This window comes from Phascolarctos cinereus, unplaced genomic scaffold, assembly GCF_003287225.1.
Source record: "Phascolarctos cinereus isolate Bilbo 61053 unplaced genomic scaffold, phaCin_HiC Scaffold_5;HRSCAF=322, whole genome shotgun sequence".
NCBI classification, from domain to species: domain Eukaryota; kingdom Metazoa; phylum Chordata; class Mammalia; order Diprotodontia; family Phascolarctidae; genus Phascolarctos; species Phascolarctos cinereus.
The window spans coordinates 172,636,048-172,780,226 of NW_027555958.1; the positions used below are offsets into that span (position 1 = coordinate 172,636,048).

General features: G+C 35.0%; 1 pseudogene; it reads right to left on the minus strand.

Moving 5' to 3' along the window:
- Nucleotides 1-127,370: 127,370 nt before the first annotated feature.
- LOC110192059 (transient receptor potential cation channel subfamily M member 8-like) lies at nt 127,371-128,417 on the minus strand (annotated as a pseudogene).
- Nucleotides 128,418-144,179: the final 15,762 nt, after the last annotated feature.

Consider the following 144,179-nt stretch of genomic DNA (forward strand, 5'->3'; position numbering starts at 1 on the left):
AGATCTGTATGGCAGTTTTATCTCCCCAGTCAGATTGTAAGCTCCTTGTAGGTACTTTCAGATTTAATTCTTCTTCTAGTCCCCAGCAAAGCTAGCACAGTGGACACAAAGCTAGAATTAAAAAAAAAATCCTATTGATTGGTTGCTTAGAGATTAGAGTGATTGTAAAGAGTATCTGGAAATCTAGAAGTTTTTCATGTCTCACTTATTTAGCTCCCTTTGTTCTTTACTCCATCAACTTCTCAATGTCATTCATATTTGGAATAGGAAGTTACCTGTCTACCAAAGTCTTCTTCATATACTCTCACAAAATCACTAAATAGGATTTTTTTTTAGTTTTAGGGGTTGTAGTGTCAATCACGGAGCTGGTAGTTTTAAGGGACCTTAGATGTTGTAAGGGGGCAGCCCTGACTCAAGTCAGTTTAGGATTTATTATGGAATAAAATGAGACCTTGTGTATTATACAGTTTAAAAAAGGATTACTTAACCCTAACATAGAAAGGAAATTCAACAAGGTTAGAATCACACTCAGCTAGGCCAGATGTGTCCTCCCCTCACTTTCTCATGGAAAGAGGTCAGGTCAGCTTGACAAAGTCAATTCATTTGGCCTCAGGATATATTCCAAGTCTGAAAGGCAAGGACTCTACTTGACTAGGCATCTTTATTCCCTTGGGAGACCAGGAAGTCCCATCAACATAGACAGAGACTAGCAGGAAGGTCCATCAAATAAGGCATAGCTTCATCTTTAAGCTCCTTTGGACAATCAAGTACTGGAAAGAGCTTTATTGATTTCATGAAAAACAAACAACAAACAAACAAAACAAAAACAAAACAAAAGATAAATAAATAAACTAGCTTAACATGCTTGAGCAAAGGGGTTAGGATATTGGTCTTACCACAGAGCTCAGCTATTTTAAACTCATTTTTCATATAAGGACACAGACTCTCAAAAACATGAATGGCTTTGCACAGGTTTAAACTCTACCTCTCGGATCATAGATCTAGAACTTAAAGGGACCTCCCAGGACATCAAGTCTAGCCTTATAGTACATATGAGGAATGTAACCCCAGGGAGATGTAGTGATTTTCCCAAGGTCACACAGGCAAGCATCAGAGGCTAGATTTTAAACTAGGTCTTCTGGTTAAAACCAGTGTATTTTTTTTAAATTGTACCATACTGCTTTCTCTCAAGAAACAAATGATTGATAGAGTAACCACAGAATCATAGACTTGGAATTAGAAGGGGATCCAGTCCCTTAATTTTACAAATGTGGGTTAAGAAAATGACCCAAGGTCACATGGGTAATGAGTGGCAGAGTTAAGATTTAAAGCCAACTGTGCTTATTCCAAATGCAGTGTTTTTTATTCAACAGCATATTGCATCCCCTATGTGCCTGTGAAATTTATTTTATGTGACATGTGTGCCATACTACCTTAGAAAGCTTAGAGGGCATACCTCATGTCATGTGTATTCAGATAATGCCTTACACTCTGTATACAATGTGAATTAGTCAACTAGAACAGCAGTGGCCAATAACTGGATTCATATTTCAAGTGTTTTTAAATTTCAGGAAAAATACTGAAGTACAGATATTAAGATTCATTCCCACTCTCTCTGAGGGAGGAGTAGCACAAACTGACTCCATGATTATGTAAAAGCATGCCATTTGGAGCTGTTCTTTTACTGAAGGCTAGGCAGGCGAAACCTAAGGTAACAAGCACGCTTACTTAAAAGAGTTAAGATTTGAAAACAACAGTAATGTCAATTTCAAATTGCATTTGAGGAATAAATGTCAAACAATGAAGACTCATTTGTGCATAGAAACAAAATGTTATTGCACGTCCACATTTTTAAAAGCCTACCTACCTGCTTTCTTCAGAGGTTCTGAATCAGAGTACTATACTCCCAGACCTGCCTTGCCAGCTCCCCCTGCTGGGTATCACAGGTGATTGGTGTATATCTGCCTAATCCCCTGGAGCTAAACTGTGACCTAAACCTCTAACAATCTAAAGACTGGAAGGAACTTGGAAAGGTGGTTGGGTCCATCCTCCTGCCTTCCAGCACAGTCACACTGTTTACCTCCTGACAGATGAGAAACTCATCTGTTTTTCAAGACCTCCAGAGGAGAAGAGAGATGAAAAGCCATTTTACCTGGTGTTTCTAACTCACCAGACTCCATCCCTTGGCTGTCTTGGTGACCATTTAGGCTTGCTAAGTGACTGTACCTGCTGTAGGTGCCCTGGGGGGAAATGTAGTGATCTATAACATTACCTTTTTTCTCCATTAAACAAAAAGATGTGTCTCTCATTCCTGGCTGATGGAATTCATCCATGCATTGTAAAAACTACAAGCATATTTATCATGACCTCTCCCCCCTCCCTCCCCCAGCTCTATTAATGGGCTTAATTACACAATGATATTGTGTCCTGTATCTGTTTCTATAGGTGAAAGACAATTTCTCTTCTATTTGACATCAAATGTATTCACAAGTAAGCAGGCACTTTTTATCATGAAATACAATTGATATTGTCAGAGTTGAATATGAGGGGTGAGATAGCCATTGTTATTATGCTGAAATTCAGCATAATATTTGTGTCAAAATATAGCATTTGTTTATAATGCTCCCCGATTTCTGTTTGGGTGCAAGCAAATGCCAGCAAAAAGAGAATAAGCAGGATTTGAGACCAACTGTAGTAAGGATTTTGTCAAAGGGACAGTATGTGTCTTTCCTCTTCCCTGCTTCCTTGGGCTTGCTGCAGGGTCTGTTAATTGAAAGCATTACAGGTGATGAAATTTAGTACATTTTAGAGCTGCATTTGATTGAGTTTTTACTCCCTGAACATCGAGTGCATATGAATATTTATAATATCTCAGCACACTGAAAACCTGTTCCGTACCTTCTGTCTCTGAAATCTGTTGCCATTGCATGGTGATCTCCTAGCAAGGGTCGAAAGATTCCATAATCCCACCCCACCCCTTCATAACTTTTCAGTGGGTTCTTCTCTGCAGTACCCTAATAGCACAAAACATCCTGATGGGTAGAAAATGTGCACTGTAAGCCATTTTCTGAAGTTACTCTATTATTTCTTACAGTTGCTGCTAATCATCTGCTGCAGTGATGAATAGCATTTTTTTTCTGCTGCAGTGGTCAAATATGAAGGGCAATTCACCCCCCCCTTTACGAAAATCACAGGGAAAGATGGGAAGACAGGCATCAGGAGATGAAAAGATAATAACCCACCTTAAAGGGGCCACCTAACAGAAGTGCTTTCCTATATGTACATTCATGAATGTGTTGTTCTATATGAAACCCTGCCTTTCATCACACCGTGTACTGTCTCTACAAGCAGGTAGTTAGAGCACCAAGGGCTGCAGAGGAAAGGGGAAAGATGATAGTTCCTTTTGATTTTAGGAGACTGAAGCTTTCTTATATCTGATTGCAGACTGACACAGAGAATATTGCTTCCCAGACCTCCTGAGGTCTGAAGTGTAGCTAGTCACAACTGCAGGGAGAAAAAGTCTCTGTATTTACCCCTCAACCTGACAAAACTACTTCATTAAAAAATAATAATAATAATCAGGAAAGAGTTAGCAGCCAACTGATAGATAAGGGCACCATCATCATTATCATCATACCTCAGGGAAAATAATAATAATTATTGTTGCTTTTTATTATTATTACTCACATTTGTTTAGCCATTATAATTTCCTGATATGAGGGCAGGCCATTCTCTGGGTCTGATTGAAACTACAGGGTGTGTATACTCATTAACAAGCTCTTTAGTCATGGCCTGCTTCAGGACAACCATTTCTGCTGGTAAGCAGGAGCTAGAAGCATCTTTAATGACTCCAAAATGTTGTCACCACTGGCCAGATAGAATAAGTAGGGACTCTTAGATCCTGGAGTGGAGGGAAAGACAGGAGCATAGGGGATGGATAATTAGAAACCATATCAGAAGTTAATACACAGAATGAACTAAGGGTGAGGGGATTAGAACTAGAAAGACATTTAGAGGTCATCTGGCCCAGTTGTGAGGCCCAGAGAGCTGAAGTGACTGGCACAAAGTAAGCTATAGGGTAAATATTCAAAGGGGTTCTTACTCACAAATTCACGGTTCTTTCTATGATGTACCTCTTCCTCCATATCCCTCCTCCTATAGTCGTCCTGTAAAGGTCCAGAACATGTAGTACAAAGGAAAAAAAAGTATTCTATTTAGTGTCATTGTGCCTGTGATCAATTCTAGCTCTGTCACTTACTATATGTATGTAAGTACTTTGTGTCTCTGTTTTTGCCATCTGTAAAATGAGGAGATAGGGCTAGATGGCCACTAAGGTTCTTTGCAATTCTAAATCTAGGAACCAAAGATCTTATTGCTTTGAACCCTGATGAAGTCAACTGGCCTTCTTGTTGACTTTTCTTTTAACAGTAATAGTTGTTTCTAAGCAGGGTCTCAATTTTCCTTTTGTCCAATGTAATCTTCTGCCTTGCCCTCCTGCTCTTGAGACAGGTACACAGTCTTTGGAGGATTTAAAAGGGTTTTGATTTCTAGAAAGTATAATGAAATGTGATTATGAAAGAAAGAACAAACAAGGGGAAAGATGACACTAAAAATACTCAAAGTTTTTTTAAAAAAAGTATTTTCTGTTATTTGCTGGAATGGAAATATAGGTAAAGTATTTTATTCTGTGATTTGTTCCTGAATCTGAGACAACCCCACATTCACTTGGTTTTCAAATTTGACCCAGAGTGACAAAACACAGAAGGCACAGAGAGATCACATTGCTTTATCAGCTAGAAAGATTTTAAGATAAGATCAACGTTGAATAATTAGTTACAACCAAAAAAACAAAAACAAAAACAAAAACTACCAGATTTGCTTTCTCAGCTCTCTGGCATGCACCTTTTCTTTCTTTTTGAACTTCTACCTTACTGCCATTATCTGCCTAGTCATTCAGATCTTTAACCTCAACATTGTCCTTGATTCCTCCATCACATTTACACCACTTATGAAATCCATTGTCAATGTCAACATTTCTTTTTTTCCCCAATATCCACAGTGTATCTCCACTCCAATCTACCCTACACTCATGAGTAAAGGTAGCTTTACAAAAGAGAAGCTTGTGTTACATAATTCCTCCCCACCCCACTCCCAGATTCCCCAGCAACTTCTGATGTTCCCCTATTGTCCCCAAGGATAAAATATGGCAAATTGTATTTGGCTTTTAAAACTCCTGATAACCTGGCTCCTGCTCTATATTCCCATTCCTCTTAGACTTTATATTCTCTCCATGGTCCAGCCACAATATCCTTCTTCCTACTGCTCAAACACGACACTGATTGCTACTCCCTACCTTTTCCCTGGATGACCTCCATGTCTGCAGTGCTCACCCTCATCACTTCCTTTATGATTCAGTTCAAATACCACATCCTGAAGGATGCCTTTCCCCTACCTAGAAACTACCAGTGTTTTCTCATTCAAATTACCTTTCACTTTTACTGTATATATCTTGCATTTTTGTATGCTATCTTTTCCATTAGAATCTGAACTCTTTGAAGGTAGGGGACTGTTTATTCTTTCTTTCTTTTTTTTAAATCCCCAGGATTTAACACAGATCCTAATATATAGTTGATGTTCAATAAATGCTTGTTGACTAATTGAAGATCATTTTCTTTTTTGTCTTCAGTGCCTAGTACAGTGTCAGGTACTCGATAAATGCTTTTTTGTCAAATGAAGTCACCCTTCTTTCATCGAGCTAATAAAGTGAAGAAACAATTTGAAGTTGGTTGTTGTTCCGTTTGTCTCCTTAAAATCTCTGTCTGTTTTTAAATGTTGCCGATTAGATGCATGGCTCTCCAAGCTCCCTTGGTTGTCCGTCCCAGTATTTGCAATACAGTGTTCCAGTCATGGCTGGAACGCACAATTTATTATTTGTATTTACAGAGCTAACGGCAGCTGACTCTACCATATACTATATTTTCCCCCAGCTTCTCAGGAGTTATCTAAATCACCGAGGGACAGCTTTACCATAAATCAGGCTTGGCTTTCCCACCATAACTCCCAGGTGGAAGTCTGACTGAAGTATACTGCTGGTGGTTATTTCCCATCATTGTTACATTTAGTTGCCTTTACATCTTAGGATGGCTCGTGAAAATCAGAGATCCCTCACGTAGGATAAAGTTGCTTTCTCTGGGCTCTGGAGCAAATAGGCAAGGTTGAAAACAAAACAAAATAAAACAATAATAACAAAAAAGTGCCCCCTCCCTTATCTTTCCACCTCTCTATACCATTCCAACACCCCTCACCAAAAATTCCTTGATTAAAGTTGTGTTATTTGGAGTTGTTATTTGCTTACTGTTTTTGTTTTGGGAGAAACCTGAACCAGCCCTCATGCCATGACAGAACAAAAATTAATTGTCTGATTTACCTTTTTTCTACCTTCGGGACAGTTTACTTACACAGCCCGGGCCTAAGAAAAGTCAAATGAGATTTTGTATAGACTTTATACCATGTGTGATACAGTAATGTTTTACTGGAAGGTGTAAAATACTGAGGACGCCATAAATTTGTCCTAGATTGAATGTGCAGTCAAATCAGAAAAGATACAATTCCCTTTTCACCAAAAAGGATTAAGGAAAAAAAAATAATAGGAAAGATGAACGCTAAATTAAATATCATGTATCTCTGTAGTAACTAAGCCTTTGTCTATGCACCTTGTGAAAGAAGCAGTCAGCTTTAAAAAAAAAATGATTTTTTTCATAGTGTGAAGTGGCGTATAAGTGTGCAATTCTTATTTGAGAGAAGATTTAATCTCTGAGATTTATCTAAGTCTTTTAGTGAATAAAGAATGTATGAATCACTCAACCTCTCCAAAACTTCAGAATGATCATTAAAGGCATGCTGACCTACTGCAAGAAGCTTCTTCTGTTTACAAACAAACTTAGGGAATTTCTCTATGGGGTATGCCTGTGTCTACTATGCTTACTTTAATAAATGAACTTCAATTTGATTTGACCCTAGGGACTTGGCCTCATAGCTGTGCACATTTTTATTTTTTTCCCTATGATACTTACCACCTCACTTCCCCCACCCCTGGCCCTGACTCTTGTAGACGTTTGGGGAAATTTTATTTCCAAACTGTTTCTTTATGTCAAGGTTTTAGAAAGGTTCCAAGAATGGGATTTTGTTTGTTACTTAAGGAGGAAATGCATCATTTTGAATTAGGTATTATAGCCATATTCTAAGGGATTATATAGCTTAAAACAAAATTTTAAAGATACTGACTCCTTCCCTTGCTTCCCTGACAGTTAAGGTCATATTTTCCTGGCTGCAACCCTAGGGACTGTAGGTTACTTCCAGCAGTGCTATGGCCCCAATCCCTATCTCAAATAACCTTGATTAAGGAACTTCTGGGAAGAAAATCCTATTAAGACAAATAAATAAGAACTAAATCTTCACAAATCATGCCAAATGCTTCAACATGCATCTATAGAACCAAGACAATAAAAAATAAAAGGACATATAAGCAAACTTCTTTTTGATCTTACCTAATTAAACATAAACAGGACTGACCTGAGGCCACATTCTGAGGTCTTCATCACTAACTGCTACCTTTCTGCATCTTTCTCACAAGGTGGCAAGATTCAGTATCATAAATGCTTTCCCTTTTTTAGCCCTTTCCTCCTTGTTTTTGCCCCACTGCCAATCAAAACAAGATAACATCTAATAGTATTGTTTTCACTCAGATTAACTAGATGGCTTCATATGGTTTCCTTTTAGAAAGAAGGAGTCAGATTATTAGTAACACCATTTCCACTTTAAGCCTCTTACCTCTAATCTGGGAATGGAAAGGCTTTGTCTCCTGTTCCAAACAGCTGAAAGATAGAATTCAATTCTTCTTCCCCAGCAACAGCTTTGCAGACCTTTTAAACAGGACCAAAAGAACATTGTAATGGGCTAAATTCAAATGAATAAAACAAACTAAAACATGTGAGACTTTCCTAAAAATTAAGACTTAGCAAGCATAACGACTTCCAGGTAGAAATTTCTAATTAAATTCAAACAGGCAAATCAATTAAAATAGCTTCTATATTTTGTAGGTCTCTCTGAAAATATACATATATACACATATTCAAAAATGCACAAATATACACATAAAGAATTACATACATAGTCATTCTCCAGGGCCTTAGTGTTCTCTTAGTGTAAAATAAGGAGCGGGATGGGTTGAAAGTGCCCACTAAAATTGATTACAAGTCTAAATATATGCACCATATGCACTTAACTGTTAGTAACACTAAAGCCAAAAACTTCTGTGGTCCCATTGATTTTCATTTGCATGTGATTAATTTCTTGATAAAAGGGTAAAATAACCCAGAATGAAACCATATTATGTATTTCCTAAAGAAAAAAAAAACTTCCAGCACACATACTAGCCAAAAATCCATCAACAGCTCAATCTCCTAGATATATATTGACAATGCTACTGATACTACTGAAGATAGTAGGAATTCAAGTTTATTACACAATAACCCTTCAAGGTAAATGTTGCAATATTATTTTCTTCACATTTATTGATGAGGAAACCAGTACTCAGAAAGGTTATGTGACTTGCCTGTGGTAACCCAGTAAATGTCGGAATGAGGACAAAAAATCAAGACTCCCAACCTACAATCCAGTCTTCTTCCTCCCAAATGGAATAAGAGACAGGGAACAATGTATGATACCTCTTCTTCATGGAAAGTCATTGACATATTAGCTTAGCAAGGCAGAAAAAAAAATTAGTAAGATTTTCTATTGAATTAAAAGATTGAAGATCTTTTAAATAAGATTAAATTAAAATGGAATAAAAATTAAAAATGATTTTTTTTTCTTTTCAACCTAACTAGACTCTGTCCTTTCCCCTTATTTCCTCTCCTTACCTCTCCCTGACATTTCTAGTTCTATTCAAGGCAATACTATTCTCCTGGTTGCCCAGGATGCCTGAATTCTGAACTCAAGAACTCTTTAACTGTTTGCAGTACTAGAGGACCTGACCCTAAATATTGAAACAAGATTCTCTCACTTGCTCTGCCCCACCCCTAGAGTAACTCTAGGACAATTTCTAAAATAAAACTTCAGTATAGTTTGTGTTTAAGATCTCCCTACAAAATAACTTGTATAAATGAAAAAGCTCAAAGAACAAATATAGGAAATGTGAAACACTCAACTAATTATGCTAATTTTACTTTGCCCAGAAAGAAATGATAGTTTTGTAGGACTGCTAAACACATATTTGACATTCACTTCAGATCTGCATTGTTCAATCCATGTATCAATCAACTGGCATTTATAAAGTGCCTACTATGTATCTGGCTTCAGACAATTCACACAAACAGCATCACTTACTCAGAGATAATTAAGCATGGTATCTTTATCTTTATCCTGCTCCTGGTCAACTCTTTATGTTAGAAGGATCCTTTAATGGCAAATTTCCTCTGACCAGCAGAATCAGGAACTCTTGAACTCATGAAATTACTGCCAAGCTTTGAAATGTCCCTGTCAAAGATATGTTGTTTAAGTTAACCTCAGTCTCTGGCCACCTTTATCTGCTTTTCTATTGTTGTTTTCCCCTTGAGCACAGCTCAGTGACTAAAGATTTTTAGAAGTGGAAATTCCACAGGTAAAAGCAAAATTAAAATCATACTCTGGATGGTCAAGAGGGCTGTGTGAGTTGCTTGGGCAATGTAGCTGCTATTCAGCAGTCTAACAAAGATTTATTTACTTTCTGGACAAAGTATGATGAGTATAATTGGCTCTTTGATGTTTCCTATTTGGAAACTACAGCTAGCATTTATATAGTTCTTTAAGGTTTGTAAAGTGCTTTACATGCATTACATCATTTAATGCTTATAATAAATAACCCTAAAGTGAGTGGTATTATTATTATCCCAGTTTCATAGATAAAAACACTAAGGTTAAGAGAGATCAATGAAATAAGTTATTCCAGATCACAGAGAGGATCTGAGGCAGGATTTGAACTCAGCTTTTTATGACATCATTGAGCCACTTAGCTGCCACATTTCTTCCTTGAGTCTGCATCTTGTGCAGTTTCAGTGGCAGGGGAATATTAATCTTTATTCATATCTGATGTTAGAGATTTCTTTTTAAGTTACTCCATGGTTGGGGCAGAGTAAGTGAGGAAATTTGCCTGATCTCTTCAGGATCAGGCTGCCTTGCCTGTATTAAGCTTATGCCTTATGAGCCTAGAGTCCCTTTCTGGGACCTGCTGGGCCTTGGAGTAAAGTATGGTACTTTAAGATTTACAAAGCATTTAGTATACTACAATTATAGTTCTTCCCATTTTACAGATGAGGAAACTGAGGCTTTGAAAACTATTATTATCTATTAGCTCATAGCCAGAAGACTTCAGATGAGATTCAAATCCATGATATTACATAGCAAATCCAAGCTCTTCATACTATGTCTTTTTGTTTCTGTCAATGATCAGATTTTCCAAGTTCTGTCAATTCTATCTCCCTGCAATCATCCTTTCTGTACTGTTGCTGTTGCTACCATCCTAGTAGAGGTCCTTATTATCTGCTGACTTAGGTGTATTATAACAACCTCTCACTAGGTTCCTTGATTCTATTCTTATTCTTATCTAAACCAGTTTATATAATGTGGTCAGATTATTCATCCTGCCATGGTATGGTAGCATTCATTATTCTTGGGCTCAAAAACTTGAATGGCTTCCCAATGGCTCCCAAAAAAAGACCATGTACTTAGACTGGCATTCAAAGGCCTCTAGAGTCTAGTCCCAACCTAACTTGCTTGCTTTACGTCATAGTATCTCTACTTGAATAATCTATATGCTGTAATACAACTGAGGGTCTTACCACCTTCCAAACATGTGTCATGGTTTTCTGTCTACCACCATCACCACCACCACCATCATCACTACTAAAACTGCTGCTGCTGCTGCTACCTAACATTTATATAGCACCTTAAAGTTTGCAAAATATTTACAAATATTATATCATTTTTATTCACATAATAACCCAGGGATTTAGGTTCTATAAATATCCTCCTTTTAGAGATAAGGAAACTGAAACTGGTAGAGGTCAAAAAAACTTTCCCAAAATCATGCAGCTAGTAGGTGTCTGAAGCCAGATTTGAAAACAGGTCTTACTGACTCCATGTCTAGCACTCTATCAGCTGTGCCACCATACTTTTGCTAATGCTCTTTCCTATGCTGGAATCCTTCTGTCTCCATGCCCAATATCTCCACTTATTGATATCTGACCCATCTTTTGAGGCCCAACACAAAACTACTTTCTCTATAAAACCATCTCTGAGTGTTGCAGTATTAAAGTATTTTCTCCTTCATCTCATCTCAGAGCACATTCTCTTCCGAAGCATGTAGGAAATTTTAATTCACATTGCATTTATTTGTATAACACTTTTAATACCACCGATAATGAAACTCCTTGAGGGAAAAGCTCCTTTCTTAATTATCTTTGCTTCTCTCCCAGAAGCTAATACAATGCATTGCACAGACTAGAGGCTTAATACATGTTTGCTGAATGAATGAAATAATGTAGGGATGTTCATTTCTTTAACAAATACTGCCATGTTACAATGCAACTTGTTCTCCAGATGGTCACATGGATGAGTTGCAAAATTTTCATAGATAAAAAAGGAAAAAAAAGAAGACAAGATGAAAATGGTAGAAACGTCATGAAATCCTAGATATGGGTTATGCTGAGTGATTTGAGGTTTTGCAGTGTGACTTGATCTTCATTTCAATTAAGTGAATATTATAGCAGCCCAGTTGGATAGCCCATCTGCTACTCATTGAGGACAATGCCACCCAGGTTCCTGGCTGTCTTCCCCACCAATTAGTTTCTTACATGCAGTTTAGATGAGTTTTGCAGAGCTCTGGATTAGTGTAAGGACTGACGTTTTCCTTGAGCATTGTTGATATCTGGTTGTGAATTTAAAAACTAGAAGAAATAACAATATATGAATTTGACTCTCCAATTTCAAGTGAGCCATACCTACACTTTTCTTAAATTACTATCTAGATTTAGAATTCTATTCTGAATTTATCATTTGTAAATTGCCTGAAAATAGAATTATTTCCTAGACAATTATAACACACTCTTTATCCATATACTTCTTCCCAATCTGTCACAGATAATACTTAGATATAAGGTTATTTTGCCATTTATGGTAGAAATTTTCTTTGTTATAATCATGATTTGTAGAGTCTAGACAATTCTCTAAGCCTACATATTGCAGAAAAGATGCAAGCCTGCATTAAATAGCAGAATTTCCTCATCTGGCAGTACTTTCATCTAGGAGTTTTTATCCAATGAAACCACAATTCATGAGAAGTCCCTATTATATCCCACTAACCATGGTGCTTAACTGGAATTGTGGTTCTGTCTACATAAAACAAGGGTTTGCCATTCATTCTTGCTTCTTACCCAGTCATATGTCTTGTTGTGTTTCCCATAGATCATAGATCACCATAGATAACACCACAGATCAGACAACAACAACAAAAGCTAACAAAATATTTTTTCAATAAAAAAGTATAGTCTGTATTTTAGGAATCCTGGTATAATTGGACTTTTTTATTCAGAGCTACTCCTATTGAAGGAAGGAGGTGCAGAGGACAAACTACATTCATACTGGTAATACTTGACTTCATCAACAGGTTGCTTAGAGATTCAAGGGACTTCTTATAGACCATTTTGCATAAATACATGTGAATCCATCTGTAGATATGTGCATATACATGTGTATATGTGTACAGTTATGTATATACACATTTGCATTAATGGGTTGTATATACATGAATATATGTGCCTATGTATATATGAAACTAGGAAAGCCACAGATATAGATAGATAGATAGATAGATAGATAGATAGATAGATAGATGTATATATGTATATATGTGTGTACACACATACATGTATATGTATATGTAAATATGTCATTTTTAAATTGCCTCCCTATTTTTTTCCAGTTGACATACTATGAGAGTAAAAATGAAATTCTGGGGAGGCTTTGTTTTAGGTAGAATAATTATTCAAATTTATGTACATAATTTCAGTTGATCTTCACAACAACTCTGTGAGCTGGGTGTTATTATTATCCCCATTTAACAGATGAAGAAGATAAGACTAAGTGAGGTTAAGTGACTTGCTCAACATTGCCACTGTAAGATGTTTTGCAAACTTATGTAAAGTACTATGTAAAGGTCAGCTAACGTTCATATGATACTTGAAATCAGATATCTCAGATTCAAAAGCTCTATAGTATCCCTTTATCCTACTTGCATTTGTCATGAGTCCATGTGACTAAATACATGGTCATACACAACTAAATGTACAGACATATTCCCTATGTAAATATCTAGTTATTCTTGTGTTCTTTAGCTTAAATGAAAGGGACCTTGCAATTACAGTATTATCTCACAAGTCACCTAATTAGGAAAGATAAGTAGAATGCTCCATTAGTCTTTTTTTTTTGATTCTTCAATACATTTGCTAGTAATTTATCCAACTATTTGCCTAGTACACACACACACACACACACACACACACACACACACACACAAAGAAGCACTACCATTTCAGAAAGCTGTTTTCTCAAAAAGCAGTGCCTGCTGTTCTCTTGATATTACATTAAAAATTAAAAGGGCAACTTTTATAAAGGATGGGCTAGAGCATATTAGCATCTTTCATTATTTGGAATGTAGGCTGCCTGCAGACCCTAGTTGAGTTTGCATAATTTGACACTGTGCTATAATATTCTTTGGAACAGCATGACATTGCATTGAGGATTGTATTACTAATGCTTTTTAGTTTGCTTTATACCGTAGATGTAGACCCCTATTTATTAAGTCCTGAAAACATTTTGAAATGAGATCAAAATGTATAGTGTTACTTATTCTGCAAACAAAAGGCCAATCTGTAGTATTGATCAGAAATAAATACTGCTCCCACATTGTGCTAAAGCCAACTTCCAATCAGAAGAAAAAAACAAAAACTAAATCGTCCTTGCAAGAATGTAATATATTTAGCCACAGAACCTTAGAAATGAGAGAAATAAAAATCTAAATTTATTTTTCTCTAAATGTATTTTGTGTAAACTGAATATGTATGTGTGTGTGTGTGTGTGTGTGTGTATATATATATATGTATATATATATATATACACACACACATACATACATACATACATACATACATACATACACACATAGATACTCTGGTTCCCCTATAATGTTAACTAGTGCATTAAAATGATAGCACATATTGTAATTTCTATAGAAAACACTAAACAGTTTATCTATTTCCTATGCTATTCCTTCTTTTAAAAATCAGATTATTGATTTAAATTACTTGTAAAAACTTCACACTCACCAAAGGAACAATACAGACATATGGTGACATGAATTACTCCCTAGGCCTTCTCTGAACCAGTGAACTGGACTATAGGAAGAAAAACAGAAGGCATTTGAAAATAGAGTCCTTTTCCCTCTGTTTGGATTGAGAAATGATAGAAATCAGGAGAGGGTCTTTGGTCCTGATCTCAGAAGGCATGGAATGCATCGTTGGAGGATTGCAGACTCAGCATTAAAGTAACCTTTCTGGAACCAGTCACACTAGAATATCCATTGGAAAGTAAAAGGAGAAGGAGAAAGTCTGTGAATCATCCTGAATATTTTCCTAATAGTCTCCTGAGAAGCAAGCAAAAAGCAATAACTTTGGCTATTGTCATTATTATGAGAAGTATCTATGTATGTTTATACTAATAATAACTTAAAATATTTTAAACTTTCTGAAAGTGGACACATTTCCAATGTAAGATCCAATGAATACCCAATTACACTATTCATAGCATCAGAAGACCCTAGACCAAGAATTAAAAAGTATCATTTAAGAAAACTGGCCCAAACCACTTATTTCACAGAGGAGATGACTGAAATTCAGAGAGGTTTTATCATTTGCGCAAGGTCACACAGATGGTAATTAACACAGGTAGTACTCAAACCCAGGCCCTTGACTTCCAAACCTGTGCTCTTTCAATTGTACCATAGCTAATACTAGCAGTAGCTAATATTTATATAGCTCTTTAAAGTTTGCATAGGTCTTTAAAAATATGTTCTCATTTAATCCTTTAGATCTATGAAATTATGTGTCACAAAGCACGGACCAAACTCCATACTACCGTTCTTTCTATAAGAATTAAAGTAATCTGCATAATGCAAGAAATAATTGCTTGGTTACCCAATGCCATTTTTTCAGCCACAACTTTATACACACACACACACACACATACACACACATAAACACAAAAAATATATTCAAATAATAATAATCCCTGCAAATATGAAGAATCAGCACATGGAAGACAATGTGATGAAGTAGAAATAATGTTGGAGTGAGAATCAAAGGACCTGGGTTTAAATCCTGCTTCTACTTATTAGCTTTGTGACCATGGACAAGTTGCACAATGTATCTATGACACAGTTTCCTTATATAAAAAATGAGATTGTTGGACTAGATGACCTCTAACAATCCAAAAGATTCTGGATTTAGAATCCTGTGATTTATTCTGATTTCTTTTTGGTGGGTGAACCAAAAACTCAGAATCCTCAGCCACCCAGGGGTCTACATATGTCTTCCACTGAAAGGAAATAATGGTTAAAATGCTGGAAAAAAGAATGCACTTAGAATTGCTTAAAAGCCTGGAGTTTTCTATTTGTGGTAGCAGTAGCTGTCATGGTTATATCTCAATGCTTTAAATATGTTAAATACATCACAAACACCAAATCTGTCCTTGAAAGATGGAACAAAAAGTAAAAGAACTTTCCAGCTTTCCTTCCCCTCCACCCCCAACCACCACTAAAAATGGAAAAAAAATAGAAGTGAAGAGAAAAACATATGTGGAGTAAAAGAAGCCTTCTCATGACTCAGAAACTGAGCAAGTGCTTGAGAAACCAAAAGTATTCAAAACTTCTTTAAACATTAATAAATAAAGTATCATATACACTCTGCACTGAGGAATTATGTGATATGTGATATAGTTACAGAAAAAAATCCCCCTGACAATATTTGAATACCAGATGTACTCTTATGTGTACCTAAATCCCCTCCACACTAGTAGGGTACAGATGGAAGGCATGCTTTTTTGTGTTTTAATTAAATATAGAATGTGTAACCAGTCTTTGCACATTAAACATTAATGACAAGAGTGTGACTTAAGTGTATATTTATTTTTTTTAATAAATGTAGACCATGGAACTAGAGGCATGTGTTGACATCATAAACTCTTTTTTTAAACTTTTATTAATGTTTTTTCAACCTGCTTCTTATTTTCTTGACAAAGAACACCACTCTTCTTGGTCAGAATTTCAATTTATCATGCAGCAGATATATTAGGTGGACATCAATGCTAAGGAAAACCTTGTACTTGCCACATTAAATATACAAATAATTCCTACTGTTGCTTTTGATACTTATAGCTTGAACACAATGTGAGCAACACGATGTTTCTTATGGTTTCATTTTTATTCCAAATCATAATTTGGAAACATTTACATAAGGAGATTTGTTTGTCAGTATTCCCATTGTGCCCAAATGGCTAGGGCTTCTGTTTGTTTGTTTGTTTGTTTTTTTGTTAGGCAATGGGGTTAAGTGACTTGCCCATGGTCACACAGCTAGTGTTATGTGTCTGAGGCCGGATTTGAACTCAGGTCCTCCTGAATCCAGGGCCAGTGCTCTATCCACTGTGCCACCTTGGCTAGGGCTTCTGAAGTGATATTTAAAATGTTTTGAATGATAAGCATTGTATTGTCTTGTTGGATGAAAGTGACTATTAACTGGTGGCTCTTCTACCTCCTCATCCAAGTGTGCTACAGTAGAAAGAGATCTACCAATTAGTTTTCCCCTCAGTAACATCTCCCATCCCCTACCAGATGCTGAGGAGAGAAAATTGAATCTCCACCTACAGTTTGTGTGTGTGTGTGTGTGTTTGTTGTGGAGGGAGTGGCAAATTCCTTTTGTGAATATATGATAGTCTATAGTTTAAAGAATGGGAATATCTATCAATTAATACATTTCTTTTAATTAGAAAAAAAATAGCATAGTGAATGAAAAGCTCACCTTAGAATCAGTAAAATCTAAGTTGATGCCATGCCTCTGATACATATAGACATAAATCTAGTAGGGCAATCAGAGACCTAGTCTAATTCTCCCATCATTTTACACATGAGGAAACTGAAGAAGGTTTAAGTGATTTGACCAATGTCACACAGGCTGTAAAATGTCAGAAGGAGGTCTTCTGAATCTAGTACGAGTGATCTTTTTTCCCCTCTTTTTTCTTTCTATGCCACACTGCCTTCCATCACTGTGACAATGAACAAAATATTTAACATAGAGACACAGACTACTCTCTAGATCTACGAGTTATAGAAGTATTGCACTTCTACATTTCCAGAGAGTGTTCCAACACAAAAAGTTCACCATTTCAAGTTTTTTTTTAAATCACATTCTCAATCTCACCACTTCCCCATTTCAAATGAAATGATGAACAGTCTTGCTTCTTATTCTCATTTTTTTTTGTCTTCCATCTCTCCATCACAGTAGTCACTCATGAGAGCACAGAAGGATTGGCAGGCTCATTCCGATATGTTCTCTTTAATTTATGCTCACATGGAGCATGACAAAGATAGGATGATGCTACATAGAGTGACTAGACACATGTGAGGGATGGTAGGATTACAATGACTCTTTCCTCACAATATAAAAGTAGCTATGTATTACCGTGGATGGATTAAACATGTGACCTGGAGTAAGGAAGACCTAAATTCCATCCCTGCCTCAGTTACTTACCAGCTATGTGACTCCCACAGGGGTGGGAAACCTGTAGCCTTGAGGACATACGTACCCCTCTAGGTCCTTAGGGCATCCTTTTAACTGAGTCCTAATTTTACAGAACAAATCCTTTTATTAAGAGGATTTGTTAAATGAAGTTTGGATTCAGTCAAAGGGCCTCACCTGAGAACTTAGAGGACCATCAAGGCTGCAGGTTCCCCACACCTGCACCTAGGCAAATCATTTAACTTGATTGCCTCAGTTTCTTTATTTGTAAAATGGGGGGATGATAACACATCTACTTCCCAGGTTCGTTGTAAGGGAGGAAAAATCAGATAATATTTGTAAACTTTAAAGTGGTATATAAATGCTAGCTGTTTGTATTAGTATTATTATCATTATTTTATTATTAAGCCATGGAAGAATATTTAAGCAACACATATAATCTTACAATAATACTTTACAGGAGAGAGAGAAGACAGAAAAAAAGTTGAATTTTGTATTCCTTTTTTCAGAATGTTGAAATTAACCAAAAATTCCTACCTGTATGTTAGAGGGGCATTGCCTCATGAAGTTTTTCTCATGAAAAAACAGGTGTCCAGAGCTCAGCCCAAATTGGTTAATTCTGAAGTTAGACCTTTGTGGCTCGATCTTAAAAGCCTTTTATCAAGGCATAAGGGGAGAAATCCCTTCCATTGCTTTTTCTGAGACATAGAAAGAATGAGGTGACTGTGACTGGCATTGAGATTTTTGAAAAGCCATCTTTACTTGTTTTGAATCAGATGTATAATTTAGCTAAAATATAAGGGGATAGAGTATTCCCTGGAATAAAGGCAACATGGCTAAATATAGTTGCCATTTCCAAGTATATTAAGGGATGTTTTTCACATGAATGATTGGCTTGAACTCTAGAATGATTCAGATTTGTGACTAAGAACAGTAGAAATGACCAGACCACACATGCCATTGGTTTGCAGAATGGACCAACAGCTGGCATTGTATGCCCTTTAATCTTCCTAAAGTGCTTTACATATATTATCATTAGTCAGCTAGATGGCACAAGACATAGAGAATTGGATGGTGAATCAGGAAGTTGTGCAGTCATTTTCAGTCTGGTCTGACTCCTTTTCTTACCCCATTTGAGTTTTCTTGGCAAAGATACTAGAATGGTGTGCCATTTACTTCTCCAGGTCATTTTATAGATGAGGAAACTGAGGCAAACAGGGTTAAGTGACCTGTCCAGGGTTACACAGCTAATAAGTATCTGGGGCCTGATTTTAAATCAAGTCTTCCTGACTCCAGGCTAAGGGCTCTATTCACTGAACCACTTATCTGCTGGGTATCAAGAAGACTTTTGTTTAAATCCTGCCTCAATACTTAATAGTTTTGTGACACTTGGGCAAGTCACTTGATCTTTTCTCAGCCTCAAGTTCCTCATCTGCAGCATGGAGTTACTAATAGCACCTGTCTCATTAGGTTGTTGAAAGAATCAAATGAAATAACATATAAGGTGTTTTGAAAAACTTAGTGTTATATAAAAATTAGCTATTATTATCTCATTGAATCTTCACAACAAAGCTGATCACATAGCTACCTAATGTTGGAAGCAGGATTTCCTCAAAGGCAGAGTAGACATTTGCTTTTGAAAAAAACGCATTGTTATCTTGACCCCACTGTACCTCAGGCTACATACTGGGGTTTGGTTCAGGCTAAGATTCAGGAACAAAGATATTTTTGCATTTGAGATTAGTCCAAATACTGAAAAAAGCATATTGATCAAGTATGAGGGGAGGGGAGGAATACAATAAAATTTCAGGAGGGATTGGAATGCCCAGATGTTGCCTTTCCCTCCAGTAAGACATCCTGAATGGCTTTTACTGAGTCCTGTTTCTGCAGCTGAATTGTTCAGCTAACCCAGAGTTTGTACACAGCTAGTACTATTACAGAGGTAGTTTATGATGATTTTGTGCCTTCAGACTCTGCAAAAAGCAAAATAACAAATTAAAAACAAAACAAGACAAAAATAAAACACCTTAACTTGCCATCCAAATCATTCCCTGCCCCAAGGCATCTATAAAAGGCCTAGGACTTTGCTACACTAGAGTCCAATGGTCATGACTGCAGCTAAAATGGAGAAAGTTGAGGCACAGCCCCACCTGAGAGCATACGGTCTTCTAATGGGAGTATTTCACATTGAGTTGATTCACTTAAATTTTCATATTGTCCAGAACTATTTTAGGGGTCCCAATTTACATAAAATTTTGACATATAGCTCTAGTTTGATTTTTATTTGTACATAGATATTTTGAAAGTTAAACACTTTAGGCAGTTAATTAAATTAAAACCTTTTGATCTACTAAATGAGAAGTTAATAAACTGTAGGAATGATATTATACATTGCCTGAATGAATTTCTATGTCATTTCCCAAAGTGTACATCTAGGGTAAGCACATAGGCTTACTGAATCTTTTCTCTGCCTGGTTCTTCTCTATTTGGCATGTAAAAACCTGGGCTTTCTCTAAAGCTTGTATGATGAACAAATCATCATGAGACATAGCCATCATCATCAACACTATCTTCATCATCATCATCATCATCATCATCATCATCATCATCATAGCTAGCATTTATGGAGGGCAGGTGGTGGCACCATGGATAGAATGCTGGATATGGAGTTAAAAAGAATTGATTTCAAATCTGACCTCAGACTGGAAACTGAATGGAAATATTCAAGTGACTAGTTAAGTTCAAAGAAATTTCAAGTGTTTAGGATGGTGCTTTGGAGCTGGAGTTGCACAGATGACTAACAGTGCCAGTCTAAATGAAGTTATTGGTATTCAGAGGCTGTGTACATATAAAGAGAGGGAAGTGATGCCTTAACCAAGCAAGAAGTTTCAGTTCCCAAAAGAATGATATAATTCAACTTAATTCAACTCAACATACATCTATTAATTGCCTAGTATGTGCAAAACCTAGTGATAGATTCTGGGCATGTAAAGGCATAAATGAAATCATTTTTCACTCTTGGCTTTGTTCCTGACTTGTAATTCTTCAAAACCATGCCCCACCTGTACCTTATGAAAGAACTTATCTCACAGACTGGAGCCTTCTTGCTCTGGAATGTCAAGCTATCCCTATGGTAGGGGTAGTTAGGTGGCTCAGTGAATAGGGCTCTGGGCCTGGCATCAGGAAGACTTGAGTTGAAACCACTAACTAGCTGTGTAACCCCGGGCAAGTCAATTAACTATTTGCCTCAGTTTCCTCATGTGTAAAATGAACTAGAACAGGAAATGGCAAACCACTTCAGTATCTGAAAGAAAACCCCAAATGGAGTCACAAAAAGTTGAACAGAACTGAACAAGAAGATTTATGTAGCACTTTACTTTTTGTAAAGTACGTTACAAATATCATTGATTTCTCCCAAACATCCCAGGGAAGTAGATGCTATCATTATCCTCATTTTACAGATGTGGAAACTGGGGTAGGCAGAGGTTAAACAACTTGCTCAGGGTTACACAGCTGGTAAGTGTCTTGAACTCAGGACTTTCTGACTCTAAGTCCATCACTCTATCCATGTGCCACCTAGAAAGCTTTTACCCAAACACACTTACGTGATGATTTAAAAATAAATAAATGAATAAAAACATACCTTCCTGGATTTCAGATACTTTTTTAACAATTTGAAATCATGTTGGCATTTGTCATTCTCTCCTGACAGCAACCTGATATATGACATTATAATTAGATTAAGAACATATCATCCCCCTGACATTAAAACTAGGAAATTATACTTTAAGAAATGTCTTAAATGACAGTGATTCTAGGCTGAACTGTGTGTTATTTCTCATCCAGAACCATTTCTTCCCCATTATCTTAAATTTCAGAAGATGAGCTATGATTTATAAAGGAAAAATGACATAACCTTATGTCCATATTTGAAGAACTATGTATAGTCTTTGAAATATTTTACTTAATGATCTATAGTGGATTATGCTTCTGCATGAAAATGATTTTTAATACACCAGTGTTAAAATATTTTATTATTGGTTGAAGTTACATATCATTGTTGTTAAGTATGTAAAGTATTTTTCAATTGCCAAAAAGAAAATCACATCTGTTTTTGTTTCAAGGAGAAATTTGGGTCATTTCAAATGCCTTACAATTTCTGGAAGCTATTCATTCCACTTCTGTATTTCTATTCAATTATGGACCCACATTATTATCTATCTACAATATGTAACAAAGATTCACATACCAAAGGAGCTGTTCTATAACCTGTCAATTCAAGTTCATATAGATATCTGAATGCTTCACATTATTTAGTCTTGTTGTTGTTATTGTTGTTGTTGACAATTAAGTCAAACTCTTTTGTGTGAATCCGAGTCATTCTTAGACTCGAAAGGATTCAAGGACTTGGATACAATCAGCACTATCTCAATCCACATATAGTAGAATCTAGAGACTCACCATCTGAAAGAGATTCCTCTTCTGTTTGGACTCTGTACTAAAAATGGGAGGAAAAAACAAAACTTTAGAGATCATATGTCCCCCAATAATGTTATAATTTTATCAAAACGTTGCAAATCATGCAATCCCACAACATCCAAGGTATCACAATTGTGAGTCACCAGAAGACCAATAAAAAGATGAGTGGTAGACATTTTCCTGGGTTCAAAGGGCTATTCTCAGAGACTAGAGATCAATGTCTCCTGTTCATTGCTTAACATTTAGCAACAAATGTTCTCTAAATGGATGATTCTGCCATAAGAATAATGACAAAGTAAAAGCTGAATTCAATGTGATACCAAGGGGGGAGGGTTATTGAAGAGCAAATCAAGGTCAGTGGGGTGTCATGATGATGCATCCTTAAAGACGGCCGCCTCTTATGTTTCTGCTGGACTTGTGATGATAAGCTTACATACCTCTGGAGGGCAAGATATGATAAATTTGAGGAGTGGCATAATTTAGTGCTGGTTGTTTCTTGCTTAAACTTGATAGGAAAAAAAAATGCTCAATTCCGATATAGTTTATCTAAATTGTTCAATGCTCTAGCCTTGAGAATTTTAGGGAGCTGATTCACCAAAGTACAATCTGAATTTCTGGAGCATATTTCTGAATTGACGGTTGTTTTTTTTATTGTTTTATTTTTTTATTTTTTAACAGCTTCACCTTGACATACATCCAGTGACCTTGAGAAGTGCCTTATTATTTCGGTAGACATGGGGTGGAGTGGTAAAATCTCTACAATAAGGCTTCTCGCAAAAGTTACAACGGAAAATAAAATCTTAGGCTTATAACAGGCAAACAAATATTGTAAGTGATTATGACCTACTGCAAAGAAAACTATTAACTCTACATACGCAGGAAGTATATCACACGTCTTTTTATTTATTCCTCACATCTGAAATACTCTCCCATTTTACCTTTACCTCTCACAATGCCTATTTCCTTCAAAATTCTATTCAAGTTCCATCTTTTATATGCAGCTCTTCCCGATTTTCCTGGGAACTAACACTATCTTCCCCTCCCATTTGCTATCTATATGCATATATGTTTGTGTACATGATCATCATTTTAGCTAGCATCAGTGTTGTGCTGTATATTAGTGATTTGATTCTCCCACCCCTGTGAGATAGGTGGCATTATTATCCCCATTTTATAGAGAAGGAAATTGATTTTGAGAGGCTAAATGACTTACCCAAGGTCAGACAGTTATATTTCTGTGGCAAAATTTGAACTGAGGTCTTCTTACATGAAGTCTGATGTTCTATCCACTAAACCTATATGCCACATGCTTATAAGTCTATGTGCGTGCACACTCACACACACACACACACACGCATACATACATGCACATTTATAAGCACATGTGTATACACATAAATATATTTACAGTATTACCCTAACGGTTTTATTTCATAAAATGCCTTCTGTTTCCAGCCCTAGGTGCTTAATAAATGTTTGTTGGTTCGTAGGATTCCTAGTAGGTGAATGATAACTCTCTAGGTAGAGATGATCATGTTATTAGTTATTTCAAAATCATATAACAATTTAATGGAATATATATTAAATATTTTATATTTATATTTTCAATATATTAAATATATTTTCAATTTTAAATATTTTCAATTTAAACTTAAATATTTTCAATTTTAAATAAATATGTCTTAAATAGCTTTTAGTTCTAATCACTTCCTTAGCCTAACATTTAAGGGCTCCACTGGAAATAGAATGAGACAAAAAATAAAATAAAACTAATAAAATGAAACCCCAGAGAAAGACAAAAAATTCACATTGCAAAAATGCTGGCTTGGTTGTTCTTCACTTTTTTTTAACCTGCAATGTTATTTTTCTCATGTGCTTCTTAAAATCCCAAGTCCATCATTCCATTCTAGAGGGAGACATTAGTCAGGAAAAGGTAAGGGGAGCCATCACAAAAAGAGTGGCATTTCTAACAACCTGTTAGTATAACCTTGCACAAATACAACCTTGCCCTGTATTTTTAAAGCTTTTTAGGGCCACTTTCTACAGCATCTTCACACTATCCTGACATTGCCTTTGCTAGTCAGTTATTTTTGTAATTTAACACTGAAAAATCTATTAAATATGTAATTACCAGGAAAAGGACAATCTTCACTGCCCACCACTTCTAAAAAATGATATGAATTTCTTTGGGTTTAAGTGTTTAAGTACTTCAATAGCATCATGATGATTCTGCTTTGGTCTAAGAGATGAAGAAAATGTTCAGTCAATCCAATAATACTTGTTAAGCACCTCTTATATGCTTACCACTGAATGAGATGGGGATCATACATTTACAAAGAAGAGCCTGGATATTCTTTACATATATTACAGTGTAAATATAAATGCTTACTGTTTGTTTCTTTTTAATGAATAAAAAAAGCAATTATTAAGTGCTTACTATATGCAAAGCCCTGGATATACAAATAGAAAAGTATGACAGTCCCTTGGCGCTGATGGTGCAGTGACAAAGCAGATGGTAATACATCTTTCTTTATTATCATTTTCATTGATAAAAATGTATCTTTACTTCCACTTAAGATATATCAATCCTAAGTCCTGTTAGTTTTTCTATAAACATATAAGCTTTCCTTTTAATTTTAAAACATTTTAAAATTTCATAAAAAATTTTTATTTTCCCCCTATGAGCCTCTAGGAGCATACTAAACTTGCAACTATTCCCAACATAATATTGCTTCTATATATATGAAGACTGAATTAACTGATTTCCCCACAAATTCATAGAATTTTGGAGCTTGAAGGACCACTACATGGCATTTCCTGCTTATTTAGTAGATAAACACACTGTAGACCAGCAGGAAAGACTTAGGTAAGGAACCAAGGGTGATTAGTAAAAGAGCCAGAACTAGAACACAGGTATAATGGTTCCCAGGGCACATTTCTTTCTCCTATGCCACATTACCTACATTTCAGCACCAGAAGCAGATAATGTTCATTCTACGGCTATGAAAGCACTGACTGCTGTGGCTGTTATTTTCCATGCTGCTACAGTTCCCTGCAGTCAGCAATCTTCAAAAGAATGGATAGAAAAAGAAATCACATAATCACATAAAGAATTTAGATTTCATGTATTACCAAAGGTTTTTTAATATTTATTTTTATTTTCTTGACATCTTAATAATTTCTTGCCACTCTAATTTAGACTTCATCCATGAAAAGGCAGATGTAATTGATGCTGTGGTCCTCTCATAGTTTTATTTATGTTTCTTATGTTGCGTATCTTCAGAAGGGAAAGAGAGTTTATCTTATTATAAACTGTGTCAAACTCCATTTTCATACAAGTTAATTTAATAAGAAAGCTTTTTTTGAGGCAAACAGAAAATAGTACTGTTTTAACATTTCTTATGTGGGATAATATCAATAAAGAGTGAGTTAGTGTACTATAAAAGAAAGATAACAGGGCAGGTATTGAGGAAACCAAGGTTTTGTCTGTTGAAAGAGGAGCCGAATGAAATTTGAAAATAATATACCTAAGATGCCAATTAAAAAATTATGTCATTTAAATTCTGCTCAAGCCTTTTTTTTCTTATCCTAGATTTAGAGCTGGGGGAACTCCAAGAGGCCATCTAAGCTAAACTCCTCAGGTGAGCCTTAGAAAAGTAGCTTTCCAAGGTCACAAAGTTCAAAGAGATAAAGACAGAATTTGAACCTAGTTCCTTAGATTTTAAATGTATTGCATAGTGTAGAAGTGATTACTGAATAATTTCATTGCATATTTTGTTTCAAGTGTTTTTGAAATATAAACAAATTCTTTTGCTATCATCAAACTTGCAGATTTACTTTTGTTGCTTATTATTGGAGATGCAAATTTATAAAGGATCTTTAAGAACATGTACTAATATGGAAATGGGTTTTGCATGACTGCACATGTATAACCTATATCAAATTTCTTGCCTTCTCAAGTAGTGAAAAGGGAAGGGAGACAATTTGGAACTTAACATTTTTTTAAATGAATGATAAAAAATGTTTTTACCTGTAATTGGAGAAAAATAAAATATTACATAGATATATGAAAAGCAAAAACAAAACAAAACAAAACATGTACTCAGAGTAATAACTAAGAGTAGTACAAGTAACTCCATTCAAAAATTAATTTAATTTCCATAAAAGCAAGTGATTCTAATAGTCACTAGCTAGATTAGCTATGAGATTTGCCCAAGAATTGTTATCCAAAGACATTAAAACCATTTATCAGTAAATATAACACTGTAATTAATTCTGAAAGCATTATTATAATTTATGGAGACTGAAATCCTCTGACATCAATTCAAAAATCTAATATAGCAATATATATTAATGAAGATTCTTGAAACTAAATATATATTCTTGGACTGTAATATATGAAACACTGACATTTTGGTTGGCAGCGTCATCAGATCTTTGTGAAGATACCCTGTAGACAATTTATGCCAGTCACATTACCATTTGAACTCTTAGGAGAATTCTCAGCATGATTCTCCCCAAGATCCTTTAGAAGACTGATCTGAGGGAGAAAGAAGTGACGGTATCATTGGAGCGCTGGAATACTTTTATGGACATTAGTTGCAGCTGGGGGTTCAAAGAATTGTGGCATCTGTGGAAGTCATTCATTCAGTGAGAGCTATTGAGTGCCTATCTGGACAGGAGGGGTGGGGAATGCAGCCCTGGGCTTGGTTTCATCTGGCAAATATTTGCTCTGGTCAAGGAAGCTACTGTCCAGAGAATAATTCCTCCCCAGGTGGGTGGCTATTCCATTCAGAGATGAGTCTCTGAAGGTTTAATGATAAAGAGCAGTTGAAAAGATTCAGACATTGGTTAACCAGTTAATTAGCATTTCAAAGGACAAGTAATAAGAAGTGATAAGACTCTGAAGCCTTCAACTCAGTGTACAGCAGGGTGTGACAAGAGGACTTTATTATTAATGGAATCTCTCCTAAGAACTTCTCCTCCTCTAACTTTTCCTGCTCCAACTAACCCTGACTCTCTTCTTTCCAGTCTGCTTTCAAAAGAGTATCTTCCTGCTTCTGCATTGCTGTCTGGCTTTTATTCTCATGCAGTTTCTCTGACAGTCAGCGTCTCCCTCTTTGTCTTTTTTTAATCTCTCTTTTCTATCAGCATCTTTCATTTTTATCCCTCTCTTTAGTCAATCCTCAGTCTTCTTTTTAACTAGCCAGAATATAAAGTCTGCTTTCAAATTTTTTTTCTCTTTCTTGAATAGTTTTATGTTCTCCCTTCTTAATGTTAAAATGAGAATATATTTTACATTTTCAACCTCAAACTTCAGTTAAATAATTTTCTTTGACTTCCGTGAAACCTTTGATTAACTTTGCCTCCTATAATGTCCTTCTATATCTATACATCAACATGAATATCTGAACTATACATAAATATACAAATGTAAAACATATATGTACTCTGTGTATATGTGTATACATACATACACACACATATATATGTGAGTGCGTGTGTGTATCTTGACAGTATGCATACTCCCTTTATCTAAACAGATTGGGACCCATTCTAGACAAAATACTGCCTGAAGTGTTCCTGTTTTCCCATGGGTTAACCTCAAGTATACAGATTCTCACAAAATCTATATATACCATCCATCTGTCACAATCACATGGCATTGATATCAATAGCTGAAATGTTCAATTAGATAAATAGTCTGCATCTGTTTTATGCTCCATGAGTTGAGGAAGAGGTATATAACTATATGTATCTTCTGTATGTAATTTCTGTATGTAAATCTGTATATAACTATATAGACTTATCTCATAAGACATCTCTTGATCACTGACTCCCAAACAGGATGGGTGAAGGCTTATAGGTTCAGGCATATTTTGACTTAGATAACACTGGGATATTCTTAGCTCCAAGAACTCTATATGTAATTCAAAGTGTTGAGGTTTAGGAGTTCTGGGACCCTGAGATCATGAACATGGGTCCTGCCTGAAAGAATTTTGGCCAAGCCTTCCTTTAACCAAAGACAAGTTTTATTAGAACATCCATTCTATTGATCAGACTCTTAAGGCATCTGAACATTAGTGAGCTATTAGCTAGATTATAAGAATCTGAGCAGTGGCTAGATTATAAGAATTTAAGCAACTTAATGGAGACAAGATGGACCTTATATACAGAAAGACTGTGGGAGGGATCTAGGAGTGGCCAAGTAGTTTGGGGTGAGTGGAGGAGGGGTCTAAGGAAGATCTGGATGGGAGTGGCCAGTAAATGGGGGTGAACAGAACTCCTGGGACCTGTACTAAGTGGCCAAGGGAGAATGGAGCCTAGCTAGGATTAAGGATGGGAAATGGTTTGGGAGATTGGGTGTAGGCACAATGAAAGGCCAGTTGATGGGATTATAGCCTCAGGCCAGAGATTTGGCTTTGTGAGAAAGTCCAGGGTTTTTCCTTTCTGGGGTCCAGATCCCAAACCCATCACAACTTACAGTAAGTCAAAAGTGAACAGAATGCAAAGTGTCATTTGTGCTCTTTGTAGGGAGGATTTGAAAAATATATTAACAATTGCTTGGATATGAGGTATCATTAACAGATGTTCACAGGATGACATTCAAGTGATACATTTGTGATATTAAGCTCATCCTTGCATATATGAAGAGCATAAATGAAGATGAAAAACTTAGGGTACTGGAGAGGTTCATGGAAATTTGTGAAGCACATGGAGTCATGTGAAATGAAGACTTCAAGTGATGAGTTAACAATGGTGTTTATGATCCTAAAGGCATAGTTTTCAGGGCTAGGGTAGAATCTCCAGTAATAGGGCTGATGAGATAAACTAATGGAGTTCTTTTCTTTGTTATCAACTTAAGCCCCCCTCACATCCCATTTTAAAACAGTATACCAGCAACAAAGAGATATCCCACCCTAGCCTAACCTAAGGGTATTTTTTGTTTGTTTCTTTTTATCCAGACCTGTGATTTCATCAGGATAAGGAACTTTCCTTATAATAAGGACTTCCACAATGTAGATCAGGAAATGGTCAGAAATTTATAATTTTAAGTGTTTGCTTGGAATATGTGTCAGAATCAGGCCATGAACTAAGGCTTTATCTTTTCTTTTTTAAATTCAGTTTTATTTAAAGTTCAAAAGATCCTTGCTTTTTCTCTCCTAAATCCTACCCCAACAATGAGAAAGCAAGAAAAACAAAATCTTATTTATCAGTTCATAAAAGATTCTTGACTTTTCTGAGACTTGAACTCAGGATCTTCACATTATGAGACTGATAGGATACCTATTGCATTAAGAAGGAATAATCAAAGATTCTAGAATTCAAAGACTCTAGTCAAGGCATCTAGTCTAGGAATAGTCTGTGCCATGTTGCCTTTGTTTTTTAGCAATGTTCTTGCTTGTCCTTTTGGGTTAATTCAGAGGCTATACATAGGAATTTTCCTCTTAGACTTTGTTGGACGCCTCAAATACCGAACCCAATCTGATAAACACCCATTAAGTGCCTGCTGTGTTCAGTGCCTGCACTGAACTAAGAACTGGGGATATATTTAATTAAAAGATAAACATTTTCCTCTCTTCAAAGAACTTACAATCTAATCAGGGGAGACAACTCTCAGGGAGGAAGGGGTGGAAACTGGACAGGAGGGGATATCTTCATCTGTAGAGTTGAAACAAGGCAGAACAGCAGATACAAAGAGTGAGTTGAATGAGAGTCCAGTTTCTGCCCTCTATAAAGGAAGGCATGGGGTGGAGGAGGCTGAAGGAGGTGGTGTCAATCAAGGCTTGAGTCAGCAGTGATATCTACCATATAGGTACTCCCTCTAGTGATTCCAGGCTTATTCAACTTAGCTGGGCTGTTCTTTGGAATACACATGCAATTCATGACCAAAACTGTTTTAAAAGTTTCCAAGTCCTGCCTGATCTTTTATTTCATCAGCATGGCCTTTAAGAACCAAAGGTTACTTTATCGCATAATGAGGCTTTAAGAGAGGTCTTTATTAAAGGCATCAGTGTGTCTGAGATGTGGTTATTCAATAGACAATGCATAGCTTCAAGGTTTATCTTCAAGAGAATTCTAGAGTTTTCTTCTTACTACAGTTTTTTCTTTAATGTGATCAGTATTAATAGTAACACTATCTTATACTTTTATCAGTGTAGTTCAAACAGTGCCCTGCTTGAGATAAGTCACTAGTCTCTCATTACTCTTCCATGTTAACGTTCTATAGATTCTAATATAGGTGAAAAATCAATTGTTCTAAGTTTTAATATCCTTAATTTATTTAATTGTTTAATTTTTGTGTTTTTATTAGCAATCATCATCACCACTGTAGAGGATAGACTAGTTCAGAGGTATGCTCCTAAATATTTAACCACCAACTCTCCAAAAAGACATCATTCTTTTAAGTTTATTTTTCATTATTAATATGATTTCTGTCACTTTCTTAAGTCTAGACAATCAATGAAATAATAGATTAAGTCTTTAGTGTTTGCTAATTTCTGAGGTGTCAATGCTAAAACTGAATCACTCTTGTGTGTCAATTAAAGCAGGCTACAATGCACCCCTGCTAGATGTACCTGTCAGGAATGCACTGACCTTACCTCTGCTTCTTACCTCCACTTCTGAGAATCCTGAGATTCCTTGAAACCTCAGATAAAACTCTACTTGATTCTTTGCCTGACTACCCAAGCTGCTAGTGTCCCTGTTTCCTCTGCCAAATTACCTTGTGTTTAGTTTTCTATTTACATATGTAAAGTACTTTATAAATCTTATATCGCTCCATAAATGTTAGGCATTCCCATGTTATTGTCATCATCACCATCGTCATCATCATCATCATCATCATCCCTGTCATTGTTATTGTTGTAAATATTTCCCTCCATAGACTCTAAACTTATTTATAAAGCAGCATCTATCCAGTTTTGTCTTTATACCTATTGCATGTCACGATGCCTAGCACACACATAGGTACATAGTAATTATCTGTTGACTGAGTGATTGATCCACTTCATCTAAAAGATTCTAGCTAGAGTACTGGGCTCTAACTGTAGCTAACTGAGAGATCTTAGGGAAGTGATTCCACCATTATAGGCCTCAGTTTCCTCATGCATAAAATAAATGGAGGCAATTATGTGGCTCAGTGCATAGAGTGCTAGGCCATGGGGTCATGGCCAAACAACAACAACAAAATAATGTTCACTGGAAGGGAATTTTTTTTTCAGTATATTTGTCTAATATAAGTCTTACTTCCAAAGTATATAAGGAATTGATTCAAATTTATATAAGAATAAGAATACGAATACTAACTCTACAAAGGATATGAGTGAAATGAAAACATCCAAGCTCTCAAAAGTTGTATGTAAAAATGTCACCGATAACTTTTAAAGAGAAAAATAAAAATTAAAGTAGCACAGAGGTCCCACTGCACATTCATCAGATTGGCATAGTTGACAAAAAAAGTGAAATGACAAATGTTGAAGGGGTTTTGGGAAAAGAGGTGCATTAACATGGTCTCATTGGAGCTATAATTTGGTCCAGCCATTCTGCAAACAAATTTGGAATGATGGCCAAAAAATCACTAAACCATGCATACCCATTGACCCAATAATACTTGTACTAGTCTTCTACTCATAAAGATATTAAAGAAATATAAATGAATGCACATATGCAATAATATTTATAGTACTTCTATTTATAGTGACAAAGAACTGAAAACCAAATGGGTGTCTATCAATTGTTAAAAGCTAAAACAAACTATGGGATAGACAGATAAGTAGATAGGTAAGTAGATAGATAGATAGATAGATAGATAGATAGATAGATAGATAGATAGGTATGGACATATACATATGTAGTTCTATCATTTCAAAAGAAATGTGAAAAATAGCATGAATTCAGAGAAGCCTAAGAAGATGAGTGTGAAATTTGCAGAACCAGGAGAACAATTTGTAAAATAAAAGTAATATTGTAAAGACAAACAAAAAAAATTAAGAAATCTGATTGATGCAATGACCAGACGGTGATAAATATTACTCCCTTCTGAGAAAGAAGTAATGAACTCCAGATACAAAATGAGATATGCCTTCAAAAAAATTATGGATAGTATGTGAATCTATTTTGCTGTACTACACAAAATTTTTTACAAAATTTAAGACTTTTTTTCCTTTAAAATCGGGGGTGTGTGGGAGGAAGATAAAATAAATGTTTGATAAATGTGAAATGTAAAAGAAGTGAAATAAATGATCTTCTAGATTAGTAGATCTCTACCATTGCTTCTAGTTCCAATGTCACCATGGGAACAGATTGATTTAACATGATTTTGCAGTCTCTTTTTTGTGTCATCTAGGTAAGGTCTCTGAAAAATATGAAAAGCACCCACTGAGTAAAGACATAGAGAAACATGGAAGAATAATAGCTGACTTTAAACAAACAAACAACCTAGGTTTCTCAATTATCACGTGGGATAGGCATTAGTAACTATGATTCACAGATAATGAAATTGAAATTAAGAACTATTAAGTGACTTGTCCAAGGTTCTACAACTGTTAAGTGTTGGAAGTTGGATTCAAATTTAGGACTTCTGAATTCCAAACCTAGCACAATTTCCACTATATCACAATGCTTCCCTCTGGAGGCAATGGAATGTTAAGATTGAAGACTACATAGTGATCATTTGCTGGGGTAAAACGTTTTCTGAAGATTTGATTCACCAGTATTAGTAATGCAAGGGGGTAGGGGAAGTTTTAACTATAAACAACAAATACTCTCTCACTTATTGTAATATTTGTGAAAATCATACTAGAAATGAATTTACATCAGGATTAATCTGTAATATACAAATACATATCAGCAAATAATTCTTGCTATATTAAAAATAGGAATATGTAATTTATTATAATTGTGGTATTAATTTTTGAGAGAAAGTACACTGACTTCAATTAGCTTTCAAATGTATTCAATATCACTCCCCGAACAAACAATTAACCTCTTTAACATCAGCCAAAGCATGTCTCATTTTGCTATGTGAATTCCACATTTTAAAAAAAGAGCATTTTTCATGAAGAAAATTGTATTGTCTGTGTTAGCAGTTCAGGGTTGGAGAAACTCTCCTTCACATTAGTTTAGACATTATGTGACAAAATGTTCAGGCACTTAAGACATTAACCTTTCTTCCTGATTCCAAGCTGAAACGTGTGAAACATCCTGCTGGCAAGTGGTGAATGGTGACTGTGTAAGCATAATAGATACCCAGCTGGCCAGTGAGGATTTCACTTACCCCCAGTTGATCAGGGTTTTTCTTTTACTTCAATAGTCTACACAAAAACACGTGTATCCTCTTATTTTGAAGGACGGGAATTTACTTAAACTAGACATAGACAGACCAAAAGGACCCTGTTTGCTAATGTCCTTTGCCCATTCCTAGATTTAGGCGTGGGAGTCTCTACAATACTATCCGTGCTCAGGCCCCATTCCCATTAACTTCAGGGAGCATTTTCTCTGTGTAAGGACTTTCAGAATCATCCTCACAGCAAGCTGCACTCATTAACTTTCTGTGGCTATAATAATCCTCTTTAACATTTCATCCTTTAACACCTACAGCTGTTTGTCAATTAATAAAGGAAAGACCAGCTATAAACCACATCCTGGAAAGAATAAATTAGGTGAATCTGAAAGACACAGGATGTTGCTAAGGATTTAAGAGGACCACTAACTGAGGAAACATTCCTGAGCTGCACAATTGTGGGTCTGTGATTGTTTTTTTAAATAAAAGCCCATTTACAAAGGTTATTATTAGTAGTAGCAGTACTGTTATCTCTACTAAGAAAATTATTTTGTTAATCCCTACAAATAGAGACAATATTCCTTTTGTATTCATTGTAGAACAGAGCTTATGTGTGTGTGTGTGTATATATATATATACATATATATCTTGCATCATCTCTACATTTAACAATGCTCACCTAAGTACAAAAATGTCCCTTCAGAAAATTCCTTCACATATGTTATTTTTCTAATAGTACTTATTTTTTTAAACACTATAGGATCATAATTCCAGAGCTGAAAGGGACCTTATAGGTAATCTAGTCCAACAATCTCACTAACAGATGAGAAAACTTAAGTCCCAAGAAGGTGATTTGTGTCCTCTGCCTCTTTCTCTTGTTCTTGTTCTTGTTCTTCTTGTTCTTCTTCTTCTTGTTCTTCTTCTTCTTGTTCTTCTTCTTGTTCTTCTTCTTGTTCTTGTTCTTCTTCTTCTTCTTCTTCTTCTTCTTCTTCTTCTTCTTCTTCTTCTTCTTCTTCTTCTCCTTCTTATTCCATATAAGTCCCCTTCTCTCCAGCAACACAACCGCCACCCTAGCATAGGTTATCATCATCTCATTCCTGAACTACTACAATAGCCTTTTGCTTGGCACTCTCCCTTAAGTGTCCCCCCCATTCATATCCATCTTTCACTTGACTACTAAAACAATTTTCCAAAAAAATTGGATTTGACTATGTCATCAGCCTACTTGATATACTCTAGTGGCTCCCAATTACATCAGGGTCAAATATTTAATGATCTTTTCTTAGTAGTTAAATGCCTCCACAATCTGGATCCTTCCTATATTTCAAATCTTTTTACACTTGAGTAATCTTCTTTCATGATTCAGCTATACTGGCTTATTTGTAGCTCCTCAATGATGGCATTTTATCTCTTTACATCATGCATTTACTACGGCTGTCCTCTGTGCTTGGAATGTTCTCCCTCCTCATAGCTACTTCCTGATTTCTCTGGCTTTTATAAAAGCTCACTTCACATTACACCTTCGATAGAAGGCCTTTCCTAGTCCCCTAACTGATAGTGTTTTCTCATCTATATATGTATGTGTGTATGTGTGTGTGTGTGTGTGTGTGTGTGTGTGTACACACACACATATACACACATACACACATATACACATATATAACATATATTATATATAATATATGTACATACATATGTATATGTATGTGTGTGTATGTAGTTGTTCACATGTTATAGTCATGATTACAATGTAAGCTCCTTGAGGTTTGGGCTATTTTTGTCTTTTTTTTTTATTATCTCCTGGCACAATAACTGAAACTTAGCAAGTATGTTATAAATGTCTGTTGACTGACACATTGTCTGCCCAGGATCCTGAGAGATGAAATAGCATGTTCAATAACCTTAGGGACCTAACCCTGGCCAGAATTTTAGTATAGTATAGAGTAGCTCATAGCACATGGAAAATGAGGAGAGAACCTAGTTTTTAAGAGCTCAGGAGGACAAGTGAGCTAGAGACTTTACAGATGTGTGTGTGCATGTGTGTTTGTGTGTGCGTATGTGTGTGTATGTGTGTGTAGCAAAAGCAGAACCTCAGATAACTTTTAATAAATAAATCTCAAGTAAACTAGACACAGTTGCTAAAATATTATTGGTGTTGAGGAAATGCACTTATAGACTCATTGTTTATATCAATTCCATCCTTCCTTATTTGGATAGGCAGAATGAATTAGCACCTATAAATTACTAAAAAAAAAAAGAGCACTTGGAATACTGTCATATCCCCATTTGCTTACATCTCATTTCAAATGTTATACTTATTTGCTGCTTTTAAACCTTAACCATAATTGTACATAACATTTTTGGGGTGTGTGTGATGGTACTGCGAAAGAAAAAAGTAATGCCATGTACAATAGAGTATTGCAGTTTCATATGGATCATATTTAACTCCCAGATTAAAGAATTATTGAACTTCATCATTACTATTTTTTTTTCCAGAAACAGAATAATCTATTAACCGCTGGGCTAGGGAGTAAAGCACATACTTATATACTAAAGCCTGAGATAGGATATTCTAAGATTCTGGATTCTATAGTTGCAAACACTAAGTGCTTTCACTCCAAGAAATTAACCAAGTGTCTACTAGTTCTGTATATTTAAATATATTGTTATCTAGGCTTGGGATCAACAAAAGCTCTATACTATTTCTCAAAGACAATCCAATCTGCTTTTCTCCACTCTTCCTCAGTTCCAGGATCAGTTTAATGTCCATATGCAGTGTCTGTCAGAAATATACATATTGGTATATCAATTCTAGGAGCTTTTCATCTAACTGTCCGTCAGAGACTAGAAAATGTTCATTTTTCATCCATTTTTTTTCCTGTGTAGATAGAGAAAATAATATTTTTAAGATTAAAAAAGGCCCATTTTTTTAACACCAATATTTTTAAATGAAACTCTATAACTACAGGTCACAGAATTGTATAGTTTCTCAAAAAATAATGTTATAAGCCACCTGAAAGACAATGGAAAGGCATAGAGTGGGCATGAATAGGTAGCAGGATAGTACTAAAGAAAAATGTACAGTAGAACATAAGCTTCTTACAAATAGGGATTGTCTCATTTTTTAAAATGTATTTTCAGTGTCTAGAACTATACATGGCTCATGGTAGACAATTAATAAATACTTGTTGATTGAGTGATTGATTATGAAGGATCTCATAAGAAAGCTATATCATAGGAAAAAGAAGTGAGCTGATTGCATATTGCAGCAAGAGTTGGGGAAAAAAATGATGGATGCTCAGTGAGTTCCCATGCAAGATTAAGAGAGAGTCCCCAGTGTTTTAGGAGGAATTTTCCCCTGCAGAGGACTTACTAGAAGTTAAGTGCGTGACTTATGCAGCGTAAGAATACATGGATGAATTGTGCTTTACTCTATTGACGCTGTGTGATTTTGGGCAAGTTATTTAACATCGATTTACTTCTCTTTCCTCAACTGTAAAATAGGGATGACAATAGCACCTATTTCCATAGTGTTATTGTGAGGATCAAAGGACATATTTATAAAGCAATTAGTATAGTGTCTGGCATATAATAGGAGGTTTATAAATGCTTGTTTCCTTCTTTCTACTCTTACCTCCCTTAGAAGAGAGTAACCCCATCAAAGAATTAATAGGCCAAATAACACAAAACTTAGACAATATGCAGTATTAAATTTGTTCCTTATGCACCCTATAATGCATGGGTTATTTGATGATGTAATGCTGTTTATAATCATTGTGTCACTTCACTGAAATTAAAAAGGACTAGGGACAAAAATGGAATATTTGAAAACAGTATTCCAAAAACTTGAAATACTTAATCCCTCTGAAATGTGAAGTGCTCTAGAAACATGGAATCTCAGTCAGTTTGAGTTTTTGAGTTGACTTCCACAAAGTTAAGCTTTATGAAACATATATATATATATATATATATATATATATATATATATACATATATATATACTTTAAAAAAAACACACATGCAGAGAGTATAAATGAAAGAAATACCTTCTTCTAAAGTTCAACCCTTTCTTTTTCCATATTTTTCTAAGTTCAAGGATGATTCTCAAAGTTAATAAGAAATCCTCTGCCAAGTCATTAGTAAGTTAGTGTACCCCTTTACTGAAAAAGAAAAAAAAACTCTTTAGGGGTTTACAATAGAATTTGAGGGGAACTAATGGGAAAAACATTTCAGTGTTCAAGGATCTACTTTCCCTACTCACCTCTTACTCCCCAAAAGTCACATCAGAATGGAGAGAAATGATGATGTAGCAAACAAATGGCAACTCTTGTTTTGAATGCCCCAAATCAGGGCCTGCTGCCCATTTCTTTCCCATGTTCAGAAACATGGAGAAAAGAGAAACAATCTAAGTGATAATAATAATGACAATTATTAACATACAAAAATATAATTATATACTATTAACAATTATATCGATTGCTATAATAATAGCATTTATGAATAGTTAGTATTTATAAAGTACTATAAAGTTTACAAAGCACTTCCTCATTATCCCATTTGATATTCACAATGACCCTGTGACCCAGCTGCTTTTAAAATCACCATTTCAAAGATGAAGAAACAACTTGGGGGTAAAGTGGCTTGCCTAGGGTCACACAGATAATAAGTATTTAAGGCAGAATTTCAACTTAAGTCTTCCTGATTCTAAGCCCCACATGCTCCGTACTGTGCCACCTAGCTAAACTGGCAAAGAAAGTATTCAATTCATACAATCATCTCAGAATTGGAAAGAAATTAACAAGCCTTCTAGGTCATCCACACTTAAATAGGAATCCTCTCTATATCTCTGGCAAGTGATCATCCAATCTTCATTTAAACACTTCCAGTAATAGCCAACTCACCATTAATCAAAGAAGTTCATTTTATTTTGGGACATATCTAAATGTTTAGGAAGTATTTTATTTCTTCCTCATGCAGGGCTAGAATCTGTCTCTTCTCACCTTTTTGTTCTTAATTTTACTCTTGAAGGCCAAATAAAAGAATTTGAATCCCTCTTCCCATGAACAGTCCTTCAAATATTTAAAAAAGCTATCATGCCCACCCCACTAAAATCTCTCTTCTCTCAGATAAAACTCCCAAAGGCCTTCTTCTGCTCTTGACATATAACAAACATGCTGTAGTACCAAAGGTATTCTATTTGGAGTTAGTAAATCTGGATTCAACATGGCTCTATCACTATCTACATGATCTTGAGGAGCTAATTTAATCTCTCTAAGATTCAGATTCCTCATCTGTAAATTGAGAATAATCACCAACACTTACACTATCATATTAACTTCTCAGAATTATTTGTAGGTGTAAATGAAATACATATATTAATATATGCAGTGTTTTATATGTTTTATATATGTTAAAGCAGCATATGAATGTAAGTTAATGATCTTGTTCTATTCCCTTCACTACTGTGGTCACCTCCTCTAAACATGGTTCAGCTTTCTGATGCAGTCCCCAAAATATGGCATCACAATATTCTTGATTAGATCTAAGTAGGACAGAGTATGGTAGGGCCATGACTTCTCTTGCTCTAGTCAGTACGTATCTTAAAGGTAGCCTATTATCCAATTAATTCCTTTGGCTGCTGTACCATGCTTCTTCAGTGCCTTTTAAAATATACCAATCTTAATAAATTACATAAAAAATTGAATAATTTTTTTCACTCAGAATCTGGGAAAATCTCCCTATCTCTTTTTCATATCACCTTAATATAAATTTGCATAAGTAAACTGGAAAGTATGTCCTGGAAATATTTCAGAATGCACCAAATTTCCATAAATGTGTTTTACAAGTGGAGAAAGTTAGGCCTGGAAAGGTTGAAAGGCTTGTCCCAAGTTACATAGCAGATGTAGTTGTAGATCTGGAATATGACTTTTTTCCCCCCCAGAAGTGAAAATATTGAAATGAGAGCGACAGCATTGCAAAGTAGGTAGACAGCTAGCCTGAAAACTAGAAAAAATATGAGTTCAAGTCTCACCCAAGACATACATTAACTGTGTGAAACCTTGACAAGTCAAAACTTTTTAGGACTAACCAACTAAGACAGTAAGTTGAAGAGAAGGTATTGATCTTCCATGCTAGAGGTAATTGCCTTAGTCCTAAATTTCATATGCCAAAAAATCATAGACCCATTCATCTCAACATTTTTTCCTCCATTCCTCTAATGGACTTTCTCTTTACCACTTTGCTTAACATACATATTTGTCTATGTCTCTTGAAAAGTATTCCTTTCTTCAAGACCTAAGTGAGATGCTAATTTCCTCATGAATCCCTCCCAGGTGATTTCAAGTAGAATTGATCACTCTGCCCTCAAATTTATCATAGTAATTTGTATCTTTCACAGTTTCACATTATCAAGGGTTTCCTGGTAATTTGTGTTTCTATCTTGTCTCTTCCATTAGATTATAAAGATCAGCAAGTGTTTTATTTTATCTTTGAAGCCAAATCAGTGCCCAACAGAACAACCTATATTTTGTGATAATAACTGCAGTTTACATAGTACTTTACATTTTTCTAAGTGCTTTACACCCATTATCACTTTTGATCCTCCTGGAAATTGTCTGAGGTATAGCATTATAGGTATTATTATCTTTGTTTTATTGTAAAGAAACTGAGACCTCAGTTTTGCTAACTCCAAGGCCAACATTTTATTATATAACAAAGATAGCTAGAAGCAGTTAAGTGACATAGTGGATAGATATTTCAGAGTTAGGAAACACTGAAATAAAATCAAGCTTCAGAAACTTGCTGGTTTTATGATCATAGCACTTATTTATTTAGTATTATTAGGTTTGTGTGAGGAATAAAATGATATAATCTTCATAAAATACTTTGCAAATTTTGAAGTATTATGCAACTATATCCTGACCAACGTGAACAAATGAATCCTGTGGTTACATTATTTGAATTTACACTTCATACTTCCATTGGGCTAGAACCAACTACTATATTTTATTTTATTTTATTTCTTTTTTATTTTAGACTTAAATGCTAAAACTTGGATACACAGTAGAGAAAAGAAAAAATAAACATTATAAAATTAAATATTGAAAGAAATACAAAATAAGAAAAGAAAAAAAGTCATGTGCACAGCAGAACATATGAGAGGATTCAAAATATATAGCAATAAATTTCCATTTCAAGAAAGTTTTTGTAATAAATGCTACATATTATGTTGAAAGTTGTCCATCTTTGCTTCCTTGTAAGTTTTCTTTTGTTCTCTGCTGTGCACTTTTTACTTTATTCTTTTTTTCCCTTCTTCCCCCACCACCCCAGAAAGCTGCAATTAAACATGGATATTTTTTATATATAGATATAGATACATACATACACATACACATAGAAAGATACATATATAGACATATACTTTCCCTAAAACTCCTGACCTTTGTTTTTATGTTTGTTTTATATTTATTTTCTATTTCTTCTGACTCTGTACTTTATTTCTTCCTGCTACCTTGTCCTCCTATTACTTAACCTATTCCCTCTCCAAGGATCCCTCCCTTATCCTCCCATTTCCATAAATTTAAACACCCTTTTATAGCCTCCTTTAGCCTATTGCCTCACCTTGCCCTCTACAGATCCCTCACTTATACTCTCCCCATTCCCTATCCCCTTAGCATTTTATTTCTTTTTGGATTTAGAAGACTTTTATACTCTGCTAGATATATATGTAATGTTCCCTCCTCAACCCATTCCTGATGAAATTTGTTTGTCAAATCTATTAAGTTCAGATTTTTTTTTAACAAAGTCCTGGAAGTCTGATAATTCATTAAATGTCATTTATGGATTATGCTTAGCTTTGCTGGGTATGATATTTGTGTCCAGAACCTCAGATCTTTTGCTCTTTGATACATAGTGCTCCAAGACCTGTGGTCTTTTTGTGTTGCTGCTGCTAGGTCTTGTGTGATTCGAATTGTGGCACTACCATATTTAATTTTTTTTCTTGTTGCTTGTAACATTTTATCCTTCAGCTAGTGCTTTCAGAATTTGATTGTAATATTTCCTGTAGGTTTTCCTCATAGAATCTCTTTCAGGTGGTGATTGGTGGATTTTTTTTCCTGTTTCTACTTTCCTTTCTTGTTCTAAAGCTTCAGGACAATTTTCTTTAATTATTTCTTCTTTTATGATTTCAAGATTCTTTTTTTATCATAACTTTCAAGTAGTCTGATTATTCTTATGTTTTCTTTTCTTAACCTGTTCCCCAGATCAGTAGTTTTTCTTCTGAGATGTTTCACATTGTCTTCTATTTTTTTTTATTCTTCAGATGCTGTTTTATTATTTCTTGATCTCTTATAACTTCACTGGCTTCCCCTTGCCCAATTCTGATTTTCAAGGAGTCATTTTCTTTCTTAAGATTCTGGATCTCCTTTACTAATTGGTTCTCTTTCTTTTCATAATCTTTTTTTTCTTGGATTGTGCTTATTTTCTTTTTAGTTCGTCCTCAATCTCAATTCATTTTTGAAATCTTTTTAAAGTTCGTCTACAAAATATTTTTGGGCAGGTGACCATTTGACATTACTCTTTTAGGTAGAAGGGGATTTCTTTGCTTCAGTATCCTCCTCTGAAGATGAACCCCAGTCTTCTCTATTCCCAAAGTAACTCTCTATGGTTCGATTCTTTCTGCTTTGCTTGTGAATTTTTTTTTTTAATTTGTAGCAGGTTAGTTTTTGTAATCACCTCTAGTCCTGGGGCATGGGGGATGGTGCCTCTTGCCTTAGTCCTCCTTCAGTTGTCCTCTGGAACTGAAACCAAGACCTCCAACCTCCCATAAGTGCTCACATTCAGTGGTGTCCCCACCCCAGAGCTTTTGCATTCACCAGATATGTGCTGGTTCCTTCTTGCCCTGACCACATCTCTGCAACACAGTTGGGTCTGGCATCCTTTGTCAGCAGAGGTTTCCTTGATCTTCCTGGCTCAGATGGCCAACTACTCTCTCTGCCCCAGGGAAAAAGTTCTTGTGACTGGGGCCAAGGCAACCTTCCACCCAGCTAACTCCAGGGCTTACTGCTTGTTATTTAGGTGGTCCTAATCTGGAAGTATTTGCTCTTCACAGGGATGAAACCTCATCCTGGAATTTTTCTTCAGATCTTTTCCAAATGTCCCAGGAAGACCTCTGTTCTGCACCTATACTTAGCTATTTTTACTACACTTTTCTCACCCCAAGGTGCTATTTTATCTCTTTTGTGGGGGAAAATCGTGAGAGTTTGAAATTTTCTGACCTATTCTGCCATATTCCTACACTCCTCCACTATTGTATTTTAAGTAATTGCAGCTTAGAATAGTGTGAATTTAAATACATGTGATCACTTCAGGTAATTCACTATTCTGAGGAACTGATTACTAGTAACCAATGATTTGGGGAGATCCAAAGTTCCCCCTTTTTTTCTGAAGTCCTGATTTCAAGAGTTCAGTCTCTTGAAAGACATTATTGACAATGAGATTGGACTAGCTTTCTAACAATTTTGTTCAAATTCCAACCACGTGGGGAAGCCATTGTGCTCTACTCAAGTTTGGGTGGGGAAAAATTCTTTGAATAGATTGCCCAAAGCTGGGGGTGGTCTAGGTATAGGGAATCTCCCTTTGACATGATGTCACTCAGCCTCTCACTGCAATATTCATTCTCTCCTTAATTATTAAATGATCAGTGTTGATTGCCACCCTCAAGAATATCCTCTTCTTAGCAAGAAAAAAAAAAGGGAGGGGGCAGCTAGGTGGCACAGTGGATAGAGCACTGGCCTTGGATTTAGAAAGACCTGAGTTTAAATCTGGCCTCAGACATATAACACTTACTAGCTGTGTGACCCTGGGCAAATCACTTAACCTCATTGCCTAGCAGAAAAAAAAAAAAGAATACCCTCTTCCAAAGAGCATATGAGCCATGAACCTGCCACCATGATGGCTTTTTGGTCTAAGAGAAAGATGGCCAAATGACCATCCTTTTATTAAAATTCTGATCTTATTAATAAAATTATTAAGTTACCCAGAAATTATGTCTCTTGAACTTTTTAAATGTCACAATTCACACTAATTGGCCTAATCATATAAATGTTTGTTGTTATTGTTTTTGTTGTTATAATTATATAACATGGGCTTTCATGGAAGAGTTTTGTAAGTGTTTGGTTAATTGATTGTTTAAATAGATGTTCATAATAAACATCTTGTAGTAAATTAATGTAGTACATTAATATATCATCTGATTTCTTTCAATCACTGCAGGATAATTTAATGACTGTCCTTATTTAGTTTCATCCTACCACTGATATCTATGGTATGATCAAACTCTTCTCTAAAGATTTAATGGTCTGAGTAAGGACCTCCTAGTATTATTCAATGTTTTTTAATACTATGGAGATAGAAGTGATTTAAATGTTCATTGATCCAAAGTGAAAATATTTTCTGTATGGGATATGAATACTCATCATAATATTGTCATTAGTGAATTCATGACTTTGGGAAAGTTTCAATTTTGGGGACCTCAGTTCTCTCATCTGTAGCATGAGGAGTTTGGTGTCAGTGATCTCTATGGGTCTCTTCAAAGTCCGAATCTTATGACTAATTTCTATGATTTACAGTGACTTCTGAGGCATCATATCATTCACTGAGTTTATTTTCTATTATTCTGTTAGTTAGAAAGAGAAAACTAGTAAACATAAACTTTTGCTTTCCATTTACATTTTGCGATCTTTAAATCTTTTTTTTTAAGGATTGGAGGAAAGCATTCCTACACTTGAAATATATTTCTGTGACAGACAAGGAAATGGTTTTCCATTTCATACTGTAATTCTTTAAGAGATAAAACCAATGGAAGTTGCAAGTACTGCAGCCAAAATCAAAGGTGCAGTCTGGGACTATCAATACCATTCAGACTGTTCACACACAATGGGGCAGACAGAGACTGTCTGAATATAACAGCTTACTCTTTTTATTTTTGTTCCACATGAAAGTCAGGTTTAGGAAAGATTTTAATTCTAGTTATCTCCTGCATTGTCAGAGTGTTGCATGGTTAGCCACAAAATATTAAAAAGACCCTGAGGAAGGCCTCTGGTCTGTTGGGTTGGATACTTTTTACACAATTTATGAGACAGCATGGATCAGCTCACAAGATGAGAAGGCATGAAAGTATGAAAGTAGTATGATGGAGCCAGCAATTGGGCTCATCAAAGTAGCATGTACTAAAGGAGACTGGACATAAATCAACCAGAATAAAGCATTATAAATCATTAGTCTCCAAATTATATAGGTCTTTTTTACCTGAAAGTTTGTTTCATATAGTCTAATTTAATAGAAAGAGAAGGAAAGAAAGAGATAGAAGGAAATGTGAGGGGGATTAGAAAATAGCTTCAAACATTCAGAAATAAATTATTTTAAATTAGTTTCATTGAGAAAAAGTAGTATTTTATGGGTCACAACCATTGAGATGGCAAAACATAGTAGATAGAGGCTTAGCTTTGGAGAAGCTGGGTTCATCTAAGGGATGACACATACTTGTTGGACAATTCATTTAATCCTTCAGTGCTCCAGATAAAGACTATAAATTGCAAATGAGTCACTTCTTAGAGGAAAGAACAGGTTCAGACCTCCCCCAGCTCCTGACTGGGAGGAAAAAATAGAAAATAGATTAACTTTCAAACGTACAAAGCCCAGTACAGCATCATTTCATTAAAATCAAACAGACTACTAATTTGTGCTTAATCCCAAATGAAAGGAATTAGTGTTAAGGGAAATTCAAGAAAGACATTGTGTAACAGGGTCAACAAGAATTTAGTAAGGATCAAATAATGAGAAGAGTGGTATGGAGTAGTGAAAGGACAGCTAGCTGGGAAGCCATGAGGACCTAGGCTCAAGTACCAAATTGACACACGCTGGCTGTATGACTCTGGGCAAGTCACTTAACCTTTTAGTGTTTTAAGCAGCTCTCTAAGAGTATAAATTTCAAAGAAACTTCAGACCTACATTATAAGAGGAAATTTCTTTATCCACAGAGAATTTCCTACACCAAAGAAATCACAATTCCATTCACTATCTAAAAAGGCTTGATCTAAGCACTAAGTAAAGATAAAACATAGATAGACAAGGTGGATGGATAATAGAGCATTAATTAAGTTCTTACTATGTTCCAGGCATTTTCCTGAGCACTAGGGACCCAAGACAAAACAATTAAGATGGTGTTTCCATTTAAGAAGCATATACTCTTACGGAGGAAGATAACATAAAGGGCAACCAAAAAGCCAGTGGTATGTAGGGAGAGCATTTGTAAGGACAAGGGTGATTTCAGGAAAGTAAATCAGGAGAGTGAGCAGTGAAGCCAGGGGTAAAATATGCATGCTCGGTCAAGTCTCCTTTTGAAATGATAGTTTGACACAGGGACTCACCAATTGGAGGAGAGGATTCTAGGGCAGGCATCTCCAGGGTGAGAAGCCTACTGTTTGACGGATGAAAAGTCCAGAAAATATGTAACACAAATACACACCTGTATGCATGCATACCTATATGTTTACACATATATGTATATCTATACATAATTATAGAGGATTGTATCCATGAAACCATCCAGCAGCAAAATGGAAACTGATTTTTTTTTAAGTCACATGAGAAATGTGGCCTCCATGTCTCCAGGCATAAGATCTCAGCCAAAGCTGAGGGGATCCTCAGTATGTGTCCAGAATTTCTCCTAAGGTGGAACACACATAATTCTCCTCTTCTTACCTACCACCTGTCCTCTCTCCATGATCCTCCAAACAACCCATCTCCCTTCTTGGACCAGGGTAGAGGAAGAAGGAAACTAGGGAGCCCTCTTTATTGTATATATGGGAATTCTATTTGATGAAGAAAATTATACTATCTTCCGTGAATATTGAAACATTATGGTAAATTTAAATTTTTATTCAATTGTTCATCAAAGGGCAATTTTAAATTATTATTTTTTTTTACCTTATGTGCTGATTTTACAATATAATCTGAAAAAAAAGAAGCCATTCTACTTTAATTGTTTGAGTGCTACATTTTCCTTAAAGGGAAACATTTCTTAAAATTGTAATAAACTAGCAAATGGACAGACTATTTAAAATCCCTTCTGTCTCTTTCTATCTAAGATTCTAGTAGATAAATTCCAAAGTCAAATCTCATTTGAGAAGTATGTTATCTATGAAAATGGACAATCTCTTTTTAAAAATTCTTATAAAAAAGAATACACTCAGTAAAGTATAATGGACAAAGAGCCAACTTTGAAGGCAGTAACATCTGGATTCAAGTCCTGCCTCCAACACATGCTGATTAGATGATAATAAGCAAATACTTTCACCAGGCAACTGTGTAAAACTAGAAGTTACATGGAAATTGTTGATTATCAACAATAGAGGAGATGTTCACACCCAATGCTCCCCATAATGAAGAGATTTCCCAACTAAAAATAATAATTGGATAAAAGATGTTTTATTTGTTTTGTAGAATGTAACATCGTTAAAGACAGAGACTATTTTCATTGTTGTCTTTGTATTTCTAAGCCTAACAAGGTGCCAAATACATAGCAGATATTTGAGTAATGCTAGATAAACTGATTTTTGAATTGAATTTTGCTTTTGGATGAATCCGTGCTTAATTTTTAAGGCATTAGATTACTTTGTGACTTCAAAAATATAACCTCTTCAATAGATAGATAGATAGATAGATAGATAGATAGATAGATAGATAGATGTTTATATAGAAAGTTTATTGATAGGCAATAACAGCTTTTACTTCTTGATTTATTGATGGTGATTTTTTTTTCATTTATATTGACTAGGAAATCATTTGAGTGATTAACTTTGTATCTTTCTGCTGTTGGTTAAAGGGAACTTTCAATCTGTTCCTAAAAGAGATGTGAAAACCTCCACATCTGTAGGCAGGACACACCTTGTATCATGAGATTCTTCCAACATTGCAGTATGCTGCAGACATATAGGCAGCAAATTACACCACTCATGTTTTTGAAGGCTTTGTAGATAATCAAAAGTTATCCACTGTCCTCATGTTTCCAGCTTTCAAAAGAAAAAAAAAACAGGGATGGTGATAATGATGGGTTGAGTTTCAATTGGATGCTGGGATTTTTTGATAAAGTAAAAATTATTTTAAATTGAAATTGAAACCATTAATAAATCATTTTCTACCTCCAAGTTCTTTAGGAAACTATTTACAATATACTTGTCCTTTATATGGCTTGGGACCAGGTTTATGTAAATGTAGCTGATGCAGAAGGATAGAAGATTACAGACCTAGATTGTCTTGTCAGAAAACTCATCTTTTTCACTCAAAAATATGATGACAGCCTTCCTCCCACCTCCCTGTCAAAGGAAAATTCAGCTGTGATGAATCATGATATGAAACTGTAACTAGTGGTGAGAATAGAAACATTCTATTCCAAGACTCCTAACTATATTACTTTAAGATGTGGGTTTTCCTAAATAATTGTTTTTATATAGTTGGTAAATTACTTGAATACTCTCTAGTTCTGGACTATGTTTTAAGGGGTTCATCTGCAACGTCCAAGTGGGTTTTTTAGTTTTGAATGTTATATATTGTTAATCGTATACACTACTCTGTTATGCTAGTTCCACCTCAAACTTCTTAAAATATTGACATCATCTTTCCTTATACCTCAATACTCTATTTGTTTAAGTTTAAATCTCACCAAACTTTCAGGATGCTATCATTAACTTTTCCTACATTCATCTCTACTCTGATGTCTCTCATTCTCCTAACTCACCCATAGAGTTATATATAGATTTTTGGCCTGACCCTGAGTTGTATTTTATCCTTTGTAAGTTTTTTGATGTGTACATTGGACTATTTATTCTAGCTTCTTTATCTGGTGCCACCACTGAATAAATTAGTTATATACCCATGATCCAGATATGTTATCTTAGAAAAAAGTTAGAACACGGTTTCATTAATTTGTGGGGCCTCTAGACCTGGAACTGTGCCTCCAGCGTAAGGCAAAGTAGAGAGTTAGTTAGTTGAGTGTTGTAAGAAATTAAATTTGGGCAATTCAGGCCAAATTGTACTTTATGGAAGAAGATGGTCTATGTAGGTTATTTAAATGGATCAAATTAATTCAATTATTTCCAATAACCATTTAATTTTGTGAATGAATAAATGGAATGGAATGGAATGTCATTTATTAAGTTCTTATTCAGTACCAAAACTGTGCTAAGTAAGTACTGGTTTTCTGGGAGAGGAATAACAGTAAGCAAATTCCCTTGTAGTTTACACATGATATTAGAATAAAATGAGACACTCACAAGTCATTAAACTTAAAAAAAATTGACAAAAGGAGATCACTTAGACATAGCCAAGAAAAGGGCATTCAACAGTGATATGCACAGACGATACCTCAAGAGGATTCAACTGACTGAAGCTGCTCTGCCTCCGAGCTAACTTTTCTGGCCTTCAGGTCAAACCTCAGACCCAGGCTGAAGTTCTTGTTTTTGGTTGTTGATTTTTGTTTGTTTGCTCACCTCCTTTCCCCTTTAGGAGATGCCACCCACCTACCTGGGGCCTTTAATCCCATGCATCAGCTAAAAATCAAGCTCAATTTCAATACCTTTTAAATAAAAGTTAGCTTAACTTCCGTGGCAGTAGAGAGTTAGGATATTGTTCTCACCATAACTGGGTATACAAATACTAAAGTGAAGACAATATTTGCTCCTAAGGAGCTTATATTGCAATAGAAGATAACCCACGGGTGAGTGGTGTGTAGGGAGCAGTATTTTGGTTTTGATAGTGACAAGGATGCTAAATGGAACCACTGAGATTGACAGTTGATTGTGTTGCTGTTGTTCGTCGTTCCAGAACTGGAGCAGAAGGCAGAAAGGGTATCCAGGAGGCTCTGTGTAGGGTATGTGGGTAGTAGAAGGTGAATAGTTAGATGATAGCTGGTGAATAAGTGCTATAGAGACATGACCTTGGAACATTTAATTTTTCTTATGACTTCCCGCACACACATCATTTAAGCAAGCACATTAACACACACCCATAGATAAATATATATGTATATCAATGTGTATATATACATACACATACACATATACCATATACACACATATATGTGTATGTATGTATGCGTGTATACATACATATATAGATACTTGTGTTTGTGTTTGTGTGTGTATATGTGTGTGTGTATCCTCAACCAATTTGGTTTCTGTACCTACTGTTCTAGAGAAATGGTTCTCTCTAAGGAGAACAAGCACTAAATTATTTCTATATGCAATATTCTTTATTTTTTTCCTTTTTTTATTCTCTTATACAACTCTGCAGTATTTGACACTATTGAACATTCTCCTTAATTCTTTCTATTCCTTCATCTTGATGATGCTTGGCTTCCATAATTCTTCTCCTAATTCTAATGATGTGTATTTGTGAGAGGTCCCCAGAGTCATGGGGAAAATACTGAGTCACTATTTTTCTTGCTATACCATTGATTGTGTACCCCATTTCTGATGATAAATGCTACACCTTTTTATCTCCACTTGTTAAAATTCTTCAATTTTTTCAAGTCCCAACTAGTCCTATGAGCTCTACCCCAATTACTTTTTTTGCTAAAAGTGATCAGCTAGGTGGTACAATGGATAAAGTGCAAGCTTAGAATTATGAACGCTCATTTTTGTGAGTTCAAATCCAGTCTCAGACACTAACTAGGCATGTGACCCTGGGTAAGTCATTTAACCATGTTTGCCTCCATTTCCTCATCTGTAAAATGAACTATAGAAGAAAATAGCAAACCACTCCACTGTCTTTGCCAAGAAAACCCCAAATGAGATTACAGAGAGTAAGGCAGAACTGAAAAATGACTGAACAACAACAGCAAAAAAGCAATCATTGCTTTCTAAAATTTCTCATCGCAATTTGTCTGGGTCTCTTCTTTTTGTGCTTATCATGTATATGTTTGTGTGTCTCAAATACACATACGTATATATTTATACATATATGTATGTGTATATGTATATGTGTGTGTGTCTATATGTATATATATATTCCTATCCAATCAAACATTTATTAAGTGCCTATTTATGTGCCAGGCATTGTGGTAAGTGCCTGGGATGCAATTTATAAAAAAAGGAAGTTCCTGTTCTCAAGGAGTTTACAATCTAGTGAGGAGAAACAACACCCAGGAAAAGGAGGCAGAAAACGGGGAGAGAGGAACCTAGGAGTATGGAATTACGGAAGCCTGTTCACTAGAGTTGAAAACAGGCAGAGTAGATATAGGCGGAGCCAAGATGGGGGAGTGAAAGCAGTGACTTGCTTGAGCTCTACCCCAAACCCCTGCAAATACTCATAAAAAATGGCTCTAAACAAATTCTGAAGCAGCAGAACCCACAAAGAGACAGAGTGAAACAAATTTCCAGCCCAAGACAACCTGGATGACTGATCAGAAAGGTGTATCATGCTAGGCTGGGAGCGCAGCGAAGCGTGGGCGTGCAGGCAGCAGCAAACCTGGAGCAGGCCTCAGAGGACTGAATTGCGGGCAACTGTGGAGGTTTCCAGACTTCTCAATCCACGAATGCCAAAGACAACTTAGAAGGTCAGTGGGAAAAGTCTGCTTCTGTCGGTGTTCAGAGAGGAAGGCAGGGTTTCAGCTCCATTCCACAAAAGCATGGACCTGGGGAGGGGGGAAGCTGCTTCCCGAGCTTCTGGCCCACAGACTGAGGGGGAATCCAGTGGCTGATCAGAGAGGGACTGCAGGGATCTCTTTGCCAGTGCTGAGGCAGGAATTTCTTGCTTTGCCCGTGTGTGGATCTGGGTCACAGTTCTGGGCGGTGGTGCTTGTAGTGGCTGTGGAGAGGAACCTCTCCTCACAGTTACAGGACAGAAAGGAATACTTGTGGTCACAGGCTAGGAAAGGAGTAAACACCTTGCCCCTTATCATACCACCTTGGAAGAACTGAAAATTTACAAATCCCTACAAGTATCTCTGAAAACAGCTACACAAACCCCTGAAGCTTGGGACAGTACATTCTCCACATTGCAAGCAGACTCTTACCTTAACAAAGAGTTTAAAACTCAAGTAATTGTTTGGGATCATAAGCAAGCAGCGCAAAAAGAGTCAGACTATATTATCTTACTTTGGTGAAAAAGGAGATTAAAATATACAACCAGAAGAAGACAACAAAGTCAAAGCTCCTACATCCAAAGCCTCCAAGAAAAATATGAATCAGTCCCAGGCCTTGGAAGAGCTCAAAAGGGATTTTGAGAAGCAAGTAAGGGAAGTAGAGGAAAAACTGGGAAGAGAAATGAGAGTGATGCAAGAAAATCATGAAAAACAAGTCAACAGCTTGCTAAAGGAGACCCAAAAAAATACTGAAGAAAATAACACCTTAAAAAATAGCCTAACCCAAATGGCAAAAGAGGTCCAAAAAGCCAATGAGGAGAAAAATGCCCTAAAAAGAAAAATTGGCCAAATGGAAAAGGAAGTCCAAAAGATTACTGAAGAAAATACTTCCTTAAAAATTAGAATAGAGCAATTGGAAGCTAGTGACTTTATGAGAAATCAAGACACTGTAAAACAAATCCAAAAGAATGAAAAATTAGAAAACAATGTGAAATATCTCATTGAAAAACAACTGACCTGGAAAATAGATCCAGGAGAGAGAATTTAAAAATTATTGGACTATCTGAAAGCCATGATCAAAAAAGAGCTTAGACATCATCTTTCAAGAAATTATCAAGGAAAACTGCCCTGATATATTAGAACCAGAGGGCAAAATAGAAATTGAAAGAATCCACAGATCTCCTCCTGAAAGAGATCCCCAAAGGAAAACTCCTAGGAATATTGTAGCCAAATTCCAGAGTTCCCAGGTCAAGGAGAAAATATTACAAGCTGCCAGAAGGAAACAATTCAAGTACTGTGGAAACACAATCAGGATAACACAAGATTTAGCAGCTTCTACATTAAAGGACCACAGGGCATGGAATATAATATTCCGGAGGGCAAAGGAGATAGGATTACAACCAAGAATCACCTACCCAGCAAAACTGAGTATAATCCTTCAGGGGAAAAAATGGTCATTCAGTGAAATAGAGGACTTTCAAGCATTCCTGATGAAAAGACCAGAGCTAAATAGAAAATCTGACTTTCAAATACAGGACTCCAGTGGAACATGAAGAGGTAAACAGGAAAGAGAAATCATAAGAGACTTATTAAGATTGAACTGTTTACATTCCTGCATGGAAAGATGATATTTGTAACTCATGAGAACTTTGTCAGTATTAGGGTAGTTGAAAGAAAAAATTATATGTATGTATATATAGATAGATAGAGGGCACAGGGTGAGTTGAAGATTAAGGGGTCATATCTGGAGAATAAAATTAAGGGATGAGAGAGGATGATACTTGGAGAAGAAAGGGAGAGGTAGAATGGGGTAAATTATCTCACAAAAAAAAAACAGAAAAGAAAAGTCTCTCACAGTGGAAGGGAAACAGGGGAAGGTGAGAGGGAATGAGGGAATCTTATTCTCCTAGGATTTGGCTTAAGAAGAGAATAACATACATATTCAATTGGGTATGGAAGTCTGTCTTACCCTACAGGAAAATAGGGGGAGAAGGGGACAAGAGAGCAGGGGGATGATAGAGAAGAGGGAAGATTGGGAAAGAGAGTAATCAGAAGCAAATACTTCTGAGGAGGAACAGGGCCAAAAGATAGAATAGAATAAATGGGAGGGCAGGATAGGATTAAGGGAAATAGAATTATATTGAGTTGCTTGCCTTTTCGATGAGAGTGGGTGGGGAGGGAGGAAGGGAGAAAATTTGGAACTCAAAGTTTTAAAAAGACATGTTTTAAAAATGTTTTCACGTGCAACTGGGAAATAAGAAATACAGGAAATGGGGGTGCAGAAGTCTATCTTGCCCTACAGGAAAATAGAAGGGGAAGGGGATAAGAGAAGGGGGGAAGAGATAGAAGAGATGGCAGACTAGGGGAAGGAGTATTCAGAATGCATGCCATCTTGGGGTGGGGGAGGGGTGAGAAATTTGGAACTCAACTTGTGGAAGTGAATGTTGAAAACTAAAAATAAATAAATTTATATTAAAAAAAAAGAAAAAAAAAGGAAACAGAGTAGCAGATGCAGACTGGAATAGGCCCAAAACTTCAGTTTCTGCCCTCTATAAAGGAAGTATTGGGAGGAGTTTGCTATTCCACCCAAACCCTCCAATCAGAGGAAAGAGAAGGCTGAGGGAGATGGAAGTAACAGGACTAGAGTTAGCAGCATGGTGATGAGAGTAAAGGAGTTCAGCTTTGCCTGAGAGGGGTATCTTGTTCCTGGATTTGAAATTAGGCCAAATAGCAGATGCAGAGTGGAGTCCAAAAGTGGAGTCCAAAAAAAGTCTAATTTCTAGCCTTTATGAAGCAAGACATTGCGATATATTAGATTGTAAGGTCTGAGAGTGAAGGAAGCTATCTTATTTCAGTTTTGCATTCCCAAAATATGCATAAGCACAATCATTCATGCATACTTCAGTGCTTCAAAGAATTTATATCATTGATGTAGGTATTCACTTCAAAGACACATATCACACCTCATTGACAATTTCTCATCTTTTGTCATTCTTGTATGATTTTTACATGTTAGGCATTTAATTAATTTTAATTAAGATGAATATCTGCTCTGAGTATAAATTCATAGTGAGTGAACAAGTATGATGGAAAGTCTACTAAACAATAAATGTGGAATTCTGAAAGGCTTTGTTAATGTTTTATTAACTTCCTGAAGATTTTGCTTACAGGAAAGGTACTAAGGCAACCTCAAATCTCATTGGAAATTTGGCATGTCCTTCCTACAGAGAATACTCAGGTGATATGTAAGAAACGCTTTTAGAATCTTCCCTCACTAGAAAGAGAAACTGAGTGCAAATAAAATAAATAATGTAGTATGTCCCAACATTTTTCAAGTTAATATATTTCTCATAATTTTTAGCACAGAGGTATTATGTTTTGGAAATACAAGAATTAACTAAATTCATTTCAAAATGATAGATGTATGTCCTTTTACAAATACCTTTTTTTCTTCTGTAGCTTTTTGTTCATTTTTAGTGAAACATTCATGAAATGAAACGTATTAAAATATTCTCAATTTTAGAGTCTCCAAAAAGAATCATTAGCAAAAAAAAGTGCATTAATTGTTCATAAGATATATTTTGTTATTTGGATCTGTTATTTCATTGTTGTAAAGAACGTTCTCTGTGTAAACTGTTTGCCAATGCAGACTGGGCACCTTCCAAAACTACTAGTCATAGAGAATTTCTTGGGGCCCCTGAAAGGTTAGGTGATTTGCCTATCTACATACAGATAGTATATGTCAGCTACAGAAAAAAAAAACTTGAACTTAGGCCTTCTTAACTGCAAGACTTTACCTCTACCTTTTTTTTTCCTATGCTATTGCTCATAGGTCATTTTAAGGAGTTTGTTGTTTTATAAAGTGTTTTCCTTATATCAAACAGATGCTCATCTTGATTTTTAAATTTAAATAAAACCATTAAAATTTCTAATTTTTTTCTTTCCACAACATAAAGAAAAATTTTATAGCTAATTAGATTTAAGAATAACTTTGATTTATGTGCACTAAAGGTGTTAAAAGTGCACATAGTATGAATGGACAAAACTCAGTATGTGGAATGCATGTTGTCATATGCCATCTTCCAAGCGGAAATCTCACTTACTCCCTACCACTGTAGTTACTGACTATTTATTTCACAGGAAGCCTCATTATATTTGGGAACCAACTCTCCTTGGAGAGTGAACAAGGCTTCTCTGAAATGGTCCCCGAAATCGAATTGGTGTGGGGTACTGAAATCTCATGACCATCATTGAAAACAGTTCTCCAGGGTAGCAGCACTGCTGCTGTATCACCAATTGAAAAATTCCAATTTACTTCCCTCTTTAGATCTGCACAGAGAATGGGTTAACATCAAATTGGTATGATCAAGGAAGATATTGCTTGTAGCAGTCTCTCACAAGTTTAAAAATGACTTGCAAGGGTTGGAGAGCTTTACGCACATGGATAATAAAGAAAATAAGAGGGCAGAAAAACGATGCAAAATGAGTCTTCTAAGACATTGCTTATAACTGATGAAAGTAAATTTACAAAGGAAAGCAAATTGAAATATATGAAGAGTTCATGGGTAGATGGATATCAGCTTTTCATATAGATACACACAAAATTCTGTCATCTAAGAAAATTTTTTCTTTGTAGCTTCATTTAAAATGAATTGGAGATAATATTTTATGTGTGATGAGTATGAACTTTACTCTGTAAAAATCATATTAACTGTTTGGAATTTGAGAAGATCTACTCATTGAAATACCACAGATATTTTTTGATGATCATTTGGAATATCTAAACATGGGAGTAAACTTTCCAAATGAAAATAACCAAATCCCTCCAATTCAAAAAAATAGTGATAAACATGTGTTCTCTTCTTTGTATTTTTACCATCTTGAGTATTTGCCTGATAGAGAGTAAAATTAATTTGTGAAATGTTAAAATAATTTGTAAAATGTGAAAAGTCTTTTGTGAGGTTGTGAACATGTTGTCTCCTACTGCCATTTCATTTATCAACTAATTAATTAGCAAGAAGAATTTGGAACCTATCAAGCACTATGCTAAGCACTAGTGGGGTAAAAACCAACATGAAACACGTATTGTCCTTGAGGAACTTACATTATAATGTATTATTAATGTATGTTTCATGCTAATGATTATCCACGTATATGTTTAGCCTGGCTTTATACTAATTCATTTTGATTTATTCATTAAACTGTAAGCTCTACAAGGCTAGAATTTTAACTGAATCACATTTTTCCACTTTATAATGTAGATCACAAAGTCATGGTTCAAACATATATTCAATGACTCTAATTCAATCAAGGTAAAAATGCTATACTTTGTTTTTGAGTTTACATACATTTTAAAAAATGCTACCACATTTTATGGAAAAAATACATATAGACTGTACTAGAGGAAAATAAAATTAGAGTCCAAAATTATATTTATGACAAGAAGAGATCATTACTTTATCACTTAAAGGTAACAAAGCCACTGAAATTTGACTTATCTGTCAGGATGTACTCATGTAGGAAGATTATGAATATAGGTCTACAGACAAAAATGCCATTTAAAGACAAGTCTAGATAAGCTTCAAGAGGCTTACAATCAAAAAGTTGACTACTGTGGGATGCTTTTTTATTGGATTTGGTACATTACTTTGCACATAGTAAGCACTTAAAAATACTTTATTCATTCTTTCACTCACAGGAACAGCAACTCTTGAAATCATCTAATAAAATGTGGAGGGACTATAATCTATGTTGATAAAGTATTCTCTCCAATGAAATCACAGAGCTATTGAAATAACAAATGAAATATTTGATTTCAAATTACCAAAGGGGGAAATGAAGTCAGTATAGATTAAACCCTCTACTTGCAAGTATGTTCTTATGTGTCTCCAACAATTATTGAACATTATTGCCCTGTGATTGGATCCCTACATCTTAAATAAACAGATGGCAAATGGCAACACCAGTGGAAACAACTCACTATGAATGTTTAACTAAGAAGAGCTGAATAAGGAACCTACCACACACTAATTTTCCAATATTTGCAGCACCAACTTATGCTCAGGACTTAGTTCTGAAAGGAACTTTAGAGGTCAAAAGACCTTATATTAAAAGCTGAAAGGAACCTCAGAAGCCTTCTAATCCACCCCCTTTTACTCATGAGGAAATTGAGACTGAGAGATATTGAGTTGCTCAAAGTTAGGCAATAAATGCAGGGACGTGATTCAAATCCAGATACTCTGTTTTGTTTTGTTTTGTTTCATTTTGTTTGGCTAGGCAATTGGGTTAAGTGACTTGCCCAGGGTCACACAGCTAAGTAAGTGTTATGTATCTGAGGTCACATTTGAACTCAGGTCCTCCTGAATTCAGGGCCAGTGCTCTATCCACTGTGCCACCTAGTTGCCCCCAAATCCAGATACTCTGAATCCAGATCCAGACCTCTTTCCACTGTACCACACTACCAAAAGTCTTTAGAGAGTTCATGAGTTGACATCAGATAACCTTGGATTTATGCCTGACATGCTTTGGGCAAATCAATTCACCTTGGCTTCCAAATGCTGTTCTGCTTAGTTTTAACTTGGTGGAGTGAGGAACAATAGGCATCTCCCAAGATAAGCTGACTAATTCAGATTTCATCACCTTCAATCTCTTAGCCTTCCATATTCAATGTCTTCCCATATCCTTTAGCCTGCTCTCCTCTCAGATTTCAGGGTTGGAGAGTAAAGCGCTAATATTGACCCAAAGCTTTCCTTTGCAGAAGGCAGTACCTGTACTTTGCAGCTTACTCTAATTTCCATCTGCAGTTTTGCTTGGTTTCAACTCTACAGAAAAAGAGGCCCCTGCTCCTGGTACTCCTTTGTATCCCCTTCATGCCCATTCCATCCCTTTTTCTAGCTTCCTTTAGTGTGTTGATTTTCCCCAGTATATTGTATAATGTAATTGTAATCTCCTTGAGACCAGGAACTATTTTTCTTAATTGTATCCCCATCGCTTTACACAGTGCCTGGCACATACAAAGTGTTTAAAAATTTTATTGAATTGAAATGATAGAGGCTCTCCTAAATAACTTCTAAGAACTGGTAAAAATATCTCTAATATTTTACAATTTTGTTTTGACTGGACTCTTGGGGTGAAGGGCCAGTTACAAAAGAAAGGACATGTGGAAGTTCAGTGTTGTTCAATTGCTCTTTTACTACTTGGTGGACCAGTTGGATAAAATAACTTTTAGTAAATAGGGCTGTAAAATTTCCTGTTAACAAAATACTGCCTGTAATTAGAAATTCATTTAGCTTATCAAACTCCCTATTGAGATGAATTTCCTAAGATGTTTCTTCTTGTTGTTATATCCATACTGTAATTGAAATTGGTTTACAACTATGCCATCAGTGAAGGGAACTTCCTCCACCAATGCCTAACAGAAATATATCTGCAACTTACTGTCTTAGGAGATGATCTAGCACACTGAGTGGTTAAATGACTTTACAATGTTAACTCTAATAGTATACAAGACTTGAACAAAAGTCACTTTGACACCAAGGCTAGCCCTCTAGTCACTTTGTCATGCTGCTTCCCATAATTGATATGTAATATATAATTAACCTAACACTTTAATGGATTGGTGATTTTATTGTTACAGATACTTTCTTAAATATTGAAGATTGTAATCCATCTATTTCTCCATATTCTATGTGACTCTTGTCTTTGCATTCCCATTAAGTACACCCAGCTAATTTATCCACTCAGTCTGTATTCTGAGATCTTCCTTCTGGATCTCCTGAATTTTTGAGGATACCAATAAAACAAAGAGTCTTCCTAACATTTATCCTTACTTTTACCATATGATTAGCCTACCTCCTTTTTAATCATCATATTTCTTCTTGGTGATATCCTTTATAGTAATGGTTCCTGACTGTGGTTCATGACCCCATATGGGGTCAGAATGGAAAAAGTTTAAGAAGCCCTGCTTTACCTTACTTCTACTTAAAAATAATTTTATATATTACTATCTACCCATCATGCCATGCACCTGACCATTAGATGGAGCATTCTTTGAACAACATATAATTTTCTTTCTTTAATTACTTTAGTATTGTATGACTCACAGCTATTCAATATCAACTAGACAACATTATAATAATAATCATTTATCTGAGGGAGAAGGTTGAGGTCATTCAAAAGGCTTTATATTTTTTCAAAGCCATTCCAGACTTCATCTCTCCTCTAATTCAATTCTGGTCCCAATTTATTGTCCCACCATTGTGTCTGTCCAAATATATGTATGCATAGATATGCATCCATATTTGTGTAGATTTATGCCTATACATACATACACATACATATATACACATATAAATGAATACCTATACATATATGTATATATGATTTAATAAATAACAAAATATATTCATTTTTAATGCAAGAAAATTGAATAAATGTATAATATTTAGCATATAATGATGTAATTCTAATAACTATTATTTATATCAGCATAAAAAGTCCTACTTGGTAATGTTGCTTAAGCCTATTGGTTATTTTAACCTGTGTAAATTTTAAAAATAGATGGACATCCAGAATAGATGATTTTTAATGAATTCATTTTTGTTTGTTTGTGAAGGGTGAGGAGAAAGGAAAGAAAAGGAGAAAGAGAATGAAGCAGAGATAGGTACTCTGGTATTCAAAGCCCTTCATTACCTAGTCCCCACTTTCTTTTCCATTCTTTCTACACCGACTCTCCATCATGTATTCTGAGCCAGTGACACTGGCCATCTTGATACTCCATAAACAAGACACTTCATCTCTCAACTCTAGACATTTTGCTGGCTCTCTCCCATGACTGGAATACTCCCTGCTCTTCTCTGCCTACTGCCTTCCTTTGCTTCATTTAAGTCTGAATTGAAATTCCATATGAAGCCTTTCCTAACCCCTCTTTCTTGTGTCTTCCCTGTCTCAATTATTCCCTATTTATCCTGTACAGTAAATAATTGTTTGTTTGTTGTCTCCCTCATCAAATTGTGAACTCCTTGAGGTCAGGAACTATATTTGCATCTTTTGGTATTCCCAGAGCTACACACAGTGCAAAGCAAGAGGTAGGTGCAGTAGTATACTAACTGTATATACTACTACTTTCTTATTAGTACTACTTTCTTCCCCATTTTTATTATAGTTGATTGGATTACCACCCCCTCTCCAAACCTTTAGAGATTTAGAACGCTAAGGTGATGCTGATATTATAAAGTCAAACAGCTGATTCAATTGTGATCTGTATATATATTTGAAGTTACTATTAGAGAATCTTACTTACACAATCACCTATGTAACCACTTCTCAGGCATGGTTTAACTTTATTACATATATACATACATATGGTTAAGGTTGCAATGTAACATAGCTACTGATATTTTTTTAATGTGCATGTGAAGAAATTTCATTCCTACAATAGCCTGAAAAGCTGAGGATAGACAGTGCTACCATCCTATTCGGGCTATTTCCATCCCCTTCAGAGTTCTGGCAAAATCTTTTATAATTCCTCTATCATTCCTATCTGGATGCAATCTTTCCATTTCTTCTCTTGGACACCCTTATCCTTGCCTTTCATGAGTACCAGTAAAGAATAGTTGTGCTTTTTTAAAAATTTTGCTTAGTTTTATTTTCTCTGCTTTTAGGGAAGCATTTTCAGGAGATAGGTGGCATCTTTTGCTGAACACAGAGAACGTAACTTAGCAATTTGAGGCAGTCTCATTCGGTGGTGTCAAACTCTAATAGAAATGGGGGCTATTATTCCATATATAAGGATCTCTGTGGGTGCATATTGATTTAGTTTTAAAATAGAGTGTTATCTATGTTTTACTATTTTTTATTTATTTTGCTTAATACTTCCCAATTATATTTTAATATGATTAGAGCTGTACTCAGGAGGGATGTGGGCTTTATGTGTGCCACAGGGTTGCCTATATTATACCTAGATCTTCTTATTGAGGCCCCAATAAGTCTTTTGGAAATAGCTTGGTGGCTTGGTAGATAGAACACTGGGCCTGGAGTCAAAACATTTACTGTTATTTAGTTGTTTTCAGTAGTGTCCAGCTCTTTGTGACCTCTCTTGGGGTTTTCTTGGCAAAGATGATAGAATGGTTGATCATTTCCTTCTCTAGCTCATTTTATGGAAGAGGAAATTGAGGCAAACAGGGTTAAGTGACTTACCCAAGGTCACCCAATTAGTAAGTGTCTGAGGTTGGTTTGAACTCATATCTTCCTGACTACAGGCCTGGAACTCTATCAAGGAAGATCTGAGTTCAAATTCAGCCTCAGAAACTTACTACCTATGTGACCATGGGCAAGTTATTTAACCTCGGTTTGCCTTAATTCACTCAAGTAGAAAATAGAAAAATAAAAAATAGAAAAAAAAATAAAAACACTCCAATATCTTTGCCAAGGAAAAACTGTAGAAAGTATTGGCATGGCCCATGGGGCCATGAGGAGTCAGAAAGGACAGAAGGACCAAAGACATTGCTTTCTAGATTTAATTAGTGAGGATATAATTCTAACCTTTAAAGCAGATTAGAGTGGTAACCAGGAGAGACTTTTGATTCATCCTTTAAAGTCTCCATAAGAGAATGGTAAGAGAAAAAATGTCTTCTAGATTAACTAAATACAATGTCTTTTGAAGTAAATGAGGCTATATTATGTTTTGTGGGTATCATAGTAAATATATCTGTCACTGCTATAGGTGAATGAAACTGTAACCTTCCTACCACGTGTAGGAGGAGGAAAACTTAGATTGCAGTAGCTAGAGTGGGTGATCAATCCACACATTCAGTCACCGAAAATAAAGGAATTCTGCCAATTCACGTTGTAGATCCTTATCAGGCCTATTCATAATTGGCTATTAAAAGTCAACTTGGATCTGCTTATTTAAGAAAATTCTTTAGTTCCCTTTGTCTACATGAATATAAAACTCTATATTCTCTAAACAATGGCAAACCATTCAGAAAATATAGTTTGGATAGAGTCAATTTCCTGGGTGGAGTTTTGTATATCTGACTTCATTCCATAAGGCTACACCAAGACATTAATACTAAAGTGTTAATGTGGTAAGATAGATATAGAAGCATCCTACCATTCATAAAAACTTGAATACATTTATTTATATATTTATATTATTATATGTTTATATCTATATTATTATAAGCATATATTATATGTATTATATATTATATGCATATATACATGTACATATATGTGCCTACACACACGCATGTATATACACATACACACATAAACTATAATAATGTATGTTTTATATATATATATATATATATATATATGCATGTATGCATGTGTATACTGAACATTGCGTGCTATCAATAAACCCTTTTATTAGTTTAAGGTGAGTGCAAGTGTGTTCTGTTCTTTGAAATACCAAAACTTACTACCTAGAGCTGCTTCTAGTGAATAAAACAAAAATAAATATTTTGAAAAAAAGTTTTATACTTATGTTAATTCAAACTTTTATGTCAATTGTTTTAAACTAAGTATTTAAACAATACTTACTGAAGCTACATTTTAATTAGTTAAATTTTGGGGTTGTTTTAAAATCAATTGAGATCACCACAATGTCTTATGCTCTAAACCACTGTTGCACTTCTGCAAAATATTTAGAGAAGGATGACAGAAGATTATGAACAGTAATGCCTCACAAAACAGTAAAAAGCAGCAGAGGGGAAAATGAGCTTGAAGAAAGCTTGGAATTATCTGCTTTAGTTGGGATCCAATTAAGCCAGATCATCCAAATGCATTTATACATGAAACTGGAGGTAAGACAACAGTTAGGTACAAAAGTGCAATAAAATTTCCAGTCATTTTATGAATGAATGAATGAAAATACATTTCTTAAGCACTGATTATATACAAAGAACTATTCTCATAACCTGTGCTAATGACAGTCTTAGTTCCCCAGTTTTTTTATGAAATATATCCAACTTTGTACCCTTATATTATCAATATCAAAAGTAGGCTAAAACATATTACCAAAATGTGAGCTCAGAAAAGGAAGTGGGCCAGTCAGAAAAAGCAACAATAGGTGAGTAGTTTTAGTGCTGAACTGGCAACCAACTCTTATTCTCTCTCTCTCTCTCTCTCTCTCTCTCTCTCTCTCTCTCTCTCTCTCTCTCTATATATATATATATATATATATATATATATATATACATACACATGTTTGTATATATGCATATATTATATATTATATGTGTGTATGTGTAATGTGTATATATGCCTATATGTGTATATGTACATACATATATATATATATACATGTATGTATATATACATACATATTATATATATAATGTTTAGAAATAAGTTACTAACACATTCAGTTAAGCTTTTATTAAGGTTTAATGGAAATATAAGGAGAAGAGTAACAGAATATTAAGATACAGATATGTTTCAATCTGCATTGGTAGGATTTCCCACATGATTGAAATCATAGACACATCAATCTACAAAAACAATCAACTATATGAACTACATGTGTAAATACATATAACACATTGTAACACATCTAAAATCATAAGTAATTAAAAGGTGAAGTGGTTTTCTACTCATGAGTCTTGTATATTGTAATAATAGTTCAACGATCACATTAATTTCTGTACTCCACTATTTAAGAGATTGATAGTATGTTCAGGTATTTCAATAAACTATACTTTTATGGATTCCTAGCTCCAACTAATATTAAGAGTCTACCATTAAGTGATTGACCAAATTACCTCATCATAGAAGCCTGGGGAGCTAAGCGCTTATTTTTCCCCCCCATTTTACAGAGAAAACTGAGGCTAGGAGATATTAAGTGACTTGCCCAGGATCACACAGCAGTGTCTAAGGCAGATTAAAACTCAGTCATTTCTTGCTCATTTATATCCCTCCAAATTCCCTAAAGAAGATTCACCTACCGTACTAGAAGCCAAGATTAGCAATATGACATTTGGGCTGTGCTGATAATACATGTTCTCACAATGTACCTCATGCCACTTGTTGCATTTGTCATTCTTGTCAATATGTTGTTGCTTACTTCCACATAGCATGGCTCTTTTAATTATCCTTGGGATTACTTTTTAATTTTGATTCACTCTATATTTTGACGTTATTAATTCATAGTTTTATAGCATCACTGGAGGAATAAGGGTGTTACAGATAGAGGAATTTAAGTTAAGTTCTTTGAAAGAATTCACAATTACCCAAATCAGATCCAATCCATTCTCTTTCTTCTCATTTCTTGGCTCAATTTACTATCCATCTGAAGCACTTGTGAAATTATATACTTACATACATACACCTACACACACACACACACACATATATATATATATATATATGTGTGTGTGTAGGTGCACGTATACCTACATATACATCTATGTAGGTAATGTATGTGTATACACATGTGAACATATAATACACACATGCGTGCATATATACATAGATATCTGCTGTTACAACTGAGCTTTAAATGATGAGTAAGGATTCAACAGGAAAAGAAGGTGCAGGAATTTCAGTCATAATAATCCTTACGTGAACAAATAAATTGAGATAGGTGAGTAAACTGCACATCAGAGGAAAAGAGAATCATCCAGTTTTGCTTATCCAGAGATATAACTATACATATTTTTTTTCTCACCTGTAGTCCATGACACTTGCAGGAAGATACAACATCCACAAGAGGGAGGAGGTGTCTGGCCTTGGTGTGAGAGAGGAACTCTGTTCGGCTCCAGTCCCACTGCAGCCTGAGGGCAGCAGCTGCTTCTGGAGCTCTCAGCCCACAGACGGGGGAATTGAGTAGCTGCTCAGAGGGGCATTGCAGGGATCTCTTTACTTGAACTGAGGCAGGATTCCCTTGCTTTGCTTGTGCTTGGATCTGGGTCACAGTTCTAAGTGGCGATCCTGGGGCAAGGAGGAGTGATGGCCTGGTGGAGCTTGTAGGAGCAATTGAGAGGAAATCCTTCTCACAGCTCTAAGGCAGAAAAGAGTGCTTGTGGTCAGTCATAGACAAGAGCACAGGCCAGGAAAGGACAAAACACCTTGCCCTTGATCATACCACCTTGGAAAAACAGAAAACTTACATGCCCCTAGTGGCATCTCTGAAAACAGCTGCACAAAACCCCTGAAGCTTGGGACAGTACATTCTCCACATTGGAAGCAGACCCCAACCTTAACAAAGAGTTTATAGCTCAATAATTAGTTGGGATCATAGCCAAATTGTGCAAAAAATGTCAGACCATAGAGTCTTACTTTGGTGACAAAGATCAAAACATACAACCAGAAGAAGACAACAAAGTCAAAGCTCCTACATCCAAAGCCTCCAAGAAAAATATGAATCAGTCCAAGGCCATGGAGAAGCTTGAAAAGGATTTTGAGAAGCAAGTTAGAGAAGTAGAGGGAAAACTGGGAAAAGAAATGAGAGTGATGCAGGAAAATCATGAAAAACAAGTCAACAGTTTGCTCAAGAATACTCAAGAAAATAACAGCTTTAAAAATAGCCTAACCCAAATGACAAAAGAGGTCCAAAGAGCCAATGAAGAGAATGTCTTCAAAAGCCGAATTGGCCAAATGGAAAAGGAAGTCCAAAAGCTTACTGAAGAAAAACTTCCTTAAAAATTAGAATGAAGCAAATGGAAGCTAGCAACTTTATGAGAAATTAAGACATTGTAAAACAAAAACGAAAGGAAGAAAAAATAGAAGACAATGTGAAAGATCTCATTGGAAAAACAACTGACATGGAAAATAGATCCAGGAGAGAGAATTTAAAAATTATTGGACTATCGGAAAGCCATGATCCAAAAAAAAAAACCTAGACATCATCTTTCAAGAAATTATCAAGGAAAAGTGTGTGGATATTTTAAAACCAGAGGCCAAAATAGAAATGGAAAGAATACACCGATCTCCTCCTGAAAGAGAAGCCCAAAGGAAATCTCCTAGGAATATTGTAGCCAAATTCCAGAGTTCCCAGGTCAAAGAGAAAACATTGCAAGCAGCCAGAAAGAAACAATTCAAGTATTGTGGAAACAAAATCAGGAGATAGCACAAGAATTAGCAGCTTCTACATTAGGGACCTGAGAGTTTGGAATATAATATTTTGGAAGTCAAAGGAGATAGGATTACAACCAAGAATCACCTACCCAGCAAAACTGAATATAATTCTTCAGGGGAAAACAATTGTTAAAAAAAATTGTTTTCACATGCAACTGGGAAATGAGATATACAGGCAATGGGGTATAGAAATCTATCCTGCCCTACAGGAAAATTGAAGGGGAGAAGGATAAGAGAAGGAGGGGGGATAGAAGGGAGGGCATTTAGGGAAAGGGTATTTAGAATGCATACCATCTTGGGATGGGGGAAGGGACAAGATGTGGAGAAAATTTGGAACTCAAAATCTTGTGGAAGTGAATGTTGAAAACTAAAAATAAATTAATAAAATCTGAAAAAAGAGAAAGGGTTGTCTCCCTTCTGAATGGCGTACTACATATTACAGTAAAATACATTTCAATTATGTCACAGAAAGTTTATTTTTAAAGCTAAACAAAACTGCCCAATGGATGAATATAACATAATATATCTCATGTTCCATTTTTGTAATTTAGTGAATGTTAAAGAGAAAGGATGATATGTTTTGTAAATATATTGATTTGAATTTAAAAAAAATATGTGAGGCTGTCATTTAGATAAATCACCATACCCAGATCTAGAAAGTTTTGTAATATCAATCTAATTAACCCCAGAAAATCTTTGGAGGTCATTACATAATGCAAAGCAATGACCTGGTTTTCACAGAAGTAGGTATGCATGCATGTATACACACATATACATTTTGCATATATATATATATATATATATATATATATATATATATATATATATATATATGTGCTTGTGTGTGCGTATATATATATATATACACATATATATGCACACACATATACACATGTTTATATAGACACACACATATGTATATACATATGTGTGTGTGTATATATATATATATACATATATATATATACATATATATATAAATAATTTGATAAACATTTTGGATGTATAATCAACTGAATCAAGAAATGAGTGGAAGAAGATTGGGTTGGATCTGATTTGGGAAACTGAATTCTTTCAAAGTTCTTAATTTAAAATCTTTTCTCCTTAACTCTAATATTCTGGATGGTCATTTTATCTATTTCCCTATGTTCTTCATTTGTAATTGGGTGACTAATACCACCCATGACATATGGCCTTTCTATTTAAGTACCAAGCGTGTTTTGGCATACCAGTCTTAATGGTGATTGTATGCAGGGTTTTCTTTCTTTTGCAGAGCTGTAGTTGCTGATTTTTAGGAAATAGCTCCTTCAGGAAAGATGTACAATCAGATTAGATATAATACTTCCTTTGACTAGAGTTTCTGACTTAATCTACAAGTAAACATGGAAAAATGGAATCTGGACTTCTCTTACAAACTGAATAATGTGTTTTTTGCCTGTTTTGCCTTTGACCCTATTGTCTTCTATCTGTACACAAGAGTAAGAAAAGTTTTTCTCCCTTTAGTCTTTATTCCTCCTGTCTTCAAAGGTTTCACTAGTTTTCATTGGAACTCAACTACAGAATATATCAGCTAGTACTTGAATCTATGTCCTGCCTTTTTAGGAAATGGGAATTAGGGGAGTAGGATTCAGATGTCAGGATTTAATGAAATAAACACAAATCTTATTGGGTAATTTTCACATGTCAAGATGGTATATCTCTCAAACAGTCTCAAATAGGGTACAGGTACTTTGGAAATACATGGCACTTCATAGCATAAAAATATATAAAAATGACCATCCAGAATATTAGCATTAAAGCTAGTTTCATGCTCACAGTGATGGCCCATATGGAACAGAGGGCTTTGTCTGACTTGAACATCAAATACTGAACAGAAGGAAACAATGTATATTCCTCTCAGCCTTAACTACATCTTGTTCTCAACCATTCCCTAATAATAGAATGGGATACTATTACTTCATAAATTTGCCTACAAGTTGTAGACTGTTGCGGTGGTAGAAAATTTTCTTTGCAATAGTTTGAAGTCCAGACATTCTAATTTTAATTTTTAAAAATTTCAACCTTTTTCTATATTAACTCATAATTTTTTTCTTTTGACATGTCTAGTGTATTTCCTTACTCTTTATATTAAACCTTTGATTCTTTTTCAAAAGGAAGACTATTCAAATGGTAAATGTATTAATTCAATTTCACTATTCTGTTTTTAATTTTATAAGATATTTCTCCCATTTGGATTTTTTTGGGTCAATCTCAGTCACTACATAGTTAAGCCATGCTTAACATTTCCTCTAAATTTACAGAATACTTTTAAAGCAATGGATTTTTGCCTACACTATGGAAAATTTTCTTTCATTTTAATTATTTTAAAAACCATTTCTTCACCTTCTCTCTCTTTTGTTTTCTGGTCCCCCTCCAATAGCTTTGAGAGCAGAAAGGAACAGACATGTTCACAAGGGTATGGGCACAAACCCAGAGCCAACTGGCAATACATTTCACTGAAATGTTTTGTATGAGCTTCTATATTCTGTGATAGTGAAGGAGGCTTCTAGCTGGTCTACTTTCTGTTATATTGGATTATTCTCATAAAAAATGAAATCACCATGGGGTGAATTGTAAAAGCTGGCTACTTAACCTCTGATACTGTTTCATTACAAGGCATATAGATAGTTGAAACAGAGTGGGAAGAAATCTTGGGGTAAATAACATATTATACATGGATAAACTTGCTTCATTTATTTCTAGTCCCATTTTATTCTACATTTTTCCTTTTAGACATTTTTTTTAAAATGTTTCAAAAAATGTGATTATCTGTTAGTTGAAGCTATATTTTATTAATCTTCACATGCTTTCCTCACATTTAATAGGTATGCTTAAGGTTTTGTTTGTGTGGATACCAAAGTGACAAGGACCATTAAGGTCCTCTGGTCATTCTGTCTCACATATATGAGCCTCCAACAATATGTATTAGAACGTTCACTCATCTGTGAAAAACTCAAACATCCAGGCTAAGACCATGAGTAAACAGTTATGGATTGTCATCTCCAAAATTTGTGAAAGGGCTGGTCTAATCTAATAAAGATGAGGCTAAAATCCAAAGTTTCAATCAGTTATATTTTGCTAGCTCTGAAAAAATTCACCTTAAACCATTTAATAATATTAGTTAACAGAGGCCACCTTAGCTGTTATGGGAATTTGAGCAGAGAAGAATTGTGGGGTGACTAATTAATTTCCAAACCCTGGAAGCAGTTTTCAACCATGGCAAGTTTCCCTTTTCCCCTCCTTTTTTCTGTTCTTCATAACACAATCAGCAACCTGTCCTTCCATCCTGGATTTCTCTCTCTCACATTTCCCATGGAAAGGAACATAGATTTCCAAACTCTGACCTACCCTGATATCTCTATAACTTTGTTTTAAGTTTTCTATCTTCTGTTTCCTCTGGCTCTCTCTTTTCTCTAGAATGAAATACAAATTACTTTCTTTGGCATTAAATGTCTTCAAAACTTGTTCAAAGTCATCTTTCCAGATTTATTGCATATTATTTCTCCTTACTTACTCTATATCCCAGCCAAGCTGGCTTACTTGCTGGTTCCCAAATGACATGTAATTTCTCACTACTATGATTTTGTACAGTATGTCACCTATGTCCTAAGTTAGTTGCTTCTTTATTTTTATTTTTTAGTATATCTGGATTCTTTTCTTTCTTTCTTTCTTTCTTTCTTTCTTTCTTTCTTTCTTTCTTTCTTTCTTTCTTTCTTTCTTTCTTTCTTTTTCTTTTTTTTTTACTGGAAAACTTTTTATTGTAGGTGGAGTGTGATAGTTGGGCACAGTTTAGATGATTCCAATTTTGTTGGCAACATCTAAAGTATCATAGTCTGGAGCAAGTCAGACATAGGCCTTCTCTCCATCAGGCCAGATCAGTGTGTTGACCTTGGTTATATCGATGTCATACAGCTTTTTTTTTACCACCTGCTTGATGTGATGCTTGTTGGCCTTGATCTCCATCCACAATGAAGACAAGGGTGTTGTACTCAATCTTCCTCAAAGCACACTCAGTGGTCAAGGGAAACTCAATGATGACATAGTGATTAAGCTTGTTTCTCTGAGGGGCACTTTTCCGAGGGTATTTGGGCTGCAGTTGAAGTCTTAGTATCTTGGATCACCAGAAGGTGGGAGACGTTCCGATCTTCTTTTTGTGGTCATGAACACCCTTCAAGGCTTTTTTGGCCTTCAAGGCCTAGACTTGACTTCCATGTTGGGGGATCAACCACTTTCTTCTTCACCTTCGGCACCATCTTGGGGGAGATATCAAGATTCTTTCAAAGCTCAACTCAGGTGCTACTAACTAAGAAGACTTTTTTTGCTACCCTAGCCTCTAGTGAGTGTTCTTTATTTCCTGAAATTATCTTATATTTACTTTGTATATGAATAGTAATTGTGTATCTATGCACATGTTGTTTTGCCCTCCAGTAGAATACAAGCTTCTTGAGGTCAAGGACCATTAATCTTTTTTATCTTATTCCTAGTGTCTAGCACAGTGCATGGCTGATATATGTGTGTGTGTGTGTGTGTGTGTGTGTGTGTGTGTGTGTGTGTGTTTTAAGGCCAATCTTGAGATTTTATTGGCATAAGGAACTCCCTCTACTAAGGAGCTTTGTACCCACTCTACAACTTTTAGTCACAAACTCATCTCAGTCACTAAGGGGCTAAGTGACTTACCTATGGTCATACAACTAGAATGTATCAGAGATAGGACTTGTATCCAGATTTCATCTTTATAAAGCTAGTTCTTTCTCTATAATGCCACATTTCTTTTCACACAGTAGCCACAATAAAATTAATTCTAAGAAATTATTTTTCTGATTATTATAAGGAAACATATCTCTGATATTTCATGGGTGTTATTTTTTTTGTCCACCCATCATAGTGTGTTGATACTGTACTTCTATGTATTAGTAATCTGCTTCATGAGCTCTAACTGTCTAAAGTTGAAGATATTATGGCTAGCTTTCTAAAAATGGCCTTCTCCAAAGGTTACTAAGCTGACTTTCGATGAAAAAAAAACACACTGGGCCTATAAATGAAATCTTTCTAACTTGGCAAAACGTGCCATATTTTTTTCTCTGCTAGCAAGAACTGAGATCATAATTCTCTATTACAATAAGATTTTAATAGAACAAGGAAAATATATTGGCCTAAAATAATTTTAAAAGGAGAAAATTATCCATTTAACAGTTCTGCAAAATAAGCAACAACAAAAACAACTACAACAAAACAGATGAAAATAGTTAGCTCTGCTTTTCAATGAAAGCATTTTTACGTCATTCAATGACTATTCTGCCCTGGTTCCTAAACCAAACTCAAACCTTTGTCAAGAGTAGATTTATATCAGCAAAGCTTCTGGGATTTCTTGTCTTTTAGAACTTACTTTCTAGGCTTAACTCTAAGTATGGGACTTGTGGCAAAGGAAGAAACTTCATTATTTGAATGTAACAATTCATACTATGGGCTTACTCCTCCTACTAGTCTGACTGTTCCTTCTTAACCAGCTTTGCTAAACTATCATTCTTGACATAAGCTTTAACAATGGGTGTTACCCAAGACTCTGTTTTGGACCATCTACTCTTTTCCTTCTATGCTATCTCACTTGGCCACTTCATCATTTTCCATGTGTGCAATTATCATCTATTTGCAGTTTATTTCCAAAATAATAAAGCTCCTTCCAGTATCTTTTGAGGAATTTATTTAATATTTAGTAATATTGTTCAGGACATCCCTTAGGCATCTCGAACTCAGCATGTCCAAAATAGAACTCCCTTACTCTCCTTGTTGAAGGCACCATCATTCTCCCACTTACCCAGGCTCAAACATCACATATTCTCTGTCTGTCTGTCTCTGTCTCTGTCTCTCTGTCTCTCTCTGTCTCTCTCTCTCTCTCTCTCTCTGTCTCTCTCTCTCTCTTTTCACCTACATACGGCATCATTAAGACATCTCTACACCACTAATCAACCCTAAGCCTTTAAACTGCTTCTTGACACTCTCAAGTTAAATCCCCTTCTTATTACAATCTCTTCTTTTTCTTTCAACATGAAGCCACAATGAAATACTAGGAGAGTGGGGGGGGGGATTTTCTATGAAATAATATACCTCTTTTTTCCCTCCCAACTCTATAGTGTCTGAAGCACCTAATAGGAGAGAGGTGATCAGAGGAGTGGGTGACATCCACATGTAGAGGAAGAGAATAATACAATTAACTAGGAGTGGAAACAATGGGTGAGATAAGTAGTTGAAGAAAAAAAAACTAGAATAGATGCATCATAAAAGTCAAAGGTAGAAAATCTATCAAGATATATGTTAACAATGTTAAATTCTTCATAAAGACTAGAAAGGTTGAAAACTAAGAAAAAGCCATGGGATTCATTGATTGAGAACACAATAACTTTGGAGAAACTAGCTTTATTTGAGTAAGTGACTGGTGAGGAGTCTTAGGAGGCAAGTTGAATTTCCTCATTCTAGAAGTTTAGCTGTGGAACAAAGGAGGAATGCAGAACAATCTGAATGCATTTGAATGCAGAACAGAAAGAGTTAGCAAAGCAGAAGAGACTGAAGATGAGAGAAAGAATACTGTCCACATGGAACCGCCAAGAAGGAAACAAATAGAAGAGTTAGCCTTGAGAAGAAGGATGATTACCTGCTCATTCTTTGAGAATAGATGCAGGAATTAATACATAAAGACTGAAGACAATTAGATTTTGAGGATATGAGGAAGTTAATGATAATGATACTTTCCATCTACCCAATAAATCAGGGGATGAAGTAATCCAATGAAAGAGATGATGAAATTGAACTGTGAACCTGAGAACAAAGTCAAATGTTTGGAATAGGTTCCATGGGGAGCAGCTGTGAGGGCCCATAGTTGTACTTAGATAACATGAATTCACACTGAACCCAGTCTCCTCCACTTTTGTGAGAGACAAAAGGGAGGAAAAATGTAATATGACTTTTCAGATGAGACCACCTCTGTAGCTGAGGTAGGGTGGAGATTGAGGTCATGGCAATTTATGAGGTTTCCTGGGAGGTTAAGCTATTAGAAAAACAAGCAATTTAAATATTCAAACCATAATTTTGCCTTTCTTTTTATCCCCAATGCTTAGCACAGTATCTGTCATATTTCAAGAACTTAATAAATGCTTTTAGACTGAATAACTTAACATAATACCATCTCACTCTTGATCTGTTCTCTCTTTCTCATACTGATAGATATAAGGCACATAAGCAAAAACTCTTTCAAGCATCTATAAACTTTTTAAGACCAAAAAGGGATCTGGGGAACAAAACTTTTGAGAATCATGAGACAGAGTTCCTAGTAGAGAAGCTCTTCTACCACTGCAGATCATCAGCTTTATAACTTATTAACTTAGAGAGATTTCTAGAAAATGAGACTGAATGACCTCTCCGGGATCAAACAGCCATTATATGTCAGAGGAAGAACTCGAACACAGGTCTTTCTGGCTTACTGTCTAGCTCTGTATTCACCACACCACACTGTCTACAAATATTAGTCATCTTTGTCATCATCATCATCATCATCATCATCATCATCATCATCATCATCATCATTATCACTTCTTAATCTGCTTCATTACCTACAGTCTCTTTAAACTTTGTCTTTTTTCTCTAGGCTAAACATCTTCACTTCCTTAAACTTTAAGTCAGAGGTACTAGGATTCTGTGATCACACAATTTTAGTTTTGCTAGGCCCCCAAAATTGAATCTTCTAAACTTTTTGTCTTCTCATATCTCTTTCCCAGGTTGCTGAGTACTTTTTGGGGAAGTTATGACTACCATACATTTTTTACATTTGACCTTGATTGATTCCTTATCATATTCCCCACAATAACTTTTCTAAAACTCTTTTCCTTACTGTTTACCCCCATCCTATACTTCCCATACTTTCAGAGCATATTCTTGCCTCCAATTTTACTAAGTCATAAAAAGTCATCCTTGTGGGCCACTGTCAGAGTGACTCTTCTTTCTCTTTCTAATCCCATGCCTGCCCTATACTGCTCCCCTAATAGACGTCCCACTAAGTTGTTTCCTGCTTCAGAGATGATTTGGAGTAGTAATAATTATGCCACTATTCATTCAATGTAGCAACTGTATGCATTTTTGCAGTTTATCCATGATGACTAATCCCATAGATCTAAGTTACTCCTCACCATAATTCCAGAACAGTAACGACTCCCCCCCCCCATTCTATAACTTCAGGCTAAACGTAAGGTAAACTTTCAATAAAAAGATGCTTCTTTACAATAGTAGAAAGAAAAAAAGATAGCTATGATCAATAATAAATATAAATCAAATATTTTGTAATATAAATACAAAGTGGAAATAATTATTAATTGAACATTTGTTGTGTGCAAGATTAAAGTAAGAGAAATATTTTTATTGATTTCTCTCCTTTAGTGTGAGTTCCCAACCATTTCTAAAGACATATGATGAAAAATGCATTTATATGAAATGTATTGGTGAGGCTCTATCTGCATACTCCTTAGAAATCTGGGCCTCTCAATTTATAGCTGGTAACACTAAATAAAGAATGATAAGGAATATTCTTAACATTGATGACTAGTCCAAATGTTGCCTGCAGCTAGAAAACTAGACATTTTATGAGAGAAAATTAACTTGATCATCAAGCACGATTACCAGATCATCTCACCCATCTGACCCAATAAATCAACATGTGAATGAAATGAAATTAAAAAAAGACAATGGCATAATAAAGAGATTTTATACTTTGAATTTCCTTGACAACCACCAAGGTTTTGAAAATATAAATCAAATGTCTATATACTTGAAAACAGAAGTAATTCTAGGGACATTTTCATAATCTTGATAAAGTTTTTCATGATTCCAATCTGTTAATTACAGCAAATACGTAGTTTTCCAGTATTTATTTGTCTGCAGTAACACATTAATCTTAGTTTGAGATATTAATGAAATAAAAGCAGAATTGTAAAGATATGTGGGAACATCAATCAGTAACAAGTCATCCTTTCACTGTTTAAAACATTTCTAAGTGCTTTATGCTCATATTAACATATTTACTTATTTATTTACCTCAGCTAAAGATCTACCTCATCATGTCATGCAAGTGACCAAGGATCAAGTAATATGAGGTCATTTCAAACGGAAAAAGCTTTAAATATGGTCCTAGAAAACTGTTCATATGTCATTACCTGAGGACTAGCCTGGCTACATTCAGAGTTCCTTTTTTTTTTTTTTACGAACCTTGAATCTCCTGCCCCCAAGATGATGATGCTTTGTTTTATTTTGTTTTGTTTTGTTTTTCCCAAACACCAAAAATCCAGAAAATAGTGTTCTAAGTTCAAGTGTACATGGACAAAATTGTGGGTCCTTGAAGTACGGAAGTAAGTCATTTTTCACCTTGATGTAACAATTTCTGATGTGAATTAAAGATGCAAATCTTGATCATGTTTAATTCAATTTTCCATGGAAATTAAAACTTACTGTAATTCTATAATTGAGATGTCAGAATTTCTTTAACCTGTCAGTGGTTTTGATCTTTAAAAAAAAAACCTGCTATATTTTAAAAGAAGGATCCTCCATATTTCCAACTGTAAAGTATTTGACATAAAAATGTAGAAAACAAAAAGTAATCTAATTTTGGATTATATTTTACTGTTCTATTTCATAATACGTTTGAAATTGTGTTAATTTCCATATGAAAGTAAATTTGTGTTTATTTTCTTTTCTTTGTAGATTTATTTTCTTTTGGGGTGGGAATATATAACTTTATTTATATGTTTTTAGAACTACATAAATTTTCATGTGGAACTTCTAGAAAGACAAATTAGCATTTTCTCTGGAATATATACTTTTGGGAGTTGCCTGTGGTACAGAGGTCCAGTGCTGTTCAGCCAGTCTGTGTCAGAAGGAGGACAGGAACATATATCTTTCTGCCTCTACAGTGAATTTTCTATACATAATACATAGATTATCATATTCATATCTGTCACATGTCCATCCACAGACTATTAGAAGAATTTAAATCTAGCACATAGTACATACTTATCCTTGAGATGTAAAATCAAAGCCAAATAGCTGATATGCCAGTGACCCACAAGAGAATTAAATTTCTCAAGATATCAGTAAGTGTGTGCAGAGTCTTTGTCTCTACAACATGAAAACAACTACTTGGTATAAATTTATATAATATAGAAAAAAATACATAGATCCCAACATTTCAGTGAATTTCACTTTTTGTTAAAAGGTAGATTCATGCATGAAGAGATCAACACAAGCAAAAAGGGGCCATTAGGAAATTGACAAGCATGGATCCCAAGCCACTGGGGCAGACTACGCTATTAGTTCTTATTCTAGGTAGAGTAGCTGAAGATCTCAACCAGGGATGGCTCAGGTAATTTGTTTTGGTTTGACATTTCTGTAGAGGGCTTTATTCTATTCCTTAAGATATTGAGTTCATTCTATGGCCTCCCGGGATTTCCAGGCAACTCAGGGATGTGTTTGGACATAGGGACTCCACATGCAATGTGGACTCCTAAGCCTGATAGAGTATGAACAGATTAAAATCCCTGAAGTGGGCATGTAACAGAAACTGCTATCTTTGCTATCAATCAAACAACATTCTCTTTTGAAGTAGTGAGCAATGGTGACATATTTAAGCACCTTGGGATGTGATTGAACATAATCTTTCCCTGATCCTTCAGTTAGAAATAACATTCCTCTCCTTGGATTGCCTATATCATGTTGTCCTTTCTTTGTACAAGTATCATGCTCTGTTGTCTATCATTTGTATTCTAATTATGTATATGTTATATATCTCCTTATTAGATCATAAAGTAAAGGAGGGCCTGTATTTTAACATATTCTTATACTGCACCACCACCCTCTTACCCCTAGTGGTCTGCATATAGCAGGTGCTTAATAAACTTTTGGTGTTCTTTTGAATGAAATTGTAGTATGCAAGTATGTGGCACAATGTAAAGCATATATTAGCAATACGGTCAGGAGATATTCAGGAAAAGATCATCTTGAATCCTGTTGTTTGAAATATCTCTAGGTATTCACCTTTATCCTCTGTTCTTTTGATTCCAAACATATCAGAGAGAGAGAGAGAGAGAGAAGAGAGAGAGAGAGAGAGAGAGAGAGAGAGAGAGAGAGAGAATCTATTTTTCCTTTATTTTAGTCCGACCTCAGATAGTAAGGTTGGTATTTTTACAAGATCTCTGAATAGTAGGATCAAATTGGCAGGGCATAGAACTACATGTTCTATCCAGCAAACCTGTGGGTCTCCTGTGAGTCATGGTCATAAAACTTTTCATCTATGCATATATGTATATAGATAGATAGATAGATATAGATAGATAGATATAGATATAGATACACACATATTTAATGTATATTATATGTCATTTAATATATGTATGTGACTAGGTAGATAAATGTAAATATACAGATCTCTTGATTTTAACTCTCATACTTTCACATATCAACCTGACTCATCACCTTACTGACTGAAAGGGAACCAGTGACTGACTGGAGCTGATTATTATTTACCCAGGCCTTTCATAACATATCATTTTAATAAGCAGACATCTCTGAAGTTTTCTTAGTTCAGAGCTGCCACAACAGACCTTTTTCTCCTATCACCATTTTCTAGCATTAAATCCCTTGAATTCGAGTGTCCGTGCCCCCCGATCCTGAAGTAGATATGGAACTTATGTGCCTTAAACATCTTTCACCTATGGGGATCCAAAGGTAGCAGCAAATATGACAGAGAAGCAACAATAGCAGGTGAATCACATAGTCTTTTTTTCCCCCTTGTCATAAGGATTGACTTTTTAAGGGTGAGGGAGGGGAAAATCCTAAAAACTCTAAAGATTCAGAGTTACTTCCCCCCTTCTTTCTTTACTATGGTTAATAAAATGCCTTGGAAAGACTGTCCTAACTCTGAAGATAATACTGCTTTTATGCTCTGGAGACTAATCAGTCTAGTAGTAATAAACCCCTATGGTTTATCTGCACATTCAATTTCTTTTTACTTTTTTTTCTTTTATATTCTTTGTTGACTAGACAAAATGCAAAATGTGTTATAAAATAAAGGATGAGGGAGGCTTATTCCTGGACTATTTATCTATCTCTTCCTTCACATCAGATTGTTTGTTCATTTATATTTGTATTTATTATTCATCAAAGTACTTTGATATTTAAAGCATCATTTCAAGAGGTTGAATACAAATAGTTACGGCTGAAAGAGGAACTTCAGACCTCTTAAAATATAAAACAAATACATTTGCCAGCTTCAATAAGAATTACTTTCTAGTTTGTGGCTCTCTTGTTAATATACATGAAATACATATGTGCATATATACACATATATTATATATGTATATATACATATGCACAGTAATACATTTATACACAAATGTCCAAGTGAAGGAAGTGTTTTATTTTTGAAATAATACTTACTGAGGAGCTATTAAACATGTATTTGATTTACATGGCTTATTTCTTTATTTTTTTTAAAGGATTAATAAATACACAGGGCTTTAGTGATTACAATAAATAAAATTCTCACATTTTCTAACTCTATCAATTGATCATATAAATATCAAACCTCTGGGCTTTTTTTAGATGAACAGACAATATAGAACTCACATTGATTTAATCACAAAAAGTTGGTAATAATAAAAGCACTGTGAAAATTAAAATTACATTTTCTTCTAGATTACTTGGGGTAAAATTAAAACATAAAGATGTCTGACAATGGGCAATGTGCTTTCGTAGTGACCATGCAACAAAATATTGAATAAATAGAATGATTATTTCATTATCCACTTTTTTCATATAGGAAAGAAGATCAATGCAATTTGATAGGTGCTGTCATTAGCATATATAACAGAGGCATATTCTCCTTTGGGGTTATCCATTGTTATTTTACTAGTGTGGTAACCTGGTCAGTGTAAGTGGGAATCCATCCTACTTGATTGTTTTGAATTCCAGAGGAACGAAATAAAACAGAGCAGAGCAAAGAAGTCTTTCACTAGGTACAGACTTTCATAGAAGAGTCCTTAGGAATTCAGCCTGAAACCAGTAAATTATCTCACTTGTTGATTTCAGAATAGCTGTCAGATGGTCCAGTTTTAAATACCACCAAACTGATTTAATTTTAAAGTGCCTAAGTTAAGAAAAGGAAAGAAAAAAAAGACAACAACCTCTATCTAGTCCTTAATTTTAATTGGGGGTGGGAGGACAAAACTGTGACACTAGTATTTTATATCCTTGAGTTTTCCTCTCCCTCCCTGGAAATACGTAAAAGGCCAAAATGTTGTATCCTTAGTAGTAGAAATGTAAGAACTCTAGTACTCTAGCTAGATCCACAATTTTATAAATAAAATCCAAAAATGTAGACTGCCCACAATATTTAGTGATTATTTAAAAGTCTATCCTGATTTTGTTGCTTTAGGACTGACTTAGCTTTGCTATAGCCTGTTATTTATCTTACTCTAAAATTTTGCTCAGTCTCAGTTACAAATCTGTTATGACATGCTGAAATCTATAGAATTTCATTCATTCAAGAAAGAGAAGGAATTGGTTTGTTTTCCACTTCAAACTAAAAAGTGACACATGTATTTTTTGGAAATGCCTATTGATAAAATAAGGCTTAATTTTTAAAAAATGAAAATATAATTATGTATATATATGTATATATATGATAATTTAAATGATAATATAAATGAATAAAGCAACTCACCCCTCCTTCCACACCCAGTGATTTCTATTCAGTTCTTGTATTCTATTCCCAAACATGGTAATTCCTATTCTGGGACTACCGAGGTCATTTCTGAGAATAGTGGATAGTAGATTTTTCTTTATTTTTTCCCCCTTTTATTTAGCTATTGAGCTGTTTTGCTACCTTTGAAGGAGAACTTTGTGCTAGAATTGTTGACACAACCTTCACTGAGGGAGTGAAAATGACATTGCTGGAGAGCATAGCCATCCCAATAAAGTTCAGCCGGGCTAGAATAGCACCAAATGCTTTGAACAAACTAATAACAAGGAAAAACCAAGAGGCTGTCAATTCCACATTACCCCCTCTACCCCACCAGCATTTGACAGGAGGGCCGGAGATGAGTCTTGCATGTTTTTGTTGGTGTGCGGTGGCTAAAGAACTGTGCTGTGGTCTTCATTAGGGGCTGTCGTGGCATTTAGGCTGGCTCAAAACTGGCCGTGCTTTATAGAAAACAAAACAAAACGTCATTTGTGCCTTTCCAGATACGGGAATGGTAGGCAGCTAGCTCCGCAGAAGCAACTTCTTTAATCCTTTCTCTAGCAGTTAGAGGTACTAGAAAGGCTTAATAATATCCCAGAGGCAAAGATGAAACGGTATTTCCACAGCTACTGTTTGCTGTAGAGAGCTTTTGAAGTCAAGCTTAAGATGTCTTTATTTCTCTACCAGAAAGATTTTTTTTTTTCTGTTGCCCTCCTTTGCTCGGTGTTGTCATGATGACGGCTTTCTGCTTGAAAAATATTCCAAGCAGCTGCGGCGCTCCCATAAAGCATTAGGGAATGAGAGCAGCTTTTCATCAGGGGCTGTTGGAATCTGTAACTACAGTTTGTCACTGCCGAAACCCGCAGCTATGCTAGCAGGGATCTCAATTTAAGACTGCACTTTCTTTCTTATCAAGTTCAGGGTCAGCCAAAGCTGTTACTCTTAGCAGCTTCTTTGGGACTACCTGGCCTTTTAATTTGAGTGGTTAATTAGTGCAAAGTAGTGCTCTCAGTTGAACCAGTGGGTTTTGGGTGGTTCATTTGTGTGTGTTTGTCATCTTCCCCTACCCCCGCCCCCGAAAAAACGAAGGAAGAAAGGCAGGAAGGGAGGGAGGGAGGGAGGAAGGAAGGAAGACAAAGACAGAGGAAGGAAAGAAAGAGAAAAATAAAGGAGGAAGGAAAGAAGAAAGGAAGGAAGGAGGAAGATAAAAAATAAAACATTAAAGTCAAATTAGCCAGAGTTCTGTGTATTGTGTTAAAAATTACAATCAATTTAAAAATGAGGCATGGAGGATGCAGTATTATTACATGAAGCTCTAGAAAGACATCACTTCAAAAAGAGATCACAGAGAGAAGTTTTAAGAAAGCTTAGAGGCTAAAACAACCTTTTTATTATGTATTTAATTGGGCTGCAAAATTGTCAAAAATAGTGAGATCAAACAAGGATTTGAGGAGGAAAGCTGACACCAAGTGCTAAGAAAAGAACAAGGTCAACAGAGCTTAATACTTTCTTCAGAAGGCTGAAAAAAATGCCAAATATATTCAACTCTGATCAAAATGTGATTCTGATAATCATGATGATAATGATGATGTCTATATGCTTAAATACTTTATTGTGAAAACCTGGTTCTTTATTGTAAAAGGAGAAAATCCCCTTTTATACAATATTAAATGAGTTTCATTAGGTAACTTGTTCAATATATACATACATACACATATATTTTGATTTTATTAATTTCAAAAGCTGAATGTGATAGTTTTTGGTAATTGTGATTGGATATTAACTATGAAAAATCATAGAAAGACAGATGGGGAGAAATACCAATATCTTAGAGAAAGGTTCTTTCCAGAGGAAGGCAGATAGGAAAGAGAAGGATACTGGAAATTACATATATGTAATATACACACACACACACACATACATATATACATATATATGCATACATATATGCCCATACATATACATGCGTATGCATGTATTTTATATATAACAAACCATATGTAAATACATCAAATAGACAGAGGAAGGAAGGAAGAAAGGAAGGAAGAAAGGAAGGAAGGAAGGAAGGAAGGAAGGAAGGAAGGAAGGAAGGAAGGAAGGAAGGAAGGAAGGAAGGAAGGAAGGAAGGAAGGAAGGAAGGAAAAAAATGAAGGAAGGGTGTGAGGAAAAGAGGGAGGGAGAGAGAGAGGAACAAATACCAATCTAAGCACTGGGTAAAAATTATCAAAAGTTATTGAAAAACAGATCAGTATAATATAGTTTAACCAGGTGAAAGCTATTATGTTGAAAATTATTTATATATGTATGTGTGTATACAGATAAACCACATAAGAAATACATTCTTGTTATATGATTCATCTCATGCTTAAGAAGGCTTTGGGACCTGCTCCACGTGACATACTAATCACCAAACCGAGGACTGATTATATAGACAAGAATATTGTATTACTGTTAAATGGGTTCATACTATGTTGGGGTGTTGTATTCAGAATAGTTCAATGTCAAATTAGGGGAACATGAATAATGGGGTTAGGCCAGGACTGAGTGTTATTTAATAATTCCATCCATCACTTGACAGCATGCTCATTTAATTTGTGAATGACACCAGACTGGGAGGGATAGTTAGCAATTTGGAGGACAAAATTAAAATGCAATGTGACCTTGGGAATTTCTAAGTTGGAGAAATGGTTGGAAATTAATACAACATTTTAAAAACCAGTACACATTTATGCAATTGTAGATATATAGTAACATAGATGATTATTTAACAACTATATAAATTTAGCAGAAAATGTAGAGATGATAAGTGGAATATGAATTTAAATTTTATTGCTATTATTATTGTTTTTAAAATAAAGAAAGAAATACTTGGAGATATATATTTGAGACAGTGGAGAAAGCTTTGGACCTGGAGGTAGGAAGATTTGGTTTTAAATTCCAGACACTTACTAGCTATGTGTTCCGAGGCAAATGTCTTAACCTCTAAAAGACTATTTTCTCATATGTAAAATAAGGATAATAATACTTGCACTCTCTGCCCCACCAGACTGTATGAGGGAAATGCCTTGCAATCTTTAAAGAGCTCTATAAATGTGAATTATTCTTTTTCTTGTAATGGTAAACAAAACAAAAACAAGCTATAGTTAACATTTTTTTGTCAACACACAGAGATTGGCCTTGTAATCAGGAAGGCCTGGGTTCAAGTCCTGCCTTTCACATGTACTAGTAGTGGATCCTATGCAAGTTACTTAACCTTAACTTAATGTTATAAATAGCTCCCTGAGACAAGTGGCCAAGCAAATGCAGATTGGCTTGGCTAAAAGGAATCAATTATTGGAAGCACTCTATGCTGATGAAAACATACCTCTATTCAGAAACCTACCCTTAACTTCTACCCCTTGCATCTCATTCTGCCTTTACTCTGTGCTTACTCTCTGTTTGGGGAGAGAGGACATTTAGATAAAACAAATACGATTTTTTTAATGAGCTACACTTTGCTAAAGGGAAATTATGATATATCTAGTGAATGAGTATCAAGAGTCAAGAAATAGATGAAAGAACAGAATCAGAGAGGGTATATCCTGGAAGGTTTGCTAGAAAATGTTTTTTTTTAAATGCTAGAAATATTCATGGATTGACAGAAAGATAACTTTATATTGGATAGAGTATTATATTAAGCACTGATTATATACTCATCATTGTCCTTGTTGTTGGAGATAAAGTCAGAAGGGTTACAAGCTCTGCACTTTTATGAACTTGAGCTTACATTTTTAGTCTTGACGATTAAATGAGTTAAAGTGCGTAAAGTACTTCACAAACCTAAAAGTGATAGATGAATGTCGTTTGTTAGGATATGCTAAAGAACTCCCGGAATTACAATTTTCCAGCGTTTGTTTGTTTGTTTTTTGTCTATTTCTAGGCTGTATGCTCTTTGGTTAGTCTTCACTGCTGTGTAGTTGCTATAATGAACACCCCTTGTCTTTGCAATAATGTATCTGAAGTACGAAAGATTTGCACGTGGTGTTGTTGATACCATTACTGTTTCTTAATAAGAATGACCTTATATTTTACAGTGTTTTTTTGTTTTCAAGGCATTTTCACAAACATTTTATCTTGATTGTTATTCTTGTTTAGAAGAGGTAACTATTTTTGCCCCTTTTCAGCCAAACTGCTCATTACCAGTTATGCAGGCATACACAGAGTTATAACAACCAACCAAACAAACAGACCAGATGTGGGTACCATTTCAACCCTTTCTTCCCACCCTGATGCCCCCCCACAACTCACATACATTTGAGAATTTTAATTAAATGGTACAAAAGGATAGATGAAATATCTCAGAAAAATTATAGATATAAGCATAAAGACATGGAAAAGTGACTTTTCCTGACTGAAGAATTAATGTCATACAGTAGCCCTCAAAATGGAATTTTGAGATACTCCTATAAATCATCCTAAGAAAAATCAGGGAATTATTATTTTTATATTATAGATACAAATAAATAATTTCAGTTGTGATGAATCTTATCACTGCTGTGGAGACATTTGTATTAGGCTTTCCTGCTTTCTGAATATTCATTTGTTTGTTTATTCTTATTTTATTACTTTTTTTGCTCTAAAATTAAAACCAGTCCTGAATATATGTAGTCCATCTTCTACTCAGCCAAGTATCCCTGAAATAAATATTTTTCTTTTTTTTTTTAAAGTCAGGCAAATCTAATCAACACGTTGTGTGGTTTGAATATTAATAGAATAATCTTGATGTCAGTCTGCAATTATGTAACTATTACCCTTACAGGTGATGTTTTACTCTAATACCACAAAATCATTTCTCACATCAAACCAAATGACCTTGACCACAAAGCTAAATTTCTCATCCCCTCAGTTTCTTCATCTTTAATATGAGGATATAATGAACTATTAACCTCTGGGAGGAATCATTTCAATACTTTGCAAATGTGAAAGTGCTATACAAGTATAAAAAAAAAGAGAAGTCATCAGAAGACACTGAAAATATCCAAGCCCATGAGCACAATAACTTAGACTGCATCAAATACAGCTCCAGTTTGAATTCCAGTTAATTAGGTCAATATAATTTGGCAGCCTTTCTAATATCACTCCTTGAGCACTGAGGCACTGTGGTGATAGGCATCTCAAAAGTGCATAGAGATAGACAGAAGCTGAACATAGCTGACTCAAGTGGTTTCCTATTATTGGTCATGCCCTACCAGCCGGCCAATCTGTGGTCATTTCTCATTCATTCCCCAATGCCAGTTGTCACATGAATGTCCTCTCAGCAGAGCTCAAAGCCCAAACTGCTGAGTCTTAAAACTCATTGTGTGACACTGGCCTGAGCCATACTAAATCCATTGTTATGATAGAGTTGGTACTACTGCAATTGAAAGTAACCACAACACTCAGAGCATTTCTTTTCTTTTTCTTTCTTTCTTTCTTTCTTTCTTTCTTTCTTTCTTTCTTTCTTTCTTTCTTTCTTTCTTTCTTTCTTTCTTTCTTTCTTTCTTTCTTTCTTTCTCTTTTCTTTCTTTCTTCCCTCCTCTCTTCCTCTCTTCCTCTCTTCCTCTCTTCCCTCTCTCTCTCTCTCTCTCTCTCTCTCTCTCTCTCTCTCTCTCTCTTTCTTTCTTTCTTTCTTTCTTTCTTTCTTTCTTTCTTTTCCTTCTTGAAGAGCTGGTTTTATTCATGTTTATTTTTTGATGTTATCTCTCAAACACTTGAAAGCCTCTCTTGTTTTCTTTAATACTTTCTGTTTTTGCAGCTGAACTTGTAGGAGAGTATGCAGTCATTTGGCAAATCTTCTTGTTATTTTATTTTTAAACCGGGTATGATCTAGAGGATTTGGGGACAAAATACAGCCCATTGCTAAGTTATTTGTAGTAAAAATAAGAGCTGATCGCAGTAAGAGAAATGATAATAAAACTAAGCTCACTATAATCACCTTAGGGAAGCAGCAAATAACAGAAATGTACCCTAAAAGATAAATTGGTTATGCTGGTGCATTTTTAAAAAGACGTTTTCATAAATTGGCCCAAGGTTGCTCTTGAAAAGAATGAGGACAAATGTGATCATCAATGAATGGATTCAAATAATGAATAATTTAGCCTTGATTATCTGAGAAAACTGAAAAAAGGCAGAGGTTGAATTAGACAAGATCTATTTAGCATCAAGTATAAAATTCCTGAGTTATAGATTTCCTTCCTTTTACCCAGGTTCTATTTGAAGATTAGCCAATTATTTTTAGTGAACATTTAGTTGTTATTACAGTTATTGGTGTAAGCTTGAAATTCAGGATTCCCAGTTAAAAGTGTCCAAATGGCTTTTTATTAGTTTTTTTAACTGAAAAATAAGTAGCTCTACAGATGTTCGTGCCATAGTGCCTTCCAAATTCCAGGGTTTGGGGGCATGATCTTTGTCTCTGTATTTCTATATTTTACTACCACTAATTCAGCCCTTATCATCTTATATCTAGACTACTGAAATGAATTCTACATCTTTAATTGATCTAAGTTTATTGCCACTTCAGGTGGTGGCAATATACTCATTCCATTCAATAGACTCATTCCTTTCCAATCTGATTAGTCTGATCCAATAATTCAGCACATATTTCTTAAAGATCCACTCTGCACAGGTCATTGTGCTAGGTGCTGGGGATACTATAGTGACAGACAAATTTCCTACCCTCGAAAAGGAAATAGAACATGCACATAAATAACTATGGTGTAGTAAGTGCAAAGGAGAGGTACAGATAAAATGTGATGAAAAATTGAGGAGCAGGGGATCACTTTTGGGTCTGGGTATCACAGAATGCTTCATGCATCAGGTGGCATCAGGACTGGGCTTGAAAAAAAGTGGACAGAAACCAGAGTCCATTTCAAACACTGATGATGGCATGAATATAATGGTAAGGAAAAGGGAGGCCCAGAATGGAGCATCAGTGTGAGACAGTTTTAGAAAGGCAAACGAGTGCATTGCAGAGATCCTTGAAAGTCAAGGTAAATAACTTGTATTTTACTTTGGGGATCATTGAAGTTTTTTGAGCATAGTATCAATGTAACCAGAAAAGAATAGATTAGGAATACTATGCAATCAGCAAATGAAAAAGGCAAGATCATGTATTCAACCATTATACTATTTCAAGTGAGAGATAAGAAATGATTAAAAACTTGTATTCAGGTCATGGCAATAAATGTGGAAAGAGATGGTGAATGAATATGAGATATATTAAAGATATAGAATTCTTTTCAAGTCAACAAATATTTTATTAAACACTACCGTAGGCAGAACAATAAAATCAAAAGAACCTAGTAAATAATTAGATACTGGGTGTGGGTGGTGGAGAGAAACAATTTGTAGGTAATAGAGATTTTAAGATAGAGTTGGTGAAAGGATGGTATTAAGTGCCATCAATAAAAATAAAGAAATTAGGAGATAATCATTTTTTCTTTTAATTTTTGTGAAACATGATTAGTTCAGTTTTGTGACATGTAGAGTTTGAAGTACCTGGAGAATATTCAGGTGAAACTATAAAGCAGCCCTATAAGTTTATGAGACTGGAGCTCTGGGAAAATATTGAGGTTGAAAATCAGTCTGTCAGTAAGCATTGATTTGGTGCTCACTAAGTGCCAGGCACTGTGTTAAATGCTGGGCATACAAAGAAAAGGAAAAGACAATCCTGAGTCTACTGAGATAAAAAAATTTTAAAAATTTAAAAATTAAAAAAAAAACATGCAAAAAAGTATTCCTAAACAGAATATAGGCAGGACCTGCCTTCAAACCATCTCAGCTGCCTGATTTTGTTCTGAAGTGCAACTTTAACTCCATGTTTAACTCCCTCAACATTTGCCTGTAGTAAGGACCTCCTCTAGTCTGGAGTCTCTTAACATCTTTGTTTTCTTTAGACATAATTCTTCCTCCTTCCTCATGCAACAATCAAGCACTGGTTTGTTAGAGCTCATCTATGATGTATTCTTGATACTGATGGACAAAAGCACTTATTTTGCTTACTAAATAAAATCCATAAATCCTTTACCTATCATTCAAGGCACTGCAGCAGCTATTTCCAATTACCTCTCTCATTTAATTTAGCATTGATCTGTGATACAAATATCATTTATAGCCAATGTGCTATATTTGCAGTTCTGTAAATATTCATTGTCCTTTCCAGACTTTGCTCACACTATTCTTTCTCTTTGGAATTTCTTCTTCCATATGTTCATCTTTTCTACCTATCTTTGAATGGTAATCTGGACAGGTGCTTCTCCCACGACTTCTGTAATTACCTGAGCTAGGAAATATTTGTCCTTTGTTCTCATATAGCATTCACTTTCTATTTTTCACACATATTGTGCAGCTTTTTAATTATAGATATTAGTGTACATTCTTCATTTTCCTTACTAGATTATAAGCTTGTTGGGGAAAAGAGCTAGATTTTGTATAACTTTATATCCCACATAAAACCTAGTTCAGTGTCTTTCACATAGTAGGTGTTTATATCAACTTGTATCCAACTTTTAATGGCTGGGTAATTATGGGCACACCGATTCACTTCTCTGAACCCGACTTTCTTTATCCATAAAAATGGAGATAACAATATCAACACTATCTCCCTCACATAATTATCATGAGGAAAGAGTTTTCAAGCCTTAGATTGACATAGAAATAGACTAAATGTTAAATGTATTTGAACATATATTTCTGCTACTATATGTTATAATAATTATTATACCATTGTAATAGCATGTTATCAGAATTCTTGGCTTTGTCTTTGCTGAGCCTCTCTTATTTCTCCAATCTTAGAGTTTATTCTCCCTTATCATATGCCTCTTAGGACACTAAGTTTTCTGAAAAGCTGAGGTCAAACACTACCTCCTAAATGATGTCTTTCCTGATCTGATAGTGCCTCATCCCTAAAATGAGCATGCATTTATTTTGTATGTCCATATTTTGTGTATATGTTGTCTCCACTTAAAGAATATTATAACACAGGCTGACTACACTCTGTACCTGCTGCCTTTCCTGGCTTCAACTCAATGAAACAAGATGTCCTTCCAAGGATAAGCTCATCACTTCTAAACTCAGCACCACTCCACTAATTCAAGCCTTGAATGATTGACAGACACCACTTTTCTCAGCCTTCTCTCCTCTTTGATTGGAGGGCTAAAGGTCAGAGTTCCAAACTCTTCTTAATGCCTTCCTTTAGAGAGGGCAAAAACCAGATTCTCAGATCACTCCTCCCTGCATCTATTACTCTGCCTGATTTCAATTCCATAGGACAAGGTACAGGGTATTCCCTGCTGTAACCCTACTCCTGCTTTCCTGACCCCTTTTGTGTATTGTCGCTCCCTTTTGATCGGAAGCCCCTTCAGAACAGGGACTGTCTTTGTTTTTATTAATTGTATCCACAGGGCTTGGCACAGTACCTGGAACATAGCAGGTGCTTAATAAATGTTAATTGTATTGCTTATTGTATTGAATTGCATCATTGAGGGACAAAACTGTTCATTTTTGCTTTTTTATCCCAAAGCATGTAAAGTGCCTGACATATAGCAGGTGCTTAAGAAATCGCTGTTGAATTATCTGAATTAATCATCAGCCTAATAAATATAATAATTTGATAATATGACAAAATTTGTGACAATGTTTTTTTTATATTTTGACAATTTATTGTATTTCAATTCTTTTCATGGTAGTTATACTAAAAGACAACATTCAAAAATTGGATGAACTTTCTTAATATTAGATCTAGCATTTATGTAACACTTTAAAGTTAGCAAAGCACTTTGAAAATATCATCTTGCTTGATCCTCAAAACAACTCTGACAGGCAGTTGCTAGTATTATTCCCATTTTACAGATGAGGAAACTGAGACAGAGGTTAAGTTAATTGCCCAGGTCAACACTGCTAGTGCCTCATTCAGGATTCAAACCTATATCTGTATTCTTCCTATATCTGTATTCATAATTCTATTCCTGTGCTAACTAGCTGCTTAATTTAAGGGCTATAGTCCAGGACTGTGCTTTCTCTAGCCCTACCTTGAGTAACATTTGACCGTTAAAATTCAATATCAGATGCAGAAGAAAAATTTCCTGTTTTAAATTATGGACTCTTCTTTTGCCCCCAGAAATATCACCTATCTATATTACCTCCTAGAGGGATAATCCTGGATATTTTGAACTTGAAACCAATCCCTCCTCTCAAGCAGATGTTCTTAACCTTTTTTTCCCCCATGGGCCCTTTTGGCATTCAGATGAAATCTGTGAACCCTTTTTCAGAATAATGGTTTTAAGTGCATAAAATAAAATGCATAGGATTACAAAAGAAGCTATCTATATTGAGATACAGTTAAATTAAATAAAAACAAAACGAACAAAAACAGGTTCACAGACTCTAGATTAAGAATTCCTGTTTTAAAGTCTTTTTTTTTTTTAATGAGCCTGGTCTAGTTTGAACACATTCCCAGGACAGTTTCGGTATTCTGATTTTCATATCTATGATTTCCAGTTATCTCACTTTGTATTTGTATAAGGTACATGTGACTATATCTATCTGTGTATTTATATGCATATGCATAAATGGGAACTCACATGCATAACTATATGCATGCATGTTCATCCTTCAATTATAAATTTTCAAGAAAGCTTTCTTCCTATGACTTAAGTATCAACTCCCTTATTCTATTTATCCTAGTGCAAGCAGTTTCTCTGGAATCACGCAGCACTTCCCCTGTCTTTCATTTTCACAGTTGGTGGTTTTCAACTACTCCTGGCCCTAAACTTGAAAAATGAGAAATACTTCTTTGCAACTTCAGAAACATAGGGTCCCATGGGAGGGCCACATGGAAGGGGCCTAATAAATAGTTTTGACTGAATCAATAGAAGGAAACTCTTTATATATGCCAAGGAAGATATAACAGTGTTTAGAAGGATATTGACATGACGAAGGAAGGTGGCCTTGACATCAAGATCATGATTTTACTACTTTGTAGCAGAATCAGAGGGTAGATTACTGGTTTTGTGTCCAGGCATGGTTTTTCCAAAAATATAAATCATTAACCTCCATAGCAAAACCACCATAAATGAAATTGCCACAATAGTGTGTCATAAAAGGAAAGGAAAAATCACTTTTTCTTCTGTCTGTTCACCACCATGTTAATCAATTACCCAGCCCTGTCTTTCATCTGATAATAGTATCATGGTATGAAATTAGTAGCAGAAGGGTAAATAGAAGCACAAGTTTAGAAGAAGTGATACAGCCTCATCTGGTCTTGCTCTGGTCAGAAGTGTGTTCAATCAGCAACAAGATACTCTAGTTAATCAAATGAACTGTCCACTGAATTACCCTGGGAGCTGCCAAATGTTGTAACCCACATGGTGTAGTTCAGTTATATCCAAGTCAAATAGAAACAGATTCTTACAGATCATATATTGATTTAGAAAACAACAAATTGACATTACCTGTATTTTATTATATTTTCATTTATTTTGTTAAACATCTCCCAATTACATGTTAATCTAGTTCTAATGGGCTGTACTTAGGAGTTTTGGGGCTGCATGTGGCTGCCCTGTGGTCCATGACATTGACCTTTATAGTTGATAGAACACTTGATTACCATCAGGAACATTTGTGTTTAAATCTCACCTCAGATTCTTATTCCTAAGTAAGTCAGTGAACCTTTATCTGCCTCATTTTTCTTCTCCATAAGATGAGAGGCTTCTAAGACCCATTCCATCTCTAAATCTATGATTTTAGGATCTTATGGGGCAGCTAGGTGCCCTAGAGGATAGGCTGCTGGGCCTGAAGTCAGGAAGACTAATATCTTTAAGTACACATTTGGTTTTAGACACTAGCTCTGTGACCCTGGGCAAGTCATTTAAGCCTCTTTGCCTCATTTTCCTCATCTGTAAAACAAGCTGGAGAAGGAAATAGCAAACCACTCTAGTATCTTTACCAAGAAAACCCCACATGGGGTCTCAGAGAGTCAGACATGACTCAACAACAACAACAACAACAACAAAACAGCAACAGCAACAATAATGAGGTCTTATGATTTTTATGCCCCTGCAGATTGAGGCAATAGTAGCTGTTGCTTGCCCTGACTGCCCAACTTCCTCTGTATGCTTCCTGATCCCCTCTGCTCTGTCTAGGTATAAGATTTAAGAGGTACAATTAGACTTAAGCCTGATTATTTATTTCAAACTGAACTTTTTTTGTTTGTTTTTTGGTCTCTTGGAGCATTGAGAGAGAGATGCAGTGGCCTAATCTCTTAGAAATGTAAGTTAGTGGGGGCAGCTAGGTGGGGCAGTGGATAGAGCCTCGAACCTGGAGTCAGGAGGACCTGAGTTCAAATCCAGCTTCAGACAAATAACACTTACTAGCTGTGTGACCCTCAGCAAGTCACTTCACCCTGCTGCCTAGCCAGAAAAAAAAGAAAAGAAAAGAAAAAAGTAACTTAGTGGCCTTATATGAATTCTATTTACCTTTTTCATTTTTTTTTCTTTGTGAAGTCTTTCAGTTCTGCAATTATAACGGGAGAATATCTTGGGGCTTTAAACAACATCAAAAAATCATCTCCTCTGCTGGATTGTAAGCACCTTAAAGGTAGAACATAGCTTAATCATCTTTGTATCCCCCACAGTGCCTTGTAAAATGCTTGTACTCAGCAGGCACTCGATAAATATTTAATGAATAAACAAATGGATGGATGAATGATCAATTGAAGTCTATAGTTTACCCTGTCAAATACCTTATAAGTGATGAAAGGAGGACTAAAATTCAGAGATTGTGATAGCCAGGGGTTGAGAGAGGATAATTAAGATAGCTCTTCAATAGCTCACATTTCCCCCAGACAGAATAGCTATTAATTCTAAAGTTAGAGGATCTTAGCTTTTTAATGGAGGGGATCTTAGAAGTCATTGAGTCCTCATTTTATGGATGAGGCAACAGAAGCCCAGAAGAGATTAAATGACTTGTGTGGGGTCACACAGTTAGTAAATGCATGGAGTAGGAACTGAACCCAAGTCCCTCTGATGCCATACTTATCTATCCATCAACTTGTACCACACTGCGTCTTTTAATGAAAGTTTGCCTATGACATGCACATCTAATTTTTAAAACCTATCAAAGTGCTTTGTAAATAAAAAAGCAACTCACATAACACATTATCTTATTATTGTTATTTGCTTATTTTTCAGTACATTAAGTTATTTTATTGTTGAATAGTGATAGCTGTAAGGCAATTTCTTAAGAATAGGGAATGGAAACCAGTTGCCTGAGCAAGAAATCCAATGTTCTATTACATTAGGTAAGCTCCTTGATGAATTTCAGTTTTGGTATCCTCAATGCCTAACAAAATATTTAGCAAATACTAGGTACATAATAAATACATGCCAATTGATGAGTTGATTGAATGATGCATATGTTCTTTCCCCAAATAGAATGTGTTACCTGAGAAGATATATTGTTTCAGTTTTGACTCTGTGTACCCTCTATCTGTGTCTGGCTATCATAGTAGATGGTAGGTACGTGATACATGTTGACTGATTGACAGATGGTAAGAAGAAGAACAACAACAACAACAAATCAAAACAAAACAAATGTTGCGTAAATAGATGCATAGCTTTTAGAGTGGATAGATCCCCTTGTATTCTTCACTGGTAGGACTACAACTGAGTTAGTTATATTCAGTACCAATCACTGCCCTCTCTTAGAAACATAAAAAAGAAAGCCTATCCCAGAACATGAAAACAACAACAAAAGCAGTAATAATAATAATAATAATAATAATAATAATAATAATAATAATAATAATAATAATAACTTGTACATAGTGCTTTAGTGTTTACAAAGTGCTTTAGATATATGATCTCAGTTGAGTCTCACAACAATTCTGTTAAGTACTATTATTACCCCTGCAATAAAGATGAAGAAACTGACTAGAGGAGAAGTTAGATGACTTGGCTAGGATCAGGTAGCCAGTAAGAATTTCTAAGGTAGGACTTGAACTCATGTCTTCTAGACTCCAAGTGTAGCATTCTGTACATTGTTCCCCCAATTAGTCTTTAAAATAGAGCAGGTAGTTTGGGATAGAAGGTGTGGGAGCTCTACAATTTATTACAAAAAAGAAGAGGTTGAAGTAACTGATGATGTTTGGACTGCCAAAGAGATATTAACGATCTTTAATGTTTGAAAATCACATGGTGAGATAGTCATTAGGTGAAGGTATTGGCTGCGGTCTTAGAGCAGTTTTAAGCTCTCAAAGTTTAAGACTTTGGGAATACCCAACAGTAGGAGGTCAATATTGGTTCAACATTTGGGTGGATGGGTTAGAACTGTCTAAAAATGGAATGTTACAATTTTAACTCCTTCCATCTTTGAAAGAATTCAAGAAAATATGACTTGTCAGGTACTCATTGTACTGATAATGACTGGATTGGGTAAGAAGTTTGAATATATGTCTTGTAAGGTCCATTTAAATTCTGATTCTACAAAACAGAAAGAACAGTTGACAATGAGATGCATAGGCATACAGAATAACGCTGTGTCTTGTATTCACTCTATTTGAGCTAGAAGAGTAGAATTAGAAAATATCCTAAGAAGCTTTTGTTATTGTTGTTGTCAATGTTGTTGTCATCAGATTTATTAAGATTTTCCTCTTTTCTTCCTTTTTTTTTTGAGAGGGGATGAGGAGGGTGTTGAGGGTGAGTTGGTGGAGGGAAAGGTGTCAATTTCAGATACACAACATTATTTGTTTAGCTTACAAAGGGCTTTAGATTCTTTTAGTCCAGACAATTGGCACAAGAATTGCCACTGAGCAAATTTCCTCCACAAGTACAGATCAGCAGCTACTTCATGACTTAGAATCTTACTGAGTTGTCTGGAGGGTACTGAAGGGTTAAGTGACTTACTCTGGGTCACAGTGAAAGTATTTGTTAGAGGCAGGACTTGAATGCAAGTCTTCCCTACTTTGTCTATGCACCACACAGAACAAAAATACAATATATGGTTATCACTGGGAATTCATTTAAATGTTGGCTGCTACATCACTTATTTTAGTAGATGATACAACAGCTTTGGTAAGTGTAGTGTTTCTTGCTTCTGTATGAGTGTGTTTTCAACTGATATTAAAAAAAAAAAACCTACAGGGTGATTTCCAATAATTTCATTCTCCTTGTTCCCACTTAAAAATTCTCACTGATTGAGATGTTACATATCATTCTGAGTGGTGTTAACTTAATTATTTCTTATCTGTTGAGGATTTAAACATGCTGGTGTAGCTGGCATTAATTATTAAATAAAGGAGAAAATGATCTGTTGAGCCGAGATGTACTGTAGATGAAGTCATTTTTTAATCTTGCCCTGAACTTCATCTCCCTTTTTTTCTCTCTAGACTTCAAAAAGGTGCATACTACCTGCAAATTAATTTTAGATAAAATAGGAGAAATTTTAAGTAGAGGATCTGCAAAATTAATAGCCTGCTTTATTAATGATGGGTTTGCTTATCAGTACCTTTAATTTTTTGAAATGCTTCCTTCTTAAGCATAGCAGGAAATATTGAAATGTCAGACCCCCATGGGAGGCACCAAAATATTCATGAGTAGCTCAGAGAGGCTTGTCAATGTACAAAGGAATAGAAAAGAAAATGGCTGGAAATATTCAGCAAAAAATTGAATTTTCTCTTTATAAACTACCCACCCCACTCTAAAATGAAGAATAGTTCTTTGTAGCTAAACTGAAAAATGTATGTTCATAAACTGCCATCATGTCTTATCCCATCCACTCACACTTATTAAAATGAAAATTGAATATGTGGCTGATTTTGGCAATGCAAATACTATTTAAATCATTGTGTTTATTTTTGGAGACCAAGCCTGCATACCCAAAATTATAGGGAAAAGAGCCAAACCCTCAAATAAAGAAACTTCACTTCTTTGTCCTCTGATCATAAATGACCTTGGAAATTTCTTGTCCTTCCCTCTTTTCATCAATCCTAAATCCTGCTGTGGTAACCACTTTAATTCCTGCTGTTTTATACATACCATCATCTCACAATGCCCACAATGGTTCCACATAATACCTTACATCATCCCTGTTCCTTACTCTTCACTTAAATGTCCTCATTAATCCTCACAGGGTTGACTAACTTTTCTTTCTTTTTTTTTTCTTCTTCACTCATTTCCTTTCCTATTCCTTCCTTCCAGTCAAGTGAAGTTCACAAATCTCAGAGGTCAAAGGGATTTAAAAACCCATTTAGTTCAACATCTATTTGGAAAATAACCCCCTCTCAAATGTACACACGTGGTTATTCAGCTTATCATCAGAGACTTCCACTAAGGGGGGGGGAACCATGATCTCCATGTACATTTAGATTATTAAAATTATTTTGTTTTTAAAAAATTCGTTTTAGACATAATTTGTTTCTCTCTGTAATTTCTGCTCTTTGCTGCTACTTTTTCCCCTCTGGGGTCAAGAAAATCTATTCTCCCTTATATGTGAGAGCCCTATAAAATTCAGATGTCACAAAATTGCTGGCCACAAAGTGCCTAGTTTGACAAGAATCAGATTAAAATGTCATTGGGAAATGCTTAACAAAAAAAATAAAAATAATCTTACTTTATGGGTTTCTAAGTAAGCTAAGACTTAGTGGATAGAACTCTGATTCTGGAAGATTTGAGTTCAAATCCAGACTCAGATACTTATTTGTTTTTGTGACCCTCACCAAGTCACCTCACCTCTGTTTACCTCATTTTCCCATCTGTAAAATAGAGGTAATAAGAGCACCTACTTCCCAGTTTTGTTGTAAGGATCAAATGAGATAATAATTGTAAAGTATTCAGCATTGTACGTGGCACACAGTAAGAATAATATACCTGTTAGTATTAGTATTAGTACTATTTGAATTTGACATTACTATTTTAAAATATTCAAAGATAGCTATTATATCCTTCCCATGTATTTTCTTTTTCAGGCTAGAGATCCCTAGAACCTTTAACTGATCCTTCTATGACATGAACTCAAGGACCTTTACCATGCTAATTGCCTTCCTCTTGATACTATCCAAGGGCAGCTAGGTGATGAAGTGGATAGAGTGCCATGCCTGGAGTCAGGATGACTCATCTTGAAGAGTTCAAATCTGGCTTTAGACGTTTCTTAGGTGTGTGACCTTAGGCAAGTCATTTAAACTTGTTGGCCTCAGTTTCCTCATGTGTAAAATGAGCTGGAGAAGGAAGTGGAAAACCAATATCTTTGCCAAGAAAACTCCAGATGGAGTCATGAATCTGATCAGACTGGAAAATGATTGGACAACAACTGGACACTGTCCAGTTTATGAAGGTCTTTTCTAAGTGTGACATGCTAAATTGATGTACCTCTCAAGGAAGACCAAGATTAATTTGTTTCTTGGTTACCATATTGCACTGTTGACTCACATTGAGATTCCAATCCTCTAAAATCGCTGGGTCATTTTCTGAAGAATATCTATCTAGCAAGATTTTCTTCACCTTAAACTTCCAATTATACAGATTTTGTTTTTACTTTTTCTTCCTTATCTTCCATTTGAGAATACCTTAAATATTTTATCTTCTAATATTTCTTTACTAATTTAGTAATTTCTAATTACCAATTCTAATGACTAATTTCTTTACTAATTTTATCCCTTTAAAAACAAAACAAAAGTTGCCTTTAATGGTTCCATAAGTATGTAGATAACTCTACCCATGAATAGATTTCAAAGATTCTATAAAATTTGATTCAGTAAAAGCAAACAAGGGGGCAGCTAGGTGGCACAGTGGATACAGCAGAGGCCCTGGAGTCAGGAGGACCTGAGTTCAAACCCTGCCTCAGACCAAACACTTGACACTTACTAGCTGTATGACCCTGGGCAAGTCACTTAACCCCAATTGCCTAAAAACAAAATAAAATAAAAGCAAACAAAAATTACCATGTCCTTATTCTCACTAATCTGTCACTGAAATTTTGAAAGGGTCCATAGGCTTCATCTGAGTGCCTGAAGGGTCCAAGACACAATTTTTTTTTTACAAATCCTCCACTAGCATGTAGATTTTTTTTTAAAGACTAAGATTAACATTTTACCTTGATTTGTATACCTGTTACACATCTTTCACTAGATAGCCTATGTTTATTTTCATTTTTCTTCCTCTAGCACCTATACGGGACCTGGGGTGTAGTCATAGCTCCAACATATTTGTTGAATTGATATTTTCTATGTCTAAAATGTTTTGTTGCCAGATTTAATAAATGATGGTTGTTGACAATGTTAGACACTATGGGAGAGGGATGGTCAGGAAGACCTCAATTCTAGCCCTGCTTATGCCACCTACTGGCTGGGTCTCTCTGTTCTAGGTCAGGGATGTCAAAGCTATATAGAAACCCTGGCCACTAATCTTTACATAAGGATTTCCTGCTGGTTGAATAAGACTTAGTTGTAAAAATGTAGTATTATCTATGTTTTATTGTATTTTCACTTATTTTATTAAATGCTTTTCAGTTACATTTTAATCTGGTTCTGGCATCTTTGGAGTGTTGGGGGCCGCATAAGGCCCTAGTGCTATTTGTTGGCCTCTTCTGGTTTAGGCAACTCTCTATAAATATAAATTACAGAGAAAATGCCAACTTGAAATGGTAAAGGGATTTTCCTGAGTCAAGAAACTCCTTCAAACAATGAAATTATAGGTCTCGTCCCTAATCCTAATTTGCTGCTACTGGTTTTGATTGTGAACCTCAAATAAAGAATCATTAGTGGAGAGGAATAGAATACAGCTTTCTTCTTTAAGAGGAAAAAAAAAACAGCTCAAAATAAAGGGTTGCTTGACATCTTTTGAAGACCCCTACACATGCAAATATACAGTATTTTATGCACTTTTCAGGAGTTTCCAACTGCCTAAATTAGTTGAAAACATAATGGACACCTGAGACTTACTCGATGAATTTTCCAGGTCTAGTCTTGCAGAATCAATAGCTATTAAAAGGTTCTGTTGTGGGGACAAGTTCTTACTTTGCCAATTGAGTATTATTAAGCCTAATTCTATTTTCCTATATCTTTGCCATGCACCAGACTCCTTCTAAAATCAATTGGGGGTCATTACATTTAAATAGTTATCATCATATGAACTTTAAAAATATAATTGGTGTGATTATGTTTTAATTGTTCTGATAACACTTAAGTAGTTCTTATCATTATTACAGTATTTAATATTTAGAAGGTTCCAGAAATTATTTAGGTATTGCATATGATGTGGAAATAGCCACTAATGTTTGCTTTTGTGAGCTAAAAGTGTGCATTAGGAAGGCTGAAGCTGGCTATACACAGCCCAAACACACCAAAGGGAGGCAAAATTATCTAGATAATTAAGTGCCCTCTAAAAATCCAACCTAGATCTGTTAAGTAGAGGAAATTTGCCAGCAAGCTGCAGCTGATCATTCTGATTGTGCAGACTGGAATAGGGAAGTAAAGTTCTAATAAAACAGGTTAGTTGAGTGAGATTCAAAGTCATAAAGTTGGTCCATCTTTTAATTATCTGTACTTCTCATCTATCTGATTTGTTTGTCTTTGGGACAGTATTCAAGAAACTTAATTAAACTTGATTATAAAGAGAAGAAGAAAAAAAGGAAGGATTTTCTTTTATGTCAGTTATATCTGATCTTTTACATAAAATATACAGGTGGTGTGGGTGGTGGTGCTGTTGCTGCTACTACTACTGCTTCCTTTTACTAGGCAATATTTATGATTATTATTTGCTTAGGGCTTTATAATTATCTCATTTGGACCTCACAACAACCTTGGGAGGTAGGTGCTATTGTTATCTCCATTTTACAGATGAAGAAACTGAGGCAAACAGAGGTTAAATTATTTGCCCTGGGTCACAAGGGTAGTAAGTGTCTGAGGCTGAATTTGAATTCAGTTCTTCCCATCTACAGGCCAAGTTCTCCCCCCACCCCACATACAGTGTCGTCTTAGCTGCCTAAGGCAAACAAAGTAGATAAGTGGTACAGTACACAGAGTAGCAGTCATACTCAGGAACACCTGAGTTTGAATTCACCCTCAGATGCTGACTAGATATGCTACACTGAACAAATCACTTAACAATTCATCTTTTCTTTCTTTACCTATAAAATGGGGATAATAATCTACCCCACAATGTTATCATAAGAATTGAATATATCAAACTCTTTGTAAACCTTAAAGTATTATGCAAATGTCAGTTTTTATTATTATTCTCTCAATCTTTATCAGAGGTATGCTTGTGATCTTTATCACAATGCATTGATTTTTGTCTTTTAGGTAAATAAAGCTGCTTAGAATTTCAACTACATTTTAAACAAATGAAAGGAAATTCATTGTGAGGTCTTAATGAAATTTCAGATATTACTTTCCTCACTTAACTTGAATCCCTTTTGGGAGAATGGTTTTTGGAATCATGAACTTATGTGGGTAGTGTAAATTTCTGTGGGATACAGTACAATTCTCCTCCATCCTTACAGGTCTATTATACTCCCACATAAAGCTGTGTGTACACTGTATTCAAAGATAATGTAGTGCAGTGGGAAGAGCATAGCCTATAGCATCGGAGGACCTGGGTTCGAATCCTGATTCTTGCTAGCTCGGTGAACCTAGTTTCACCTCCCTGGGCCGTAGTTTCCTTATATAAAATAAAAGAGCTATACTGGGCAATCTTTAAGAACCCTTCCATCTCTAGATCCTACTATTGTTGTTGTTCAGTCATTTCAATTGTGTCCAATGCTTTGTGACCCCATTTGGGGTTTTCTTGGCAAGATTTGCCATTTCCAGTTCATTTTACAGATGAGGAAACTGTAATAGAGTTAAGTGACTTTCCCATGATCACACAGCTAGTAAATGTCTGAGGCCATATTTGAGCTCATAAAGGTGAGTTTTGGACTCTATCCACTATGCCACCTAGCTGACCCATCTCCAGATCTGTGATTCTACAATCATGAATGAGATGTACACATGGGGTTAGGGTGAAAACTATTCCAAACTTTTTTCTCTCCTGCTCTGTAGAGTACCCTTTTAGCACACAAAACAAGTTCTCAACAAAGGAAAGGTTGCTGGATTACTCTTCTAGTTTCCAGAATGGTCAACTCATTCTTTCTTTAGGGCAGGTCTGCTTCAAAGAGAAGTGTTTGTTTGGAGGTGGAGACAACAGTCTTTCCCTTTAGTATCCTCCTGTCCAGGAGATGATGCTCACAGTCTCAAGGCTATAAGGGGCCTCAAAGGCCATTTAGTCTTACTTGTTCTGCCCTGTTCCACTAGACTATAGGCAGGAATAAAATAATCCTCATGGCTAGCGAATAGGATTCAAGCTGATAGCAAATGTTTCCTTGTTTTTTTTTCCCATAGGCTTTGAGTCAATAGTCAGAAAGCATTAAATGCTTAAAATGTGCTAAGCAATGTGTGAAGTTCTGAGAACACAAAGAAAGATAAAAACGGCCACTGTCCTCAAGAAGCTGTAGTTTTAATGGGGGAGACAACATATATATAAAATATATTCAAGATGTATGCAGTATAGATGTAATGTAATCTGAAAAGAGAAGGCATTGTTTGAGGCTGGGGCAGAAGGTCAGGCCTTCTGCAGAAGTTGTGCCACTTAATAGAAACAAGAAAAGCTAACAGGTGGAGGTAAATGGACAATACATTCCAGCCATAGGTAAAGCCAGCACAAAAGCAAATGATAAATGATACGCTTTTTGACAAGAGATCTCCTGGGTAATATGAGCTCAGAAAACAGATCCAGCATTTGTAAGAAAAATTGCTTACAGTTTGCAGATACAGAAAGGATACCTATCAACAATGTTTCCAGATTTGTTAGAATTAATGTAATTATCAAAACATCAAGAGAGATAGTATGCCACTATAGATATGGGGCAGTTCTTGAAGTTGGGAAGACCTTGATTCAAGTATCAGTTTGGAAACATATTAGTTAAATGACTGTTTTCAAGTTATAACTATTTGCTATCCCAAGTAATTCTCCTATTTGTCACACAGAAGTGGACCTTCTGGGTCAATGTTGGGAGAAGCCACAGTAGGAATTACTGTTCTTATGAAATCAGTCACAGCTCCCCGTAACTCCCAAACATGGCCATATCCATGTGGACACGTGAAAGTGGCCTCCAAAATAACCCAGGTATACCTTTAGTTGTAGGATAATAATGGAAAATTACTCAGATCATTTAGAGGCTAAGGAACTCTGTGCTTTAGAGACATAATGAGAGAAATCTCAGCAAGAAAAGCCAAATAGATTCCTTGAGGTAGGAGGATGATTCAAGTGGCGATGACCGCAGTCTTCTGCTTCATACTTGCAGAGGTTTAGGTTGTAAATCTTGCTTAATGCCACCTGTGCTGAATCATTTATGAATTAATTCTATATTGTACAGTATTGGAATATAGATGCTGCCCTCATATTTTAGAGCTCAGCCTTTTATTAGAGAAGGTAGGCTAAGGGCAGTACTTAAAATTATATCGTATCTTCAATGTTACAGGAAAGTATCTAAATAACTATGTGACCAGTCAAAAGCTTTTTCCCTACCAGCAGAAATTCTTCATTTAATTAGTTATATAATTAGATTGATTATTCTTAATTGAAATCTGTTTGAATGGTATATAAATTAAGTTCTCCTTGTAAATTACAGGATTTGGTTTCAGTGGTTTTCCCCTCTATGCCTCAAAGGCTTCTAAGAGCCAGGAGATGAGGATGAGTCAGAGACATCAAAAGGAAATGGGGCACCTATACCAGGCCAGGTCAACATGAGTAGAATAGGTAACTTCCTAATTGGTGTGGGGAGGCAGATTGGCCAGCCTGGAAAATAAAATGCATTTTCTATATCACCTTGACGACAGATTTTAAAATTTTCACTATAGCCACTCCCTTCAATTCAGAAATTAAAAATCCCTATTAAATTTAGAAATGTTACCTGAGAAGTTGGGTAGAGTGAACCATGTATTTGTGATTAGGTCATAGATTTATATTGGAAAGGAACAATCATATGCAACAGTCTCATTTTGCTGATAAGAAAACTGTGATTCAAAGAGATTGTGATTTCCCCTAAGGCCACATAGCCACAGAAATGTTTGAAATAGGTTTTGAACTCAGGATTCTTTATTACAAGTATGGTATATTTATTCTACTGCATATAACCTAACTGGTCAGGTTGTACTAAGCACAATGGAGGTTTAATAGATAAAAATTATCTTAAATTATTTTAACTACTAATATCTAAATTCCTGATAGTTATCAGCTTATAAATCAGTTTACCTAGCTGTAGTCCCAAGGGGTTTGAGAAATAAGCTAAGTAGTTTGTAGTGGAGAAACAGCTTTACCTATGTCTCATTTTTGCACAACTCAATCTTCTTTCTTTCTATTTCCTCCCCTTCCCCTTAACAAAAACTTGGAACAGGGGAGAATGTCTAGAAGAAATTCAATAGGTACAGGGGATGAGTGTGCCCTAGCCAGCTAGAGAAAGAAGGCAGCCCTGGTCCATAAAGGGAACTCATGATCAGAAAAAAAGTCCATGAAAACAAAATTTAAAAACATGAAGAAGTTTCTTTTTTTTTTTTTCAAAAAGTTCCTTCTCACAAAAACTGTGCCCAGGCCTTTTTGCTAACCATCAAGTTAAGTGAACCACCATTAATTAAGTGCTTGATAAATGACAGGCACTGTGACAAGTGCTGGGATTATAGAGGCAAGAATATGGTCCCTTACCTCAAGGAGCTCACAATCTGATGGAAGAGACAATATGAAAACAACTACGCAAATACAAGATATCTATATCTATATCTATATCTATATCTATATCTATATCTATATCTATATCTATATCTATATCTAGATAGATAGATAGATAGATAGATAGATAGATAGATAGATAGATAGATAATGTAAATGGAGATTAATTTCAGATGAAAGGAACTAGCAACAAGGCAAATACAGTCAGGCCTCCTACAAAAAGTGAGATTTAAGCTGAGACTTAAAAGAAGTGAGAGCAGCCATGAAGTGAAGCCAGGAGGGAGAGCATTCAAGTATTGCAGGGGGCAGGGAGAGTGGGAGGACAACCATTCAAAAGAAGTGGAATCAGGAGATGGAGTGCGTGTGCCCAAGCAAGGAGGCCAGTGTGTTACAACACATGAATAGGATGAACGAAGGAGCTCAGTGACCCCAAAGGGCAACACATTCAGTACTTCATGGATAGTAACTATCCTGAATCATATAAAAGAACATCTGAAAACTGTGATCTTCTACCTTTGACCTTTATCACAATTCTTTTCTTTCACTGGCAGATCATTGTGTCTGGTAATTACCTTGAGCTCCATTAATCATCTAAAAGATGACCATGGAGGCCTAAAATTTTGTAAAATTTGGGTGATATAATTATGATAAGGTTTACATGTAATAATTTCATAAGTGAATGTGGGGATACAAATAGTATGCTTCATATTAAATCACTCAGTCCTGAGTTAGAAATGGCAGGGAATTTGGTCACCATAGGCAACTTCAATTTCATATTAAATTTCAACTTCTGTAGAAATAACTGTAACTAGTAAAGATATTGAACTAGTTGAAACTTGAACTGTTAGAAAGAATTAGCAAAATATCTATGGCAATTGTCACTTTGGATGAGAAAACAAACTTCTAGAACTGAAGATAAAGTTATGATAGTTTCAAAAATGTTAGAGAAAAACTTTTTAAAAAGTTTTAACTTTACTTCCCTTATTTCAAATGATCAGATAGCCCTCACAAAAGTACTATTTTGTTAAAGCCTTCCTTGAAATGGAAACTTTTAAAGTTAGCATTAAAATATAGACCCAGAAACAGCCAGTCATCATTAACTAAGCACCCATTATGTGGTAAATAGAAAAGATTTTGCAAGAGACTTACAAAAGATGATCCTAACCGTTAAAAATGCAGACAGTTTTATAGGAGATGCAGGACAAATATACATGAAAAAGTGTTAAAACATAAGGAAAACAAACAAAAAAGTGCCAACTTACACAACTGTATGGAACTATGAGCATAAATTCTGATAAGAAAAATCAAATGACTGGAGTAATTGAGCTAAGTGTGGTTAGCTAGAGTAAGTTTAGTGTTTGTCTGTTTTTAGCTGTGGTTTGAAAATGAGGAGGAATGTGGTAAATAAGAGGAGGACATCCAGGGAGAGTATTTTGGGTGACAGGAAGAACATGAACAATTTATCAGAGAAGAGATCAAGGAAATTGAGCACAAGGGACAAAAAGTAAAGTTTTTCTTACTAGAATGGAAGGTGGTTTCGAATCAATATGTGTGCATATGAAGGTCAAACAGACAAAGGTGTTGTCAGTGCTCATGGCTGGACCATGCCAATATAGTAAAAGTGACTGCTACTAAAGTAAATTCACAGTTTTAATGTAACATCAACCAAATTATTGAAAGAGTACCCTATAGAACTTGGTAAGGTAACATAATTCATTCAGAAATATGAAAGACCTATACTGTCAAGGGAAATAACAAAAAAGAAAGGATGGAGTGGGAATAGCACTTCCAGACCTCAAACTATGTTATAAAGCAACAGTCATCAAAACCATCTGATATTGTTTAAAAAATTAGAAAGGGGAATCAATGGAAGAGATTAAACAAAAGAGAGTCCCAAATACTATCAATAATCCAATATTCAATAAACTAGAAAACATAAGTTACTTACAAAAGGTTTGTCTATTTGATAAAATACTGATGGGAAAGCTTGAAAGCAATTTGGCAGAAATTAGAATTACACTATATTCCAACTTATATTCTAAATGGGCACATGTAAAGATTAGATAGAAAACTGGGAATAATCTTTTATGGTAAATTTCTCTGATAAAGACCTTATTTTTCAAATATGTAGAGAACTGAGTCAAATTTATGAAAAAAAATGTCATTCCCCAATTAATAAATGACCAAAGGATATGAACAGGAAATTTTCAGAAAAAAAGAAATCAAAACTATATGCAGTCATATGAAAAAAAATGCTCCATATCACTCTTGATTAAAGAAATGCAAATTAAAACAACTCCAAGATACCACCTCACACATATCAGGTTGGCTAATATGACAGAAAAGAAAAATGACAAATGTTGGGGAAATGCAGGAAAAGTGGACACTAATGCATTGTTGGTGGAGTTGTAAACTTAACCAACCATTCTAGAGGACAATTTAGAACTACGCTCAAAAGGCTATAAAACCATGCATACCATTTAACTCAGCAATACTATTACTAGATCTATATTCCAAAGAGATTTAAAAAAAAAAACCCAAGCACCTATATGTATAAAAATATTTGTAGTACATCCTTTAGTGGTGTTAAAGAATTAGAAATTGAGGAGATACTTATCAACAAAGGAATGGCTGGATAAGTTGTGGTATAAGGTTGTGACGCAATTCTGTTGTTGCTATGAGAACTGAGGATCAGGATGCTCTCAGAAAAACCTGAAAACTAATGCAAAGTGAAGTTAGCAGAATCAGGATAACAATGTACATAGAAATATCAATAATTTATGGTCAACTGTGAATGACTTAGCTATTTTCAACAATCTGAAAGACTCATGATAAAAAATCCTATCTACCTCCAGAGAAAGATGATGGAATATAAACACAGATTGAACCATACATTTTTTTTAACTTTACTTTTCTTATTCTTTTATTTGTGTTCTCTTTCACAACATGAATAGTATAGAAATGTTTTGCATAACTGGACATGTATAACGTAACAAGAAATGGATATAATCTTAATGTTAGAGATTATAGCATAGAAAAGAAAAGGAAGAGAAGCAGGTCATAGATTTCTCACACCCATGGTTAAGTAATATATTATTTAAGTAATAATAGGATAACTGCACAGGAACAACTATAAAATATGAAGCAAATAACTTCATTTATATGAGGCTAAAAGGCTTCTGCAAAAGGAAAATTAAAATATCAAAGGTAAGACAGAAAGCAGTTAAATGAGTTAGGAAGGTTATTTATTCTTCAAAAATCAAAATTACAATAGATCTAAATGAATTTTAATTTATACTGGTAAATAATTCTTATAAATTAAAAGAAATTGCTCTAGCTTTTCCTTGTGTATATATGTGTCATTGCCATAAATATCTACAGTAAAAATCTAACATCCAAAATCTATAAGGAAATGACAGAAATTAATGAGAAAATATATTCTCCAATATATAAATTGCAAAGGACATTAAGAGATTTGAAATGCAGCTTAGTCTGGAAGACAAAAGTTCAAATCCAAAGCAGATATTTATTAGCTTTGTGATCATGAGTCAGTCATTTCACTTTTCTTGGACTGTTTTTTATATTTGTAAAATGAATATTAACTATAGAACCTATTTCACAGTGTTGTTATCAGGATCAAATGACACAATATAAGTAAAATGCCTTACATACATTAAAAAAGGTTGTATAGATGCTGTTTTTATATTCTAAAAAGAAGCCTATATTTGCAATAATTGCTTAAAATTGTCAAAACTCTTAAATATTAAAGAATTCAAATTAAAATAAGTCTATAATGCAACATTACAACCAATACATGGAGAAAGACAGTTCTAAATGATGAAGTGAAATATTTTCATAGCAATGGTATTAAATTGCTGGTAGAATAGGTAATTGGTACAATTTTTTTAAAGCAATATAGTAATATACAAAAACAAAGCTACAAAACAAATAATACCCTTTGACACATTGATCTCACTACTGGGTGATTCTGTAATTATCCAGATAGCAGATGATGTGGTAAACATCACAAAGTTGACATTTATGTTACAGCAGCGAGGTCAACTCATTTTAAGACTTCAATGAAGGAAAAAGAAAATTTCCAAATATTCTGCCAATAGTAATTGAAAATATTATAAAATGAAGAAAAAAATATCTCTGTAAAACAATATTCATCATAGTTTTAGTTGAAATGGTAAGACACAAAACAACCCATGCATCCAATGATTGGGAAGTGGTTGAACAAATTATAGCAAATAAATAAAACAGAACAATATTTCACCAAAAAATGATAAAAATCAAAGAATAAAAAAGGGAAGACATATATAATGGGATGTAGAATATAGAAACCAGAACCAAAAAACCCCATTATGTAAATTAATTATAATAAATAATAATAACAATAATAATAGTAACAACAGCAATTGATTTTGGGGGAAAGCGAAGAGAAAAATAAAAGGAGGTACTTCTATCTTAATTCTTTATTGGCTTCCATTTCTTGCAGGAGGCAAATTTTGCAGTAAGGTAGAGCTAAAATGAATTAAATTCTGATATATACAAAGAAATTCTCTAATTTGTATCACTTGTGAACTAATGAATATTGTGAAACCTCCAATATAGAACTCATGCCTACATTAGTACAAAAGTCTTTTTTCTGCAATTATAAACTGTAGATTTGGGTTCAAATGGGCTAGGTTTGGTTGTGAACATCAATTTAAAATTACTTAATAGTTCATTTGAACTTGACCTGGCTCTTGCTTGTAAATATCATTATTTAGTTCATATTGTTCTAAGGAAAAGGATTCAGACTAGCATGAAATCAAATAAGAGACTGGTTTTCTTTAAGCTGAGAAAAGGCTAAAGACTCCTACTCAAGCTCATAGACTGTCAAGACGGCCACTCTCATCTGGTGGATCTCACTTCTCCAGGGTCCGAAACAGCATTTCAGGTATATAATACTACCCTAGATGAGGCCGGCTACAAAGTAAAAGAACTTGAGGTTCCAAGACAGTCAGTCAGGATTGTCCTCTATTGAAATTTATCTTTCCCAGTCATGTTTAAGTCCTCTTCTCTTCGTGTACTTCCTGGGGGTTCATTTTCTCACCCCCACACCAAAAAGGGGGAATAGATTCAGATTTGTAAGGGATTCAATGACCTTCCTTTGGACCTACATATAATCTTTTTTTTGGTTACTGTCTCATTAAAGTTAATAATTACATCTTTAAAAACAGTTTTACAAAGGAATTTAAAAAATATCTGCTTTATTCTAAAAATGTTAGAATTCCTATAAAATAATCTGATGATCAGCAGACTATTTCTATACATATCCAGACACCAGATGGCATGGTGAACATCACATAGTTATCATTTGTATTATCGTAGTGAGTTCAGCTCATCCTAAGCTCTCACTGGTAGCAAGAGAAAATTCCCAAATCAGCCTGCAATAGGTAAATATTGAGTGAAGGAAAACTCTAACTTTCTGTGTATCACTATTGTTTGTGCTTCCTGCTGTTTGTATATTTTCCATTCACAGCAGGTAAAATTTAAAGTAGGGCATCAGCTTCAGTTGCTTGACTTTGTTTACCCTGGAGGAACATAGAGTAATAACAATGCTATTTGAAGATTCCTTGCAGATTCTATACACAGTTGGTCTCTACCATGACCACCTATAAAGGAGGCATAATTGAATTACATGATTTAATACAAAGATCCACTGTGTAAACTGATCTTCATCCTTAAACCTTATGGAGATTCAATATGCAAAAGAAACAAGCAGTTTGCACATCTGCTTCTTATAGTCTTTGCTATTGTGCCAAAGAGAATACTTCAGATTATTTTTGAGTGATAAATAAAATACACAGCATGGCAGAAGACACTGATAATACTTAAATGCAGCACCATTTCAATGAGATGAATTACTGTACAGATGGTTTCCATCCGGCAAGTCTCTTATGTTTGTCATGCTGCAGGTGGTAGGCTAGAACAGAGAGTAAGGTGGGAAGGAAGGATCGGGGGAGGGAGAAGGGGAAAGTTCTTTAGAACTTTAGAGCTGTATCTCCCTGAGAACTCTGGCTAAGTCAATATATTCATTCCTTATCAGTACTGCCATCTAGAGAAAAAATGATCATTGTAAAACAAAATAAATGAAATATTCTTTTCTCTGATTTCCAATGTTTGGAGTTGAAAGTAAAACCTTCATTGTTCATATTGACAACTCAGCTTACCTTGGGTAGACAGTCAATAAACACTTATTTAGAAAGAAGAGTTAGAGAAACACTAAGATGAAATAATAGACTTTAAAGAATTCTCATCTATCTTTGGTAGCAATCCTATTTTTCTGCATATTATCTTTTCTAAAATGCTTGTTTAGTTAACATGAAGAGAAAGATAAGATAAATTAAAATTGGTTGTTTCAGTGCAGAAAGATAATATAATGTTCCAACTACAACTCTACTGAAATTAATCTGGGTTTTCATACTCATGGCTTACAGTTATTTTTCCAGTGTCTATGCAAGGGTAAAAGAAGACAGTTCTGACAGCAGTGTTAAGAGTTCACCAAAGCTAGACACAGTACTAGCTAAAATGGACAGTAAGAAAAACATAAAAATAGGCCAAGGGCAAGAGAAAAAAAAATCTGAATGTTGAAAATTAAACTCAAGGTATGGATATTGAAAGGAAGCAGATGTTAACTAGGGAGGCTCAAGACTTTTCAATAAAATGAGTATAATGAATACAAGAAATATTCTGAATTTTTAATCTAGATGTGAAAAATGTTTGCTATGTACTTTTTACACAAATGAGAGCTCTCTCACAAAGACATATTTGATCCTTAAGAACAGGAATCATTTCACTTTTTAATGCCCAATCCCTAATAAGTCAAAGTCAACAAGCATGTGGGTGCAAAATAGAAATAATGTCGGACTTTGAGTTAGGGAAAAATGAGTTCAAATCCTGCTTCAGACACTGACTAGATGCTTGATCATAGACAAGTCACTTACCTTCTCTGTGCCTCAGTTCCATCATCTATAAAATGCAAATACTTCCAATCTTGTAGGAATATGAGGATAAAATGAGTTAATATTTTTAAAGCACTATACAAATGGTAGTGGTTATTGTTATTGTTATTATTATTATTTTGTTATAATTTGTTAAGTCTTGTTATGTGCCAATGTATAATAGACATTTAAGACATTATTGTTAAATTGAATGTTGTTGTTCAGTCATTTCAATCATGTCCAACTCTTTATGGCCCCATTTGGGGTTTTCTCAGAAAAAGACACTGGAGTGGTTTTCCATTTCCTTTTCTAGCTCATCTTAGAGAGGAATAAAACTGAGGCCAATAGGATTAAGCGACTTGTCCAGGATCACACAACTAGTAAGTGTCAGAGGCCAGATTTTAGTTCATGAAGATGAATCTTTCTGACTCTAGGCTCAGAACCCATTGCACCATCTAGCTGCCCCATTAGCATCTGAAATCATAGATTATAGGATTATATGATTAGGAGATTTATAGATTATATAAAATTATAAAGAATAGTTAGCAGTCTGGATGGCAGAATCTCCACATGCACACACGCACACACGCACACACACACACACACACACACACACACACTTATAGGTTAGATTGGACTAAATCAAGTAAGATTAAATTTAATAGAGATAAATGTAAAGTTAGACATACAGGTTCATTTTCTTTTTTAAAAAAATTTTTTGGATCAGATTTATTTATTTTTAGTTTTCAACATTCACTTCCAAAAGATTTTGAGTTGCAAATTTTCACCCCATCTTGCCCCTCCCTCCACCCCAAGATGGTATGCATCCTGAATACCCCTTCCCCTCCCCCTTCTGCCCTCCCTTCTGTCTCTCCCCCCTTCCCTTATCCCCTTCTCCTTATATTTTCCTATAGGGCAGGATAGATTTCTGTACCCCATTTCCTATATTTCTTATTTCCTAGTTGCATGCAAAAACATTTTTTTTTCACATGTGTTTTTAAAACTTTGGATTTCAAATTTTCTCCCTTCCTCCCTCCCCACCCACCATCATTGAAAAGGCAAGCAACCCAATAAGGGTTATACATGTGCAGTTATGGAAAACATAGTAGTCATATTGTGAAAAACTAACTCTATTTCCCTTAATCCTATTCCGCCCTCCATTTATTCTATTCTTTCTTTTGACCCTATCCCTCCTCAGAAGTGTTTGCTTCTGATTACCTCCTCTCCCAATCTGCCCTCCCCTCTATCAGATCCCTACCCTCTTGTCCCCTTCCCCTACTATTTTCCTGCAGGGTAAGATAGATTTCCATATCCAATTGAGTATGTATGTTATTCCCTCCTTAAGCCAAATCTGATGAGAATAAGATTCACTCATTTCCTCTCACCTTCCCCTGTTTCCCCTCCACTGTTAAGAGCCTTTTCTTTTAAGTTTTTTTGGTGAGATAATTTACCCCATTCTACCTCTCCCTTTCTCCTTCTCCCAGTATAATCCTCTCTCACCACTTAATTTTATTCTCCAAATATCACCCCCTTCATTTTCAATTCACCCTGTACCCTCTATGTATCTCTCTCTCTCTCTCTCTCTCTCTCTCTCTCTCTCTCTCTCTCTCTCTCTTTCTCTCTCTCTTTCTCTTTCTATCCATCTGTCTATCTATCTATCCATACATATATATTTTTTTTCCTCCAACTACCTTAGTATTGACAAAGGTCTCATGAGTTACAAATATCATCTTTCCATGCTAGAATGTAAGCAATTCAACCTTAATAAGTCTCATGATTTCTTTCTTGTTTAAGTCTTCATGTTCCACTTGAGTCTTGCATTTGAAAGTCAAATTTTCTATTCAGCTCTGCTTTTTTCATCAACAATACGTGAAAGTCCTCTATTTCACTGAATGACCATTTTTTTTCCCCTTAAGGATAATTAATACTCAGTTTTGCTGGGTAGGTGATTCTTGGTTGTAATCCTATCTCCTTTGCACTTCAGAATATTATATTCCATGCCCTGCAGTCCCTTAATGTAGAAGCTGCTAAATCTTGTGTTATCCTGATTGTGTTTCCACACTGCTTGAATTGTTTCTTTCCGGCTGCTTTTAATATTTTCTCCTTGACCTGTGAACTCTGGAATTTGGCTAAAATATTCCTGGGAGTTTTCCTTTGGGGATCTCTTTCAGGAGGAGATTGGAGAATTCCTTCCATTTCTATTTTGCCCTCTGGTTCTAAAATATCAGGGAAGTTTTCTTTGATAATTTCTTGAAAGATTATGTTTAGGCTCTTTTTCTGGTCATGGCTTTCAGATAGTTCAATAATTTTTAAGTTCTCTCTCCCGGACCTTTTTTCTAGGTCAGTTGTTTTTCCAATGAGATATTTCATGTTGTTTTCTAATTTTTCTTCTTTTGGATTTGTTTTACAGTGTCTTGATTTCTCATAAAGTCCCTAGCTTCCAATTGCTCTTTTCTAATTTTTAAGGAAGTATTTCCTTCAGTAAGCTTTTGGACTTCCTTTTCCATTTGGCCAAGTTTGCTTTTTAGAGTATTCTTCTTATTGGCTTTTTGGACCTCTTTTGCCATTTGGGTTAGGCTATTTGTTAAGGTGTTATTTTCTTCTGTATTTTTTGGGGTTTCCTTTAGCAAGCTGTTGACTTGTTTTTCATGATTTTCTTGTATCACTCTCATCTCTCTTCACAGTTTTTCCTCTACTTCTCTTACTTGCTTCTCAAAATCCTTTTTGAGCTCTTCCAGCACCTGGGAGTGGTTCATATTTTTCTTGTAAATCTTTGGATGTAGTACCTTTGACTTTGTTGTCTTCTTCTGGTTGTAAGTTTTGATCTTCTTTGTTACCAAAAAAAAAAAAAAGATTCTATGGTCTGACTCTTTGTGGGAGGTTTGGTCATGATCCCAGCCAATTACTTGAGTTATAAACTCTTTGTTAAGGTGCAGGTCTGCTTCCAATGTGGAGAATGTACTCTCCCAAGCTTCTGGGGTTTGTATAGCTGTTTTCAGAGATACTTCTAGGTACCTGTACATTTTCAGTTCTTCCAAAGTGGTATGATCAAGGGCAAGGTGTTTATTCCTTTACTGGTCTGTACTCTGGTCTATTAGTGACCACAAGCACTGCTTTCTGTCCTGGAACTGTGAGGAGGGTTTTCTCTGTATAGCCACTACAAGCTCCACCATGCCAATGCTCCTCGCCCCAGGACCATCCCTCAGAACTGTGACCCAGGTCCAAGCATGGGAAAAGCATGAGATTCCTGCCTCAGCACTGGCAAAGAGATCCCTGCAATCCCCTTCTGATCAGCCACCCCATTTCCCCTCAGTCTGTGGGCGAGATGCTCAGAATGCAGCCGCTGCCCCGGGGCAAGCTTGGGGACTGGAGCTGAAACCTCCTTGCTTCTTTCTCTCACCACAGAAAAAGACTTTTCCCACTGACCTTCTAAGTTGTCTTTGGAGTTCGTGGGTTAAGAAGTCTAGAAACCACCACAGCAGCCCACGATCCAGTCCTCTGTTCCAGGTTTGCTGTGACCTGCGCCTCCACGCCCCACTGCGGTCCTCTCCCAGGCCGGCTCAAAATACCTTTCTGATCAACCGTCTAGGTTGTCTTGGGCTGGAAATTTTTTTCACTCTTTTTGTGGATTCTGCTGCTTTAGAATTTGTTTAGAGCCATTTTTTTATAGGTATTTGGAGGGGTTTGGGGGAGAGCTCAAGCAAGTCATTGTTTTCACTCTGCCATCTTCCATATAGGTTCATTTTCACAATTTCAAGGTGAAGGTTATGGTTAGATAGAGGTTCACTTAAGAAGATTCTATGGTTTTAATGGATTGCAAGTTCAACATGAGTCACTATTCTAATGTATCAATACAATAAACTAATGTGATCTTAGGTTTCATTGAAAGGCATAGCTTTGATGAGTAAGTAGATAGCTCTTGTCAGAGCACATCCATACCCAGAGAACTGTGTTCAATCCTTGACACAACAATTTGCGAAGAATAATAACAGGTAGCTAAGTGATGCAGTGGATAGATTGTAGGATCTGGAGTCAGGAAAACTGAGTTCAGATCCCTCCTCAAACAACTGCTACCTATGTGACTCTAAACAAATCACTAATTATTTGTTTGCTTCTATTTTCTAATTTGTAATACAGTAGTAGCTGCAAATATTTATATAGAATTTTAAATTTGAAAAGTGCTTTATGTTTGAGGGAGACAAAATAGTGGATTAAAGTCAGGGATTCACCAGACCTTTCCCAAATTCCATTCCAAAGAACTTTAAAATAACTCCTCAAAACAAATTCTTGAGCAGCAGCATCCACAAAAGGATAAGGGAAAACAATTTTCCAGCACAAGACAACTTAAATGATTGGAAGGAAAGGCCTGTCTCACTGGGGTAAGGGTATAGCTAGTCCAATGAAGACCATGCCAGCACAGGCCAGCAACAGTCACTGGAAATGACTGAATTGGCAGCAGTGGCTTCTGAGCTCACAGTCAGGGGGTCAGAAAACTGAAGAAGATTACAGGGTTCCCTTTCCTGGTACTAGGAATAGGACTCTGTTGCATGTATATATGTTGTTCTGGTTCACAGTCCCTGGGCAAAAGAGAAACACTAGCAGGATCAGGGACCCTGGTCACAATTCTGGGGTTGAAAAGAGTGCTTGTGGTCACTCAGAGACCAGAGCACTGGTCAGGAAGGCAGTGACCACATCTTTCCTTAGACCTTATAACCTTGGAAGAGCCAAAACCTTATAGATCCCAGAACTAGCTTTGAAAACAGCAACATGAAAAGCCTAAAGCTTGTGACAGTGCCACTCCACCTAAACAGCAAAACCCAATTTTAATATAAAGTTAAAAGTCCAGAAATAGGCTAGAAAAATGAGTAAATAACAACAACAAAAACAAAAGAACCTTACCATAAAAAGTTACTATGGTTACAGGAAAGATCAAGGCAAACTCAGAAAAACACAACAAAGTCCAAACAACTACATCCAAAGCCTTCAAGAAAAATGTGAGTTAGTCTCAAGTCCAAAAAAACTTCCTGATTAAGCTATTTTTTTTAAATGAAGTATGAGAGATAGAAGGCAAATTGAAAGAAAGAAATGAAAGTGATGCAAGAAAATCATAAATAAAGAGTCAACAGGGGTGGCTAGGTGGTGCAGTGGATAGAGCACCGGCCTTGGAGTCAGGAGGACCAGAGTTCAAATGTGACCTCAGACCAAAAACTTGATGCTTACTAGCTGTGTGACCGTGGGCAAGTCACTTAACCCCAATTGCCAAAAAAAAAAAAAAAGAGTCAACAGTTTGGAAAATAAGCACAAAAAATACTAAAGGAAATAACACCTTAAAAAACAGAATAAAACAAATATTAAAGGTCCAAAATAATTCACTAAAGGGAATAACTCTTTAATAAGCAGAATTAGCCAAGTAAAAAAAAAAGTACAAAAAAACACTAAAGAATTCCTTAAAAATATAATTGGCCAAATGAATAGAGAGGTACAAAAAGTCAGCTAAGAATTTAATTCCTTAAAATCCAGAAATGATAAAACAAAATCATAAGAATGGGGGGAAATAGAAGAAAATGTGAAATATCCCATCAGAAAAACAACTGACCCTGAAAATAGATCCAGGAGAAGTAATTTAAAAATTATTAGACTCCATGAAATTCATGATTAAAAAATATCACGAATTTATCAAGGAAAATTGCCCTGATATCCCCGAAGCAGAGGGTAAAGTAGAAATTAAAAGAATCCACTTCTCACCTCCTGAAAGAAATCTCAAAATTAAAACTCTCCATAATACTATAGCCAAATTCCAAAGCTTCCAGGTCCAAGGAGAAAATAATCCAAGAAGCCAGAAAGAAACAGTTCAAATATTGTGGTGCCATAGTCAGGATAACAAAAGATTCAGCAGCTTCTAAACTAAAGGATCAGAATTCCTGGAATATGATATTCCCTTGGGTAAAGGAGTTAGGATTATAAGAATCACTTACCCAGAAACACTGAGTATAATCAATTGGGGGAAAATATACATTTAATGCAAGAGAGGAGTTTCCTGAATTCCTGATGAAAATATCAGAACTAAGTAGAAAATTTGACTTTCAAATCCAAGACTTTAGGCAAGCATAAAAAAGTAAACAGGAAAAAGAAGAAATCATAAGGGATTCAATAAAGTTAAACTACTTATATTCTTATATGGGAAGATTATATTTGTAACTCTTAAGAACTTTATACATAGAGAGTGTTGGTTAAGTTGATTATGATGGGTTGATATCTAAAAAAAAATTAAAGGATGGGAAAGTAGGATGCACTTGGAGAAGAGAGAAGAGAGAAGTAGAATGAGATAAATTATCTCATATAAAAGAAATATTAATGAGCTTTTGCATTGTAGGGGAAGATGAAAGGGTGCCATACAATTAATGAAACTTACTCTTATTGGAATTGACTCAAAAAGAGAAGAACATCTACACTCAGTTGGGTATAAACATCTATTTTATACTAAATGGAAGTAGGAGGGAAAAGGGATGAGAAGGGTGTGTGTGTGTGTGTGTGTGTGTGTGTGTGTTCGTGTGTGCACGTGTGTGTGTGTTAGAATGAAAGGCAGATTGAGGAAGGATGTAATCAGAAAGAAACTTTTTAGAAGGGACAGGTTGAAAGGAGAGAAATGAAAGAATAAAGAGGGGGAAATATGGTGGAGGAAAATACACAGTAATCATAAATGTAAAAAAATAGCATTTTTTTCTGATAAAAGCCTCATTTCAAAAGTATATAGAGAACTGAGTCAAATTTATAAGAATTCAAGTCATTCCCCAACTTATAAATAATCAAAGGACAGGAACAGGAAGTTTTCAAAAGAAAAAAAAATCAATGCTATCTGTAGTCCTATGAAAAAAATGCTATAAATTAGGGTTTGTTAAACTATAGGTCATGACCATGCAAGTGAATGTAGGGGTTGTGAAAAATTTGGCAACAGTAAAAGATTTCTGTACAACAACTGAAAATTAGTTCAAAATCAAATGCATAATGAATCCAAAGTATTTCTGGCAGCACTTGTCCATATTGCATCACAAAACTTCACTGCAGCCTTGGTTCTGAACACACAACATGAACACTGCTGTGTATGCTTATGTGAAGCAAAGCCAACAAACACTACTAGAAACACCTCAGCTTAGATTCCTGACTATTGTATGTTATGAATTGAATTTTTTTTTTTACCGTAAATGCATATATTTCTGCTCTTCCAGGAACATAATAGTTAGTTAGGGAAAATAAAGACTTTTAACATTTCCCTGCCATCATTCCTTGGCATATAAGTATCAAATTAGTATATGTTTGTATTGTATTGTGTTAGAATGTTTGATTTAAAAATTACTGTTATCTCCTTTACAGATGCATGTGTTTAATTGCAGCAAGCAAGATAAAATCCTTTTAATGATATATCTCCACCATCACCACTGTATGTGTATGTAAATGTGAACATCATTTTTAAAATTATTCGTACACTAAAGCTAGTATTTATTTGAGAATTTATTAACACTAGTTATTTATACTTTAGGACAAAAATATTTTTTGTAATGGAGAAGTGGCTAGGTTTAGAGAGAAGAGGTAAAAATGCTGTTGATAATGTGGCAAAGTCTTCACTATGAGGTTTTAGGACACCTAAATTGACAAGAGAAAGAAAATATGTCAAATCATTTTTGCAATATGAAATTATTTCTAATAATGATGATGGTGTGGGAAAACCTTTTTACTTTATTTGTAATGAAGTTTTGGCTGCAGAGAGCATGAAACAAGCCAAACTAAAGTGACATCTTAATACCAAGCATGAAGCATACTAGAATAAGCCAAAGGGAATTTTGAATGACTTTTAAAATCTTCAAACAAAGAATAACAATGTTTTGCAAATTTGTTACTGTCAACAAAAAAGTATTTACTTTAATTGCAAAAACTAAAAATCCCTACATGATAGGAAATCTTGTGTTACCTGCTGCTATTAAAATGTTGGAAATAGTTCATGGGAAAAATAATGGAGATGAAATTCATTAAGTTCCTTTGTGTTTCCAAAAGAATTTCTGAAATTAATAATGATCAATTCCAGCAGCTTATTTACAAGTTTAAGGGTAGCTTAAAGTTTGCAATTCATTTCGATAAAACAAATGGCATTTCTGACATGATACAGTTGTTACTTTATGTAAGATATATTTATCAAGGAAACATAAATGAGGAATTATTATTCTAACACCCTTTGGAAGGGCACACAAGAGGGGAAAGTATATATCTTAAAGTCAATGAATTTTTCACAACTGAAGGTTTACAGTAGAAAAATTATGTTGGAGTCTGCACAGATGGTGCTGGAGCATTGATGTGTGAGAAATTTGGATTTGTAGCAAAAGTTAAAGCTGGTAGTAATGAACATATCGCTTTTACTTACTTCATGATCCATCAGGAGGCACTTGTAGCCAAAAAAAAAAATCATGAGAATTAGATGTTGTGCTTCATGATACTATCAAAATCATTAACTTCAATAAAAGCCATGCACTTAACAGTTTGTTTTCAAACCTCTGAAAAGACATGGACTCCAATTACCACATGCAGATGGAAGGTGGCTCTTAAGAGGGCAAAGTTTAAACAGATCATTGAAACTGGAAGATGAAGTTATTTTATTTTTGACTGAGCAGAAATCCAATTTTGTCAACTTTTTTCCCATAATTACTTGTGACTTTCAAAACGTTGTCAGATATGTAAAAACAAAACAAAACAAAACCGAACCTCAATGATTTAAATATGTTGCTTCAAGGAAAAAAATTGTAACATATTTATTTTAAAGACAAAATTTAAAGTTTTACTAAAAAAAGTTAACATATGGAGGAATAGAGTAAAAAATGGTTCTTTAGAGATGTTTACAGCTACAGATGATTTTATAATTGAAAATAACCTTTCCAAAGATTTAATTGTAAGAATTATAATTGGTCATCGGAAGTGCCTGGAGACAGTTTCAGAAATACTTGCCTAAAGTATTCCTTCGTAAAAAACTAAGTTGGGTTCATAAACCATATTCAATTGAAATTTTAAAAAAATAGTCATTTGCCATTAAAAGTTTGAGAATTTGCTGAGTTATTAGGCAACATAGATTTAAAACTTAAGTTTCCTAAAAAAAATTTAAATGAATCTTTGCATGGGACTAAGAGAATTTCCAACAATTTCTAAAATGCTCCTAAACACACATCTGCCATTTTGTTCTACATATTTACGTGAAGTGGCATTGTCAGCATTGATGAGTATAAAATCAAAATATCAATCAACTATGAAAAACACTGAAGATACTCTACAGTCTGCAGTATCAAATATCCCACCAAGATTTAATTCTTTATGTAAAAATGAACAAACACATCCATCTCATTAGCATGCAAATTTGATTTTATCTTTATTAAATGATAAAATTATATTCATATGTATACCAAATAATTCTTTTAAAATAAATTTCTTTATGATTTATTACCAGTCAATGTTTGATTTCTTTACCTATTTTATATACTTATATACCCAGGGTTTGTAAAAATTTCTTTGGTAAAAAGGGGCCACAAGTGGAAAAAAGTTTAAGAAGTCCTGCTCCAAATCACTATTGATTAGATAAATTCAAATTAAAGCAACTCTGAGGTACCACCTCACACCTATCAGTTTAGCTAATATAACAAAAAAGAAAAATGTCAAATGTTGTAGAGGATTTGGGAAAATTTGGATAATTGGTGGAGTTGTGAACCAATTCAACCATTCTGGAGAGCAATTTGGAATTCTGCCCAAAGACATAAATCCACATATGCCCTTTAATCCAGCAATATCACTACTAAGTCTGTAACCCAAAGTGATTGAAAAAAAAAAGAAAAGGACCTTTATGTACAAAAGTATTATAGCAGCTCTTTCAGTGGTAGTAAAGAATTGGGCATCGAGAGGATGCCTATCAATAGGGGAATGGCTGAATAATTTGTGGCATATGATTGTGATAGAATACTATTGTGTTGCAAGAAATAAAACCAGGATGTTTTCAGAAAATACTTGCACAGACTTACATGAACTGATGTAAAATTAAGTGAGCAGAAGCAGGAGAACAATGTACACAGTGACAGCAACGTTATATGATGATCAACTGTGAATGACAGCTATTCTTAGTAATACAATAATTTGTGACAACTTCAAGGGACTTCCAATGAAAAAATATGATTCACCTCCAGAGAAAAGATTGATGGATTCTGAATACACTTTTTAAAAACTATTTGTATGCCTTGTTTTGTTCTGTCTTTTGTCTTTCAACATTGCTCATACAGAAATATATTTTGCATGACTTCACATGTATAACCTATATGAAATTTCTTGCCTTCTCAATGGGAGGGGGACTAAAGAGAGGGAAGGAGAGAATTTGGAACTCAAAATTTTAAAAAGAAATGTTAAAATTGTTTTTTACATGTAATTGGAAAAAATAAAATATTTAAAAAAGAAAAAGTGCTTTATAAACAGTATTCCATTTTATTTTCCCAACAACCCTCTAAGATAGCTGCTGTGATTATCCCCCACTTTACAAATGCAGAAACTCAGACAGAGTTTAAGTGACTTTTACATGTTCACATGGCAGGTAAATTTCTGTGACCAGATTTGAACTTAAGTCTTTTTGATACTAGGTCCAGTACTCTTTTACTTTATTACCTAGCCAGGGATTCTATTAGCACTGACCTTCCAGGGCTATTATGAGAATAACATAATATAACATTTGTACAGAACTTGGGAAATCTTAAAGTACAATATAAATGGTAGATATCTTTGTGGTCATTATTATCGTCATCTGGAAAGAGTCCATATAAACACAATCAGTTTTATTTCAACATCATGCCACACAAGGAATTTCCCAATTTATACGTACAATTATATGAACTAGGAACAATTCAATGAGAGTCACAAAAATGGCAACTTTAAGCTTGCTGTAAAGTTTAACATAATAATAATCTGATCTGTCAAGAAGTCCATTTGCTGATGGCCCCTTTCACCTCTCTTTTCCAAACCCATACACACTCATAGCTTATATTGTAATGAGAATTTTTCTTTTCAGTTAAATGTTAGACTAGGTGAATAGTGAATTCTATTCTAATAAAATTCTGATTTTGGGATTCTAAATTGAAGAAGACCTCAACAACAAGCACTTCTTAAGTTCTTACTGTATGGCAGGCACCGTACTAAGCTTTAAAGATGTGAATTCAAGTAGAAAGCTGTCTCTACTCTAAAGGAGCTGATATTCTAATGGAAAGATAACACACAAAAGGTCAGAGGTATGTTGGAGCCAAATCATGTTGTCTCAAGAATAGATTGCCAATATTTCAGTATGAGTATTTACACTTCAGAAATCAGAAAACATTACAAACAGGGGGATGCTTTATTGTTTTCTTGGATTGTCTAGATTTATGAAAATGATGGAAAAATGTTAATAATTCAGATTACATTTACTTCCCAGAAATACATTTATTAATACATCCTTGGGTGGAGGGTAGTTTCAAAGTCTGAAGTCCAGGAGTGATTATAAAGATCAGGACAATCCAGAGTGAAACTTTTGATTCTGTTAATATTCAGACTCAAGAAAACTATAACCTAATCTGGAGACAAAATTGATAACCCATATTACCTTTAGCTACGTTGTAAGGAATATTTTAAAATCCTATAGAATCTCCCTCCCTTACTTGAAGAATTAGCTTGAAATGTAGATTAGCTGAGGCCAAAAGAAGTACTCAAAGCTGTTAAGGCAACTGTTAAACACACTGTCAGTGGCTTCAACTGAGAAAATAGGTTTTCATTAAATGACATCTGTGCCTGATTAAAAAAAAATTATGACTCCCCCTGGGAATCATGAGAACCATTAAAAACTGAGCCATAAAGCACCTTGTTCCCTTAAGGCCCATTGACAGAGAATATTTCTGATTCCTTTACTGTCATTTAATATGAACTACCATAATACCTTAAATGTATACAAAAGGAAGAATCATTATCCTTTTGTCCCTGAATATGATATGATAGTACTAAATCAGTGATTGACAATTGCAAATAATTAGGATTTTAGTTTGAGAAAGAAAAATAAACTTCAATTATCTTTAATACTTTTTTCACACTGTATCAAATTTAACAGATTTCCTTTTTCAACATTCTACATCAGACTACTCCCACACTCCCAATGCTTTGTCCTTAATAGTTCTTGAAGAAAGGAAACAAAACAGTAAAATATGAGAAGATAACTTTTGAACATTTTTTTGCATATTGTGAGAGTGTCTGTCCTCTCCCTTATCTTTCTACCAACTCATTATTATTCCCATTTGCCCCTCGAGTTCCACCACTGCAAAGTGTTCTTCAGTGCCTTTTACTGTATTCAGTCTTGGCTACTACTGTAGTCACAATTACCCGGATATGAAAACTTTCAAATGGGTATATAATCTCATCATTTTGTATGCCCCCTATCATCACAGAAATTTCAATCCAAGCATCAGTGTCAATCCTAGGTAGCTGGTATCCATGCTACCAAATAATTAAACCTCAAGGGGTACCACAAAGTGTTGAAGTTTGTCATCAATGGAAAATTCCTCCATGTCCAGACCAAGTAAAATATTATCTAGATAATATTAGGAGAACCCAAACCATGGTATTAGGACAATGGAAGAATTGGTGCAAGTATAATTATTTCATCTGTCTGTCTACCCTGACAAAGCTGGTTTTTGAAGATCTAGCATCCAACAAACTAGATTCCACTTAATATTGGGAAATTTTGCATTATTTTCATAGAAAAATGAAAAATTAGCAGTCATAGATACATTCTCCATGAAATAAGCCTAGACGATCATTGCTTAAAATAAAATGTGAGCTCTCAAAATATGAGGTAAACATCAAAACTCAAAAAGTCAGTACAGTTACCATATTTCTACCAATTTTAAGTGAATCCTTAAAAATAATGATGGTCAGCCCTGTCTCTTAATCCTTATTACATAGAACTTTTCAACTGGTACCACATATTATAGGGAAAGAAATATGCAACTGTCAAAAAGCAGAAAACAAGCTGCTCAGCCCATTCAAGGAATGTGAAAATATCCTTCTCTTTTATGTTTGCTTTAACCAAGCCTGGCTTTAGGTGAGAATGACTTTTCAGATAGGTATAGGGAATATATCTATGAAGAGGTTAATCATTAGCATTCATTCAAATGACAGTTTACATGAACACACAAACCTCGTAGTGCTGTGTTTCCTTTGACTTTCTTTTTTTGAGGGGGAGGGTGAAGGTTTGGATTTTGGACTTATACACTGATCATTTTTAGATATAAGGTGGATCAATAGTAGTTATTTCACAATTTCTGTGTTCATAACCATATATAAATTGTAGAAAGTGATCCTTAAAGTATTAAGAAGCATTGCTATAGTTGTTAAGGCAACAACTAGTATATAACATAATTTAAGTTTGAAGTTTTATATGGATCTTGGTAGCTTCAGTGGCAGAAGTCCAATGAAAAATAAATGAGTATCTTATATTTATTATGTTATGGAATATTAGGTCATTATACATGATAGTTAGCCTTTACTAAATGCCTACTATCCTTGGCAATGTTTGAAGCAAGACAATAATAAAAATATGAAAAATAAGAATACTAATTCAAATAACACTCTCAAAGTCCAATCTATCACCTACAACTATGAAAATTGGGGAAGGGAGAGGGTAGAAATAGCAATGTAGGTGAATGACAGTGAGAACTGTATACCATTGGGACTTTTTTTTATACAATTTGTAAAATATTTAATTTATAGGCAAACTTTCTTAAAGCCAAACTTCACTCTATACTTAATTAGATTATGCGGCTATTGCCAGTAGTTGGACTGAGGTATGCATGAACATATTCTGCACCATACATAGGGATAGATATAGTGCCTTGAGTTTGAGCTACTTTATAGCACTTGTTGAACCATCTTATTAAATTAAAAAAAAAACAACCTGACACTTTCCCACAAATAAGCTGGGGCATATAGAAACTGTTCCAACCAGCATTTGAAGAGATTTGCTCCCATGATTGAATCCTGTGGTTTGCCACAGTATGTCTCCCTAGGGTCCTCTAAATCAGGGGTCACCTTTGATAGGGTAAGGAAGTGTTTCAACTAAACAGGGATGCTCTTTTGTGCATCTAGTCTTGGGCTGCTCATTGGCTTGATGGTGATTCTGCCCCATTTTGCTATCTGAAATGGAAGTTTTCAAAGGCGAACAAGCAAAAACATCAATGAATATATTCAATCCAATCCAACTCAGCAAATCTTTATTAAATGCCTACTATGTGTTGGGCACTCTGGTAGGTGCATAGGATCTAAGATTTAGGACTGGAAAGATCCTTAGAGAGCACCAGGCCCAGCCTCCCTCATGTTAAAGATGGAGAAATTGAGGCAGGTGATGTTAAATGGCTTGCCTAGGGCCACGTCAGCTAGTGAGTGGCTGAGGCAGAATGTGAATCCAGATCTTCCTGACTCTAAGTCTACTTTATTCACTATACCATGGTACCACTTGATACAAAGATACAGTCCTTGCCCCCAAGGAACTTGCATTCTAATACAAAGTTCAAGGACTTTGGACTCCTTCATCTGATTTCATGATTTTGCTAAAACAGAGGTATATTAGCCAGTCCTTGGGATTGGAACTGTATTTTCTCTGAACTCTGTTATACAGTTGCCTAGCCCATTGCCTTGCAGACAGATGACTCAAGTCATGAAGATGCTAGAATATTACTCTGGTATTATCATAAAGGTAGGTGTCCTCAATGCTCTAAGGAAAAATGAACCATGACAATCATGGTCAAAAGGCCACCAAGCTAACTTAGAAAACTTAGAAAGCATATCAATTGATTATTTTTGTTTGCTTCAGTCAAGTTTTGCTTCCAATCCTCTTTCTTCATTTAAGATTGTGGAGTAGATAATCCTCAAGTCAGATTTATTTTCAGGCTTCCTTGGGAGTAAAAACAAAATGGTTCCACCATCCATGTTTGATCTCTATAATTATATTTGTACAAGTTATAATTCCCCCATACACTTTCTATGCATTTGTCTTGGGCAAAAACACCATTAGTTCTTGGGGAGCTCTGAAGATTGGAGGAAAGCAAAACAGTGGTTCACAGAGACACTTCTCAGCACAATTCCCTTGACCTCACAGTAATGAGGTGACTGCATTTATTCCTTTTTAATGTAAGAATTGATTGTTTTATTTGAGCATTTCTAGTTGCTCTGTTTTGGTAAGTCTTATCTTCATCCTTGCATCTCATGGGAGGAGAGCTCTCTCATGAGGCTGAATGGGAAGCAACCAAAAGAAGGGAATGACTACCCAGAGTGTTCCTGTTCCTTGTATTCATCTTTTACTGGCATCACAGCCTAGTAGACATTGGCCTTTCCATTCAGCAAATTGGAACAATGTTTCACCAAAAAAATGATAAAATAAAAGAATAAAAAATCTAATCTTCCCTTGATAGGAAATACATTTTTGATAATAATCAGTGCTCTTTTGTACTTTTCCTGGAATCTTTTCTCCCTTCAGTGGGAAATTTCTTGCAAATCTTACTGTAGAAGGTATAGCTTATTGGTCATTTTTAATAATACGGAGAGATCCACAAAAAATGGAAGTAGTGATTCTCGGACTGAGCAACATGGCTCTTCTGGGTGCTGGGTCAGGATCACTAATGAAAACTGATAGCTGAGAAGTAAAATAGAAGAATGTGGTGGGAGAGGCAAACAGGAACACACTAGCAAGAGGATTAAAGAGCTCAAGATTTAGATGTGGGAAAGATCTCAGAGGTCATCTTTGTTAAATGACTCATGTGTATCTGAAGGAGGAAACTGAGGCCCAGTGGTTAAGTGACTTATCCAAGCTCATGTAGCTAGTAATAATTAGATCTGGGTTTTGAACTCATTTCCTTTTATTACAAATTCAACACTCCTCCCATTGCACCATCACCATTCCAAACTGTAGAAAAAAGTTTTGATCTAGCTCTTGGATAAGTAACTGTCTTACGAAATTCAGGAGTCTACAAGTGATTGAATAATAGCAAATCTTAATATGAAAGAAGAAAATGTAATAAAGTACTTGCTGAGAACTAGACTAGGAGACAAGGTTGAGTCAAGAGAAACAAGAAACACATAATGTCTTCCCTGACGTCCATCTTCATGGATGAGCACATGGCCCTTTGTTTTGATACATCAGTTTGGCCAGGGTCACTTAAAAATCCCCCTCACACTGAAGAGTTGAAAAAAGAGTTGCTCAGCAGTCAGGGCCATTTTGAGTCTTTCTGTTTATTCAAGTTTTCAGCGTCTTTTGACTGTTTATGGTGACCCCAAGATGTCTTTTTTAGGAGTTGGTTCCTAGATGCAATTGGTGGTTTCTGATTGAGTTTTGTGTTAATTTATTTTAATTTATTAGCAATCTCTTTCAGAAGGCCTTTAAGATCATTCAGTTTCTTATGCAACCATCTAAATCGGTGCCTCATTTCTTCTGAATTGTCGTTGTCTTTGGCGTTGCTCTTGACAAGGTAGTCTTCTTTCCCATGCCAGGGTTTTGTTGTTCTCATTTGTTACATTTGTTGCATATCAGCTGAGGGCTGAGTGTTTTTCCTTGCTGCATTATTTGAAGTATTTTTTCACTATCATATAGAAATAAGTGAAGACCACAAAGGGGAAGGGATTGTTCAGGGAGCTACAGTATTCCTAGACAAGGAAGTAATGCTTGAATTTCCACATGTGTTCATTGTTTCCTTGCACTGTTCCCAGAGTGTACCCAAACATGATGACCAACAGGATCACAAGCAGGATGTTGGTTGAGAGCATATAGATGCATACAAGGGATATGGTGATCCATTCAGGGACAGTCTGTGTTCATCCAGTTCCACACATAGAGGTTTGGATTCATTCCTAATGAAGGTGCAGGGGGAAAGGTCATAAGTGGGGCCATCCACATCACTAGGCATCTGGTCAAACATGGTCAGGTAGTGTTTGTAGATCACTGAGCATAAGATCTACTCTCAGCAGTGCTCATTCTGCCTCAAGATGCCCTGATAGGATGCCCCAAAGGCCACCATCCAAACCACAGATAAGAATAGGACAGGTCAATTAGCATCCTCTGCAACACGATGATTTCGGCCCCAGATTTCTGTTCACATTGAACATATGGGTGAAAATGATATAATAATTTTCAGATTGAAATAACGTATACCTTCCTGTGGCACCAGAACACAAAGGAATTTAATGTTCACCTTTGTCCTCCACGTCATTGTGATCATTGTGACAGTTTTGATTAGTATCAGCCTATACCTCTCTGTCTATAGAGTGAAAATGATATCATCCAAGCAAAAGATGACACACACAGAATATAGGGAGCTTTTGTTAGAGGAGTGGAGCTGGAAGATTGCTATGAATCCCTGTTACGAAGTAAAAAATAATCCAAGAACATCCATGACATTCCACAGATCTGTGAAGTACTTGATCCTACTCATGTTCCATGGTTGATTTGAACTGAAAACAAAGAAGGATTGGGATTTGAAAAGACTTTCCTGAGGCTGATGAAGGACTGCACAACTATGGGTGATTGTGTAAAGTGCCTCCTTGTCTTCAGGCCTTACTTACAACAGGAAAGTTAGTTTAGAACCAGCTCTCTTTGAACTCTGAAGAGAGAGCCCCTATTCTCTCTGGCTTCTGAGAGAGATGAGCTTCCCCTGGGGAATGGGGCTACCCACTTGTCTCACTTCATCACAGAGGAGGATGAAGACCAAGGCACAGAGGATAAGCTCTAAGGCGTGAGGAGTAGAAATCCATGAGCAGCATGTAGGCAAAGAGCAGCAGGAGGGTGATATGGAAGACCATTTTCCAGGAGAAGACCACGAATGACAGGGTGAGGAAAACCAGGTAGGACTACATAAGCCTTCTATGTCTATCAATAGACTTCTTCCTGAGGCAGGAAAGAAATTAACCCAGAGAACTTGGTCCTTTGGAAGTGGAACCTGCTTCTTGTGAAATGGGTCTGTGCCCTCTCTGTGGTCATATTAAAATAGTTCAGTGCACCCCCTCCTACATTCACCATAGGGACTTTGCTTTCATTTTGCGCATTACAGGTTCTAGAGATACTACTGACTGGATTTTCAACCTGATCAGTATGATGAAACTGCACTTGAGTTGAAGAAATATAAGACAAGGTAGAAAGATACAGACTGATACTAATCAAAATTGTCATGATGATCATAATGACATGGAGGACAACAGTGGACATAGAATTCTTTTGTGTTCTGGTGCCACAAGAAGGTATACAAGAATAAATCAGAACTATAAATCATCTTAGTGTGCTGCTGCTGCTATTACTACTAGTAGAATTTATTTAGCTTTTTAAGTTTAGCAAAAATAGTCTCTCTCCACACAAATGTTTACATATACGTACATAAAGTTATTTATTTTCTTTGTAACTCAACTTGTGAGCCTTTAAACTTTTTCTAAGCAGATAAATAAAAGGAGATGTTGGAAAATCATTCCTTTGGTAATGAAGCCTGCAATTGTCGGCATTTATCATGGTCACTTATCAAGGTTAATTTTTAAAATACTAGTCATATCACATTTAAATTACTCATTAAAAAAGTTAAATCTTTTATTGCTAGATTCCAGTAAGCCTTATGTTTTCAATTAATGCACTGAATATAGAACGTCTCAAACTTTTTTTTCTTGATGCTAAAATGGGAAAATTAATATATTTGAGAAAATGCCAACCATAAGAGCTGTAAATAGATAGATAGATGGATAGATGAAATTGTTCCTGATAAAATATTTGGTATGTCTAAATAATAATTTCTGATGGCATTTCCATGGTAGCTCTACCATTTTACTTAGAATACATAGGGATTGAATGAATTCTTATCTTTCTTGAATGCAATATTACTTAAAATTATATTAACTTTATATGTCCCTCCCAACAAAATGCTTTATAATTTTAGATTAAAATTTAATATTTACAAAATATGTTTCCCTTCCTTCTGATTTTTTAACATTACGATATCTCAAATTTATGATTTTCTCTGAGATATTAACTCCTGGTTAATGATCAAAATATTGATACTGAATATTTATACTGACACCTTTTTACTTAAAGAAAAATAAAGCACTCACATGGGACATATTATCAGACAAAAATGTTTTAACTCCATTTTATAGATAAGAAAACTGAGGAATTCATGTCTAGAAGTGGGGGAAGAGTGCTTTTTTTTAGGAACAGCTAACATATAAGATCTAAAGGAGTTTGTTTTAATTACAAAATAATTATGTGATTGATTGCTTTATCAAACAGATAGAATTGGGGTCATTGTCACTCATATGAGATATTCTGTCTAGCTCCTCAGAAGGAAAACCTCAGCATAGAAATCCCCTTAATCTTCTACCCTCCAAAACCATACACCATTGTCTTTCTTTTATTTGAACTGCTACAGTGTTTATTTATTATACTTGTAATGGAGAATAAAGACAAAATAGGAATCTGCTCAGAGGGCATCAATTCTCCATGCAGAAGAGGGTAAAGAATATGCTTCCATGAGAATTATGATGTTTGTAATGGATTTTCCTTGGAAAGACATTACTTATAGCATTTATAGAAATTCTATAAGTGTTTCTGGCTTGTTAATTGCATGATGGAAAGCAACCTTTGTGATTGACTGTGATTTTAGAAACAGAACTGGAGATACTGTCTAAAGTCCTTAGTTGGCATCTGCCTTCTACTCTCTCTAGATTGGACTTCTTTTTTTGGTTTAACCCCTGCTGGTGATTTTATACAAGAAAAAAAATTCTATAAGGGAAATGGCCATGGACCCTCTTAAGCTGAAAAATAAATGTGGCTCTTTGAAGATGGACTTTATTCCTGTTCCTCTCTGTTTGCTCATTTAAAAAATAATTCCCCAGTTACACATAAAAACAATTTTAACATTCGTTGTTTATTTTTTTAAATTTTAAGTTCCAAATTCTATCCCTCGTTCTTTTCCCTCCTTATTTCCTGAGATAGTAGGCAATCTGACATAGATTATACATGTACAATCATGTAAAAATCATTACGTATTAGTCATTTTGTACAAGAAAACTGAAAGGAAGGAAGAAAGGAAGGAAGGAAGGAAGGAAGGAAGGAAGGAAGGAAGGAAGGAAGGAAGGAAGGAAGGAAGGAAGGAGGAAGAAAGATATAGAATCATATTCTCCGATCTGTTTTCAGATGACATCACTTCTTTCTCTGGAGGCAGATAGCATTTTTCATCTTGACTCTTTTGTACTTGTCATGAATCATTGTATTGCTGATAGTAAGTCATTAGAGTTGTCCATCATACAATATTGCTTTTACTGTGTACAATATGTTCTTCTGGTTTTACTCATTATCACTTCATATAAGTCTTTCCAGGTTTTTCTTAAAGCATCCTGCTTTTCATTTCTTACAGTATAATAATATTCCATTGCAATTATATACTACAACTTGTTTAGTCATTCCCGAATTAATGGGAATCCTCTTAATTTCCAATTCTTAGCCACCACAAAACAGAGCTGCTATAAATATTTTTATACATGTGGGTCTTTTTCTCATTTTTATGATTTCTTTGGGATACAGATCTGGTTGTATTATTGCTGGATCAAAGGATACGCTTGATTTGATAGCCAATTGGGCATAGTTCCAAATTGCTTTTCAGAATGGTTAGATCAGTTATCAATTACCTAGATTTCCCAAATCCCCTCCAACATGTATAATTTACTGTTTTTGCCATATTAGCCAATCTGATATGTATGAGGTGGTCCCCAGAGGTGATTTAATTTGCATTTCTCTAATCAATAGTGATTTAGAACATACTTATATGACTATGGATAGCTTTGAATTCTTTGTATGAAAATTGCCTGTTCATATCTTTGGGGGGGAATGACTTCCATATTCTCCAATATGGTATTACCCTTTTTGTATAAATCATGTACCCATTTTGATCTTATCTTGGTATACAGTGTGAGATGTTTGTCTCTATCTAGTTTCTGCCATACTGTTTTCCAGTTTTCCCAGAAGTTTTTGTTAAATGTTAGTTTTTGTCCCCAAAACTAGGATCTTTGTGTTTATTAAAAATTAAATTACTATCATCATTTCCTGCAGTGTGCTGTATGTCTAATCTATTCCACTAATCTGGCACTTTATTTCTTAGCCAGTATGATTGTTTTGATGATTACTACTTTATAAAACAGTTTGAGATCTGGTACAGTCATGCCATATTCCTTCACTTTTTTTTTTTGAAATATTCTCTTGATATTCTTGGCCTCTTTTTCTTCCAGATGAATTTTTTTTCTAGCTCTGTAAAACAATTTTTGGTACTTTGATTGGTATGGCACTGAATAAATAAATACATTTAAGTAGAATTGTCATTTTTATTATATTGGTTCAGCCTATACATGACCAATTACTATTCTTCCAGTTGTTTAATCTGACTTTATGTGTATCAGATATGTTTTGTAATTATGTTCATATAATTCTTGGGTTTGTCTTGGCAGATAAACTCCCAAGTATTTTATATTGTCTACAGTTATATTAAATAGAATTTTTCTCCTTTTTCTTACTGTTGGAGTTTGTTAGTAATATATAGAAATGCTGATTATTTATGTGTTTATGTAGTACTCTTCAACATTTCTAAAGTTCTTAATTATTTAACTAGTTTTTTTTAATTGATTGTCAAAGTATACCATCATACTATTTGCAAAGAGAGATATGTTAGTTTCCTTACTGACCATTCTAATTCCTCTAATTTCTTTTTTTCTTCTCATTGCTATAGCTGGCATTTTGGGTACAGTATTGAACAAGAGTGGTAATAATGGGGGTCCTTGCTTCACCCCTCATTCTATTGGGAAAGACTCTAGCTTTTACTCATTATAGATAATGCTTACTGATGGTTTTAGATAGACACTACTTATCATTCTAAGGAAAACTATATTTATTCCTATGCTGTTTAGAGATGTTTGGTTTTTTGTTTGTTTTTGTTTTTGTTATGAATAGGTGTATTTTGTCAAAGGCTTTTTTTCATGTATTGAGATAATCCTATGATTTCTATTGGTTTTATTATTGATATGGTGAATTATGTTGATAGTTTTCTTCATATTGAACCAGCCCAGCATTCCCATCTGATATGATCCTTGTGATGTATTGCTATAATGTATCTGCTAGCACTTTATTTTTAAAAAAACTGAATCAATATTCATTAGGGAAATTGGTCTATAGTTTGTTTTTATACCCCTCCGTTTTGGCTCTTCTTGGTTTAAGTATCAGCACTGTATTTATGTCTTAAAAGGAATTTGGTGGGACTCAATCTTTGCCTATTTTTCCAAATAGTTTTATATAATATTGGAATGTCTTAAATGTTTGGCAGAATACGCTTGTGAATCCATCTGGCTCTAGGAATTTTATTTTAGAGAATTCATTGATGACTTGTTCAATTTCTTTTTCTACAATTGAGTTATTTCTACAAATGAGCTATAATGTTACCTCAGTCATATTGAGTTAATATTTAATAAATATTCTATTCCCTCTTCTGTTAATCTTGACCATTTATATTTATGTTTTGTAAATATTACTCCATTTCATTTTGATTGTCAGATATACTGTCATATAATTGGGAAAAATAGCTCCTATTAATTGTTTTAATTTCCTCTTCATTAGTGGCGAATTCACCCCTTTCATTTTTGATACTGAAGATTTTGTTTTCTTCTTTACTTTTTAAATGAAATTAATTATTTATCTATTTTATGTTTTTTTCCCCACAAAACCAGCTTCTAGTTTTATTTATTAGTTCAATGGTTTTCTTACTTTCAATTTTATTAATCTCTCCTTTGATTTCAGGATTTCTAATTTGTTATTTAAATGTGGATTTTAAACTTTTTTTCTAGTTTTTTAGTTTCATGTTCAATACACTGATATGCTCTTTCTCTCTTTTATTGACATAAGTAGTTAGAGATATAAATTTTCCCCTAAGAACTGCTTTGGCTACATCCCACAATTTGGTATTTTGTCTCTTTGTTGTCATTATCTTTAATGAAATTAATTTTTTTTTTGTGATTTGTTCTTTAACCCACTTCTACTTTAGGATAATTTATGTAGTTTCTAATTAATTTTAATCTATCTTTCTACTGCTTTCTACTTTATTAAATGTAATTTTTCTTGTGTTATAATCTGAAAAAGATGCTTCTAACATTTCTTCTTTTCTGCATTTTGTTGTGAAGTTTTTATATTCTAATACATGGTCAGTTTTTGTATAGATGTCATGTATATTCCTTTTTATTCTTATTCAATTTTCTCCCTGGGCTTATCATATCTAATTTTTCTAAAATCTATTCACCTTCTTAACTTCTTTCTTGTTTATTTTTGGTTAAATTTATCTACCTATGAGAGCAGAAAGTTGAGGTCCCTCAATGGTATGGTTTTACTGTCTATTTTCTCCTGTAACTCATTTAAATTCTCTAAACATTTAGATGTTATACTATGTGGTGTGTACATGTTCAGCATTGATATTATTTCATGGTCTATGATACCTTTAGGTAAGACAGTTTTCTTCCTTGTCTCTTTTAATTGTATCTTTTTTTTTTGCTTTGTCTGAGATCATGATTGCAACTGCTGCTTTCTTTTTTCTTTTTTCTTATTTTTAACTTCAGCTGAAGCATAATAGACTCTACTTCAGTTCTTTACCTTTACTCTATGGGTGTGTCTGTGTATCATATTGTTTTTTGTAAATAGCATATTGTAGGATTCTGGTTTTTAATCTATTCTGGCATTTCAATCTGTTTTTTGAGTGAGTTCATTCCATTCAGATTTATAGATTTGATAATGAAGCATTTCCTCCATTCTGTTTTTCCCTGTTTATCTTTGTCTCTCACTCTTTCTCTCTCTCTGTTTCTCTTACCTTTCATACCGTCCATCCTCACAAGTGTTGTACTTCTGACCATGGCCTCCTCCAATCTGCCCTCCCTTCTATTAGTTCCTCCCCTCCTTCTCTTATTCTCATCCCTTTTTACTTCCCTCTAGGGTAAGATAGATTTCTTTTTTTAATTTTTTTTAAAGTTAATGGTATTTTCTTTTTCCCCAGTACATGTCAAGCAAATTTTTAGCACTCAATTTTATAAGATTTTGAGTTCCAGATTTTCTCCCTCTTTCCTTTCTCTCCTGTCGTTTGAAAATGGTAGACAGTTTGATATAATTTATACATGTGCTACCATGTAAAAAAAAATATGTATTAATTACAACTGTGTAAGGAGAAACAGATCAGAAGAAAACAAAACATGAAAAAGAATAAATTAAGTTGACAAAAAATGCTACAACTTGCATTCAGAGTCCATCAGTTCTTTATCTGGATATGGATATCATTTTCCTTGTGAGTCCTTTATACTTATCTTGGATTATTGTGTTGCTGAGAAGACCTGGGTAATTCATAGGTAATTATCACATGATGTTGCTGATACTATGTACAGTGTTTTTGTGGTTCTGCTTATTTCACTTTGTATCAGTTTGTAGAAGCCTTTCCAAGATTTTCTGAAATCTGCCTGTTCATCATTTCTTATTGCACAATAGTATTGTATTACATTCATATACCACAGCTAACTCAGCCATTTCTCAACTGATGGGCATCCCCTTAATTTCCAATATTTTGTCACTATGAAACATGCTGCTATAAAATTTTTGCACATATAGGCCCTTTTCCTTTTATTCCAATCTCTTTGGGATTGATACCTGGTACTGGCATTGCTAGTTCATGGGCTATGCATAGTTTGGTTGCCCTTTAGGCATAGTTCCAAATTGCTCTCCAGAATAGTTTGATCAGTTCACAACTCCACCAACATTACCTCAGTGTCCCAATTTTTCCACATCCTTTCCAACATTTATCATTTTTCTTTTTGTCACATTAGCCAGTCTGATAGGTATGAGGTAGTACCTCAGAGTTGTTTTAATTTGTAAATTAATAGTGCTTTAGAGCATTTTATATGGCTATAGATAGCTTTGATTTCTTCATCTGAAAAATGCCTGTTCATATCCTTTGACCATTTATCAATTGGGGAATGACTTGTATCCATATAAATTTGACTCAGAGCTCTATACACTTCATAAATGTGGCCTTTATTAGTGACACTTAGTATAAAGTGTTTCCCAGCTTTCTGCTTTCGTTTTAATCTCAGATTAATTGGTTTTGCTTATACAAAAGCTTTTTATTTAACATAATCAGATAATATATTATACATTTTGTAATTCTTTCTATCTCTTGTTTGGTCACGAATTCTTCCTTTTCCATAGATCTGACACGTAAATTATTCCTTGCTCTACTAAGTTCCTTATGGTATCATTCTTTATGTCTTAATTGTGTGCCAATTTTGACCTTATTTTGGTATACGATGTGAGATGTTGGCCTATACCTAATTTGTGTCCTATTGTTTTGCAGTTTTCCCAGAAGTTTTTGTCAAATAGTGAGTTCTTATCCCCAAAGCTGTGGTCTTTGGGTTTATCAAACACTCAGTTACTATAGTCATTAATTGTTTCTTGTGTACATAATCTATTCCATTGTTCCACCACTCTATTTCTTAGCAAGTACCAGATAGTTCTGATGATTACTTTTGAAGTCTGGTATTACATTTGAGATCTGCCACCTTCCTTTGTATATTTCTTTATTAATTCTCTTGATGTCCTTTACCTTTTGTTCTTCCAGATCACTTTTTTCGTAGCTCTTTAAAATATTTTTTGGCAAATTAATTGGTATGGCACTGAATAAGTAAACTAATTTAAGCAAGATTGCCGTTTTTATTATAATGATTTGGCCTACCCATGAGCAATTGATGTTTTCCCAATTTAGATCTGACTTTATTTGTGTGAAAAAAATGTTTTGTAATTGTGTTCACCCTGCCATATAAGAATATAAACAGTTTAACCTTATTGAACCTCTTATGTTTTCTCTTTATTCGTTCTTGTTTACCTTTTAATGTTTCTCTTGAGTCCAAAATTTTTTAATTATTATTTTTTTATTTAGCTGTTGTCTTTTAATTAGTAATGTTTGAAAGATGTCTATTTTATAGTGAAGGATTATACTCAGTTTTGATTGGTAGATTCTTTCAGTTTCTGTTTTGCCATTCAGTTCTAGAATATCAGGGCAGCTTTTCCTGATAATTTCTTGAGATATGATGTCCAGGCTTTTTTTTTTTATCATAGATTTCTTGTAGTCCAATAATTCTTAAATTATCTATACTGGATTTATTTTCCAGGTCAGTTATTTTTCCAAAGAGAAATTTAACTTTTTCTTCTCTTTTTTTTTCATTCCTTTGATTTTGTCTTATCACTTCTTGATGTCTCATGGAGTCACTAGCTTCCACTTGCCCAATTTTAGTTTGTAAAGCTTTATTTTCTTCAGTAATCTTTTCTACCTACTTTTCAGTTTGGCCAATGTTATTTTTAGGTGTTGTTTTCTTTGGTTATTTTTTGTATATCTTTTTCCGGTTTTTGTGTTGCTTTTTATCAATCTTTTATCACTATTTTTTTCGTGATTCTCTTGCATTACTCTCATTTCTTTTCTCAATTTGTTTCTACTTCTCTTATTTGTTTTTTTTTTAATCCTTTTCGAGATCTTCCAGGAATTATTTTTAGACCTGAGACCAATTTACATTTTTCTTTGAGGCTTCACAGGCAGCCATTTTGAAACTATTGTCATCTTCTAAGTTTGTGGTGCTTCCCTCTCACCATAGCAATTTTCTATGATCAAGTCCCTTTTTTTGTTTGTCTTTCTGCCTATTTTGTGACTTTTTACTCTTAAATGAGAGTTAGGCACTTGTCCTCTCCCAAGCTTCTTGTGCCAAGTCTCTCTTCTGGATTTCTCTAAGGGGTGTGGCCTCACTATTGGCCTTCATTAGGGGTGGGCCTCTCTGGCATTGGCAAGCCTTAATGGCAAGGTATTGCTGCTGCCTGCCCCATGGGTGAGGACTCACTGCTGTCTTACTCCATGGGTGGGGCTTCAATGCTAGCCAGGAATGGGAACAGGATTTTGCTTGTGGCACGTTTGGGCCTTGTGTGCTGCTGGTCTACATAGATTGCTGGTTTATCTCAGGGCTGCTGGCTGTAGGGGCTGGAATGTGGGGGCCAGGGCCCCACTGATAGATTGCCCCAAGGGTTGGAGTCTTGCTGCAGCCCTCTTACAGTACATTGTACTGCTGTTGCTCTGGACCAGGCTCCCCTTTCATCTCAGTAAAATGGAACTTTTCTATTTAGCCTCCAAGCTGTCCTGAGCTGGCAGGCTGCTTCCTTGCTCCTAAATTGGTTCTAAGTCATTTTTCAAGGTTGTTTAGAGGGACATGTGGAAGGCCTCCAGGGAGTTACTGCCTCACTCCACCATCTTAGCAATAGAAGTGAAGTTTGCTCATTTTTGGCAAAAGAAGTTATAGGGTATGACTTGCTACTTTGAAAGGTCAGAAGAGCAAAGCATTGAGGAGACTAGAAGTCAAGTCTATGCAATATTTTGTAGTAAGCTCAGTATCAATAACCTTGAGTAGTAACATTTTTCTATACAGTCCATAGCACATGAAAAGAAGAATCATCCAGTCACAGTGCTACACTTGAATATGAATTTGGTAGACCAAATCATTTTATTGTGAGCTACTTGAGAGAAAGGACTCTCTTTTTCCTCTTTTTGTATACCCAGAGCTTAGCAAAGTGCCTGTTACATAGTAGGAGCTTAATAAATGTTTATTGACTGACTAAATGCTATTTAGAAACTTTGTTAAATTTGAATTCCATATTTTGGGTTAATTAATTTACATATTAGTGCTATTGAGATAGCATAACCCTTACTTTCTTGCATGTATTTGATTACCCTAAATGAAAACCCCATAAAAGCACTCCCTACCCACTGTCTGGACCCTACAGCATAACCATTTTACTAACACATCTGTAATAGGACTAGCACAGGGGTGGGGAACCTGTGGCCTCAAGGTCACATGTGGCCTCTAGGTCTTTGAGTGTGGCTTTTTTACTGAGTCCAAGTTTTACAGAACAAATAACTTTATTAAAAGGATTTGTTCTGTAAAGTTTGGATTCAGTAGAAGGGCTACACTTGAGGACCTAGAAAGCCACATGTGGTCTCAAGGCTGCAGGTCCCCCACCCCTGGACTAAGGCTTAATGTAAGCAGGAGGGATCTTTACAGTTAAATCACTTACAGTGTTAATATGATCAGGCATGTTATAATCATGAAATCGGGAGTGTAACAGATTATATAACTCTATAACAGCATAAAATCAGTCACACAACCTGCTCCTTACCTGCCAATATGGACAACTTTATCTGCTATTCACTATAGACCTGTATAGCATTGGGTAAAAGCAGAGGCAAATGGGAAGAGGGAATGTGAAAAAAAAAGTTTGATCTCCCAAATGTAATTCATTTAAAAAATTTGTGAGTTGTTGATAGTATTGAAAAGCAAATATTTTTCATCATATTTGTTTTGAGTGCTTATACAATTTCAGAAAGCATGAAGATTAAATATTAACAAAGATTTTTTTTCACACTTGTCTACAGCTAAAAAGGAAGAAGGAGGAGGAGGAGGAGGAAGTAAGAGTGAGTGAGTGAGTAACAGCAATAATAATAGAAAATAACTTAAAGTAACTGTTGACTCATTACATTGTCCATTGAGGCTTATTATATGAGACCTCCTGTAGAAAAGATAACATAGGTGGCTTCAGACTTTTTCCAAAAGTCTGAAAGTTTAACAAGATTTTCAGTATGGAATTTCTTCATCATATCTAAAAAAATATCTTATTATCACTTTAAAATCTATCATCACTAATATTAGTACTAGTGAAAATGAAAAGCATCAAGTTGAGTCTTACATAAAATAATTTATATACAGTTGAAGATTAGATTCTTTTATGTAGATCAAATAATTCTAATTCTCATAGTTTCTATTCTTTAATCTTTTAATTGATTTTAAGCATCACCACTAGATATTTTTGCTTTGTCTCTTAAATTGTGAAATAGAAAAGTAGATTGGGAGTTAGTAAGAATGATGTTGCTTTCTAAATATTATACACACAAACACACACACACACAAATATGTATGTTCCTTATTAAACTAGTTTAGACAATAACTGTTCTGCATAGGTGTCTGATAGGTATAATCTATTATATCAAGAAAGCAATAGTCTTTTATGTTATTTGTGTCAACTCCCTTCACTTTCCAATACTAATTACAACTCAAATAAAACTTAACATTCCTTAGAGGTCTATTTGAGACTCTTAGAATTTAAATGAGGTGCACATGATAACATATCTGGTGCTTGTAAGAAACTGGATTTGAACCCAGTTCTTTACTCTAAGTCCAAAATAACTATGAAGAAGAGTGTTTTATACCTGCAACACCCAAATACTTCTTGTTCTTCTTCAGTTATTTTCTCTCATGTACTTTAAGACCAAGATTTTTCTCATTTTGCTCCCAGAATTTTATAGCTAGCTAGCTTCATTTTCCCATCAGCTTCTCTGCATGTTTTTAGCTCCAGGAACATTATACCTCCTCCAACATAAGCCCATTACCTAAAATCCCATCATCACTGAGAGTGATCCAGCTTTGATACTTGGCACCCTCAGTTGTCTCTCCCCTCTCACTGTGGAGGTTGGAAGGCTGGAGAGAGGATCAATAGACTTCTCCCAAAGACTCTTTTTTAGAGGATTCAGAATTTTCTAGCTAATTTTATTTCCCATCATTTGCTTTGCTTAGATTCTACTTCACCAACACCAGCAGCCCCCTTTCAACTTCCTTTTGTGTGCTGTCATCAATTATTACTTTATAAATTTATTGAAGACAGGTCTAATCAGTAAGTAAAACATTGAGTAGAAATTGTTGGTAAATGTTGATTCATTAGAAGGAAAAAGTATTTGGATATTCTAGTTTTCATTGGGCTAGGTAGCCATATAAAGAGATTATATGGGGCTACTTTATACTTGTAGCTATTGAAACTCAGGTTGGGCTATTGTTAATTTCTGGATGAATGCATTTCTTTATCCACAGTTTTCTAGTTTTCCATGGCCTACAGTCTTACTTTATCTACCACTTTTTGCCTGCTGTCCTTGTGATACCACTTTGTTCTCATTTTGACCAAAGGAAAATACTATGACATTAAAGAATCAAAAGATTTGCACTTCTCACAATTGATGGCGTCAGTAGCCCAATAATAGCAGTTACCCAAGAAAAAAACTAGGCTCTCTGAGCAAAGACAATTTCAGGATGCTATGAGGAACCTGACCATAAAAATCCAATACAGAACTACAACACAAGTTAATTTCACAAGAGTTTTCATAAGGAGTTATTTCTTGGAAATATGAGTCCTCTAAGTTTGAGCCCACTCTTTTCAGAAAACTTTTTTTGTTCAAGAGGTAAATGTACACATGGTTTGGGATAATTCTACATTTTTAAAGTAAATATCACTTTCTAAAAACTAGTTAATTCTGGCTCTCTATGTGGTAAGTTACCAATTGTGACAAATTACCCCAGGAGTTACACCTTGCAAATATGAGTGCTTAAGCTCGAATCTACTCTCCTCAGAAATGTCATGTGTAAGTGGGAAATATGTCCCTGGTTTGGGATAATTCTGTAAGAACTATCCTTTAGTAAATGCAACTTTTTTTCTTTATAAGATAACACCATTTATTAGTATTTTAAAATAAGTCCCACAAAATGACATCTAGAAATCAAATAGGTCTAAATAATTTAAAAAGAAAATATGCATAAAATAATGGAACAAAACTTCTATGTGTAAAAGAGATTATTACCAAAACAGATGTTAAAATATCTTTCTAATTAGAGCCAGTTCTAGAAGCCAAGGGTTCTAGAGTGAGCCTTCCTAGTTGGGATGATTCTGTAGCAACATTTTTTTTTTTTAGTAAATATCACTTTCTGAAAGCTAATTAATTCTGGCTGGCTATGTGATAATCAGCAGGGTCACCAGATTGAAGATGATGAGTAATAGTGTTAAAAATCCAAAGTCAGCTTGAATTTTTTATCCAGAGTTGCCTATAATACCCCGAGGGGAGAAATACTGAGATGACATCTTGACACCTGGCCCATCAAATCTGTAAAGTAATCCTATTTAAGCTCTTTCTATACACATGCACTCAATGAGATGAAAGCAGCAAAATTTAAATTCTTAATTTTTTTTTATGCTTACACAAATCTACCTGTTAGCATACAGTTCCTGGCACATAGTTTATTGGTTAATTCATGGAAACAGCTTGAAAGAGGTGTCACTATAAAAATATGGGAGGCAGCTTGGCACATGAAATAGAATATAGAGCTTGTAGCCAGGAAATATAGTCTTACCTTAAGACATTTATTAGCAGTATGACTCTGGCCAGTTAATTTCACACATATAAACATCAATTTCCTCATCTATAAAATGAAGATAATAATCCTAGTAGTACCTACCTAATATGATTGATTTGAAGTTCAAACTAGAAAATGTAAGTAAAGTAATTTGATGAACTTAATGAACTATGTAAATCCCAACTAATTTGAAACAATCTCTGTAGAGCATAAAGTCTTTACCCAAATTGACCATGATCAAATTACACCTTATTTTAGTAAATAACAAATTTGTCCAAATTCAACTATCCACTGTCATGCTGCTTCTCTATTGTGAAATACATTAACAAATTTTAGCAAGTAATCTTTTTCACTGTATTAACATGATGGTCAAGACTGGCAGAAGATAAAAAGTGAAAAGCGCGTAAAGTTTTACATTAATGCATTCTCCCAAGAAAGAGAATGAGTCATTCTTTCATTGAGTCTAGCAATGACATAAAAGCAACAGTGTAACCCATGCTGCCATTCTGGATTTGTTTAGTCATGCGTTTCCTAAAGTTTACTTGTTTTATTCCTAACCCTGGAGGCAAATTACTTATATTTCTAATCTGAGGAACTAATAAATGTTCATGGAGAAGGGATAATGTGGTAAAAGTTGTGTGGTATATTTGAATTACAAGTGTTTATTCCTTTGTTGTCCAAAACTACTTTTACTTTCTCTCTCTCTCTCTTTTTTTTGCTTTATCCTATAATTTCATCAGTGTAGAGAATTTCTGACGAGAGTCCCACTACCATATCTGATCTACAACTCTTCTGAAACTTGTAGTCTTAGAGAGTTTACTTAGGCACTGAGAGGTTAAGTGATGTCTCTAAGGTGAGATTTCAATCTAGGTCATGACTGCTGCCTGACCATCTATGGCTTTCTTTCTATCCCATTAATGACAGGAATTAAAGAAATTTTAAGGCAAGAATTATCAGTGATATCGTGCGAAAGCCACAGGGGAGGGAGAATCAGGGACAGATGGAAACTTTAAATGTATCCTTGCACACATACACACATACACACACACACACACAGAATATAACATTAGCAGTTGTCTATTCTATCCTCAACATAACCTAATTAAATATTGCCATTATGTATGACATTCAAAATATCCCTAAAAATCACAACACATTTTGATATGGATATCATTATTTGATATAACTTCAGTCATTTGTAATTTTATTTGGTGAATCATATTAATATAAATGTTTCTCAAATATTCTGAAAATTTTGCTGTGCCCAGATGTCCACAGTCAAAAATTATTTTCTTTTATTTTTAGCACTATAGATTATGAATGCTTTGTTACATATATATATGTAACATATATATAAATACAGATGTATACATATATGTAACATTATATATATATATATATATATATACACAGATAGATAGATGTAGATAGATAGATATCGATATATAATTTCACACATTAATTTACATGTTTCTTTTTCCTTCCTAAAGCTAGCTAGCGTTTTTCTGCTCTTTGTCTTCTAATTGTGATTCCCTGAACATCTCTTTTTCAACATCACCCTTCACATTGTATTCAGCACTTATTTAAGACCAAAGAAGCTAGGGATTAATTATTTTACCTAGTTATAAATTGATCCTCATAATAGTCCATTAGATGGATTAATCCTATCTTGCCACTGAGAAAACAGAGACACAGAGATCAACTAATTAGTGCCATACCATAACACAGTTCATTGAGCCACACTCTGTTTAAGACTGTTCCTGCCTAACATAAGATAGGCACTTCAGTAGTGTGCTTGGAAGCTTCAGTAATATATTTATATCATTAATATAAAATTTAGTGTGCTA